General features: G+C 38.7%; 3 protein-coding genes and 2 pseudogenes across 7 annotated transcripts; 1 reads left to right on the forward strand and 4 right to left on the reverse strand.

The window, feature by feature from the left end:
- Nucleotides 1–856: 856 nt before the first annotated feature.
- On the reverse strand, nt 857–58,653 carry LOC149021564 (uncharacterized; annotated as a pseudogene). Its single transcript, XR_016172346.1, has 12 exons — nt 58,244–58,653; nt 54,776–54,950; nt 54,363–54,446; nt 47,716–47,957; nt 47,347–47,590; nt 46,972–47,051; nt 36,143–36,227; nt 34,190–34,321; nt 33,998–34,111; nt 26,692–26,739; nt 6,580–6,664; nt 857–2,030 (listed from the first exon to the last, which is right to left on the reverse strand). The product of XR_016172346.1 is annotated as an uncharacterized LOC149021564 (transcript).
- Nucleotides 37,532–42,221, reverse strand: LOC149021565 (uncharacterized; annotated as a pseudogene).
- A 1,062-nt stretch (nt 58,654–59,715) lies between the features above and the next one.
- Nucleotides 59,716–72,679, reverse strand: LOC149021566 (conserved oligomeric Golgi complex subunit 4-like). The gene is made up of 3 exons (XM_089149796.1): nt 72,354–72,679; nt 70,570–72,269; nt 59,716–60,500 (listed from the first exon to the last, which is right to left on the reverse strand). The coding sequence occupies exons 2-3, from the start codon at nt 72,169–72,171 to the stop codon at nt 59,871–59,873; spliced, it is 2,232 nt and encodes a 743-aa protein (XP_089005922.1). The 5' UTR covers nt 72,172–72,269; nt 72,354–72,679; the 3' UTR covers nt 59,716–59,870.
- Nucleotides 72,680–90,807: 18,128 nt separating this feature from the next.
- On the forward strand, nt 90,808–96,634 carry LOC149021567 (U-box domain-containing protein 35-like). 4 transcript variants are annotated; one of them, XM_089149797.1, is made up of 10 exons: nt 90,808–91,381; nt 91,482–91,585; nt 91,701–91,822; nt 91,933–92,082; nt 92,166–92,481; nt 92,564–92,665; nt 92,833–93,261; nt 94,437–95,201; nt 95,818–95,957; nt 96,045–96,634. In XM_089149797.1, exons 1-10 carry the CDS (start codon nt 91,198–91,200, stop codon nt 96,067–96,069), a joined length of 2,337 nt encoding a protein of 778 aa, XP_089005923.1. In that variant the 5' UTR covers nt 90,808–91,197; the 3' UTR covers nt 96,070–96,634. The 4 variants fall into 4 exon arrangements, with proteins under 4 accessions (XP_089005923.1, XP_089005924.1, XP_089005925.1 ...); XM_089149798.1 differs by having other exon boundaries at nt 92,169–92,481; XM_089149799.1 differs by having other exon boundaries at nt 92,175–92,481.
- A 1,030-nt stretch (nt 96,635–97,664) lies between these two features.
- LOC149021568 (U-box domain-containing protein 34-like) lies at nt 97,665–116,632 on the reverse strand. Its single transcript, XM_089149802.1, has 9 exons — nt 116,165–116,632; nt 101,638–101,759; nt 101,439–101,554; nt 100,424–100,545; nt 100,051–100,322; nt 99,646–99,747; nt 99,055–99,483; nt 98,199–98,945; nt 97,665–98,096 (listed from the first exon to the last, which is right to left on the reverse strand). Exons 1-9 carry the CDS (start codon nt 116,343–116,345, stop codon nt 97,911–97,913), a joined length of 2,277 nt encoding a protein of 758 aa, XP_089005928.1. The 5' UTR covers nt 116,346–116,632; the 3' UTR covers nt 97,665–97,910.
- Between the last annotated feature and the right edge of the window lie 6,376 nt (nt 116,633–123,008).

Consider the following 123,008-nt stretch of genomic DNA (forward strand, 5'->3'; position numbering starts at 1 on the left):
TAACACTGTAATTTTATTTTGTCCAAAAATTACCAATCTTATATTAACATATCCCTAGTGTTAAACCTGGAAGAAAAATCATTATTTACACAGATAAAACGAGGTGGGACAAACCACCAAAACCTAGAAAGAGCAAACAGATTTGCTCCACGAGCAATAGTATCTACAGCATAGTTTGAAGACCGGCTAATAAACTTGAATTCAACAAAAGAGAAATTTACAACAAGCTGTTGAATTTATCTAATAATACTCATACTCACTACAGAAATAATAGACTGACAGTCTAAAAATAAAATAACTCTATCAACAATTAGAGTTTAAAGCTAAATAAAGTTCATCCTTAATAGCTTTCAGCCTCCACAGTAGTAGTTGATGAGCTATGCTAAAACAACTAAGGGGCATTTTGATCCCTTCATGTTTGAATTTTGAATATCTTAACGGCGGCTAACGGTGTTAATCTGGTTGAAAACTCAAATGTAATATATTGCACTCAAGATACCCAACATTAGTTTGTGCTCTACTAAAGAGACTCATACATAAAACACTCTTAAAATATATATATTGCTTTAATCGACTAAAACCACAAAAATGAGGATAATTTGACGATTTTAAAATATAGAGAAAAATAAAAGATAAAAATATTATTATTTGAAGGGAGTTCAAAGGTGAAACTTTTGAGAGGAAAGTAAAAGTAAATAAAAAGTAAACATAGGGGATACAATTAACAAAAAATTTCCCTCAAATATTTAGTATTCCAACATCGCTTTTTTTTTCTTCGTCCAATAAGATCGCTTTATCTTATTACAAAAAAAAAAAAAAAAAATTGGCTTTATCTTAGCATACAGCCATGTTTGTTTTGGATCAAATTTAACATGCAAAGTTTTTTTTTTTTGGGTAAACAGATGCGAAGAATCAATCCATATAAGATCGTGGATATGGCTAACATTCATCCCACCAAGATGGCGGATACTACATATATTTTCCACTAAAATGTAACTTGTATTAAATAGGCTACTTTGGTGGAACATGATAATAAATTATGCTAGTATCTTCATTGCAAATATAGTACAGTTTTTAATGGGAATTTTCTTATTGTAATTCTTCCATGATAAAGATACCCAATAATTTATGAACTGAAAGTTTGGATTTTTGCTCAAATTTGCAGTTTGGGGATAAAGGTTATGAATATATCAGTCATATTGGAAAGGCAAATGCTTCACTTAGTTACTTTCAAAAGAGAAATATAGGCCACATGTTTTCAAGTAAATTCCTGGATGCAAAGCAAATCTGTATGTCAATGATCCAGAAATATGGTTCTAAAGGGAGAAATAAAAGGATAGAAGGAACTTGAAAGTAAAACTATTTCTGCTCTCTCGGCCCAATATGGGAAACAAATGCACCGTAGGCTGTAAATGCAGAATGAGAACACCACCAACTGCAAAATATTCAACTGGTGAAACAAAACAACTACCAGATTTTCTGTTCAAAACCAAAAGATCTCAATACATACAAATATTAGTTAGATCTTCTTAAAATTAATATACTGGACTGCTTGTAGCAACTTGAATGTCAGAGTTGATTCTTTTTTCCCAGGAAAAAAGGGCATATTGATAAAGAAACTAACCAGAAACTGCCACAAGAGAAGGCATGCTTTACTTAGCCAACCTGGGCAGCGGTAGCACTAATATGATCTCATTGCTCAGGACAAACTCTGCACCATTAAGAACAATAAATGCTATTGCACTGCTTCCACCACCACAACCCGCCCATCAATGAGTTCTGTCTACCCCAAATGCCACTGTACACTTAGATGATGTCTCACTCTGCAAATGAGTGGAAGTGCAGTTTCATGTAAAAAGGCCTGACTAAAAATAAGCAGGCATTTCAATCCTTAACATCAGTGAGGTTTATGCGTCATAAAATGCATTACATCAATGGAATCTTATCATGACATGCCATCGTGTGATGTAAGCATGTCTGTATCTGTTACTCAGTTGTGGATTTCATAGAGCAGTCCATTGCTGAATCACCTGGAAAAGGTTAAGATCAGTAATGACAGCCAAGAAGATCTATACATGAAGATGCATTTAATTAGATACTACTTCTCAATTAGTCTATGATTTGAGGCAGAATCAACAGAAATCTGGGTTTAATTCTGATTTCAGACATCTACAAGATCTACATTTGTTTAGTGTAACAGATTACTAGAAGCACAATTCTTCATTATCCTATGTTCTGATCGAAAGCATAATTGTTGTTTACAACAAGCAACCCTTAGTACAAGTGTGTCCATATATACAGGCTCTGAAGTTCCTCATGTCCTGGACACCGATAGGCTAATATCCAGCACAGATGCAATATGTGATGAAAAAAACCCAAGCCCAGCCAGACTGATATTCTGTGCTTGGGTATGGATTTTCAGCCCATTGCCAACGCTTGGGTTAAGAGTTCCCTTCCAGAGGTTAGTTCAGAAAAGGATTGGGTTGGAGCCTCAGGGTCAACTCAGCCTGGCCTTGTCCAACCTCAGGTTACACAGGTTTACCGTGCACACTACTAAATGTAATTGCAGAACTAAAGCTGGATCAAAAAATAAACAACAATCACCGAGAAGGCTGGAATTGAAAAATAAATCAGACAATGGCGAGGTAAAAAATTCATCAATGGGAGAAACTCACAACAGTGAACTGAGGAGGCAAAGGCAGAGGGACCACTAGCAAGAGGTGGAAAGAGATGGAAGGCACAGGCAGCTTTGGAAGAAGTGGTGGAGGTGGCAGCAGTGTCATGTGACCGTAGTGGCAGCAATGTCTGGAACTGAGAATGGAACAGAGAGAGCCGAGTTGCTTGGGCACAATAAACCAGATGCCAAAGAGAGCCTGGGACTTCAAGATGAGAACCATTAGATTCCAGATGCTGAAGTGGATCTCCACTATGATACCACGTGGAAAGTGGGAACAATAGCTTGTCTTTATTATCACAGCACCTCTTTATTTATTGAAGCTGAGAGAATGCCTAGAACAAGGTGCGAAATTTCCGAAATTTCGCCAAAAAAAAAAAGTCATACCCGCCTCATGTATTGTAGTCACCGACAACTACAGAACCTCCATGGCTCCATTACCTAAGTTCCCACTTCTTTACCCATTAATTAAATATTTAAAAATCAAATGGTGTCAGTAACAACGTGAATACAACAAAATTGCATTAAATGCGTAGAAGAATTTGAAAAACAAAAAAGTTGAAGAATGAAAGTTACTTTTGGGGGTTGCGTGTGGTGTGAGCAATCACATTTTTTCACGGTGGTTGCAGACTTGCAAGGATGAAGGCTGAAGTCATATGGGTGACGGTGGTTCCGAGTCTGCGTCTTTAGCCTCTTCTGATGAAGCGACGGAATCGGTGAAGCTCAATGGGAAATCAGGATGGAAGAAACAGAGGTGTTTGGAGTGGTGGAGTTTTGCGAAGAAGGGTAAGAGCCGAAGGCCACGAGAGTGGTGGCGTGAGGAGTTCTGCGAAGAACTTGCTAAGAAGAAGAAGAAAAAAGGGCTTAAATCCAGAAGTGGTAGTAGTGTTGGAGAACGTTGGTGGTTGAAAGCTGAGGATTCGGTACCGGAGAGGAAGAAGAACAAAATCCCTGTTTTTAATGGAGATCGCCTGTATTTTGCCGAATTGTCGTCGATTTTCCAGCGATATAGTGAAAGTCCATTTCGGTGGTGGATTTCAGTTCGGCCACCACCAAGACGGGTGAAATTCGCTGAAATTCACCGAACTGTCTCACCCTGGTCTAGAACAGATATACCCCTAGGACCAAAATACCCTTGAGCCCATTTTACAACAAAGACCTCAGATCTGACCTGCTTTTTTAATGCCCTAAGATTTTGATGGAAAATCAGTTAAGAGAAAACCCAGATAAAAGTTCCTTAGGAAGGAAAAGAAAAAGGGAATAGAGTAACTCGTGAAATAGGGGTAGTGTAATTGGTAAAAGTATGTAGGGAGCTACAATATGGAGGATGAACTTCAACAAGGACACCTTGAACAAATGGCTTTGGCAGCTCAGCATAAAGAGCACCAGTTTATTGGTGTGACATTGTATACAAGCATCATAACCACCATCACAAGGGTGACAATTAGCTAGAGTATAAATTTAAGATTCATACGCTCATCTATTCTTTCAAGCCATACTTTGTTAATTTTATCCTTTAGCCTTAAAGCAATTCTGCCAATCATTTCAAATTGGTTTGAAATCAGGCCCCTCAAAAGTTTAAACCTATAAATTGGGAAGGGCTTGACACATGCGATAAACTTCAGAGAAGAGCACTGCAAAACCTTGTATTTCTGCAGGTTTGTCTTCTGTGTGTGTGATGCAGTACAAAGCTAGCATGAAAGGAATTAGGCCCATCCCAATCATTCACCTATTTAGTCCCTATGGTTCATGGTAAAATGATACTCCACCATAAGGCCCATATTCTGCCCAGAATGAGGATTTGCCTGGATAAGAGAACATCTATAAAACAGGGTTGCTAGAATGTTCCTTTGGCTAAAGTATAACCCAAGTTAATATCTGTTTCTTTTTTTCTTTTTGGGTTCTTTTAATCAATTCCTGCAACTACAGGATAGAATGAATATGTTGTTGGGTTATGTTTTTGATGTTAAGTAGTGATACAGAATCTGTTACATAATGATGCTGAGACAACCCTATTGGGGTGAATTGACAGGCTTGAGTATGGAGATGATTTGTTGAGAAAAACGATTGTGGTAGAATGACTTAATCGACTAGTGTGATCTTAAACCCTCTATTTAAAATAAGGTGGAAAGAGGACTATTAAATAAATACCTTTACTTGGGTAACATGAAATAGAAAATTCCTACAGGCCGGCTGGTAAAACTTTGGTCGTGTCTACCTACTTCTTTTAATCTTTTTTTAAAAGAGTGTACGAAATTCTGTTATAAATACTTATTCGTCCCCGTTGCAACCCTGATGTGATTGTCCTCCCACTGGTTCTTCCATATTTTGAGACGGATCCTGCAGAATTCTCTTGAGGGGATACTGTAGGTCGTTTCTTAATCCTTTACTTGTTCACTATGGAATTTTGGACCCATTTTGTGCCATTATTTGGTCTGAAATGGGATCCTGCCTGAGGAATCCAACAAGGATTCAGGAGCATGTCTGTTAGATCAGATTCTAAAGTGGCAATGGATATAATCAACAGAAACACTGGGGGCGATGGAAACTGCAGGCTATAAAAGAGAACTTTCTGTAGTTGGCAGCACTGCTACATGACAAGGAATTTCAGCATGTTTGGAGAAAACTAAACCAGCAGGCAGACTGCATGGCAGGAATACGGACAGGACCAGCTCGGTTGCAGTGGGAACTGAATGAGTTCCTTGGAGAGCTTGAGGAGTTCACTAAGAAAGATGCAAAAGCATTTGTCTATTACAGACAATCACATTGGGCTTGTTTTCCTATTTGGGATAATTGTTAGGAAGGTATGCCTTTTGGTTGGCTTGGGGGGGGGGGTGGTCTAGGCGAATGCCTGAAGTGTAGATTTTTTATACTAATTATTACTTATTGAAAAAGAAAAACCTTCTTGTGAAGGTTAGTGTCCCCTGTAATCAGCAGAAGTATTTGGGGGAGATGGGAATAACATGATATTTGGGGGATCCAAGATCCTACCAGAAGCTTATTAAGATTACCATGTTGAGGATAGCAAGTAGGCCATGACAGTTATGCTTAGTTGCTTACAGTCAAGAAGGCACCTGAACCTTTTGTCTCCTTCCTAGTCATTTGAGATCACACCCAAATATTTGGAATCTCCTGTGCCCTATACCATAATGTGAAACACAGATGGAAGCTGCCATTATGGACTGTCAGACATTGGAGGGATTTTTTATAAATCACTAGGCCTTGTAATGCTGATTTTCTTGAGCCCCATACATGCTCCTGATTCTGTCATGGTAGAGCTAATGGTAAACCATAAAGGTCTTGAGAGAGCTTTGACAAATGGTGTTGGACAATGTAGTAGTGGAAGAGGGGCCTTGGCTATTCACTAGCTCAAGGATCATGTTGGAGGTCCCAGCCACCTTCACTGCATTAAAGAGGTTAAGTAATTGGCAGAACTACATCACTGTGAGCTTTAGGACTGCCAACTCAACTATAGATGAGTTAGCCAAAGTGGGGACCAAGAGGGTGGGCTTTGGTGTAAAGGTAAAGGTTACTCCATTTTGTCCTAGTGATCATGGGTTCAAGTCTTGAAAGAGCCTATGCACTAGCAGGGCAAGATTGTTTACAACATGACCCTTCCCAGACCCTGCAGTTGCAGGAGCTTAGCACACTGAGAATGCCCATTTTCGGCCAGGGTGGGAAGGGGTGGAAAGTCCATAAAAAAACTCTGGTAGGGGATCTTTTGATGCTCTGGACGAGAATTTACTTTTATCTTATGAACCAGCAACTAATAGACCAAAATTTATTTTCTGAATGCCATACTATTGTTATGCAAATACAAGCATACATGCACTGAGCAGAACAATGAGAAAGAAAATATGATAAAGAACAAACTACCATGAAGCATCTAACAAACATCTTCATACCAATAGATTGGCTTGGCCTTTTGACAGCTTCAAAGTTCTTATATGTGTAGCCAACAAAACTCAAATCCTGGGGAGTTAATAGCATCTGCATATGGAAGTATACGAGCATTAAAACCCCCCCAAAAAAAAAATCTCAGGAAATGAATTGAAAAAAGGGGGGAAATAACAGCTAGAAGAAGAAAACATTTTATAACAGGACTTTCTTCAGAAAGAAAAGGAACTGAAAATTTTGGAAAGACAAGTGAAAATGACCTAAAAAGCTTAAAAACTGTTCTTAAACCAGTTCTGTCTCCTCCATGTAGGATTTGATGTGCTTCCTGCCTAAGCATTCTGTCGAACTGATGATCTATGTACATGGCCCCTCTCAATCTTACTCCTTAATTAAGCTGCTAGAGTCCATTTGTCCTTCTCATATTTCCCCATCAAACAAATCTCTTATTATTCCCTGCTAAAGTGTCTAGATTCAATGAATATGTCTGGAACATTGTGCAAATCTTCCATATGTTAGGATAAGAATTGTACATTCCATATTCACAATCCCTTCTTCCATGATGAGCAGAGGCAGCCTCCTATCATTCTCGATACGTAAAATTATTCTCTACATTCTAGTTTTCAATTTCAACTTGATATCAGAGCACCAAAATCCTGAAGAGTTTTTATTTATCTGCTGCCAGTAGGTTCACCATCACAGGTTTTAAGGGATCTAGCCTCTCCAGTCAAGCATGATATACAGAGTATATTCTCTACATTCTAGTTTTCAATTTCAACTTGATATCAGAGCACCAAAACCCTAAAGAGTTTTTATTTATCTGCTGCCCACCATCACAGGTTTTAAGGGATCTAGCCTCTCCAGTCAAGCATGATATACAGAGTATAATTTATGTAATAATCAATAATTAGTTATGTAATTGAAATAGTATTATAATAGTTAATGTAAGGGATAATTACTGTTGCCCCCCTGTAGTTTGATTTTATAACTAATAAAACCCTGTTCTTTACGAAATTACTGTTGCCCCCTTCCTTATAACAGTGTTAAGTAGCCGTTCAGTTTGAATATGTAATGTCTAATTTGCCCTTCATTAAAATTAAGAATCAAAAGACGATGCTACCCATTTATAAAAACAAAATTAAATGTCAATTTTACCCTAAACTTCATTTATTTTGAATTAATGAAATGGAGAAAATCCAAATCCGATTTGGTTTCTCACCTTCATTAAACTTCATTTATTTTGAATTCATTTACTTTGAATTAAGGAAATGGGCAAAATCCAAATCTGATTTGGTTTCCCGCCTTCAATAAGCTTTAGTTATTTTGAATTAAAGAAATGGGCAAAATCCAAATCCGATTTGGTTTCCCACCTTCACTAAACTTCATTTCGTTTGAAAATATTTTAGGTGATATTCAGTTTCCAATTTGAGTTGAATTCGATTTTCCTTCCTCTTCGGTTTCTATTTGAGTTTATTCAATTATTCTTTCTTTATTTGGTGGTTTTTTCTTAGAATAAAACGGATTATAGTTATTTTTTTCTCCATAGTTAATTAAGGGTACTACTGTAACTTGACAAAAGGGTTAATAAGTAAAGATAAGGGTATTTTGGGGTTTTGAGAAAATATAAAGGTGCCACATCATCAGTAAACTAACGGAACTTAACGGTAGGGGGGCAATAGTAATTGTAGACAAAGTTAAAGGTTGGATTAGTAATTTTGAATAGTACAGGGGATACAGTAGTAAAAAATCAAAGTACAGGGGGCCAATAGTAATTATCCCTTAATGTAATAATAACAAATAATGTTACATAAAAAGTATTAATACGTAAATATATGATTAAAGTATATTAACCAACTTATATTATTTGAATATTAATAACTACAACATTTAGTTGGCTATTAAATAAGATTTTGTTTCCGACCCCCCCCCCCCAAAAAAAAAAAAAAAAAGATTTTGCTAAATTTGGTTTACTTTGGGGCATCTTCCTTCTGCTTTGATCCTTTTTTGGACACATTTGAATCCACTAATTATCACTTATCTCTGCAGCCATTAATCTTTTTATACCACCAGAGCTATCCATAGTTGTCATGGAGCCTCAGTGATCCAAGGTGCCATAGTGGGTAAAAATGAACATGGCAGCAGTAAGGCAAGTAAGGCATCCAATGTGCCTGGACACCTAGTCAATGTGATGTAACCCACCCCCCAAAAAAATAAAAATTGAGGGCCAATTACAGGATCAGTTAATTGAAGTCAGCAGTAAATTAACATTTCTTAAACACTCTAGTTATGGTGTAAGGGACATTTTTGAAAAAATCTAGGGTAGTGGAAGGGTGGACAAGGTTCTGCTAGGGTTTATTGAAATATAAATCTGAATTGTGTTATCTTTAAAAAGATTCAAGTCTCAAGGGTTTTGGAAATTGAGAAATTAGGGACTAGTAATTCAAGGGTTCCTAGGGAGTGGCAGGGGGTTTGGGTTAGGGTCAAAGGGAAGGGGATGATGAATCCAAAAGGGAATTGGATTCGGGTGAGGGGTTTGAAAGATACAGGTGATAGGAGATTACGGTTGCTAGGGTTTTGGGGAACAAGATGAAGTGCATAAATTTTAGGGTTTGGGTGGGCAATTGGGGTGAGGGTTCAGGGGCTTGGTAGGGAAGGGGCTAATGAGTCCCAAAGTGGGTGGGATTGAGGGAAGGGGATTGTAAGCTATAGAAAGTATGGACTGGGGAATAGAACAGGGCTGCCGCAAGAAAGAAAAAGAGAGGAAGTGGAGAGGTGCAACAGGGTAGGGGTTGGGGCAGGGAAGAAGGGAGGCCGTAGGGAAGAGGGGAGGGGTTTAGGCTAAGTGCGATGGAAGGAAAGAGAGGGAGATGAATGGGGTTTCTGTACTTACTAGTTGAGAACTCAAAGTAGGCAATCCGCATGAACAAGAACCACACCTAGGCTGCTGCAGGCTTCCTCCGCTGGAAGTTCTCACGACAATAGATGTCTCCCTCAAAAAATATTTTGTTAATCATCAAAATCTGATTTGGTTACATGCTTGAGGCCTTAGATATAGCCTACAATGAATGACTCAAACTTGGGCTTAACTTTGAAAACAAAACAGAAGATTCCTACTCTAATTATGATTCCTATTAATAACTCAACTTAGAAAGGAAAACAAACTACCAAACAGAATACAACTGCAAATTAAAAGAACTTCCACTCAAAGATGGAATCCTATTTAAGAAAAGATTCCAACTTGACCTCTCCTAAGTCCTAGCTAGACCAGGACTATTTCGTAACTTAACAAGGACAAATTCAAATAACAAAATAAAATTGGGTCCGGAGTCCCAATAAGACTCTGATTCTAATACGACCAAATCGAGCTGGACTAGGGTACCCAAAATGACCAAATACCCCTGTTATGGTTCAGTTCTCCTTCCTGGGCTGTGTAGGGTGCTGGGGTTGCATCCCTAAGCCCTATTTCAGCTCTGGCACTTCACTCCATGGCATCTAAACAACTATGATGCCAACTATGCTGCCACCACCGGTACCGCTTATGCCCTGCCAGTATCACCACAAATGAAGCACCTCTTTTTGATCAGCAACAAAAAGAGTTGAGTCCCCCCCCCCCCCCCTTAAAAAGGTAAAAAATCACATATAAAAGTAGCCTTGCAAGGTCGCAACATTTCAGACAACACTCTTCTTTGCTCCAAAACTGTTCGAGGTCTCGACCGCAAGGACAACTCTCCTGCTTCCCCCCTTAAAATTGATATCCACAAAGCTTTTGATTCCCTTCATTCGACTTCATTTCCACCACCCTCTTTTCATGAATTTTCCTCCTCACTTCATTCATTGGAATCACACTTGCAACTCCTCCCATCCTTCTTGGTTCTAATCAACGGTTCTCTAGAATGCATCTTCTGCTCCTCCGCCAAAATCCACTAGGATTGCCCTCTCTCCCCCTTCCTCTTTGCTCTAGCCCTAGAGATCCTCTACCGAAGCATCCAATCCAGAACCAATCAGCATGTTATCTCCCCCATTCACAAACGCAAGTCCACTAACATTGTTCGTTTCTCCCATGAGAGGGTGGGTGGGCGCCCGCCCAATCCTACTGCTGTCGAAGATTTCAACTCCTGTCTCGATGACTCTTGTATCACTGATCTAAGATGGTCAGGTCACTCTCTCTCCTGGCATAACCGTCGTATTGGTGAGGACAGGATTGCATCGAAGCTTGATCGTTTTCTTGTTAATCACCATTGGCTATCCTATTTCCCGAATTCCCATGCTTCTTTCTCCCCTCCTTGCCTGTCGGATCACTCCCCTTGTCTAGTCCATATCTTCCCTCTCTCCTCCTTCGGCCCTAAGCCTTTCAAGTTCTTTGATATGTGGACCTCCAACTCTTCTTTCTTGCCCACTGTTAAGGATGCTTGGGAGAAACCTGTTCACTGTCATTCCCTTCCCCTTATCAGTTTTGCCCGCCGGCTTAGGAACACAAAGGAAGCTCTCCGTAGTTGGAATCATTCCACCTTTGGAAATATCTCCTCCAGGGTCTCTGACTGCCGCTCAAATCTCTTGCGAACTCAAACTTTTCTCCAAAACGACCCTCTCAACCCCATGCTCGCGGAAAATGAGAGGAATCTCTCTTCTGAGCTTTCTTCCCTAATCTCTTTAGAAGAGAGTTTCCTTCGCCAAAAAGCCAGAATCAAATGGCTCCAACTTGGGGACTCCAATTCCGCTTTCTTTCACCGCTCCCTTAAAGAGCGTTCAAATTTTAACTCCTTTCCTGCTCTCCTATCTATCAACGGAGTGTGGATCTTCGACCCTCCGGGGATCAAAGCCGAGGTTGTCTCCTATTTCTCAAATCTTCTCTCTCCCCCTCGTTCTTCTCTCCCGCCGCGTCCCCCTCTCCCCCCGGGCCTGATTAATAAATTTTTCAGCCCTCAGTCTTGCCCCTCTCTCTTTTCTATCCCTTCCCATGATGAGATCATTCATGCCATTCGATCTCAAAAATCCAATCGTGCTCCCGGCCCTGACGGATTCAGTATGGGTTTTTATTCAAATGCCTGGAGCATTATTGAGGATGATCTCATCAAAGCAGTCCGCAGTTTCTTCCTTAATCCCTCTCAGCTCTCTTCCATCAACCAAACTTTCCTTTGCCTCATACCCAAAAAGGCTGGGGCCTCTTCTCTTACTGATTTTCGCCCTATCTCACTTTGTAATCTCCTTTACAAGTTCAACTCCAAAATCCTTGCGATCCGGCTAAAAACGGTTATGCCTAACTTGGTTAGTGCAAACCAATCTGCTTTCATTTCGGGCCGTAGTATTGCGGATAATATTCTCCTTTGTGCAGAGATTGTCAGGGGGTTCGACAGAGTGTCCCACTCCCTTGCTGCTCTCCTCAAAGTGGATCTCCACAAAGCTTTCGACTCTATCCACTGGGATTTTATTAGTGATGTTCTCCTTGCCATGAGATTCCCTCCCTCCTTCATCCATTGGATCGAAATTTGTATCTCCTCCCCTTACTTTTCAGTCATTACTAATGGTTCGCCGGCGGGCTTCTTTCCCTCTAGTGTTGGCATTCGGCAAGGTTGCCCTCTCTCTCCCTTCCTTTTTTCCCTGGCTTTGGAGGTCCTATCCCGTCTCCTTCAAGCCAAGACTGATCAACTCCTAATCTCCCCCATTCCTAAGTGTAAAGCCATCAATCTCACCCATCTCGCCTTTGCTGATGATCTTATGATTTTCTCTAGAGCAGACCTCAACTCCATCTCCTCCATCACTTCTACCCTTTCTTTCTTTGAGTCTATCTCTGGCCTTAGGGTCAATCTAGACAAATCTACTCTTTTCCTCTCTGGAGTTTCTGAGCCTCTTCGCTCCAATCTCCTAAATCTTTCGGGGTTCAAGCCTGGATCCTTCCCTGTGACCTATCTCGGGCTCCCTCTCATTCCGGGTAGGCTCTCTCGCCATCATTGTTCCCCTATGTTAGATCACATCCGTAAGTGTCTCCAGCTTTGGAAAAGCCGTTTCCTCTCCTTCGCAGCTAGGGTAGAACTCATTCGATCGGTACTCCAATCTTCATACCTGTATTGGTGTGGCATCTTCCCGATACCTAAAGCAATCTCGTCTACCATGGAATCTCTCTTCTGTGTTTTCCTCTGGAAAGGTCAGGATTCTTCTCGATTCCTGCGCCCCATAAGTTGGTCCAATGTTTGTCGGCCCAAATCTGAGGGGGGTCTTGGAATTCGTCGAATCCAAGAAGTTAATTCCGCTGCTTTACTCAAGCTCATCTGGAAAATTGTCACCAAAAATGACTCTATCTGGGTCAAATGGGTCCACTCTTACCTTCTCAAATCTAACTCCTTTTGGACTGTCTCCATCCCTCCTAATCCCTCTTGGACTTGGAGGAAGCTTCTCCTTCTTCGGCCCCGCGCTCTAACTGTTATTACCACCCACATCTCTTCTGGTTCCTCTACTTCTTTCTGGCAGGATCCGTGGCATCCGATGGGCATTCTCCTCTCGCTCTTTCCTCCCCGCACTGTATATGAGTCTCGAATCCCCAAATCTACCCTTCTCGCGGAATTCATCTCTAATGGCACTTGGGTCCCTTCCCCGCATCATAGCCTCACACTTGTCTGGAATTCTCTCCCCCCTATTTACCCTCATCTTCATGATACTATAATTTGGACCCCCTCCATCACCAAAACATTCACCATGTCCTCTGCTTGGAACCTAGTTCGCTCCCCCACCCTTCCCCTCCATGGCCCGCCCTGGTTTGGTTTAAAGACCATATTCCCCGTCACTCTCTCACCCTTTGGAGAGCCCTAAACCTAGCCCTGCCAACCCAATCTTTCCTTATTTCACGGCACATCCTTGTCAACCCAAAATGTATCCTTTGCTGGAATGGTACTGAGGACATCGAGCATCTATTTTTTACTTGCCCTTTATCTAGTGCCCTTTGGAGGAAAGCCCTTAGTTACATTTGGCCCCGCTCCCGTCGCTCCTTTGGGTTTGCCCGTGACTGGTCTTGGATTTTGAGCAAGTTCCCTGGCTCCTCTATCTGTGATCGGATTGGTAAGCTGGTGTTTGGTGCTACTGTTCATCATCTCTGGTGGGAACGTAATCTCAGGCGCTGGAATTCCAAATCCCGCTCCATTGATGCTATATGGAATGCTATATATTTCGATGTTTCTTCTAGGATCTCCTCTCTCTCCCTCCCCTCGGTAGTTGACTCCCCAAGGAACAGGCTCATTGTTGTTACCTGGGGTCTTAACTCCCAATTCTCCCCCTCTTCTTGATGTGAGCTCCTGGCTCCCTTGTATTTGTTTCTTGTTCCTTGGTTCCTTTAATAGATTAATTATTCATCCAAAAAAAAAAAAAAAAAAAAAAAAAAAAAACTCACAGTCCTCACCCACCTAGCATTCACTGACAATCTCATGATCTTCAGTAAACCGGATGACACCTCCATCTCTTCCATTGTGACTTCCATCCAACTCTTTAAATCCCTTGTAAGCCTCAAAGTCAGCCTCCTCAAATCCAAACTCTTCCTCTCTGGATGAAATAACCAGGGTTGGGCCCCCCTATAACTGGGCCTAAAAACCAGACCAAAAGGCCAAATCCAGAGCTGGCTGAATACCCCTGGTGTATTTGGGTCATTTCCACTTTCCAGCACGTTTAGGGATCAAGTGGGGTCTGGTTGGAATCCTCCTGATCCAAGGGTCATGGATCTATCTTTGTGTTTCTCAAGTTATTAAAAGAGTCCATGCCTAAGTAGGAATCCCATTAGAGTCCAATTTTCAAGTAGGAATCCTACTAGTAATTAGGTAATTTGTTTCCAAATTGTATTTTTTTTGGAACCATTACTTAAAGAGTCCTTTTCGAGCTTTTATTTAGAGGATGGAGTTTAGGCAATCCTATCCTAAATAGGATCCCTTAGTTGAGTCTTATTAGGAATTAGTGAGTTGAGTCCAACTAGGTTTTATTTCAAGTTGTAAGGCTATAAACAGCCCCTCTTATTATGAATGAATGCGGTTCTGAGTTTATAAAAAAATCAGAGGCTTGGTCGTGGGAAAGAAATCCTGCGGCCTGGCCTAAAGAGTATTTATGAGTTTTGAAATTTACAAGGTTAGTATTCAAGCTTCTCTCTCCCTCTCTTACACTTGCGGCAGCTCTGAAATTTAAGGATGTTCTGCACGAGACCTTCTACCATCAAGTATACAATCCCAGCCACTTCCAAACCCTAATCCCCTGCGCAAGACACCCCACCTCTCTCTTTCCCTTACGGCAGCAGCAGACCACCTCTCCCCCTACTCTCCCACCCACAGGCTTTCCCCAACCCATTCCTTCCCCTTTCCCACTTTCTTTCTCCTTTCTTGAACTTGCAACAGCATAGGAAACCTAGAAGCCCATCGCAGACCTTTCTTGATTTGCAGATTTTCTGCAATTCAATTTTTTTTCAGCCGCAGGTCGGGAAAAACAGAAGAAAAGAGAAAGAAAGAAAAGAAAAGGGAAAAAGAGGAAGAAATAAAGAAAAAAGAAAGAGAAAAGATTCATTCCCATCCCTTCCCAAACCTAGCCGCAAGACCCCTATCCCCTTTCTTTGCCTAGAAAACCATTTAGCACTATCTCCAGCTACACACCAAAACCCCCTCTCATTCCTACCTCATCCTAGGGTGACATTGGGTATCCTAGACCCTAATTTATCTCAATCCACCAGGCCATCTTAATTTTGTTAAAACCCTAAAACCATCCCTGACCTTCCAAAACCAAGCTACACAACCCCATTGCCCTCCAAGGTTTTGCTAACCTAAACCTAGCCAAAATTCCTTTCCAAGACCAACCCATAGGAAAGCCCATCATTTCCCAAACATCCCCTGGCCCAAAAGTTTTTCCTTTCTTCACTAAAAACAAACCCACCAACAAAACCCTAACTCTTTGATAGACTATTTATCAGCTGGTTCTAGTTAACAGAAGATCCAGAAGACTAACCCAGACCCTAGGTTACATCAATGGAGTTCTAATCCCCTCTCTAACTCCTCCATTTAACTAGTTTCTCCCTCAGCTCCCTCCCAGCAAAATATCTTGACCTCTCTCTCATCCTTGGTTGTCTCCACAACCACCATTGCACCCCTATGTTGGACCTCATTAGGAAGTGCCTCCAGTGCTAGAATGGAAAAATCCTTTCCTATGCTGGCAAGTTCTTGTGGTCAGATTGGTCCTCTAACCTTGTTACGTCTACTGGTGCGGAGTCTCCACCATTCCCAAAACCACCGCCAAAGCAATTGAAGCCCTCTCTATAGCTTCCTCTGTTAAGGCTAGGAATCCACTACATTATTCTACCCAATCTCTTTACTGACATATGCAAGCCCAAAATCGAAGGTGGTCTCAACATTTGTTGAACTCAAGATCATAACATTGCGGGCTTTCTCAAACTCATTTGGAAAATTTTCTTCAAAGAGAACACGATATGGGTCAATTGGGTCCCTACTTACCACCTCAAGAAAGTCTCAATTTGGATTGTTCCATTTGAAACTTTTGCATCTTCGTCCAGTGGCCATCACAACAACTTCCTATTCTATTGTTGATGCCTTGATGGCACCAACATCTCCTTTTCGCCTGCTCCTTAGCACCCCTTAGGCATTCTCTTCCATCTTGATGGGCCTTGTGGAGTTTATTCCTTTGGAGTCCTTAGAGACACCCCTCTATCCCTCTTCAGCTCAAATGGGACTTAGTCCACCCCCCCCCCCCCTCCCTCCCTTGGTGTTGGGTCCCTTCTAGCCTCTCCTTTGTCCCATCCCCTCCCCCTCCCTCTTAAGACAAACCCCTTCAACTCCCCTCCAAAAAGATTCTTCTCTACCTCCTTAGCCTAGCACCACATTAGAACCCTTCTCTTAAAGTCATCTAGAACAACCTTATCTGGTTCAAAGGCCACATTCCTAGGCAAGCCCTCACTATCCAGAGAAGTCTCTTCCTTGGCCTTCCCACCAATCCCTCCTCATCCAGTGCCACATACAGTCAGCTCCTCTTGTGCCCTATGCTCTTTCCTGAAGAAGACACCCTCCACCTTTTCTTTGATTACCCTTTCTCCAAACACCTACCCCTTTTCTTCAATTTGGCCCCTACCCAGATCCCCTTCCTCTATTCTCTAAGTGTGGATCGCTCTCCTCCACCTTCAGTGGATCTTTGGTTGTTCATACAGTCAAGCTTGTCTTCACCGCAAGCATCTCCCACATTTGGATGGAGCTCGACCTCCATAGATGGAATTAAAATCCAAAACCCCAATCGGATTTGGAAGGCAATTTTAAAGGAATTGCTCTAGTCTCTCCTAGTTATCCTCTAATCCCTTTCTTGACACCCCAAGGAACAAGCATATTTTGATGTAGCCGGGCTCTTGTCGGCTCCCCCACCCCCCTTCTCTTCCTCCTTTCTCTTGTTCCCTTTTGGGTTTTGCTTATGTATTATTTATTCACCCAAAATAGAAAAAAAAGTTACCCTTGCAATGTAGTTTCTCTTGACTACAATAATGCAGAAGATATAGTAGCTCAAAGAGTTGGGCTCCAAATGACAGCCACTAATCATGAACCAGATCTTGTAACCCAGCATCCACAAGCTCCTCTGAAGCAAGTGTATCGAATCCATCAAAAAGGCCCCAAAATCAGCACGTTTGACTTAAATATGCCAAGCTGTTTAAATTTCAGTTACCATTGAAACAAAGCTATCTCAGCAACTCTGATTGAAATTTGCCAACTTCTTGTTCATTTGAAACAAAACAATATTTCAAAGAACGCGAAAAAAAATCCATTTGAAGTCATTGTATATAAAAATATGAGAAAATTACATCCAAGCCCCCCTGATGTTGCGAATTGTTGTGAAACACAATGTTTGGCTGAATGGCTTATTGATCAATGATCTCAAGCCCTCTATTTATAATTAAGTGGAAAGTACACTATTACAAGGAATACAAACTCTAATTTAACTCCTATACAAACTCTAATTGAATTCCTAATAGAATCCAACACTCCCCCTCAAGTTAAGGCATAGATATTAGTCATGCCCAACTTGCCTACAATAGGAAGGAAATCTCTTTCTTTCAAACCCTTAATGAAAACATCTGCTACTTGGTCTCCAAATCTTACAAAAGGCATGCAGATAAGCCCTTGTTCCAACTTTCCTTTGACAAAAAACCTGTCAATTTCAATGTGCTTAATTCGATCATGTTGCACCGGATTATTAGCAATACTAATAGCAGCCTTGTTATCACAATATAACATCATAGGGTTTGGAACTTGGACTCCAATATCTTGCAGCAAGCCTTTCAACCATAGTAGCTCACAAACTCCACGAACCATAGCTCTATATTCAACTTCGGTACTAGATAAAGCTACCACATTCTGTTTCTTACTTCTCCAAGTAACTAGATTACCTCCAACAAAGGTATAGTAACCAGAAATTGACTTCTTGTCTGGAGATCTAGCCCAGTCTGCATCGGTGTATGTTTCTACTTTTAGATTATCAGTGGGTGATAAAAGTATTCATTTTTCAGAAGTTCCCTTCAAAAATAGTAGTATTCTGATAACAACCTTCATATGAGCTAAATATGGATCATGCATGAATTGGCTCACTATCCCTACAGCATAAGCGATGTCTGGCCTGGTGTGGGACAAGTAAATAAGCTTCCCTACCAGCCTTTGGTATCTTCCTTTGTCCACTAGTTCTCCCTCATTTTCTTTAAGTTTTAACTCTAGCTTCAATAGGGGTATCAATTGCTTTACACCCCCACATTCCCACTTCTGATAACAAATCTAGGACATACTTTCTTTAGGATAGGAATATACCTTTCTTTGATCGAGCCACCTCAATCCCTAAGAAATACTGTAACTTCCCTAGATCTTTAATTTCAAACTCTCTTCCAAGAAAGTCCTTCAACTTTTGAATTTCTTCACCATCATTCCCTATGATGCAATATCGTCTACATAGACAATGAGAAGTGTGATGTTAGTACCTGACTTCTTGACAAATAGTGTATGATCAGCATACTTTGCTTGTACCCAATAGAAGTCATTGCCTTCAAGAGGCGTCCAACCCAACATCTAGGAGACTGTTTTAACCCATAAATTGACCTCTTCAACCAACAAACTTTTCCAGCAGTATTGTCATCTGAGAAACCATGTGGGATTTCCATATAGACTTCCTCTGCTAACTCCCCATATAAGAAGGCATTCTTTATGTCTAGTTGTTGCAAGTTCCAGTCTTTGTTCACAGCTACAGACAACAGAACTCTGACAGTGTTTAGTTTCGCAACAGGAGCAAAGGTCTCATGATCCTGATAATCAATCCCATAGGTCTGGGTAAACCCCTTTGCAACTAGTCTAGCTTTCAACTTGTTGACTGATCCATCCATATTTTGTTTAACCACAAATACCCATTTGCAGCCCACTGGTTTTTTTCCTGGAGGAAGTGTAACTAGCTCCAAGTGTCATTTTTCTTTATTGCCTACATTTTCTTTACCATGGCTGCCTTCCATCTTTTATCAGCATATGCTTCCTGCCAACTTTTAGGAACAGCTACAGATGACAGAGATGATATAAAAGCACGGTAAGAGTCAGACAAAGAGTTATAAGAAACATATTTAGCTATGGGATGTTGAGTACAAGATCTGACCCCTTTTCTAATAGCAATAAGGAGATCAGAAGAAGATACCTTAAGGGGAACAGTAGAATCTGATTCCGGAGCGCGGAGACTAAAGTGGTAACGTATCACCTTTCTCCACCTGCTTTAGCCGGTTGTATTTCTTCCTCTGATAAGTCTGTACCTCCTTATTCTGGTCAATCTGGTTTTGAAGGACAGGATACCTGAGAACAGTGTGTCTCACAGGAGTGGTCTCCCCCTGGCTAGGTTCTTCACATGGTTCATAAATCGAAGGGCTCGATTAGAGTTCTCAGGTACACTGGCCGAAGTCTCCCCTTAGTTAAGAAACTCTTTTGGGACTCTTAAGTTGTGTTTGTGTGTGATAGGATGTTGGATTCTATTAGGAGTCTAATAAGAGTTTGTATAGGAGTTAAATTAGAGTTTGCATTCATGTAAACTTCTATTCCTTGTAATAGTCTACTTTCCACTTTATTATAAATAAAGGGCTTGAGATCATTGATCTAATAAGCCATTCTGCCAAACATTGTATTTCAACATGGCATCAGAGCCTAAATTCGATTTGGGAAGCGACCTACCTTCTTCTTCTTTTGATTTTTTTCAAACCCATCGCCAATCTTCGTCTAGGCAGTTTTCCACCATCTTGGTCGCCAACCGAAACAAAAAAAAAGAAAAAAGAAAGAAGAAGACGATTCCGTCCGCTCGATTCAATGAATAAGAACAGAAAACAGAGGAAAGAAGAAGAGAAGAAGAGAAGAAGAAATCAGCAACTTCCGCTGCTTTTGCAACAACTTCAGCTTTAGCTCCTGCAATTTTTTATATCTGATTCTTCATCAAGCCTGCGACGAAGCTTGGTTAGTCATCCGAAACCTTCGATTGGGGTTCTCGCTATTAAGGTTCTTCGACGGGGCGTTCTCCTTAAGCTCGGAAAGACCATAACGGATCTGTTATGGTTTGAATTTGATTTTTGAATTCAAGGTTTTGAATTTAAGTTTTGAATTCAAGTTTTGAGGGTTATTTTGGTAAATTTGCTTTAGGGGAATTCAAGTTTTTGAATTCAATTTTTGAATTTAAGTTTTGAATTCAAGTTTTGAGTTATTTTGGTAAATTTGCTTTACAGGACTTATATGTAAATTTGTATAAGTTCGAGATTTATTTGCAAATTCCGTTTTTCAAGGACATATTTGTCATAAAAAAAAAAAAAAAAAAAGAAGAAAGGAAAAAAAAAAGAGGTAGATCGTTGGCTATTGCATCGCGACATTTTGTTACTTGAAAGGGTGAAGACCCGAAGAACGAGATAATTTTGTCAACATGACAACTATGATGATACACACGCCCCACCGGATCCGAATATTTTTCCACTTTCATTCTCTTCGGTAAGATTTGACGGCACAAATTACTGATCGGTCTCGACGCTACCGACTATTGCCGGAAGAGGACTAGTTGGATACATTACGGGCACTACTATCAAACCCACTACCGCAGTGTTTTACAGATAAATGGATATCAAACGACTCTCTTATTATGTCATTCCTTTTGAATTCCATGCATCCAAATATGCCGGGTTACCTATTACGACACCGCAGCCCAAACCGGAAGGCTACCATCGAAACATATGGACAAGTTGGGGAATGATGCACGGTTTATGAGTTACGAAAGAAGCTTCAGAGACTACCCAAAAGGAACTAACCGGGCCCACTATTATGCCGAGTTGCGATCTCTTTGGCAAGAGTTGGATCATTATAGGGCTTATCACCCCACTAATCCAGATGATGTGGCGACATATAAGAAGTACATTGATGAGATTGAGTATATGACTTCGGCAGGGTTTGAACGTAGAGTACGATCAGATCGAGTGAAGTCTTAAGTCGTTCTCCTTTCCTACACGAACAGCCTAATGCTCTTGTTCGTGTGAGGAAAGTCGCGATTAGTCATGCTCATACTCCTATTATGGAGAAACAGCTACACCGCGCACTAAATCTGATCCGGCTAAGGAGATTGTCAAGTGTGAGCACGCACAAACCATATCATACCAAGGAAAATTGTTGGAAACCGCATGGGAAGCCCGCTGATTTTGAGCAAAACGAGCACAAAGACAGGGAAAACAAAAGGCTAATCTTTCGAGACAGCTCCACCACACCCTCGCAGACGTGGTTCGCAGAGGAGTTCGCCACTCCGACGAATGCGCTTCCTCGCCGGACAGCCTCGACCACGCTCTCTACTACCCCAAACAACCCACCAGCTACTCAGGATCGGGAAGGAGATTGGTCGGGTAAATGGATTTTATTTGCTCGAGCCGATTGAAGGATCTACCGCTTTGACTACATCTTCTAACCGATCCATTCGGAATATCGACCTTCATTAGTGGCACCGAGGCTCGCCATCCCCCTTTCAAATTTTGTCATTTTCTCAGATTTGTTTTCCCGATACTTTATCTTACCATTACAATTTCTTCCTTTCCAAGTTTCCCATTGGAATTTCCTGTTATTATCTTCCCACGGTAACGCACACGTGAGGGGAGATTGAAGATGTCTACAATTCAAAGCCTTTCATGTAGACTTCTTATGCGAATTTGATCTTTGTTACCTTTGAAAGTTTGTCCTTACCTTCGCAATCTTCTACTCCTTTGAAAGTTTGTCCCTTACCTTCGCAATCTTCCACTTTGGAGATCTAACATTGCTATAGATCTATCTTTTGATCGTGCAGAACTCGATCTCTCGTTAACCCCGGAGATTTGCCCCTTAACTTGACATCTTCCTTGAGAGATCTAACCTGCAAAAGACTTGTCGCTTGACCTTTGCAGAACTCGATCTCTATTACCTTTGGAGATTGTCACTTACCTTGACAAATTTCCCTACCTTTGGAGATTGCCCCTTGGCAAACTTTCCTTTAAAGATCTAACATTGCTACAAATCAAAACTTTCACTTTGGCTGTTTTACCCTAGCTATTGTTACCCCAAAAATATATTCCCCTCGATTTGTGCAGAAATTTAGTCTCTCAACATTTGAAGATTCTATTTTTTACTTGGGCGTTCTTCCTTGGAGACATAAAGTTGCAGAAAGATGAGGACAAATCAAATGGAAGTCTATAAGGCAGACGTAATCTATAAGTTTGAAGATCAAATTGCGAAGTTTACCCGGACAGATGTTTATACTTTTGGTCAAGTTGGACATGTGTGATATCCATGCCTCAACCGAGGGGGAGTGTTGGATTCTATTAGGAGTCTAATAAGAGTTTGTATAGGAGTTAAATTAGAGTTTGCATTCATGTAAACTCTATTCCGTAATAGTCTACTTTCCACTTATTATAAATAAAGGGCTTGAGATCATTGATCTAATAAGCCATTCTGCCAAACATTGTATTTCAACATAGGAAGATCTAGAGAGGGAAAAAAAAACCCCCCCCAAAACCCCCCCGGGGGGGGGAAGAAAAGGGAAAAAAACAAAAAAAAAAAAAAACAAAAAAAAAAAAGGATGGTGAAGGAGGAGGAAAAGAGGATTTGACCCCGAGAGAGAATACCCCAAAAATATGCGGCGTAGGCCTCGGGGAGCCAGCTTACTTTGGTTGGCTGTGATTTTGGCATAACACACGCATCCAAAAACTTTTGGGGGAATAACAAAAGAAGAGGCTCCGTGAAGAATCTCATCAAGACATTTAAAACCAAGTATCCTATTGGGCATCCTATTCATAAGGTAAGAAGCAGTGAGTATAGCATCACTCCAGTATTGGTCAGGTACATTCCTAGCAATCATAATGGAATGGGCTATCTTTAAGAGATGCTGATTCTTCCTTTCGGCAACACCATTTTGGGCAGTCGTATCAACACAAATGGTCTGATGTATTATGCCAGAGTTAGAGAGATATCTTTGAAATTCACCATCAGGATACTCTTTGCCATTGTCATTTCGAATGATCTTCATAGTGGCATTGAACTGAGTTTTAATCATATTGTGAAAATCACGAAAACATCGGAAAACCTCATTTTTTTGTTTTAAAAGATAAATCCATGTAGAACAAGAGTGACAATCAATAAAAGTAACAAAGTACCTATGGCCAGGAATAGACACATGTCGACAGGGACCCCACACATCAATATGAATTAACATAAAGGAATAGGTTTTCTATTATGAAGAGAAGGTAAATAAGTAAAGAGTGCGAAAAAGTGGCTACAAAAAAATTATCTCATTACGAAGAAACCAAATAAGGAAATATTTTCTTAAGAGTTCCTAGAGGGGGGTGACCTAGCCTACGGTGCCACTGATGAAGGTCTGATATTATCGAATGGATCGGAATAGAAGATGTGGTCAAAGCAGACGTAGATTCTCTAATCAGCTAGAGCAAATAAAGTCCATTTTCTAGTTTTCCACGTCCAATCTCCTTCCCCGTGACCAGATCCTAGAAGACATAGTAAGATGGGAAAAAAGTCACTTTACAATTCAAGTCATGTGTATGACTACTGATAGAAAGCAAGTTAATAGGAAAGAGGGAACATGTAAAACTTTAGACAAAGAAAGTGATGGAGAATGCTGAATGGTCCCTTTTCCAGCAATGGAAGAATAGGAGCCATCAGCAATTTGAACTTTATCCTTTCCAGAAGTTGGAGAATATTGTAAAAAAGAGGATAAACCTGTCATATGATCTGTGGCTCTTGTATCAATGATCTAAGGAGTAGAAACTGAAGAAGCTTGAAAGCCTGTAAAGTTTTACCTGAAGTAGCAAGGTAGGAGTTGGTATGGGTAGTAGAGGAAGCAGTGGTTGAGGTTGTATCAGCAGTAGAAGACTGCAGAATATGTTGCAGAGTAGCAAACTCCTCCTGGGAAGAACCAACGTCTGTAGAGGGTGTGGTGGAAACTGTCTCAGAAAGATTAGCCTTTGGTTTTCCCTTTCTTTGTGCTCGTTTTTGTTCAAAATCAGCAGGCTTCCCATGTAGTTTCCAACAATTTGCCTTGGTATGATATGGTTTGTGACAATGCTCACACTTGACAATCTCCTTAGCCGGATCAGATTTAGTGCGAACAGATTGTAAGGTGATTTCTCCATAATAGGAGTATGAAGCATGACTAATCGACGACTTTCCTCACATTGAACAAGAGCATAAGACTGTTCTAGTGTAGGAAAGGGAGAACAACTTAATACTTGTACTCTAATCTGATCGTACTCCACATTCAACCAAAAAGTCATATACCCGAATCTTATCAATATACTTCCCATAAGTAGTCACATCATCTGGGTTAGTGGGATGATAATCCCCATAATAATCCAACCCCTGCCAAAGAGCTCGCAACGCGGCATAATATTGGGCCACAGTCAGTTCCTTTTAGGTAGTCTCATGAAGCTTCTTTCGTAGCTCATAAACCTGTGCATCATTCCCCAACTGTCCATATGTTTCAGTAGTAGCCTTCCAGATTTGGGCAGCAGTATCAAGTAATAAACATCCACGGGCAATATTTGGAATCATGAAATTCAAGAGAAATGACATAATAAGAGAGTCATTCGAGATCCATTTATCCTGTGAAACGCCTGTGGTAGTAGGTTTGATAGTGGTGCCCGTAATGTGTCCAACAAGTCCTCTTCTAGCAATAGTCAGGTAAGTAGATCGGGACCAAATCAAATAATTTGTCCCATCACATCTTACTGAAAGAGGATGAAGAGTGTGGTAATGTTCGGAGCCAGTGGGAGCAGGAGTATCATCAATATTTGTCATATTGACAAAATTATCTGCAGTTCTTCAGTCTTCACCCTTTCGAAGTAACATAAATGTCGCAGAATGCAATAGCCAAACAACTCAAATAGATCTACCTTTTTATTTATTTATTATTATTATACTAAAACAAATAAACTCTGAAAAATATGAACCCCTGAAACATAAAAAATAAAATATATATATATATATATATATATAACAAAATAGGATTTCGAACCGAAGAATTGGGGAACAAAATATGGTTCAGAAATGTGGTCTGGTTTGGTCTAGGTGGGCTTAATGGGTTTTTAGAAGGGCCAGCTTAAATCGATTTCAAAAGGGAGATGGGATTTAGAAGGGGTTACCGTTTACCTGGGTTCGATGGTAGAGGCGAATGGCGGAGGCGATGGCAGAGGTGATGTCGATGATGATGGTGGAGGTTATGGCGCTGCAGAGATCGATCGAAACTCAGAAGAAGAAGATAGAAGAAGATGTAAGAGGCTGTAAAGCTATCGTTACGAAACCAGAACTGTGATGGAGTTTGCGATGGAGATGGAGTCTAGGTTCAGAAATTCAGAGAAGAAGAATTTCGGTGACGGAGCAGTTGCAGAATTTCAGAGCAAAAGAAAACCAGAGAAGAAGAATATCGTTTCGACACTCTTTCTGCGACAGCGACAACGAGAGAGAGGCGAGGAGGTAGGTTCGACACTCCCTTTTTTTTTTCTCACTTCCCTAATCATATTTAGGCTCTGATGCCATGTTGTGAAACTCAATGTTTGGCTGAATGGCTTATTGATCAATGATCTCAAGCCCTCTATTTATAATTAAGTGGAAAGTACACTATTACAAGGAATACAAACTCTAATTTAACTCCTAATAGAATCCAACACAAACAATTATGTCTACTGTCCATAGAATTTCAAAAATTGCATAGTGGTGGCAATTGGTAGGGTGAGGTTAGAGGGGAAGAAATAAAAGAAAGAAGAAAAATGGCAAATTGTTATTTTAATAACAAACCTAACGCTGTTAGTGATCAGGGGGATGGAAGTAATTCTTAAAATTCTAGGGGTGGTAGACATAATTAATTGCAACATCAGGGGGTTTAGATGTAACTTGCTCTTTATAGAATGACTATGTTACCCAACTCTATTAACAATATAGCGTTAAAGACAAACAAGGTTCACTCGGGTCAATCTTCCGCATGGGGAGTGCTATATGGGCTTGCATTTGGCCAAAGATCTCAGGATTGACCTAACCAGGCCAGACCAAACATGCTGTTATCCTGGCATGGGCCAACAGAAATTTGTTGGTTCTAGCTTAGGAAGACCAAAATATCTATTGCAATATGATGTATTTCAAATTTACACTGCTTCTGTAGAAGAAACCTTATACAAATTAAAATCAGAAAGCACCAAATAATTTCATTGGCAGATCCTTCCCGTTTAATCCAGTTTGGATGTGATTGCCTTCCTCTCTTTATATGATACGCATTTGACAACCAAGCATAAAAACAAACTCTCTGAAAATACAGTGAAAGCTTTTTCCAAATTCTTTGTGACAAAGCAATAGCAAAAAATATCATACAACAAACAGTTAACTAGCCACTAATCAGATTAAGATGGGGTTCACCAGAGCTTTTTCACTTTTATATCTCTTTTATATTCATGTAAAATAAGGACAACAATTAACACTAACATAACACATCAGTAACACATTAGTTATGCACAATATGATGTTTAAAAACATGAAAGTCCAAAATGAAGTAGGAAATCATATAAATCTTCTTTCCCTCTTCCCTCAGCAGGAATTTCAACATACCTTCCTTGAGTGTCCAGAGCCAGTTCTTGCTACAGTTGGTGGATTGCGCTACAACATCATCCAAATATTCTCTAGTTAGTAAACAGATTTCTACAGGCATCATGTTGAAGACTTGAAAGATTAAAAGCCAAACAGTGTATTGGAAAGGAGACAGTCAATTAGATCCTTCTTCACACATAATCACCACAAACTTGATGAAATGAGTTGGGAGGTGCTTTTATCCTCACCTAGCATGCTCAACTGTCATATGACAGGCTGAAAAGTTCTCTAAACAGAAGCATACAAATGAAACTACTTAGAAAAGCAGGATAATTCTATTTTATTTTCTTGATTAAAAGAAAAGGAATAATGAATATGGGAAAAGGAGGGTTTTTTTTTAACCAAAAACTTCAGGAGGGGGGGGGGGAAGCAGCAACTAAGCAGCCCAATGCAATGCAAAGAAGAGAGGTATCAAGAACTCGAGCAACAGTAACAAGCATGTTCCTTGGTGTACCATTTACTGGTCTATAGAAGCATGTGAAGTTTGGATGAAACATCAAAGTAGATGGTTTTATAAATCAAATCTAAAGAATGAGATTTGGAAGTTCATCTGTGGAGGTTGTGCTCCACCCAAATGTGAGAAATGGTGGCCCTGAAAACAAGCTTGCCTACAATATCAAAGACAGAGCCTCCCTAAAAGACCCTAGTCAAGCATAGCCACTCCTTAATGAAGGATGAGAGAACCAGGTGTAAGGGCATTTTTCCAAATATATGTGGAAAAGGGATAAGAGAAAATTGGGGGCTGGTGTCCTTAATCCTAAAAAGAATCATGCTTCAAAAAGATTTTTCATATTAATTTAAGGATGCTGGCAACATTGTGGTCATGGATCCTACAAAGTTTCTTTAGACTTATGAAGGCAGGTGATGGCCCAAGTAACGTTAAGGAGTACTTACGAGGAATCAGTCCCTCTCTAGAGGAAAGAGCATAAGGGAGACTTCATTTCGTTCATGGCAGAGATGGTGGACCCATGGAGTCAGACGACAATGAAGTGAGGAGGCAGAGTATGGGTATTAAGTCACAAGCTAAGTGAAGACAGATAAAGGTTGCAATGGAAGCTAGGAGACAGTCCTTACATTTTGAGAATGTGAGGCATGACAGACAAGAGGAGCAAGTGGTTCGGGTCAGGGGCATTCATGCCACCTAGACATAGTTTTCATGCAAGTGGGGGAAGTGAGAGGACTGAAAGGAGGAGGAAGACTGCACATTATGGTGCCACATTTGACCAAGACCCCTCCCTCTTTAGGAATCAAGACAACTATCAAAGAAGCATTCCATATATGTTTGTTGGAGGTAGAGACGGTAGTAGGGAGGAGGAAGCTAGGTTGGCAATTAGCAAACTCATGCTGTACAAAAACATTGCAACTAATGTAGCCAAAACACTATACTATTAGGGGATGATCAATGCAGTTGCTAGGGCAAGTGTAGGGATTTAAAGGCCCAACAGCTTGTAAATATTTACCAAAGGTGAAGCAGGAGGTGGAGGAATACATTGATTCATTGAAGGAAAGATGGACAACATATGTGTTACTGTGATAGCTGATGGATGGACTGGTCCTACTAGACAGTCCACCATTGATTTCATGTTGAGTAGCAATGGAAAGACATCTTTCCTCAAGTCAGTGGATGGCTCAAATAAAATCAAAGATGTTGACTACCTTTACAAACTTCTTAGGCAGGTGGTCCTCCTAGTAGGGCCAAACAATGTTGTCACAGAAGACGGTGCTATGTCGCCGGAATTTTTTTTTCTTTTCTGCGTTGTAACAATGTTATAAGTTGCTTCTTTTTTTTTTTTTTTTTTTTTTTTCTGGTTTGGTTTGCATTCTTGAGATATACTGCTTGGTGTATGCACTGTGTACATGAGATTCCTTTGAACTGCAATTCTTATGATATTATCTGCTTTTATTTATTTATCATTTGCATTTGATTTATGTGCTTGTACTTCTATGTGTTTACTATTTAGTTACATTTTTTATCGTATCTTAATTCTTGTTAATGATAGGATGATACTTGGAATTTATTTAGGACCTACTATGTGTGGTTTGTAGTATGTTGGATGACTTGAGGTAGGCTAAATGGCTAATATTAGTTTTTTTTTATTATATATAAGATAGGTTTATAATGAATTAGTGTATGAGATGTACACTAAAAAGTAAAAATTTCACTTAAAACGCCTCGACCGCCTCAAAAGTGCCTCGGAGGGCGCCTCGTCGACTCATCGCCCTAACTAGCTAAAACCGCCTCGCATCGCTTTGTCACCGTGGCAACTATGCTTTTGGACATCATGTGCAGCACATTTGATTGATCTTATGTTGAAGGACTTTGGAAAGATAAAGTATATCAATGTTGTGGTTGAGAGGGCTAGAAGGGTCAGTAATTTTATTTATAACCATGGTTTTATGTGCTGAAGATGATAAGGAACCAATGTAGGGGTGATCTAGTCAGACCTGGATTGATTAGATTCGCCACCAACTTTGTAGGTTTGAAAAGCTTCCAGAAGAAAGTGGTGGGTCTATGGTACATGTTTGCAAGTGAGGAGTGGTTTAATTGGCGTGGATCTAGCCATCTTTGATGCAGTATTAGTCAAACAAACCATTGTTGATGATTCCTTTTAGAGGTAGTTAAATAGGATAGTGGGCATTTAAGAGCTTATTGTGTTTGTTTTAAGGATGGTTGATTCAGAGAAGAAGCCCACAATGCCCCACATATATGCTGCCCTCCAGTAAATGAAAGAGTTCGTTAAAGTTGTTGCCCCTGGCTCCTTCAAATCTTACGAGAGGATTATTAATGATGGATGGGAGACGCACTTGATGTATCCTTTGCACTTGGTTGGTGAGTCACTTTTAAGTCTTTAAGTTTTTGTTGTATACTTTAATTTACATTGTTAATATATTATAACTTATAATTTATAAACAAGTAAACAACTAAATCACTAAACAAATTTTTTATTTCTACAATACAAGCTTACTACCTTAACCCAAAGTACCATTACAAGAATGATCTAATGCTTAATGTAAGGTTGATGAATGCGGAGCAAAACTTGGTGGAGAAGCTTATGCCAAATCCCGTCATATAGGGGACAATAAATGGAGAGGTGAGAACTTACTCAATTGTTTCTTCAACTTCTTACATTAGTGCATATACAATAGAAAAGTACAATAATTGAACAATTGGGGTACAGATTAAAGAGTTCAAGGATGCCTCTGGGAGTTTTAGAAAGCCTTCTGCGGTTGCAACTAGGCAAAAAAATGATCCTTGTAAATAGTTCATTACTATAACTCTATAAGTGATGACTAATAAGTCCATAAGACTATAACTTGTATAAGTATTAAGATTTACTTGCCTAATGCATTCTTATATTTGGTTATGCAACTGACTGTTGGGTGTTATATGAAACTAGTTTACCAAATCTCAGGGACATAGCAATTAAAGAACTCTCACAAACTTGCTCACCTTCTAGTTGCGAGAGGACTTCTCGCTCATCCATAGTAAGCTACACAACAGATTAGGGAGTAAGAGGCTCGAGGACATAGTGTATGTGCATCACAACATGAGGTTGAGAGTAGGGCATATACAAGATGATATGGATGACAAAAAAATGGGAACCGATTGAGTTGGCTGATATATTCCATGAGCTCCCCACAAAGAATGAGGAAGATGATGTTATATATCAAGGGGTTAGGGATCGAGGTGGTCTAGTGCTGAATGGGCTAGGAGGGTAGCTGGATCATACTATTGCTGCTGCCATGGGCCCAGATGTTGTGGCTGGTCACATGTCTTTTGATGAGGGTCAGGCTGCTATAGTTGCATCAGTAAGACCAAGTGTACCATTTGTGGAGCCACTTGGTCGACTTGAAACAGCTGAGGTGATGTCTAGTAGTAGGAGTTCAGATGATGCTGATGATACTATCCCTCCAAGCCAGCTATCGAGTCATGGAGGCAGCCGGGCTAGTGGTGTTGCTTGTAGAAGTATCAACAAAGGGAGTCACCTCCACCAGGTCCAAGTCATTCGACACATGTGAGCCGTGGTTTCCCTGTCGCCCGGACTTATACTAGGAGTAGGAAGAGCAGATCAAACCAGGGACAAACGAATGATGATGCAAGCATGCAGGATCTTGAATTGAACATGGGGAGCATAAGCCTAGATCATGGTCACAAGAGGTTCGAACAGCAGAGTTTGGCCAATTGGCAATCATCGGAGTACCTATTTGGGGATCATAGCATCGAGTCAAATTACAATGGGTATTCTTATTATAGAAATAATGCTATTCCTTAAGACCCTGCACCTGGAGAGTACACATGAGTGAAGGTGGACTATTGACTAACTGGTTTAGAAACCCCTACCCATATATTCAACAGCAACACGAATAACAAGAGCAGCAATGGCTCTTTCACCCACCCACGATTAACGGTTACCCTAGAGTGGTATTCCTCCAATACTCTGACATTGAGACATATCGGTCCCACATAAACCGATATGGGACATACTATAGTGATGAGTTGACCTGGGAGTCATATGTGGCCATTGTTCAGAATCAGTTGATGTAGAATGTTGAGTGATACCAACCTACAAACCACTTATCAGGTTTCAATATTCCAACTTTAGACTTTTACATGTGTAGTTGTGTACTTGTGTTGTATACAAATAATGTAGTACTCTGAGTCCTTACCATTGATTTCATTTGAATATGTGACGTGGCTTTTATATTTTTATTTATAGGCATGGAGGACAATGATGTTGTGTGGCAACACTTGGCTGGCTGGTATTGTGATACACCCATGTGTCATGTTGTCCATACTCCTGTGAGGGAATATATGATACCCCACCTCATAGAGATAGAGGTCCAACGTGTAGTTGTTGGTGTACGTCGATCGTGGACCTCATGGTCGTGGTGCTGCTGGAGTTGGTGATGCTGGAGAGCCTGGAGTTGGTGGTGGAGCAGCTGCAGCTACAGATGTTGATTGAATTTTTATGATTTGATCCCAGTGGCAATATTTGATATTCCCATTCCATGATTGTCTTGTACTCTTGCAGTATTGTGACTTATGGATTATGATTTATGACTTACTAAAACTTCTTGTGGTGGTAAAATTTTGAAAACATTTAAGTTCTTTGATAGTTTAATGTATAATGCATTTGATACTTGATAGTTGATAACTTGATATCTCTAAATAAAGTTGTCTAACCTTGCATTTCGCAGCAATTTGTTTTACACATAGGGTTGACTTAGAAGACATACTTAGGGTTATTTTCTCACAATCCAAGGCCACCAATGTGTTCAAAAGGCCTTAAATAGGCTAAATACCAAATTTCAGCCCAACCGGAGCCCTAAAACCCACCGAGATGGGCCACCGAGATTACGCCCAAAAAATGGCAATCTCACCATCTCGGTCAAGGTCTCGGTATTTTGAGGTGGCGAGATCTCACTCTCCCACCATGAGTATTCCATCCTCTAGGCTCCATTTAGGATTATTGGCAGCCTACATTAATCCCGTTCTCCTATCACCTTTTTCTTTTTTCTCTTTTTATCCCATTTTCTCGAATTTTTGAAGTTCTCAACACACCCAAAATTCAAGGTCAGAAATACACCAATGACCAATCTAAATGTTAGATCTGTCCCACACTTTAGGCACATCATTCACCCAAACCTAGTGACCTTGGATACCAGTTTGATCCCATTCTGACCATTAGATTTTATGATATAGATATTTTCTTGAGTTTTCATACTCCTTAAAACCCCTAAAGCAAGAACCCTTATATCTTCCGATTTAGCCATCCAAACCGAACCAAACTTGAGGGATCACATCTTCATATTATTACCTATATTCCTTCCAAGTTTCACCGCATTCCAATATCTTTTCATCCCATATCTCAAGTATCTGTCCCCATCCCACCATATATCTCTCACAATCCTAAATCTCTCCAAAACTAACAGCCCACTCCATCCTAATTTCCTAATGAGAAAATTCAAAAACCACCTATCCAGATCCAGTTGAGGCCATACCCTTTAACCTATTCCATACCCCATAACCAAATTTTTAAGAAACCTTTTCTTAGTCCCATATGAGTTGGCTCTCTTAAAGATCATGGAAGTGGCCCTCATTCAATAGGGGCCGCATCACTGGGGAACGAGTGTATTTCTGTTTTGTAGGGGTCTCGTCAAATCCAAATATGATAGTTAAGGAAGTGACCACAATTGGAGTGGAAGGACCAGGATGGGGTAATGAAAGCGGCAATGCAAGAAGCATTCTCTAGGAGGAAACTGGTCTCTAGAAAGGCACAAGAGGAAGAGTGGGGAGATTTTTATGAGAGACTGGATTTCAACATGCTTGGCCAAGGAGCTAATACCCTGATGTTTCAAATAAAGCCTGAAGACTTGGAGAACTAAAGGGGAAGGATGACCAAACGCCTAATGGGAGGCTTCTTATGCCTCTTCCTGCCTTCCTGGCATAGGCAAGCATTGAGTTACTGGGGGGCCAGTATCAAGGATGATTTTTTCCCCTTTTGGGGTTGCACAACATCCAATGCAGCTAGAGAATGTGACACACGGAGAAAAAACTATCAAACAGCTTCAATGAAGTAATCAAAGAGAAGCATTTTTTCCGGCATGTATAGAATCAAGCCCCGACTGCTAGTTCGAGTGGGCTCGAGGTATATAGACCAGGGGTAAGAAAGAAAGAAGCAATTGATGAGTTCACTATAGAAGGGACCAGATCAGGGTTGGTGGTATTGGGATGGGCTGGGTTGGCTGTGGGGTGCGAGTTGGGGGCAGAGAGAATTGTGAGTCTGGAAGCCACGGACATGACTGGGGGTAAATAATGAGGAGTATTTAAGAGCAAAAGGACACTCAGAAAAGGGACAGGTAGAGGTCTAAGGCAGGTTAGCAGGAGAAGGGCAGAATGTGGAGGCAAAATATACAGCAGACTGTTTCTTCAAGCTGGCGTGGCTGCATGCTTAGGAGCTGGAGACACTGTTTAGCAATGTTGACTTCGGAAGTCATGAAAAAAAGCGACGCACACATTTCTTGCATAGAAGACTCTTTTTTTGCTGAAGGTCACACTATGAAACTAAAAGTACAAAATAAATGCACCATATACAATCTCATGTATTGCCGGATGATCATGGAACATATAAATGTGAGCCTTTGACATTCATATAAAAAAGATGAAAAATGTTAAAGTAATATGCAAAACCATTTAACTGAAACACAACAAAACACACAATAAGTCAATAAGTTGTGTTAATACACTCTGGATGTAGTGACATACTTCATCAAACTTCAGAAAGTTTTGAGTATCTAGCTCCCCATTGATCTCTGGTTTAAAAGCTGCCTCCATTTCATAGAGTCTGTCCCATTTTACATCTTTGAACCAAGGATGAGCCTGGATAAGTCAGAATGAAAATGTGTGAGAAACAACAGCTGAACAGAAAGGAAGAATACAGTAAGATCCAGACCATACTTTTATTTGGTCAGCCCCTCCAGTACCCAGCCTATGTTCAACATCACATAGCAATCGACAGATAAGGTCCTTAGCCTCAGGGGTCAACCTTGCGTCTTCCGGAAATTTTAATTGATTTCTCCAATGCACAATCTGACAATCATTGAAAACAGAAAGTCAACCAAACACAAATACCTATTATAGCCTTTATATCATCCCACAAGAAGTTTCTGAACTAAGAAATGACCAAGGAATACTTTAAAATTTTGTTACCAAACAATAAAACATTGAACACAAATAAAAAAGTTCTAAATCACTAATAAATATAAGTAATTTATTCTACTCAAGTTTTCAGTACTTCAATTAGTTAAAGCTACCAAGCTTACTCCAGGACCAATTTTCACTGTTAGTATATTTATACCTTCCTTTGTAGCTCAGAAATGATTCAAGATGGGACAGGTGGGATGGCTACTACAGGCCTTGTCAAACAAAAATCGTCTTGGCAATAACTGACGTTATAAAAAACACATATCCAACATGGTCATCAAAACAGTTTTGAGTTATACATGGACAATGGTCAACCAGTTATATTAGAAAATGGAAATGTACTTACCAGAATGGAGAACCTAAAAAGCAATCAAACTTCCATAGAGAGCAATTAACTTCAAACCTTAGATGGTTCCTCTCCTCTACATACATCTAACAAACTGTATCATATCCACAATAGATGTCCTGGTGGAAGAAAAGCTCTCCATGGCCAGGCTCCTGAGACATTGCGAGAACTAAGGAGGATAAGCATTTGGATATTGCATCTGACTGTCCAAGTCTCAGGAACAGATGCTACTTGCCAGGTATGGCAAAATTGCAGTAGATAGAGATTGCTAACAGATTTGCTGTTAACAGAAGCTCTGTCCTTTGCACCCAAAGACCCCTAGATAATTTACTTGACTCAAGTAACTTTTGAAATTGAGAAGCTTCAGTAGCCATTCTAATATGCTGCTAGTGCAAGATCCTGGGGATATTTGTGATCCAGAACCACCGCTTAATCAAAGTAAAACAATGAATTGGCCGAGGTGGAGGAGAACAAGATTTGGCAGGCCACAGAGCATGTTTTTTACAATGTTTGATGCTAACTTCTGGAGACTGATTTTTTGTTTGAGAACTTATACATGTATATCAGCAAACAATTTTTTGGACAACGGATATTTCCCCCCGGGGGGGGGGTTGAGGTGAAGAACAAATACATGGGATCACCATTTTTATTAAAAACTTACATCCTCACTCAGTCTCTTTCCAACATAACCTGAATTTTGAGCCTAACACAAAGTCAGCCTCAGTAATGTTACGGCAGATAGTTTAGCATTTGATAGGTAACATCATCAGATAAATGGTGCCTACGCAGCGCCTGGTTGATGCCTTGGGTCTTGACAACCATCCTTGTTCACTCCAACAAAAGATAGGTACATTGTATCTTCTTGGACTTTTGCCTTCAAGGGGTGCACATTGGCTGGTCTTTATTACTTAGTCTTCTTCTTTTATCGCGCCAGCAGCTCTCTTCTTGTTCAATAGATTTTAAAAACACCGAAAAATTAAAAATTACATAAACAATTATGAGGCCAGTTTTTAACTCAACTAATCCTCATCAAAACCAGTCTGGCTGAGGTACACCATTCTGACATATTAGATGTAAAAGGTAAATCTTCAGGATCCACACTTAAACATTTTGCTATTGGTTTATAAGTGGCCAACTTGCAGCACACCTGATGCACCAACCTCCCCTCTTTAACCCAGGCTTAGACTGGCAATCCAGAAGCATGGCAATACTAGACTTCTAAGAACAGATAAAATAACTTAGAACAAATAAAAGAACTCCATCATCAAAGTACAATAGTATGATATGGAAATTGCATCAGATCAACTGAATTTCCCTGGTGAACACAGACCACAGCGAGATAAGATAAACAGTTGATTCACCTTTTTGCATGTGGTCATTGGATCATCAGCATAAAATGGGGGATAACCAACAAGCATCTCGTACATTATTGCACCAAGTGACCACCTGCAACCATCCGTGGAATACATGTTAAAAGAAACAAATGACAATTGACAAGTAATTCAAAGGGCAAAAGGGAAAAAAATAAAGAACTAAAAAGGGAGCATAATCCAGAGAAAGCTCCACTTTGCAGGGTCTTGGTGAGGGATAGACTGGAGTCACAATGCTAACCTCTTAATATTTTTTACATAAAGAGTTCACAATATCAAAATACAATTTCTAACTCCCATCTCTCTCCCCCCTCACATTCTATGCTAACAAGTATATAATGAAAGTTTTATGTTAATATGTTTATTTTTTATTTTTGTTGAATATATTAAAAAATTATAGACAAAAAAGTGAAAACCAAACCAGACAAAACAATCAAGAAGTTAAAAGGTTTGAACCAAGATACTGTTACACAGTATCATTATGTATATTTTACGAATAAAATACTAAAAAGAAGACATCAGCAATACCATCTTTGAACAGTATTCAAAGACCATGATAGTAGCTTTGTATTGCCATCTTCAGGCACCATTGGCAGTGCTTATTGGGCATCATAGTACAAGATCACACAGATTTTTCTATTACTTTTTTATTATGGTTCTGCAAGTTGCCAAGTCGAATCCCAATATAATATAAAAAACATCTAATCCTTTAGCTGAAATCTGGTGTATCACTAAAATTCTGGTTGTGTTTTTATTTTCAACAAAGTGTCGACTGAAATGGAACATTACATAATTTATATAAACCCTGTTTCAACAAGCAGAGATGACTTGTTGCTCGTAAAATTGAACATGAACCCAATACATTTGACTCTATGTAATGTATGATTTAGACTTTTTTACTTGCAACTCCCTTAGGTGGAGGTGAAACTGAAGATGCCTCCCTAAAGTGCCAAAAATTACTTGTGACTCACCTAAATATTACTAGTTACCCACACATAACAGAATCTAGTTAAGTCCCACAATGAAATGACCAAAATACCTCCAAAATATCAATTTACTAAACTACCCTAGTGTATCAATCCCATACCCAACACTTACATCGCTCACATCTTCTTCCTACACCTTGCCAGAAACCACTACGCTCACCCCCTGCCAGCTACCACCGTCTCCACCTTCCCCAGCCAGAAATCACCCACCACTGTCCCTTTTCGCCCTAAACCCTCAAAACCAACTTGACTCTGATTTTTGGTTCCATCATTCTTCCTCTTATATATAGTTCACCAGCTCATAGCTTTATTGTATATTTTGATGTAGAGAAAAAGAAGAGGACCCTAAATTTGTTGGGGGCAGAAGCTGAGATATCTTTGTCTTGCAGACACCTCACAGTGGAAGAATTGATTTTTTGGTTCTGCATATCTCGATAGCAAGAACTTTCCTCCACATGAGACTGTTCTTTTCATGGAAATAGGTCCAGTTCTGAGAACTTGATGAGTGAAAGAACCATCCATCACCTCAAATAGTTTTGGACTTCCACCTTGGCTCTTGGAAACTAGTTCTGAATTGGATTCATCCAATGAGATTACCTGGGTGCGAATTCCCTTCCAACTTTGATGAAGAAAAATTGGAAGGAGAAAAAGAAAACATGGATGCAGCAAATGAACCCATAGAAAAAGACCTTTTTACAGGTTGCACGATTCCTTCCTCCAAATGATCATCACCCAAATCAATGCTGACCATCTGAATTCCAGAATTTGCCTCTTTTTCAATCTCAGCATCCTTTCTTCCACCATCAACCCATGATTCAACTTGATCATTTGTTCCAGTACCAACCTCACCTTCGCCACTCTGATTACTTCCTGAAGCACCATCACCCAAAGAAATCGCAACTGGGTTTCATCCACTATACCTGAACTGCTCGAGTTTAGTTCAGTAGCAGTCGATAAATGCTCAAAACTATGAGTTAGACACGACAAAGAGGGCAATTAGTATGAGATCTGAGCCACATATCGAAACAGTGAAGGTGGAAAGCAAGGCAGAAACACGATTTTGGTGGAATGGCTTATTGATCAGTATGATCTCAAGCCCTCTATTTATAATAAAGTGGAAAGAACACTATTACATAAATTACCCTTACTTGGGTAACAAGAAATAGAAACTAACACGAACAAAAACTCTAATAGAGTTGAACTCCTAGTAAAACTCAACCAACACTCCCCCTCAAGGTGAGGCATAGATATTAGTCATGCCCAACTTGCTTACAATAGGAAAGAAATCTCCTTATTTCAAACCCTTGGCGAACACATTTGTCACTTGGTCTCCAGATCTCACAAAAGGCATGCAGATAAGCCCTTGTTCCAGCTTTCCTTTGACAAAAAACCTGTCAATTTCAATGTGCTTAGTTTGATCATTTTGCACAAGATTATTAGCAATATTAATAGCAGCCTTTGTTGTCACAATATAGCATTATAGGGTTTGGAACTTGGACTCTAATATCTTGTAGCAAGCCTTTCAACCATAGTAGCTCACAAACTCCATGAACCATAACTTTATATTCAGCTTCGGTACTAGATAAAGCAACTACATTCTGTTTCTTACTTCTCATAGTTAGTAACTAGATTACCTCCAACAAAGATACAATAACTTGAAATTGACTTCCTGTCTGAAGATCCAGCCCAGTCTGCATCAGTGTATGCTCCTACTCTTAGATTATCTGTGGGTGACAAAAGTATTCATTTTTCAGAGGTTCCCTTTAAATACTGAAGTATTCTGATAACAACCTTCATATGAGCTAAATAAGGATCATACATGAATTGGCTCACTATCCCCACGGCATAAGCGATGTCTGGCCTGGTGTGGGACAAGTAAATAAGCTTCCTTACCAGCCTTTTGTATCTTCCTTTGTCCACTGGTTCTCCCTCTTTTTCTTTAAGTTTAACTCCAGCTTCAATAGGGGTATCAACTGCTTTACACCCCAACATTCCCACTTCTGATAATAAATATAGGACATACTTTCTCTGGAATAGGAATATACCCTTCTTTGATCAAGCCACCTCAATCCCTAAGAAGTACTGTAACTTCCCTAGATCTTTAATCTCAAACTCTCTACCAAGAAAGTCCTTCAACCTTTGAATTTCTTCACCATCATTCCCTATGATGACAATGTCTTCCATATAAACAATGCGAAGTGTGATGTTAGCACTTGACTTCTTGACAAATAATGTATGATCAGCATTGCTTTGCTTGTACCCAATAGAAGTCATTGCCTTCAGGAGGTGTCCAAACCAGCATCTAAGAGACTATTTTAACCCATAAATTGATCTCTTCAACTAACAAACTTTCCCTGCAGTGTTGTCATCAGAGAAACCATGTGGAATTTCCATATAGACTTCTTCCTCTAACTCCCCATGTAAAAATGCATTCTTTACGTCTAGTTGGTGCAAGTTTTAGTCTTTGTTCACAGCTACAGACAACAGAACTCTGATAGTGTTCAGTTTCGCAACAGGGGAAAAAGTCTCCTGATAATCAATCATATAAGACCCCTTTGCAACTAGTCTAGCCTTCAACTTGTTTACTGATCCATCCATATTTTGTTTAACCACAAACATCCATTTACAGCCCACTAGTTTTTTTCCTAAAGGAAGTGTAACCAGCTCCCAAGTATCAATTTTCCTCATTGCCTGCATTTCCTCTACCATAGCTGCCTTCTATCTTTTATTAGCATAGGCTTCCTGCCAACTTTTAGGAATAGATATAAATTATAGAGATGATATAAAGGCACAGTAAGAGTCATACAAAGAATCATAAGAGACATATTTAACTATGGGATGCTAAGTACAAGATTTGACTCCTTTTCTAATAGCAATAGGAAGATCAGAAAAAGATACCTCACGGGAACAATAGAATCTAATTCTAAAGCATTAGACTAAAGTGGTAACGTGTCACCTTTCTCCACCTGCTTTAGCCGGTTGTAATTCTTCCTCTGATAAGTCTGCACCTCCTTATTCTGGTCAATCTTATTTTAAAAGACCTCAATAGTGTGCCTTATAGGAGTGGTCTCCCCTTGACCAAGTTCTTCATATGGTTCAGAAAATGGAGGGGAGAATTAGAGTCCTTTGGTATACTGGCTGAAGTCTTCCCCTGGTCAAGAAACACTTCTTGAACTCCTAAGTTGTGTTGTGGTGGTGTGATAGAAAGGTCTAGGGTTGGAAAGAGCACTTCTCCTCTAGGACTCTCCCCCTGAAGAGGTGTATAGTAAGGGCAAGACTCATTAAAAATGACATCCATGGAAACAATGGTTTTCTTGGCAGGAGGATGATAACATTTGTAACCTTTATGAGTAGCAGAATACCCTAGAAAAATGTAGCGTAGGCCATGGGGAGCCAGCTTATTTTGATGGGCAGTGATTCTGGCATAACAAACACATCCAAAAACCTTTAAGGGAATAATAAATGAAGAAGTTCCTTAGAGAAGCTCACTAGGACATTTAAAACCAAGTATCCTACTGGACATCCTGAAGGGCGGGCCTGGCGCAATGGTGGAGTCTCTCCATTGTGCGCTGGAGGTCGCGGGTTCGAATCAGCCTCTTTGCAAAAAGCAGGGGTAAGGCTGCCTAGAAAGTCCCTTCCCCAGACCCCACAGTGTGGGAGCTTCGGCACTGGGTACGCCCTTTTTTTATCCTACTGGACATCCTATTCATAAGGTAAAAGGCAAGGATGATAGCATCACTCCAGTATTGGTCAGGGACATTCATAGAAATCATAAGTGAACGGGCTAAAAGATGCCGATTCTTCCTTTCAACAACCCCATTTTAGGCAACTGTATCAACACAACTGGTCTGGTGTATTATGCCAGAGTCAGAGAGATATCTCTGAAATTCACCATCAATATACTCGGTGCCATTGTCACTGCGAAGGATCTTCACAGTGCCATTGAACTGAGTCTTAATCATATTATGAAAATCACGAAAACATTGAAAAACGTCATTTTTTTTTGTTTTAAAAGATAAATCCATATAGAACGAGAGTGATAATCAATAAAAGTAACAAAGTACCTATGGCCAATAATAGACACACGTCGACAAGGGCCCCACACATCAATATGAATTAGTCCAAAAGGAATAACTTTTCTATTATGAGAGAATGTAAATAAGTAGAACGAGTCTGCTTCGTAAAAATGCAAGCTTCACAAAAAAATTCATCCTTGTTACAAAAATAAACTAAATCGGGAAATACTTTGTTAAGAGTTTCTAGAGGGGGGTGACCTATCCTACGGTGCCACTGCTGAAGGTCTGATATTACCAAATGGACCTGATTAAGAGATGCAATCATAGCAGAAGTAGATCCTTCAATTGGCTCCAACAGATAAAGTCCGTTGTCTAGTTTACCATGTTTAATCTTCTTCCCCGTTACGGATCCTGGAAGATATAGTAAGATGGGGAAAAAGTCACTTTACAATTCAAGTCATGTGTAAGACTACTGATAGAGAACAAGTTAGTAGAAAAAAGAGAGAACGTATACAACTTTAGACAAAAAAAGTGATGGAGAATGTTGAATGGTCCCTTTTCTAGCAATGGAAAAATAGGAGCCATCAGCAATTCGAACTTTATCTTCTCCAGAAATTGGAGCATAATGTAAGAAAAAAGAAGATGAACCTGTTATATGATCTGTGGCTCCTGTATCAATGATCCATGGAGCAAAAACTGAAGAAACATGGTAGCCTATAAAAGTTTTACCTAAAGTAGCAAGGTAGGAGTTGGTATGGGTAGTGGAGGAAGCAGTAGTAGAGGTTGTACCGGCAATAGAAGAATGCAGAATACATCGCAGAGCAGTTAGCTAACTCCTATGAAAAACCAATGTCTGCAGAGAGTGTTGTGGAAACTGTCTAAGAAAGAGCTTTCGGTTTTCCCCTTCTTTGTGCTATTTTTTTGCTCAAAATCAGTAGGCTTCTAACAATTGGCCTTGGTATGATATGATTTGTGACAATGCTCACATTTGACAATCTCCTTAGCCGAATAAGATTTAATGCTAACAGACTGTAAGGCTGATTTCTCCAACATAGGAGCATAAAACATGGTTAATCGATGGCTTTCTTCACACTGAACAAGGGCATACGACTGTTCTAGTGTAGGAAATGGAGAACGATTTAATACTTGTACTCTAATCTGATCGTACTCCACATTCAAACCTGCCAAGAAGTCATAGACCCGAATCTTATCAACATGCTTCCTATAAGTAGTCACACTCACATCATTTGGATTAGTGGGGTGATAATCCCCATAATGCCAAAAAGATCGCAAATCAGCATAATATTGGGACACAGTCAGTTCCTTTTGGGTAGCCTCATGAAACTTCTTTCGTAGCTCATAAACCTGTGCATCATTCCCCAACTGTCCATATGTTTCACTAGTAGCATTCCAGATTTGGGTTGCAGTATCAAGTAATAGGTATCCACGGGCAATATTTGGATTTATGGAATTCAAAAGGAATGACATAATAAAAGAGTCATTCGAGATCCATTTATCCTGTGAAACACCTGTGGTAGTAGGTTTGATAGTGGTGCCTGTAATGTGTCCAACAAGTCCTCTTTCGGCAATAGTCAGGTAAGCAGATCGAGACCAGATCAAATAATTTGTTCCATCAAATCTTATCGAAAGAGGATGAAGAGTGGGGTAATGTTCGGAGCCAATAGTTGCCATGTTGAAAAAATTGTCTGCAGTTCTTCAGTCTTCACCTTACAAAAATAATTGAAACGTCACAAAATGCAATAGCCAAACCATGATTCAAAAGGTGCATATAAGGAACACCATTTATTTTTCTTTCTTTCCAAAATATGCAAAATTACATAAAGGCCCCTAAAAATATGGATAATTGCAAATAAACCCTTGGAAATATGCAATATTACAGAAAGGCCCTGAAAATATGAATCATTATAGATAGGCCCTTGTGAAGATGAATAATTTCATATAGGTCCTTGTAAAACTGTGAATTCTTAAAAGAGACCCTTCATCTATACGAATTTACAAGTAGACCCCTGGTCTAATTTGGTCCATACTTATAGTTCAAGGGTTGAGTATGTTTTTAAGGACTTATCGTTTCAAAACTCAGAAGAAGATGTAAGAGGCTGTAACGAAATCAGAAGAAAAAAAAAATGCAGGAAGCCATCGTTACAAAATCAGTAGAAGCTTTCAGAAATCAGAAGGAGAAAACAGAAGAAGGCAGAATATTGTTTCAGAAATCAGACTTGCGATAGTTTGCGATGGAGATGGAGTCTGGTTTCAGAAATTCAGAATACCGTTTCAGAAATCAGAACTGCGATGGAGATGGAGTTTAGTTTCAGAAATTCAGAATATTGTTTCAGAAATCAGAACTGAGATGGAGATGGAGTCTGGTTTCAGAAATTCAGAGAAGAATTCTCGTTTCAGAAATTCAGAGAATTAGAAAACCAGAAGAAGGCGGAAGGTTTCTGCGATGGGTTCTAGGACTAGGCAGTGATGTTAGGTTGCAGCAGGAGGTTTCGGTTTTGGTGACAGAGCAGTTGCAGCAGCTCTTTTTCTCTTTTTCTTTCTCTTCCCTAATCGGACTTAGGCTCTGATGCCATGTTGAGAAACACGATTTTGGTGGAATGGCTTATTGATCAGTGTGATCTCAAGCCCTCTATTTATAATAAAGTGGAAAGAACACTATTACATAAATACCCTTACTTGGGTAACAAGAAAGAGAAACTTACATGAACAAAAACTCTAATAGAGTTGGAACTCCTAGTAGAACTCAACCAACAATATCCTCCTCTTGGAATTCACCTAGACAAATTAAGCAACTCAGTCCCTTCAACCACACCCATTCCTCTCTAATAATTGCAGACAGTGATGGAATTGACAATGTTCTCCGGCAGACGTACCGTCTAGATTAACCAAATGGGATGATCTATAGCAGGTACCTGATACTCATCAAAGAAACCCTCATAGTAATTATCGTGTTGGGGGTGGAAAAATTCTCGCTTGATTCCCACTAGAACGATACTTAACAATGAAGGCGGAAGCTAAGGTCCAATGGGTCTCTGGCAGTAACGGTAGAGGTGAAGGGTAAACCAAATGCTTATTGGAATCTTTGCTTGGAGCAGCAGGTTCTGATGATGCCGCTCATCGCAGATCTTCATCAACACCTTCATCTCTCTTCCAATGATTTTGTTGCAAGGTGTAGGAAGAAGATGGAGATTCTCCCTTCACCCACCTAAGGATTGGTAATGGGATGAGACACAAGGATAGTTTAGTAAATTGATATTTAAGAGGGTATATTGGTCATTTCATTATGGGACTTAATAGAATATAACTGACTATGTTATGTCACTTATGTGTGAGTAACTAGTAATATCCAGGTGAGTCACAAGAAATTTTTGGCAATTACGAGAGGCACCTTCAGTTTCACCCCCACTTAAGGGAGTCACAAATAAAAAACTCTACGATTTATTAAAGGGTAAATATCACTTACCTCCCCTCTTAGCTGGACAAATAGCACTTACACCCCCTCTTAGTTGAATAATATCACTTACCTCCCCTCTTACCTGGCAAATATATCAAACACCTCCCCTCTATTAACTTTCTCAGTTAAATTTAATTTTTATGGTTAAATATTTTTCTAAAAGCCAAAACTAACCTTGGCTAAAAATATTTTTTATTTTAAACCCTAAATTACCATAATCACTCTAGCAATTAAAATACTAAATTACCCTCAATTAAAATAATTGTTAAAAATCAAAACACCATAATAAAACCCAAATTATCTTTAATTATTAAAAACCCAACATACCCTTTTTTTAACAAAAATATTTTTCAAACAATTAAAACAAATGACTAATGAGTTATTTAATCAGTTAAATTTAGTATGTAATGTTCACGTTAATTTTTACCTAGCGCAGAATACTCTTTTTAAAAAATATTTATCAAACAATTAAAAAAACAAAAAATAGTAGTACGTGTTTAATTTTATTAACAAACCGCTTTTTTTTTTAATTGCATTTTTAATTTTACTTGATAGTAGTACGTGTTTTTTTAATTGTTTGATAAATTAAAAAAAAAAAAAAAAAAAAAAAAAGGTGTATGTTGGGCTTTTAATAATTAAAGATAATTTGGATTTTAACTATGGTGTTTTGGTTTTTAATAATTATTTTAATTGAGGGTAATTTAGTATTTTAACTATTAAGGTGATTACAGTAATTTAGGGTAAATAAAAATATTTTTAGCCAAGGGTAGTTTGGGGTTTTAGAAAAATATTTAACGGTAAAAGTTAAATTTAACCAAGAAAGTTAACAGAGGGGAGGTGTTTGATATATTTGCTCGGTAAGAGGGGAGGTAAGTGATATTATCCAACTAAGAGGGGGTGTAAGTGCTATTTGTCCAGCTAAGAGGGGGTGTAAGTGATATTTACCCTTTATTAAATGGCTTATAATGGTATGCATTTTCATTCCCATTGCTTGTTTAAATTGTTTTACTTAACAAATGTTCAAAATTTTGTCTCATCTCTGTGTCTCGACCAGGTTGAGACAATCGAGATCTCACCGACATCTAAACAAAACATCTACCATGTTTCAATTGAGTGTTTTGGTGGGATTTGAGCGGTTTTTTGGTCTATTTTTTGTGCAAAGCCTAATTTGAGGCCAATAAATACAATGACAAAGTTATTTTTACTAAAACCTAATACAAACTGGTCTTCTTGATTGACAAATGTCCAATTCTATGCAGATGAAACTAGATCATGTATATTCATACATCTAGACATGAACATTGAAACTCTCATTAAAATGCACACAAAAAACAAAAAAAAAAAAAAAACAAAACAAAAAAAAAACTTAGAAGTAGTCAAATCTCAATTAAATTTAAAAATTACAAATTACAATTATATTATAAACCCTCGAAATTTTTCAAAATTTCACCGAAACTTTCGAGATTTTGACAGAATTTACCGAAATTTTGGCAAGATAACAAAATTTCATCCGGATTTCATCGACATTCAATCAATTGACTGAATCTCGTTTCAGACCATGTTTCGACTAGCCAAAGTTGAGATGGCCGAGTTGAAACTATGTGAGTCTAATACTAAAGATAGTGTGGAATAGGCCATGTCAGTGTATAAATGCACAAGCTACCAACCAAAGGTCCGAAGTGAAACTGCCATTTTGGGTTTGATATTCAAAAATCTAAGTGGTCCACTATGTTTTAAGGCCTAAAATAGACTATCCTACAAGGCTACAAGACCTATTTTGATTTTACGGCCCCCAAAACCCAAGTCCAAAATTCCAAAAGAAAAAGAACCCAAGTTTAAGATGAAATCAGTTTTCTACTGAACATACTCTAACCTTGTTGGACATTAAATCCTTGATTTTTTGGATTGAAACTACTTTCTGCGAGTAGTCAACCTAGATTTAAAAACCCACATTCTATTAGGAGTTTGAGTGTCTATTATGCTTCTAGAAGTGTTTCATTCCTTAGAGGCCAAGATCTAGCACATATTTCCATTACAACTCTAGTTAGTTTTATGGAATGGAAGGTGCAAGGAAATGGAAGTGTCCTTGAAATGTTGTATGCAGGAATAAGACATTTAGTGAAGTTGGTCTCACATTCAAAGAAGGTGAGTATTGCTTGGACACAATTTCAGCTTGAGGTGAATTGGAGAGCAATGCCAAAAAAAAAAATTGTGAAGAAGTAATTTTTTTTATCAAGTATACATTGCAGCAAGGAAGAAAACAATTAATCTAGCATGCTAAGAATTTTACTACTGTTCACCCAAAGGGAAAAAGACTTAATTTGAGCTGCTAGCATAAAGTACCAGTCACACTCCATGCCATAGCCTTTCTTCAGTAGTACTTCAGGGGCAATATAGTCTGGCGTGCCCACAGTGGAAAATGCCTGGAAAGAAAAAATATTTAGTAATTCAGGGCCATTAGAAAGATAAAAATTACAAACTATGGACCAGAACAGAAAAAAAGGATCCCGACTCTGATGCCACTCTGAACAGTATTGGACCTGAACCTCAACACTAAGTCAAGATATCAATATGATGTTATCAGAAAATTCCTTTATACAATATAAATGGCAAGAATGTTTCTTTGGAACCATTGAGGGAACTTTGGAACTTTCATATATTTGTGTCCCCAAAGAAAATGGAAGAGGAAATGCAGACTTTAACTTCACAATTTCATACCAACGTCCTCCTGTTCATCTGCCAATGCTGAAGCTGTTCATGCTGGCTCTTCCACCTGCTCCCACAATCTGCACTCGAGAAGCCACCGTCAACATCCATTGATTCTCTCAGATTTTCATCAGTCATTGGCTCATTTTCATCTAGGGCAGATAATTTATTGCAGTCAAGAGGCTTGCAAAGACCAAAGTCAGAGAGCTTCATATGACCATATTTGTCCAAGAGTAGGTTGTCAGGTTTAATGTCTCTGCAAAACATGGATGTCCACATGAAACAGAATTACAGATCCGTCATTCCCTTGGTGATATTCAAAAGCACACAAGATGATCATATCGTGTCCATGTAATTAGCAAATATGACAGAAAAACCAACCTATGAACGTAGTGATGTTTATGAATAGACTCTATTGCCAGAACACTTTGAGAAATGTAAAATCTAGCCATACTTTCAGTTAAGGTATCTTCTCTAATCAACAGTGTCATCATGTCACCACCAGGCAGATATTCCATAACAAGATACAAGTACTCTTCATCTTGAAATGAATAATAGAGTTTCACAATGCAGTGACTGGCAACTTCTGCAAGTAGGTTCCTTTCAGCTCTAACATGTTCAACCTACAACCAATCAAAAGAAAATAACATACACAAAAGGAAGCATCTTAAGTAATAGTACTAAACTACTAATCAAGCTTCACATAGGCAACAAGGAAGCTGACAGTCACCATGGTAATCATCCAAAGTAATATGATAAACCAGTAAACAAGAAATGGAGTACCTTGCTTTGGGCGAACCACAATCAAGTCTTTAAATAGAAATGAATGGAGAAACATGATACATGAAAATAAGTTCCCTTCATTATTTGGTCTTGTGGGTTGAAAAAAGAAATGAATAGTCAATTTAAGCTCATAGCCAAAGCTTGCTGAGAACCCATGAGGGTAAGAAAACTAAGGTGTTGGACAGCTTTAAAATTGGTTTATAGGAGGCCAAAGTAATAGAAGTGGATGGGGGCACTGTATGGATTCTTATTTCAGACCTTTAGAATATTGTGATGGATGTAAGAAGATATGGAAATCACACTAATGTCCATCAAGTTGGTGTTCGAGAAAATGATGTCAATATGATCACTGCCTACAAATCTCAAGTAAGATTAGATGAAACTACAAGATACAATTTTGGAAAAACATGGATGGATTAGAGCAAGATTTTATTCAAGTAGATAAGATTACATAATCTAAATGGAAATGTTGAAAGAGACCATAGAATCAATGGAGTTGGAGAAACAAAAGAGGAGAGCCCTCAAGAATTCGCAGTAGCTTAAAATATATCCATTTAAAAAAAAAAAGAGACAAGATCATTTGATTACCTGTAAAGTACACACCATATCAGCTGAACAGATTTCATCTTAAAGGAAGGTCTGACAGATTGTTTTGTAAAGATTGTGATTATACCTTAGGAGAACTAACACTGAACATAGATTGGTGTTTGTGGATATTTTCCTTATTTCCCAGATCAGTAAAAGCTGATTAGCGTGGAGGTCCAAAGGAGTTTCCTTGATTACATTTACGGATACAATGGTCAACGATGAAGTCGGACCCTGAGGACGACACTTATTTAATGTTGAACAAGATGACTAGTTGACTACTACTATCAAAAATGCTCCTTAGGAGGTACTAGGGGAAAAGAAAGATAAACATCAATACTTAAAAGAGTCCTGGTGGTGGGATGAAAGGTTCAAGCAGCCATTAAGAATAAGGAAGCTAGTTTTAAGATGTGGCAAAGCACAATGGAGTTAGGGAATAGGTGTAAATATGCCAAAAATGAAGCCAAGAAAATTGTGGGGACTGCAAGGTCAAGCAAATCTGATAATTCTTATAACAATCTGAACACAAAGGAAGGGAAAAGGCCATCTGTAATATGGCTAAACCAATAGAAAGGATGAGTAGAAATGTTGAATACATTGGATATGTTCGAAGTGAAAGGTATAGTATTAGTAAGGTATGAAGACATACTGAAGCGATAAGACAAGTATTTCAGCACTCTCCCTAATGATGACTTTTCAAGTAATAATTCTCCAGCAGACTATATTATTCAACATGACACCACTTGCCATAGATATATACACATAATTATGGTGTCTGAAGTCAATAAAGTTACCAAAAGGATGACAACAAGCAATACGCCAGGCGTAAACAGAGTCCCAACCGAATTGTAAATGAGCTTACGAAATTTGTCATTTTGCTTGGCAAAGCAAGCTATATAAATAAGATGTCGAATGAATGGTTGATTCCTGATTTTAAAAAAATAAAGTGACAGTGAGAACTGCAATAACCATGGATGCATAAAGCCAATGAGTCAAATGATATAGTTACGGAAGAGAGTTATTGATGCCCACCTGACAAAGGAACCTACCACCATGTGAGACAATCTATTAGGCTTCGTGCATGGAAATGTATAAACAAGACAAATCTTCATATGGTCTTTATTGACCTAGAAAAAGCCTATTTGGTGTCCCTAGACAACTGGTTTGGCAAATTATAGTGAAGACTGAAGAGAAGGGGACCGCATAAATAAGTATACATAACTAATGGTATATATCATGGCATGGTGTCAAGAAGTGAGTTCCCAATTAAATTTAGGCTTCCCCAAGGATCAACCTTAAGCCCTTGTCTACATGTGGTAACCATGGATGGTTTTACTATAGACATACAAGATGAGATTACTTAGTGTATGCTTTTTGCAAATGATATTATGTTGGTGGATAAGGTAACAGTAGGGATTAATGCCAAGATGGAGCTATGGAATCTACCTTGAAATCAAAAGGTCTTAAGATGTGAAGGACAAACATAGAATACCATGTTCCAACTTTTGCTACACTACAACAACGGTTAATAAGACAGTCGATATTGATGAGCATTGTGATATAGGGGATGGATCGTCAACCGAGAATAGTTTCATTTGTAAATTAGTACAAGTACAATGACGCCCCTAGGACGGTTCTACACTACTTCTACCCTTGTAACATATTACAACACCGCAACTCAAGTTGGTGCATAGATTTCAAACATTCCGAACTTGCACACAGTAGAATGAAAGACTCCACCACTAAGACCTTAAGTTATAACATCAGCCTTAACAAAAGGAAAACTAATAACTCCCAGCTCTAACTTTTCCTTGATGACATTGACGGTAATCTCTGCATGGTTTGTCCAATTATGCTAAACAAGATTATGAGCTACACTGACCGATTTGCCATCACAATATAGCATCATAGGTAGTTGAATTGCCTGGAGAAGGCTCTGAAGAAAGTTGCGTAGCGAGCAGCAGCCCAATACCTTGAGGACTTATTCTCAAGTACTATAGCATAAAAGCTTCCCCCACAACCAGCGCTACCTGTTCCGAATTCTCCTCTTGGAAGACTAATCTTGATTCTAGCCTTGAGTTACCCAGTGCAACTTGCAAGCTACATGGAACCTGAACTAGGCATCCTATTTCTACCATTGTTTCACATTATTCTTCCCTTCTCCTCCTTTCCACGTCTTTGTTTCCTCTTGGTCCCCAATTTCTATTCCAAACACCTGGTAGGAAACAGTGCCTTTTTAAGACCAAAATTTCCAAAAATAGGATTTTCCTTTTCAAAGGACCATCTACTTTCAGCTCATCCAAAGTATTTGAAATTTCGCTAGACTATTTAAAATTCCATCAAGATTTTGAGATATGGTTTCTGCTAACGATTGATTGTATTCCACACTGAGACCCGCCAAGAAATCAAAGACATGGTTATCTTCACATTCTTGAAGGCAGCATCTGCAGAACAAATGGCCTGAAAGTTGTCTCAAAGATCCAACTCCATCACATTCCACGTAACTCAAAGTATTTATCCTATAAAGGCATTTCTTTCTGTTTGGTTTCATGTATTCTTCCTCAGTTCATAGACCTGATCGCCATTTCCAACTTGAGAATAAGTGTTCTTGGCAGCCTCCAAAATATTGGCAGTGGTATCCAACAAAATCCCTGAGCACTATTAGGCTATCGAATTGATTAGAGAATGACCACCAAAAAATTGTTCTTTAGTAGATGGGCTAGCAGTGCTAGACTTTCCAGGTTCACCTTCAAACGCCTGGAAAACCACAGGAGTTAATAGACAAAAAACAGGATTAAGACTAAATCAGGTAACTGCTCCCCTCCAACTTGATAGAGCTGGTAGGGAACAAAGGGATGTCACTATGATCCATTCCATCACTTAATAGCCTGAATAAAGTGCAGCAGCTCTTAATCTCACTCATCTTGCTTTTGCTGATGATCTCATGATTTTCTCTAAGGCCGATCTCAGCTCCATCTCCGCCATCACCTCTGCCCTTTCCTTCTTCGAGTCTATCTCTGGCCTAAAAGTCAATATAGATAAATCTACTATTTTCCTGTCTGGAGTATCTGCTGAGCCTCTTCGTTCTAATCTCCTGAATCTTTCGGGGTTCAAGTCTGGATCATTCCCTGTTACCTATCTTGGTCTCCCTCTCATCCCAGGTAGGCTCTCTTGCCATCATTGCTCCCTTATGTTGGATCACATCCGCAAAAGTCTCCAACTTTGGAAAAGCCGACTCCTTTCCTTCGCCGGTAGGGTTAAGCTAATCCGATCTGTGCTCCAATCTTCCTATCTTTATTGGTGTGGCATCTTCCCGATACCCAAAGCCATCTCGTCCGCGACGGAATCTCTCTTCTGTGCCTTTCTTTGGAAGGGTCAGGATTCTATGCGATTCCCTCGCCCCATAAGTTGGTCCAAAGTTTGTCGGCCTAAATCTGAAGGGGGCCTAGGAATTCGTTGGATCCAAGAAGTTAACTCCGTTGCTTTGCTTAAACTCATATGGAAAATTGTCACAAAAAATGATTCTATCTGGGTCAACTAGGTCCACTCATACCTTCTCAAATCTAACTCTTTCTGGATTGTCTCCATTCCCTCTAATCCCTCTTGGACTTGGAGGAAAATCCTTCTTCTCCGTCCCCGAGTTCTTACCGCCATTACCACTCATATTTCTTCTGGTTCCTCTACTTCTTCTTGGTTGGATCCTGGCATCCGATGGGTATTCTCCTCTCGCTCTTTCCCCCCTACACAGTCTATGCGACCCGCATTCCCAAATCTACCCTTCTCTCGAAGTTCATCACTAGTGGTACTTGGGTTCCTTCCCCGCATCATAGTCTCACGCAAGTTTGGGATTCTCTCCCCCCTATCTTCCCCCTCCTTCATGATACTGTCATATGGTCCCCTTCCACCACCAAAACATTCACAACGTCTTCTGCTTGGAACCTCTTCCGCTCTCCCTCCCCTTCCCCTTCCCTGGCCCCCCTTGGTTTGGTTTAAAGGTCATTTACCCCATCACTCCCTCACTCTTTGGAGAGCCCTAAACCTAGCCCTGCCAACTCAGTCATTCCTTATTTCCCACCACATCCCTGTGAACCCAAATTGTATTCTTTGTTGGAATGGTACTGAGGACATTGAGCATTTATTCTTTTCTTGCCCTTTATCTAGTGCTCTTTGGAGGAAAGCCCTTAGCTACATTGGCCCCGCTCCTGTCGCTCTTTTGGGTTTGCCCGTGACTGGTCTTGGATTTTGAGTAAATCCCAGGTACCTCTATTTGTGATTGGATTGGTAAGCTCGTCTTTGGTGCCACAGTCCACCATCTATAGTGGGAGCGTAATCTCAAGCACTGGGACTCCGAATCCCGCTCTATCGATGCCATTTGGAATGCTATTTATTTTGATGTATCTTCTAGGATTTCTTCTTCTCCCCACCCCTCGGTTGTTGATTCCCCAAGGAACAGGCTCATTGTTGTTTCCTGGGGACTCAACTCCCAAATCCTTCCTCCTATTTAATGCTAGCCCTTGGCTCCTTGTCGTTTGTTATCGTCTCTTTAATTGATTATTTATTCATCCAAAAAAAAAAAAAGTGCAGCAGCATTAAATCTTTGCAAAGAACAAGAAGAAGCCACACATAAGATCTCTCAAACCATATAGAAGCACGGCAAGAAAGATAAGCAGAGGGAGAATCTGGAGATAACCTTCGACAGGAAGGAAATCAGCACCAAGGGCTGGGAACCTCTCCTGGTTTAAGAAAATGAGCCAACTAGGCAATAGCACTTTGGTAATAAGGTATGAATCCTGTGAGGGATCCTTCATATAGTACCATGTAATGATTTAGGGTATTGTGGCTTGTCAATGTGACAGTACTAGACTTCACTTGGACCAGAACAGAATGGGTAAAAGTAGAGTAATGGCCCTAGGACAATCTACCCTTATACCCATATCACAACATCAAGGAGATATCACAAAGTGATTATTTTAAAAAACTTGGGTATCGCAAGTAAAGAAGCAGTAAATAGACAAAACTAAGTGTAGCAGAGATGAGGACTTGAGCTGGACGTGCAGCAGCAAGACCACGAAGGATAAAGTAAGACAACCAAATGTGAGATGAGTCGAGAGTATTTCTCAATACAGGAGACATTAAGAGAGACTTGTTTGAGGCAGCATGGTAATGTTCAACAGAGGCCTTGAGATGCACCAGTTTGGACTGATGTGATTCAGATTGAAGGTTTTAAAGGAGCTGGGGGCTGGCCTAGAATGACCCTGGGAGAAATAGTGAAGAAAAACATACACAGATTGGGGCTTACTCAGGTATGACCTTGAATAGATCTAATGGAAGGCCACCATAGTCAGCCCCATTTAGGTGATATTCCTGGGTTATAACAATGTTGTTGCACTCTTTCCTTTTTATTAGTATGCTTGAGTGCTTAATGTCTTAATAAGGATCCATGTACACAACCCATTCATTTGGGATAAGACTCTGTTAATTGTTGTTGTGTGTGGACATCAGAATTTGATAAAATATAATTTATGAAACTACAATTTCCATAGACGAGAAAAGAAAAAGAAACATTATGTGGCCAGTCACAAAAAGCTAATGAAGAAAAAGTTTAATTAAAACAAGCTTAACAAACAACTGATGAAAGATTGTACAATGATTGATCTCACCTGGCCTCTGCTAAGCATTTCAGATTTCTTCAACTTTTTCATAGCATAGATATTCCCAGAGGATTTCTCCCTGCATAATCTGACCTGTAACATCACAGAATAAATGCATGCATAATTTCTGACAGAAAAAAATGGTAAATTAATTAAAAGGTAGAGATTTCAGATATGTATTCATTGTTAATTAAAAGACCAGAAAAAGAATCCAATAACTGAACTGGCACTTGAAAAGACCAGTGTTGACAAAATATTTGTCTTCAAATGAAAAGAAACAGTAGTTTATTTCTATGTTTTTCTTTTGCATTAAACAGTCATGATGTTCTTCAAACATGCCAAACCCTTCATTCATGAAAAGAAGCCAAACATTGACAGCCAAGAATGTAACAGCTTAAAAACAAATTGGGTTTCTCTCTGACCTCTCCAAATGCTCCTCTTCCGATAATGGTTAATAATTCAAAGTCTTCAACACAAATCTTGTGCCGTTTAAGTCGTATAAACTGAGTTTCTTTCTCTTCCAATTCCTTAATTAAATTGGTATGCTCCTCCTCAGAGACATCTGAAGAAGCTAATTTCCTTTCTAACGAACAACGTCTGCAACAGAAACAAATTATGTCAAGCAAAATGTTCAGTTCTGGCATGATAATCAAGGTGTTTTATCAGTGGGAGTTTATTACATGGATTTAAAGAAATCTCGGATAGAAAATAGCAGAACAACAAACTAGCATCACATTATTAGCATTTAAAAGATGACAATACAAGCTAAAATGCATAAAAAGATATTAGCCAAGAGGCCCAAGACCAACCAGAAAATATATAACTATGTTAAGAAATAGAATAATCGAAACAAATGAAGAATATATGTCTTAAGGCCAAAAAAGTTCAAAGCATTAAAGGTATCATGGGAAATAGCTTATACATTAACCGATGATATTTTTAGAATTGAAATATTACAATTCATAATTTGAATTCTGTATCTAGACAATTCAAATTCTATCCTAACCGATGTGATATGAATCTTAGGTCTGAGTCTAAGAAGACTACAATTTTTCTGTTCACTTCACCATATCCTACCAAATTTTAGTTTGCCAATGTGATGAAATATAGTGAAAACTACTTATATACATGTGCATTAATGTTTTAGTGCTGGAATAAATTATCTCCTGTATTTTGATGCAATAACAAAAGAACCTTTATAAGGACGCAGTGCAATCGTATTTTGAATCTCAACAAGAAAAGAAACTAAATGATTGCATTCAGCTCAATCCCAGAACCAAAAGCATCCTTGATTATCACACATTCAACAGCATCATGCCCCTAAAATCTAGAGAACAATTAACTGAAAACACAAGATCCATTGCTCTTTGTTCACCATCCCATACAGTTTATACCGACAGCTCCCTTTCTTCCAATACCTACCATTTCGTCCCTTCATATGCACCAACACCCTGCAAAAGAAACATGCTCTGCAAAGTTCATTTGCCCTAATCTCCCTGGCCCACCCTCCCTTTCCTCCAAAGTCGAAATCATGAAAATAAGGAAATTAAGAAACCTATCTTATTCCTATACTGTGGTCAAATCTCCAGCATAGCAGCCAAAAGTTTGCACCTTAGAAAGAAGTGATTCACATTTTCACCATGTCTGAACAACTTTGAGATTCATTAACTTCCCATCATCTACCCACTATTGGTGAGGCAATTTAACTCCAGATAAAATGCAGTTTTATGCAATTCTGGTAGTGATTCACATTTATACCCTTGATAAAAATTACCAAGTGCTTTGAAGTTGATACAATTGTAGTCATCACAATCCTGATTCATTGGCTCAGGATCTTCTCAATTGAGCAACTTATTGCTTTCATTGGTTTCAGCTGCTACCTTAACTGGAGTCCACTGTCTAGGTATCTTAACATAGACGACCATGTAGTGTAATCCTCCAATACTGAGATAGCGATTCCACGATATCCTACAGATAACTTAGAAGCTGTTTTCTCCTTTCAGTCACGTTGCAAGAAAAAATATGTTATACTCTCTCAGTACAGCTACAAATAAAAGGACCAGTACATTGAATCAATCTTTTTTTTCTTTTGGGTAAGTACCAGTACTCTCTTTGTATAATTTCATATGTTTGACCAAATACTAAAAGCTCTCCAAAGAATCCTCTGAACTGAATTATTGATTTATTTCTACTTTCCCCTGAGGTTTCTTCATCCTCCATGAATTTTATACGCTTGATCTTAATTTTGGAACATTGAGGTTAAATGTTAACTTGACTGCATGCTTTATACCTAAAACTGTGAGAAGAAGCAGCAATTTCTCCTGATTTTAATCACTTCTACAGATAAAATAATCACATCCAAACAAATGTATCATTACATGTCAAATTATTTTCAGTTTTTCAGTTGAATATGAGCAGTTAATCATTTCTTTTATATTAAATTTTTTTCCAGGTAGAACATAAGTTGTATTTAAAAGATAAAATAAAATGTACAATATGGAGACATATATAAAATCAATTCGCCCACAAGCAGTGAACTACCTCGACCTAGTCAGAGAAACTCAACCGAGGTTGACCCATTGCATCATTTTCTATCTCTTGAGCAATCCCGACTGGCCAGGATTTAATTGGAATAGACAGTTGGTCCTTTGATTCTGATTTCGCCAAAAATCAGCCACAACATTAGTTTCTCTATAGCACTGAGTGATTTTCCAATCCACTGCTTCTAGATATGGATAGAGAGCCCACCAGCACAGCAAAACAAACCATGGCGGCTTCTTCTTGGACAATAAATATGCAACAACCTTAGAATCTTGTATCTTTTTTATTTGACATATACATTTTAGGCATGGCCTTGATTTGATAAATAAGTTGTTAGGCATGGCCTTGATTTGATAAATAATGCAACTTACATAAAAATAAAAAATAAATACAAAAGGAAAGGTTGTCTAAAAATATTTCTATGGATGAAGATAAGGTCTTGAAAACACTACAGGTGACTGACTCTCTGAGGTATGAACATTAGTTGTATTTTCTTGTCTATCTTACATCAATGATTAACAGTATCTGGTATCGCAATTTAGTCCGTCAGCATCTCTCACATGAAATAATTCTTGCTTTTTTTAATTTCAAATGGCCACTATGCCAAACGTTTTCCCATTGTCCTCGTAATCTTTTTTAGTTTCTCAAATGTATTTCTGATTTTTTATGGACAAAAAACGAGGAGTGAAATTTATTTAAAAAATTCCTTCATAATAACATCTGCCCAAGAGCAATGACAGACTTGAAACAGCAACGCGTAAAATATTAATGGTTTAATACAGAACTACAAAAAGTTGTGTCAGTAATAAACAAATGCTTGCAAGCTATTCTGTACACCCAGTAACCCCATCATATGAATAGGCCGCTCAAAATCAAGAAGATATTGCCAACCCAAAGGTTCCAAACATTTTAGTAATGGAAGTCACCATGACCTTAAGCAGTATCTTCAGTACCAATGCCATTTCCCAGTTACATAACCTAACTGAATTGCCCTGTCTATTCTGTAATGCGGCCGAAATTTGAATTCTTGTTCGATCAAAATGTTAATGAATTTCATTTTACATAATACCTCGCTCAATTCCAATGTTTAATAGCAATTTCTTTGGGACTATATTCAAACGAGATACACTGTGGACTGACGTGTTGAACAAATCACATCCACCCCTTCCCCCGGGAGAAGAAAAAAAGACTTTTGAAAAAAAAAATGAAACCAATAGATGAATGGATCGAATGTCGGAATTCTAGCTGGATCATATTTAAAAAAAAAAAAAAAAGAATCGACCAATACGTACGGAAAAAAATGATGCAGAAATGGGTCCAAGATTTATTATTTCTATCACTCGGTTTACCTCTCTTTGCGATCTTGTATGTTCTTCATCTGCGAACGATAGTGGTTCTCAATGTACTGCTTGGCCGCGGCCACTCTCTCCATGGTGAGACTTGAACCCTGCTCCTCCTCCTGATTCTCTTCGAACTTGTCCTCGACCTCATGGATCTCCATCTCCTCCATTTCTGCACCTCTCCGGCTCTCTCTCTCTGAGCCTTCCTCGAGAACTCTACGACGACAGTCGCTCTCTCTCTCTTTCTCTAGCTCTCCCTAGCTTTTAATGCAAATAAAGACAGAAAAGTCAGATCACATAACAAGGAAATTGAGTGGAACCTGAAAATCTGAAATCCTCTCTCACTCTCTCTCTCTCTTCCTCCTTCTCTTTCCCTTGACACTCGTCGATGCCACCAACATCGCCCCCTCCTCCGCCCTTCTCTCTCCGCTTCTATAAATAAAACAATTAATTAAATTTGTGAAAACTAAATACCCCAATGGCCCAATTGTTTCCAATTTATTGTCATTTTGTCAGTCACTGTCTCTCTCACTTATGCATGTACACGTATGCACGCATGCAGAGGTGGTGGGTCCAAGTTTTATCCACTAAAACCTCAATTATGAACAAGCTTGTCCGACACTCCATCTCAGCCACGGAATACGTTGACTAGCAGAATATGAGGTCAAATAGTTGAACCGGAATCTTCCACTTCGATCGTCTATGTGAAATGGACGATTATGTGGGAGACCTTTCAGAGAAACTTTGATGGAAGAAGATTCATGCGATCGGTACACATCTAAATTTCTATTAATATTATCTGTACTTTAAATATTCCGAAATTATAGCTAAATCTAGCTGGCTTCAACAACCTTGTCGCTTCCATTCCGCTCTTTCTTTCTTTTTTTAAATTCGTGTTTAGTTTAAGATATGAGAAACGACTCTCTGGACCACTGCATAGGGACGCCAGCACGTCTCTTTCTCTTATCTCTCTTGAGCTCCTACTGTCAAATGACTTCGCTACCCTTCGCGGTACGATAGTTATGTACTTAAATAGTTAAATGACATCTCATTGGTTTTTTCCCCTTTTTTTTTTTTTTTCAAACATCACATTGGCTCGCTCTCGTATAGACTATAGAGTGAATATAGTGCCAAAAACTTTCGCACAAATAGAGTTCGAAAACAGACCAATATCCAATCAATTATGATATGTGTAGGTTAAAATCTATTTACTAATTACATTATTATTTTTAATTTAATTATAATTATTTGATATAATTTATAAATAAATTTCAATCATTTGATGTGATATTTAAACACATTCATTTCAATAAATTGGATAAATTTCCGTTCAAGCAAGAAGGCAGTTTTCCTGTACGATCTTACTTTCCTCCCCACCCCCAAAAAAAACCCCAAAATTTTACTCGGATGACTGTTTTGATGTCTTGACTTTAGAGGCTACAGCTGTAATCCATCAACTTGCACCAAGGCCTGCCCCATCGATGTTTCTATTCTATTGTTTATGTGGTGAATCTCTAATAACTGCCTTAACAGAATACCAGATGAAGCAGAACTGAGAGTTCGATGAATTTGAAGCCAAAACACAAATAAGTCGTCCAAAAGAAAAAGATCCATTAGCAGACAAAGTGCAGTAGATTTACAACTTAAGAGCAGCGATTGCTTCAGGTTTAAACTCAACCCTAAGGCCCAGTACCCTCCTCACCTCAGCAGGAGTTAATCGCCAGGTCATGGGTCCTGAATTCTCACCCCAGAAATCCAGTATCTCAGAAACCTTTTCCAAGTTGAGGATGGTTGCCATCTGAGTCAAACGAGCAAACTTGTCTCTCACAGTCCTCTGGGTCATGCTGGAGAAATGGCTCACTAGAGCCCTTGCATCCCTGTCAAGTTGCAGGCCCCCAAGCTGACTGAATCTCTTTTGCATCATGATAACTTCAAGTCTCTTAACAATGAAATCAATCACCAGGTGGATAAACGAATCATAGTTATTGGCAGTCATCAACGGCTGGAACCATGCCACGGTGGTTTCAACAGCATGAAGAAGCCTGTGGACCCAAGGGTCATTCACCTCATTCTCTGCATACTCAGCCTCAGAGAGCTCGTAGCTGATTGTTGCCACACTGTCCAACACTGGACGGATGCGAGGGGTCACACTGGCCACTAATTGCTCCATGCCAGCATTCCAGATTTGCTTGAAACTGTTGCTCATCTCTCCCAGTAAGGATGAGCAAGATTTCACCTTCTCCCTATTGGCTGGGGCAGGAAACACCTGATGATAAAGACTAAAACATGGTTAAGAAATAAGGTTTAGGATAAGTATGCAAGGCATCTACAATGAAAATGGGAACAAAACCAGCTCGTGATGGCATATATCTATAACCAAGGAGTGTTTACGAACTAATAAAACAACCCACCAGGTAATAATGCATGCACGGTGAAACACTAGTAGTTGGTTACCTTAACCCCCCCCCCCCCCCCCCAACCAAAATAAAAAGTATTATTCAATGTCAGTAGGGAATACCAAAATACCAATACAGGAAGCTACGGACTAGCATGTTCAACTGGCAATCAAATCCAGAGATATCCTGAGATGCAATATGTGTCAGAACAAAACAGAATCAGCAATCTTGACGGACGATTGAGAGAAGGCATTGACCTTAATGCCCTACATCTTTCTTGTTTCTTTGGCGCAGGAAGGTGGGGTTAGGGAGTTAAACCCTCGGTATTGTCTTAATGGCTTCTTAAAATTCTAATAAAAGTTTGGCATTTTCCTTCTGAGGGGTGAGAGCAGCTTCCAGCAAGTTAGGGTTTCACTTTCATATCTGCGACGGATTTTAGTGGATCAAGTAATGTTGCTCTTCCTACAAGCCACCAAAGTCACTAGCAGACGTTGGGTTACATTCAAGACCACCGTATACATACAAACACCAAAATCTGTATCTCAAGACTTTAGTTTCTCAATAGAACAGCAAAAGACCCCAAGAATAACAAATGTAGGACAATTAGGCTTCAATTTCCGTTTCTCACTAACATAGAACTCAAGAATTCAAAAACAGCTTACACAAAGATCTTGATACCTACTGGTAATCAAAGTCGAAGCATGGAGACGGAAACATTCAATTTATATGAGGCACACGTATCTCTACGCTTTCAAATGTAAATTTACTAGCTGGTTGGACACTATCGATGCTTTCATAGATTAGTGACAACTAAATTAAGAGAACAATTGAAGTTGCAATCAATAGTTGGCAAATTCTATCGCTAACTATAACCATAGACATGGTATCTGTTCCTGTTTCACCTATATTGGCAATATATGCTTCCCTCAGGCTAGGAAGCAGCCAAATAATTACTTCCCAGGGGAAAAACTAAAAGAGGGGAATTATTTCATTTTAGTCGGAAAAAAGGAGATTGAAACAGGATAATGAGAAATACACAAAACTATTAAGTATCTTTATCTACAAAAACTAAAAATGATTGCTTATAGGCAGGTATTCCAATCAATAACTACAATGTGTCACACTTGGCACTTCTGTTAGGTAGATCTGGTTTTCTTTAAGGACCTAGTTAGAACAAGAAAGATTTTGAGTCAGGGAGCCTGTTTTAATCAAGACTAAGTTGTGTAACGGGGGGTGACATTTAGTCTCTTAAACTTGACATTAAAGAGATTCCATATATCATTGGCTACATTATAAATCTGATCTTCGTGGATGTAATTCTGCACATACTTGCAGATATCTACCCTCTCTGCAGCTGAAGATTTTTGCTATTAACAATGTTGACTATTTATGGCTTATTAGGGTTCCCGATTGTTCTTTACATATTTTCTAAGGTCTGTTAATAACAAGATTTACGATGAAGAAGCATCCAGAATCTCAATTTTGTCTTATTGTTTCTTCCGTTTTTCTAGAAATATGATCTCAGAACCTGTTTCAGATTATTCTAAATCAGAGATCCCAGTGCCCGTTACATATTTACATCGAAGCTGTTTAGGGTCTTTAATTCTCTGTGTATCGGTTAGAACCTCAAAGCAAAGTGCATGTCAGGAGTCATTCATTAATCATCAGCATCGAAATTGATATTGTAATCAAGGTGGGAGATCTCGTGAGATCTCGCGAGATATCTCGGTTTTTTCATAAACCAAGACAAGATCAAGGGCGAGATCTGCGAAATGGGATATCTCGCTCGGGATCTCACCATATCTCGCCCCAAGTCTCGCCATATCTCGCTGGAACTTTCAATTTTTGCCCAATTTTTTGCGAATTTCAGCCAAAGTTTCACTTACAACTACTCTTAGCACATCTACAACATCAAAGGAAGCTCAATCATTCTCTCTACTTGTCTTATGAACTTATGCGTTAATGACTTATATAGAACTTCTAATGGTTGTATACTTTTATCATTCTATTCTCGAAGGTCAAGATTGTAATACTCATATGAATGTTATCTTGATGACATTTAAGTTATTTGATGTATTTGATACACTTGATTTTCATTTATGTGCCTTAATGGTTTTATATTACTTATATAACCTTGCATTCTCTAATCCTACAGCATTTCGGTTTCACACTATGGGTAGACTTAGAAATCATACTTAGGGATGTTTTCTCACAAATCCAAGGCTACTAGTGTGTTCAAAAGGCCTTAAATAGGCTAAATACCAAGTTTTAACCCAACTGGGACCCTAAAACCCACCGAGATGGGCTACCGAGTTGACGCCCAAAAAATTGCATATCTCGACCGAGATCTCGCCGAGATGGTCAAGATCTCGTTTTTTCATGGTAGCGAGATCTCACTCAAGAGCGAGATCTCCTACCATGATTGTACTCATATTAAGATTTTTCGTCAACCCAGGAAACTAAGTTTGATGCTGGAGAAAATCCAAGTAAAGTTAATAAAAGTCACAGGTGTCCACCTGCAATTAAGTCATGGTTGTCGTGGTAATTCACATCGTGCTGCAATTCTTAAGTTTCCACAATTTTGTTCAACCTTGTACATAATTTCTCCTATCTTTCATTAGTTCTTGACACAAAGCTGAAACTTGATCTCAATTTAATACCACACATTATTATCATCGCTGTTTATGCATTTCCTACCAAGAATCAGGTTCATCAGCTGAAAATTACACCTCTAAGAGTTGAAAGAATATAGTACTCTCAACTTTTCTCTATACTGCTTTCGGTTTTAGGTAATACCCTTTGTTTAAAATATTATTGAATTTCAAGCTCATACAGCAGAGTTCCTTCAATTCCACCCCTGCCCTAAAATCTTATATATTATTCATTCTGTCGTTTTAACTCAGCCACTGTAGGCTTGCAAGTAGAGGGAATTGAAGGACAGTGAAAAGAGTCCTAAAGGAGAAATTGTACACTTTGCAACCATGAATGTGATAAAGATAACTAATTTAAAATCCCATATATGATGGGGGGGGGGGGGGTATATAATCAAACCTTTGAAATGGAATCATGCATCACAACGGAGTTGCTTGAAAAGCTATTAAAAGAATCTGGATACAGAAAGGTTTTCAATTAGTTACACAATCATAGGTAGCAATACATGATTAAAAAATTTCCACCATGTTTTTTGTTTTAATTTCATTCTCCTTCCCTTCACTTCCAACCAGATGGACCCTAAACTTTTCACATTTTATTTTTTCAAACTTGTTCTAGTTCCAGGAAAGTAATACTGAATAGGAGCTTCAACTGGGGAAACCAGGAAGAAAAAAACGCAAACTACCTCTAACAAACAAGTATGAACCCTAAATTGTTTCTATTTACTTATTGATCCTAGTAAAAGAGAGAGTTCAAGCAATATCTTTGTGGTCTGCTTTGCAGTTCCAATGGTGGTTTTGACTAATCCATTCTATTCAGCAAGTGCAGTTACATCATTCAGAAGTCCATTCAATCAGGTGAATCCAAGGTCTAAAAGCCATAATTAGACATGGGAATTCACTTCCATCAGTTCTGATTTGAATCAGATCAGAAAATTAGCACAAAACTCAGAAATTAGAATCAGGAATTAGTTTATCCACAGATTTGTAAAATCTTATTATTGTTTTGGTTACTTTTGGGGCTGGCAGGGGTGGGTGCAGGGGCAGATGGAGGCACAATGAAGATTAAAGAGCACTCGTGGCATATCTAAAGTTATTTGCAGGAATCATGCTTTAATCATAATTGTGGTTGGCCAATTCAAATTGGACTGGGCTGATTTCACCAACTCAGATCTGATTTCTGAAACCATTGGTCAGTTGGAAATATTTCTGTCTTGCCAATTTCATTTCTGCATACTTCTACCTAATAATCGAAGAAATTAGTTTCTAATAATTCACTCATTCGTATTGCTTGATCTTCACTTCTCACGGGCTCATTTTGATTAACTTTTCGTACTTCTGTTATTGGTTCTCATAGATCAATCTTCTTCTAAGTCAAGACAACATTAAAATTGAAATATCTGTAAATGTTTAATTCTGCACACCAGCAACTGACCCATATCACATTTGTCAAGAGAAAAGAGAATCTCTATTTTCTGAAAATGAAACTTTTTGCTTGAAACTGTACAGCATTCATCTCAATTTTTCTTAGGGTTCCTCCATTGAGCTGATTAATTACTCTGATGTATCCAGCCAGCCCATAAAAGCCAAGAAAGGGGTCCAGCACATTCGGAAGTTGCACCAAACCAAAGGGGGTCGAATTCTGTCCAGGGGTAGAATGGTCATTTTCCTGCCCTGGATCGAGCTTAACTAGTTGCCGAGTCCACTTTTATTTCTGAATTTTAATTCTATTTTTATTTCCTAATTTGAGTCCTAGTAGTTGAGTTAAGTTGGTGTTTTGATTTGGTCAAAATAGTTAAGTCGAGTCCTATTTTGTCAAGTTACTAGGAGGCAAGTTTCCTTAGTAGGGTCTGGTTGAGTTTAAGAGGCTATAAATAGCCAAGATCTCAATGTAACTTTCAGTTTTTGAGTTAATGAAATTATGAGTTGAAGGAAAACTTCAGAGAAGTCGTGGGATCCCTTTGAGCTATTGTTTCTACAATTTTCAAGTTCCTTCTTCTTCTTCAAGCTTCCTCCTTCGACTCTAGCAAGAGTAATTAATCACTCACAATTAAGTTTATACATCCCCAACCCCTTCCCCATCAATCCCTTGCAGTTTCAGCCCCTTCTCGTAGCACCCGAGAGCCTTCCCCTTCTTCTTCTTCCCATGTTTTCAGATCCTAACCCAAGTACCCAACTGGAAGTCCCCCTTTCCTTGCTCAGTTCTAACCAAGGTTCGACATGTCGGCCCGTGTCGCCGTGTCGGACCCTGGCGACACATCGACTCGGGCAACATGTCGCCAAAAGTCGGGCAACTTTTGGTTGGGGTTCTATGAAAAATCGAACCCTTGTTTCGAAGGGTATTTCAAGTCATTTTGACCTGAAATTTGACATGTAGCCTAATTTGAGGCCAATAAACACATTGAGAGTGTTATTTTGACCTAAAACATCACCTAAACTAATGTTCTTAATCGACCCATGTCTTACTGTACGTGGACGAAAGCCTCGAAACTAAAAATCTAAAAACTCATAAAAACCAAATCATATAAAGTCTACAATTCATTGTACAAATACATAGAGTCATCCAACCATATAAAATCTGGAACTCTCAGTACCAAGTATTGTGCCTAGGTGGATCGAACTCCTGTGACTCAGACTGTCTCCAGTGATGCCCCCCCCCCAACAAATTCACATACTCATCCCATCTCATACGATATTGAAAGTTGTCTAGATAATCATTAACTGCAGTTCTATAGCAGTCATCTTCCACCGCCATGAGGACTCCAATTTGAGGGAAGTGAGAATAGGGCCAAGGAACGTTCTGCATGCCATCAGATGCTCTTGTTGGTACGAATCACTCTGAATGTGAAGGAGGGAGAGGGACACCATAATTCCCATGATACGAAGAACTAAAGGGGATACTAATTCCCATATCATATGTGAAAGACGGAGAGGGACACCATAATTACCCATAGGCCAATAACCTGTTGTGGAGCCTACAGACTCATCTAAGCTCATGGACCCCATTGACTCAATCGCCGCATCCCAAGGATTAACATAATCATAACCACCTATGTGATGTTGCTGGCCATCATGGCCAGCCCCCCTCTGATGGTGGCTCGGCCTCGTATCAGGATATTGACAACCATACTGATAATCACCACCATGATCATAATCCTGGGTGGCATGATCGAAATGACTCTCCCCAGTGTATCTGAGTGGGGGTTGTTGTGTCTCTGGTAGTGGAACATGTAGACACTCTCCAATGCCTCCACCACCACCACCACCACCACCACTACCACTTCCACCATCATTATCATCATCATCTCGACCAGTCTGACTAGGCAGGAGTGTGTCATCTGGATCGTCATCCTGCCGCTCCTCCGTGCCTGGTGTAATGATCCAATCCTCATCAGCAGTGGCAACTGCCTCTGCATGTGCCTGACCCTCTTGAGTGGCCATAAACTCATCCACATTAACCCCTGCAGCTTGAGCTAGGTCTAGGTCAGGCCTCCCTCCAGGTTGGTCAATATCGGCTCACCCCTGTCCAACATCCACTGAGTGAGGGGATCTTGCTCATCTTCGGCCACATCAAATATATCATCGAGATTGATGTATTGCCTATCATTCTCAGCCTACTCCCTGGCATATTGCAGCTTCAACCTCATATTATAGTGAATAAATACAAGATCATTTAACCGCTGGCTTCCCAACCGGTTCCTCCTCTTGGAGTGGATCATGTTGAATGTACTCCAATTCCTCTCATGTATGATATAAATATGTAATCAGGTACTGATATACCTAAGCATAACTGCATAAGTGCATAACTGTATAAGTATCTAATAAGTATTAGCTGGCAATTCTTCATCTTATTTTTAAATACAAAATGAATTTTTACAATTTTCTTCGACAAAAAAAATAGGCTGCCCATATCAAAATCGGCGATGAAGCCACATGGGCAACACAACCAACAGTTGAAAAATACTTACAAAATTATTCCATAATTTTCAAAACATTTTTTCGATTTTTCATAATTATTGATATTTTTATTGATATTTTAATATTTTGTGAAAAATAAAATAAAAAAAATATTTCGACTCCGCGAGTCCGCAGATTGGCTCACGGAGTTCCACATATGTTTTTTCTATCATCATACAACCACTGTATCACTTAAAAAGTAATCATACAAGATAATCAAAATATAATTTTTTACTCACAAAAATAAAAAAATAAAATACTTTGCGAAAAAAAATTCCGACTCCGTGAAATCGTAGAGCGGCTCATGGTATTCAACATATATTAATTTCAAAATCATCTAACATAATTATAGCATGCATTTTGTCAAAAATTACTTGGAGAAGAATGGTTACCTGTTTGACGAAAAACTCCCAAATTTGTGCAAAAAGGCTCCTGATCGACAGAAACAACGTGATATCCGGCAATAAGGAAGCAAGATGTACTCGTAGATGTTGAAGATCGGACCAAAATATGGTGAAAAGTGCGAAAAATGAGAGAGAGAGAAGCTTTGGAGAAATTCTAAAAAAATCGAGTGGGAAATTTGGCCGACGCGACACCCCCCCACAACACCTAAGTGTCAATTTTTCGGCGATATATCGCCAACGGTCAATATTAGCAATATATCACCTCGTGCCGGCAATAGGAACCATCCGTACTATGCTGCAGCTCATGACTAATTCTGGTCAGTAAGGATGTGGTTTTAGATGTTTTAGAATTTTTCTGAAATTTATCAAAAAATTTGCAACTTCTAGTTGGAGAAGATGAAGTGCAGAAATTTCAAAAGCTCTTAAAAGAGGGTTGGTTTAGGGAAACAGAGGTTAGGACTTGGTTCTATAGGGTATTGCGACTCTAACAGGGGTTGAGTGGGTTAGAACCATATATCGCCAACACGAGGCGATATGTCGAGGTGTCGCTGGGGGGCGACACGACACCTCCCCCACGAAACCAAAGTGTCAATTTGTCGGCGATTTATCGCCGACTTCTGGGCGATAAAATGGGGAATTCGGGCTAATTTTGCCCGAATTTCCCACTCGATTTTTTTAGAATTTCTCTCTTCTCACTTCTCCAGAGCTTCTCTCTCTCATTTTTTGCATTTTTCACCATATTTTGGTCCGATCTTTGACATCTACAAGTACATCTTGCTTCCTTATTGCCGGATATCACGTTGTTTCTGTCGATCAGAAGCCGTTTCGCACAGATCTTGGGAGTTTTTTCGTCAAACAGCTAACCATTCTTCTCCAAGTAATTTTTGACAAAATGCATGCTATAATGATGTTGGATGGTTTTGAAATTAATATATGTTGAATACCATGAGCCGATCTACGATTTCATGGAGTCGGAATTTTTTTTCGCAAAGTATTTTATTTTTTTATTTTTGTGAGTAAAAAATTATATTTTGATTATCTTGTATGATTACTTTTAAAGTGATACAGTGGTTGTATGATGATAAAAAAAACATGTGGAACTCCGTGAGCTGATCTACGGACTCACGGAGTCGAAATATTTTTTGACCCGAAAAATAATTATTTTATTTTTCAAAAAATATTAAAATATCAATAATTATGAAAAATGGAAAAAATAGGGGAAAATGGGGGAAAATGTTTTGAAAATTATGGAATAATTATGTAAGTATTTTTCAACTGTTGAGGCAGCTGCCACTACTGATGAGGATTGGATCATGGCACCAGGCACGGAGGAGCGGCAGGATGACGATCCAGATGACACACTCCCGCCTAGTCAGACTGGTCGAGATGATGATGATGATGATGGTGGAAGTGGTAGTGGTGGTGGTTGTGGTGGTGGAGGCATTGGAGAGTGTCTACATGTTCCACTACCAGAGACACAGCAACCCCCACTCAAATACACTGGGGAGAGTCATTTCGATCATGCCACCCAGGATTATGATCATGGTGGTGATTATCAGCATGGTCGTCAATATCCTGATACGAGGTCGAGCCACTATCAGAGGGGGGCTGGCCATGACAGCCAGCAACAGCACAGAGGTGGTTATGATTATGTTAATCCTTGGGATGCGGCGATTGAGTCAATGGGGTCCATGAGCTTGGATGAGTCCGTAAGCTCCACAGCAGGTTATTGGCCTATGGGTAATTATGGTGTCCCTCTCCCTCCTTCACATGGAACATATGATATGGGGATTAGTATCCCCTCTAGTTCTTCGTATCATGGGAATTATGGTGTCCCTCTCCCTCCTTCACATTCAGAGTGATTCGTACCAACAAGAGCATCTGATGGCATGCAGAACGTTCATTGGCCCTATTCTCACTTCCCTCAAATTGGAGTTCTCATGGCAGCAAAAGATGACCGTTATAGAACTGCAGTTAATGATTATCTAGACAACTTTCAGTATCGTATGAGATGGGATGAGTATATGAATTTGTTGGGGGGGCATCACTGGAGACAGTCTGAGTCACAGGAGTTCGATTCACCTAGGCATAGTACTTGGTACTGAGAGTTCCAGATTTTATATGGTTGGATGACTCTATGTATTTGTACAATGAATTGTAGACTTTATATGATTTGGTTTTTATGAGTTTTTAGATTTTTAGTTTCGGGGCTTTCGTCCGCGTACAGTAGGACATGGGTCGATTAAAAACATTAGTTTAGGTGATGTTTTAGGTCAAAATAACACTCCCAATGTGTTTATTGGCCTCAAATTAGACTACACGTCAAATTTCATGTCAAAATAACCTGAAATACCTTTCAAAAAAGGGGTTCGATTTTTCATCGAACCCCAACCAAAAGTCGCCCGACTTTTGGCGACATGTCACTAGGGTTCAACACGGCGACACGGGCCGACATGTCGAACCTTTATAGTACCCCCTTAGTGGTAAACTGCAGGACAGCAGCCCATTCCTCAGAACCCTAACCCTAGTCGAGTCCTAGTTGATCTAGGAGTTGAATTTTCAATTCTGAATTTTGAAGTCTAATAAGATTCAGGTCTGATTTACCATACCCAGCACCCTTATAAACCCTAAAACCCTTAGTGAATGCCTCTAGAAGCCCTAATTGAGTGTTGGTTTCATTCTAGAAGATCCTGATTATCTAACCCTAAACCTGGGGTTACGTCATAGTCTCTATGTTTACCACATCCTCAAGTATCAGAATTATGGATCTTATCTGCCCTTTCCATATTTGAATTAGGAATGCTAATCCCGTCTGGTTGAAGCTGATGCAAATTATAATTATCGTTAAATCAGCGAACTGTCTTGAAAAGCCTTATTATTTATACCAGAGCAAATCAACAAATAACTAGAAAAAATTGATAACTGACCTCGACACATTGCTCCTCAATCTCATTACGCAGTTTTAGGATGTACTCACTACTCACATCCATATTGTTTAGAGCAGTTGCAATCTCAGTGCCAATCTTCAGCACACCAACACCACCAGAGAACAGCTTCAGACCTAGGTTTGGCTCTCTTATTTTTCTCTGCAGTGCCTCCTGGTATTCATTGCTCAGCAAATTCATTGCACCACTAAGCACTGCAAGAACAGAGTTAATATTTGATGTTGATATCGCTCTTCTGCAGCAACTTTGTAAAACGTAGAACACATCATCCACCATCGAACTTGTGAGGCTGTTAGGAACATACTCGTCAATCTTTATGGCCTTCCTAACATTTTCTACCATAAAGAATTCCTCCAGAATCACATAAAACCCAGTAACATCTTGAACAACTTTGCTGAAGCTTCCACTCCTAAATGCTTTTGTGGCTCGAGGACCCAAATCTGGATCAACAGAACTCAATCCCCTGATCTTAGACAGCATGAATTCCGTGTAGTCCTCAGCCAACTGTGTCAGAGATAATATCTCTTCCAAGAAAATCTCGATCTCCCTCGGGTCTGGTCCCTCTGCAGCTCCAACCGAATGAAGGTTTTTACTGTAGGAATTTATCTCCGATGCTAACCTACCCAGTTTCCTGTAGTCCATATACTTTTTTAAAATGATAGAACCTCGGGAATCACACTCTTCTTGAAGCTCACAGATGGCATAGACAATTCCGTCTTCCCCACAGAGGCCCCGAAGGATTACATCGTTTTCTTCAACAGCTAAGACAATGTCTTTGAATAGATTCGTCAAGCAACCAACAAAATCAACTTGGCTTGGCCCACCCGGATTCTGTTCCATAAGTTCCACCAATTGCTCATATTCTAACCTAGACCTCGAAGCAATCACTTTCCTCAGGTAAGCAACGTAAACTTGCAAACCTTCGTCTTCAATGCCGAGCGGCGAAAAGAGCTTAACGAACCGTATGATTGTGGGATGATCACGTTGATCAACAGCGGCTGACAGTCTTTTCCGAGCAATTCCTTCAAGCTGTCTCTTCGACGCAAGTAACTGCTCCCTCTGATCCGACCCTGAGTCTTTGTATTTTGCATCAATCTGCAAGAACGTCCGAATGTACTCGGCGGCTGCTTCATAATCCTCCGTTTCAAGAGCTTTCTTCACTCCCTCGATACAATTATCCCTCTCAACAGTGGCATCGATGCGTGATAACGTGGATTGGACACGAGATTGAGCGAGATCAAGTTCCCTGACTTTACCACTGACCTGATCGGCGAGATTGCAGGTTGATTGGACGTTTGCGAGCATGTAATCCGAATCTGCCTTAACGATTTCGAGGACTTCAGCGGATTTCTGTAGATTGAAAAGCTGTGTGTCAAGGTCGGTGCGTTGAGATAGTAGCGAATCGAGTTCGAGATCGATGCCACGCTGGTAGGCTATGCATTCGTGAAGGAGACGGGTTATGGCTCCAACATCTGTAAGATTGCGAACTTGCCCTAGGGCTTCAGAACTCCCAAAGTTCACAGACGAAACGGAATTCTCTTGGACTTCGTCCGTAATTGGAGACGATCTGTTCGTCGAAGCCATTTCCCTTTTCCCTTCAAACCCCAATCCACTTCACGGTATTGATTACTGAAGCCTCAAGCCAAATCCACTTAAAGACGCAGATGAAACTTCCAGGATCACTACAGAATGAAAAATGATTAAGCCATGGAAGAAAACTCATAAACTCGAAATTCGCAGAGATTAACATATTCATATTCTCGTACCCAATCAAGGCCAGTGTTCAAGAATCGAATCCGATTGGACTTAGAACAGGAGAGGGTAAGGAGTGAAATCAACTTCTGATTCTTCAATTCCAAGCAACTATTTCATTCATTAAACAATTTCTTTACGTGCCCAAGCGAGATAGAAAGAAAAAAAACTGCTGCTGCTGCTTCATCTTCTCACTCGCGCCGGCGGGGGTGGCGCAATACACACAGGTGAGCGGTGAGGAAGTGACGGGACGGAAGCCAGGCCAGACGCTCGACCCCTTAATCGACGACGCGGGTGAAGAGATACTGCCGCGCCGCGTTGGCGCTTTTTTTTCTTCTTTTTTTTTTTTTTTTTTTTTTCTGTTACCATTGTTTGTTCTCGACTAGAGATATGGCTTACCACTTAACCAACTCCTGCATTTGGCCGGTAGGCGCGATTTTGACAATGCAATATGGCATTTGAAAGGCGATGATACAGCCTTTGAAGAATGTAAACAGTTTCTTCAGGGCCAATTTATCCGCGTAAGGGCTCAAAGTTTGAATTCTTAGGCCCATTGACAAAGCTTATGTTAATCATAAAAACTCTAAGAATATAGACTAGGTACACATAAGCCAACTAGAATAAACCTCAGGTCCTTAAAAAAAAAAAAAACATACACATAATTCACTAATCATTATTGTTATTATTATTATTAATTTGTAACTTCACATTAGAGAGTGAGACTTGAGATTGAAGTGTCGGTCATTATTGACCAAATAACCTTTCAATGGTCATGAATCACAACCTCAGGCTTCCTTAATCCAGATCTTGAACAATTGGAACAAATTACAATTCTTGGATTCAAAAATGAGCAAGGAGATCTTCGGTCTATTTGCTTTCACATCCTGGTTCGTTTGGAAGGCAAAGAATGATCTGTGTTTCAATGGTGTGTCTTGGAACCCTAAGAGGATCATCGAAGCTTCTTGGAAGGCGTACTAGGAGTTTCGAGATGTTCTGAGCTTTCCTGATGTTCCCTCTGAGACGGTGGTTAGGGCTTGGTTGCCGCCGGCAGAGCCCTCCCTCAAAATCAATGTCGATTTCTCACTGTCTGTAGATGAAGATCTTGTAGGAATAGGGTTCATGTTGAGAGACGCCTCTGGTTCTTGCTTGCTCTCGCAGCCTCAATTCCTTCTGTCCCTTCCTCCATTATTGCTGGTGAGGCGATGGCTCTCAAGGAAGCAGTGATTTGGGCGAGTTCTGGTTGCTTGAAGAACGTGGTTTTTGAGAGTGACTCCAAGACGTTGATTCACTACTTTGATGATCCCTTTCTCCCTGTGGCTTTGGATGCTCTTCGTGTGGTTGAAGACATCCGCCACTTTTTGTCGCTGGAACCATCTTGGTCGGTTTAGTTTGTTTCTAGATGGGCTAATTCTGTAGTCGATAATCTAGTTAGGAAGGCCCAGTCCATGGCAAGTAGGACTTTTTGACTGCTTTCCACTCCTTGGCTTCTTGAAGTTTGTACTCAGGATGTCTTTGCTTTTGCTTGCCCCTCTTTAAATTGAAAATCAGTTTACAAAAAAAAAAAGAGTCAATTATAGAATCATTTTGTTGCTATTACGAAATACAATCAAGGTATTTTGGTGCAAGGCTCTTTCAATGCATGAGGCTAATATCGTTCTATGGAATTTTTTTTTTAATAATAAAGTTCATATGCTATAGAAATCTTATTTTTATTATTATCTTTATTTCTAGAAATCGTACCATATAATACTATGTTGTATATTATACAACTATTTTATATTATATTATTATATTTTAATACAAATTCAGGTTTTGATATATTATTTCACTAAATAAAAAAAATCTATTTATAAATATGCTTCTAGCAACAATAACAGCCTCAGATATATAGATAGTGAATCTAAAAAGATTATGAGTTCGAATTCTATCCTTCTACACCTTTTCCCCTTCTCTTCCCACCAATTGGGCCTACGGGTCCTGTCCTTATGATAAGTTTGTGAAAAAGAAGAAAAAAATTCACCAATATTGTTACGACCAATCGAACCATATGCACCAAAGCCATCACTAAATGAATAATTGCAATTTATATCAATTATGCCAATGGTTGAGCTGTTAAAAGCCCAAACTCTCATCGGGAGGTCTTGGGTTCAGCACCTATATCAGTATTATTCCCCCTCACCCACCACAATATAAACTCACCAACTACAAAAAATAATAACAATAATAAAATAAATAATAAAATAAAGAGTTTTTTACATGAACTCCTTCCGTTTCCATTGGAAACTCAGTGCACACCCCTCAAAATTGAAATCTTACAAAGCCCCCTCCATATTTGACACCATTATGTTTTCGTTAGTTTTAACTTTAATTTGACAATTTTATCCTCATTTGAATAGATTTATTTAAAATCCTTAAAAGTTTTTATCCGAGCCCCTCCATTTCAATTGGAAACACTCAACACCTCCCCAAAATCAAAATCTTACAAAGCCTCCGTCCACACTTCACACCATTTGTGTTATTTTAACCGTAATAAGATTTAACTTTTCACCCACACTTAATAAATTTATATAAAATCATAATTAATATTTTTAATATTCATTTTATAATCCTAAACAATATTTTGATGCCACCATATTACCCCAAATTATATGACTGAAATTTTTCTCAAATTAAAAGAAAACTCTTGCATGATTATTTTATCACTCTATGACCAATGTGGTAATATAAACAAATTAAATTGACCTTAATCAATTTACTGCGTACCTTCACTAATGGTGTGAAGTGTGAAGGTGTCTTGTTAGGTTTTGATTTTGGAGGGGGTGTGCTATGTTTCTTTGGATATCCCCTTTGTTTTTGTAAATAGGACCACAATACTTCTCTTGCAATCATCTTACATTATCTGTGAGCTCATAATCTTATTAAAAATTTGTTAGGAAAGATAAACCATAGAACACCTATGTTCTTCCACATTTTATTGAGAGACCCCATCTGGGCTTGCTGAATGGAATCTTGCCTAGTTTCATCCTTCTTAAGGCTTCTTTGACATCAGACATTATAACGTAGTATACATGTCTATTATCTGCAATGGCCTGTTGAGTAATACTGTCTTCCAGATCATTTTAACTTGAAAAGACTTCTATTTAGTAGGCTGTGGAATTAATTTTTCCATCCCTGAATAACTTCCTCATCCTATATTAGTTATCTACCATCTTCATTTTTAATACATCTAACATGGATGAAGTCTCCACCCTTCTCTTATTTTAAGCTATATTATGGATTACATTGTATTCAGGTTGTTATCAAAATGATCATACTTCTTTGCCCTCATCCAGAAGTTTCTTATCTTTCAACTCTGTTCTCATACAAAAAATATTTAAATAAACCTTGTGTCCTAACTCCTAACCCCTATATGCCTTCCAAAGTAGCCCTTTAGGATTTTTTTTAAACTCTGGGATCACATCAGAGATCTTCCACATTTAGGTCTTAAGACAACTAATCAAACTTTGGTTTTTTTTTCTTAAATAAGAAGTTTGGTTTCCTTATAACAACATTCTGGCAAACCACTCTACTTCTTTTCCATGACTAGTGCAATATGATAGATCATGTTTAAGTAACTTCTAGCAAAAGGAAACTAATGCCATTCTCCTAATGTTTAACCATTGGGCCTCACAAGCAGATCCAATACTAAACTGCTTCTAGTTGAAACTTATGGTATAGTTTGCATTGTGCCATGATTCTACAATATTCTGATTACCATAATAGAGGCCTGATTTTAAGATCAAACCCATCTGATCTTGCTCTTGCCTTACCAGGGCTTGGTGAATTAACAGTTGGTGCAAGCATAAATGGGTTTTCATCTCCTCTGAGAGATCCAGCTCTGATAAGCCAAAGGCAGGATGTTTTAGCAGGCATCAACGAAAGCATGCCTAGCATGCCTGGTGAATGGCCCAGCTCTTTGAAATTTGACAACCCAATGTAGAGGAATTGATCATTCTCTTTGTTAATGGACTTCTTAGTGATTGTACCTGAAGAGAAGTAGCTCATTTCCTTTTCAACCTTATTTTTTGATGTTTTGTTTCTTTCGCATTTGGATTTTCTCTTCGGAAGATTGGGAAGGGAACAGGGTTTCCAAAAAAAATCTTAGAATTTAAAATGCACAATTAGTTGTCTTCCTTTTTAAAGAAAAAACCATCTCTCTTGAAAGTGTATCCCACAAAAAAAAGTAGGAGTGCAGAACACAACTAGGAAAGCAAAATCAAGGAAGATCACTGTGCAACCAAACAACATTGTTTGAAACCCCTTTTCCTCATTTTCCTTTCCACACATCTTCCTGGGAATAAAACTGAACATGGTTTGAAGTACATGGATGCCAATGTCCTGCCAAATATAAGAGAAAATCCAATACCCATGTTCAGCAACCATGATTATTTTAATAAAATCCATTTTACTCATTATGGGAAAAGTTTGAAAGAACTTGGAAATTACACACGCCCCTAAAAGAAAGAAAAACATACTTTTTAATCAATTATTTGATAAAAAAAATTAGACATGCCTTGATCTGAGATACATTATACTTGTTTGTGTTGCCTAGTTTCCTGGATAACTTCTTCTATCTTCCTACTCTTTCTTTTCCTTTAGACCAACCGTATCTGCTCCAGTGTCCTTTAATATATGAATAACTCCCCACCCTCCACCCCCAAGAAAAAGTAGCAAGTGATATCTCTTTTCCTACAAGGATTATTCATTAGCACTTTTCCCTAAATTATGTGTGTAAACTTGTCTGAAATGTGTTCATGTAGTAACATGGGATTTTAGAATCGATCATTTTGGTTGAGAGTCCTTATGCTTTCTCATATTGATCTGAGTCTTTTGACAACAGACAGGAGATAAGGCCAGGTCTTGTTTCTTGTTGAGCTTGATGATGCAAAAGTTTCTTGCACTGCCTTGGAAGCTCTTCAAGGTTACTACAATTATTATTTAAAAATTTTATTTACAGAAAGAGAACCTGCTATCAGCTTCTAGCATTTGCATTTTGGTTCCATTTTTGCTTGTCTTTTTAAGGAGAAGGGCAATTACTTATAATGACTTGAGTACATGAAACATGTTGTGCATTGGTTCACAATTTATCCATTTAACTGTAACTGAAATACATCAAATCAAATGTTGAGATAGCTGATAATTTGCAATAATAAGCTATACTTTAATGCAAAATTATGGATTTTATCTGTCATTGGCTCAGACTCCTATTTACTCGGGGTGAATTATATGCTTCTTGAGATCCCTACCACTTGGCTAAAGTTGAAACATGAATGATAAGTTTGTCTGTGGAAAAATGAAAAAGAAACTTCAGAAACTATCAAATAATAGACTTTTCCAGTGTATGGAAAAATGCCTTTATTTGAGTTTCTCATGTGGCTCAACCTCAGTTTTTCTTTGTGGAAAATTCGGCATGCAAGTTTGATGACAAGAAACCAGATGCTCCTTTTTTTGACGATCCAATTTCCACTTTTCCCTTTCACTCCACCCAAATGAAGACTCGGGCTTCTCCAGTAATCAGTCAGCAATCCATTATGGGATTTGGGTTTAGTTTAGTACACTGCTCTGGCTTTATCTTGACCACAGAGATGGTGAGAATTGAAAATGATCAAAGAATAACAATAAGCCTTGTTCCAACTAAATGAGGTTGATTACTTAGATTCTTGCCTTCCAATCAGTTTTGTTTAAAGTCATGCTAGATACATGGCCTAAGCTATGCATATCTTTTTTCACCATTTCTCTTAAGATTATCTAGGTCTATCTCTAGCTTTTCTAGTCCATTCAATCTGGATTATATCACTTCTCCGTATAGGGGCATTTATAGGTCTCCGTTGAACATGGTCATTTCACCTCAAACGACTTTCTTGAAACTTGTCACTCAGCAACTCTCAAACTAACCCTAATATGATCATTTTTATTTTTTTTTTTATCTTATCCTTCATAGTTTTGCCACTTATCCATCTTAGCATTCTCATTTCTACTACACTGAGTCTATCTGTATGATTATTTTTAAGAACTCAATACTCTGCACCGTATATCATAGTTGGTTGAACAACGGTTCTATAAAATTTTCCTTTAAACTTAATGGAATATGCTGATCACACAAGACCCCAAACGCACCTCTCCACTTCATCCACCCTATTTTAATTATTTAGGAAACATCATCATTTATATCATCTCTTTTATTTATTATTGAACCTAGGTACCTAAAACATTCACTTTGAGGAATCTTCTTATCATCAAGTATCATCACATCGTCGTCTGCTCGATCATGACTAAAGTTACAAACTAGATATAATATCTCTGTTCTACATAGTTTGAAACCTCTTGGTTTCAAAGCTAGTCTCCATGATTATAATTTGGTATTAATCCTCACTTAAGTCTTATCAATCAACACAATATCATTAGCAAAAAGCATATACCAGGGGATCTCATCTTGAATGTCATTGGTTAATTTATTCATTACAAGTGCAAATAGATATGGGCTTAAAATTGATCTTTGATGAAGCTCAATTGTAATTGGAAATTCATATTTTGTCCCTTCATTGTTCTTACACTTGTCACTGAACCATCATACATATTCTTAACTATGTTTACATATTTACTTGCAACACTTATTTTCTCTAGTACTTGCCAAATTCACACTCTAGGAACTCTATCATAAGTTTTTTCTAATTCAATAAATATCATATGAAGGCCTTTGCTATATTCTCTATACATTTCCATAAGTCTCCTAATTAGGTAAGTAGCCTTCGTTGTAGATCTTCCCGGCATAAACCCAACTGATTCTCTATAGTTGTAGTTAAGTGTCTCAAACTAATTTCAATTACTCTCTCCCATAATTTCATAATATGGTGTTTAATGCCCCTATATTTATTACAGCTATGAATATCTTATTTATTTTTGTAAATTGGAACCACAATGCTTCTCTTCCATTCATCTGACACTTTCCATGTGCTCATAATTTTATTAAACAACTTAATCAAACCAAACTAGTCCATGAGTTCCTAAGCTCTTCCATACCTCTATTGGGATTTCATTAGGACCTGTTGTCTTGTAGAAATTTCATCATCCTTAGTGCTTCTTTTACATAGGACATCGAAATTCTCCATATATAAGTTAAAAAATTGGTGCCTTGGTGAATGGTGTAATCGTCCGAATCATAGATGCTTGAAGTATGCTCGTTTAGTAGACTAATGAAATAGATTTTCCATATTTTCTTATATCCTCATCACATACTAATATTTTACCATCTCCATTTTTAATGCATCTAACATGGTCGAGATTTCTACTAGAAAAATGGGATAAAAATCCTTAAGAATTTTAAAGCATCATGGAAAGAGGGTAGATGTAATTAGCTTGATAAGTTACTTGATATATGTGCCTGCTTCTCCCATATTTCAGTTAAAACAGTGACAAAGTCTTATAGTGGATTGTTACTTGGAAGTTGCTACAAGCCTACAACACAACATTTGTTTATGTGCATAATGGGGACCAATTGTTCAATTGATATCCAGGTAAGCCCCTGTTCCACCCTGCAAAATTTTGTGCAACCCAGATTCTAGAGTCAAGGTGCCATTAGTGAGTTTGCTTCCTTGTACATATGCAGGCAAAGTTGCTGCACCCATTCTATACCAGGTCAACAATGCAAACTTGAAAGAACCTGAAATGATATTAATTTTGCATCTTTCAGTAAAGATGTTTATATGCTGTGATAGCAACCCAAAGCTGCTAATTGAGCTTGGAACCAGTTTTCTTCTTTTAACTCAGCATGAAGAGAGAATCTCTTAGAACTTGTGGGATATGTTTTGACTCTTTAAATCTTTGTAAGGATGATATTCACTGTTCTGGGTTTCAATTACAGCATCAACAGTCATACATAAAGAAAACTAATTCTCTCCACCTTTTGGTGATAGAAAATTCTCCACTGAATTTAACCTTGCCCATCCACCTTTTCCTGTCTTATATTTTTCAGATGGAAAAGAATTCCAAAGAAAAAGAGGCTCCAGAAGGCATGAAAAAATGGGGTTCAACTTGAGCACTGACCTACATATGGCTACGATCAAACTGAGTGGTCAAGGTCAAAATTTTAACCACACATTTTGAATATATATTGATTACAGGTAGGAATGATTGAAATTTTGACTTCGACCACTTATTCCATCCTCACTGTATGTAGTTCATTATTACACAATAAGTGCAATTATTGCGTAGCATTGAAACCTTCGAAAAATGACCACAACAATAATTTATTTTGAGTGAATAATTAATTTTTACTTTCCGTCCAGTCAGAATTCCGAAAATGGATTTCTGTTTACCTTTTGACTTTCATTCCAAAACTATTTTTCGTTGGTAAACATTTCATAACTACCATGACCCCAAGCTTCCTTCGCTGTGGTGGCAAGCAAGCCCACCGCCCCAGCGGAAAATATATTCTAATGTGATCTCTAATTCTCTATTTGGTAAAAGTCGGTTACGAATTCAAGAACCGTTGGTACAAGTCATGCTTTCAGAATAAAAGATAAAAGATATTTAAAATGAACCTTATCTCTCTGAGGGACTGAAATTATTGTTAAAATTAATCTTTTCAAAAATGAATGTTGCATTAACCTTATAAGAGATACTTTTAAATTAATTTAATAAAATTTTAATCAAAGATTATGGATTGGAGGATTATAAAATGGATTTCTGCAGATTGGATGGGATCGAAATCTAATTTATTTTTTTTCAGAATTATTAGGTTTATTTTTATTAGGGGCTTAAGATTATTATTTTTTGGTGTCTGAGGTTCATCCGCGGTAGCTTTTTTGTGCACCTCCATTACATCATCAGAGGGTCTAGAGATTATTATTATATACACTACTAATACACTACTAGGAAGAGTCATTTTTTTACTAAGAAGTAGCTTTCGGGATTTAATCCCATCGGCCATCCAACGGCCGCTCTGGATGGCCGCTATGTGTTAGAGGCTGAAATCTCAGCCACTGACTTTTAAACTAGATATTTCTCAATAGAAGGGGTAAATTGAAACGTTTTGAATAATGGACTGATATGGTTAAACCAAACTGGTCCGTTGTTTCTTCACTTTTTCAAAATAAAATATAAAATTTAATAATAAATTATAAACCTAAAGAGACATCTTCATTTTATTCATTCATCTTGATAGAAGAAATAAACCCAACGTCGTCCTCTTTGGCGAATGATTGCGAACAAGACAGCATGATGAATGATTATGCCGAACATACGTCTCTACATCGTTTTCCATCTCGACTGCAAATCGATTTCTTCTTCAATCTAGATGAGATCTAAGTTCTCTGCGTCTTTTTCTATACACTCCATTGTTCTATTTGAGCCCATGCCGGCAAGTGTCGACTAAGACTCTAGCGAAGGATTGTGACCAAGACGGCATGATTGAATTTTTTTACCTTTGCTAAAGTTATTGACTTTCTTCAAGCTTACCATTGCTAAAGTGTCAACAAAGACTCCGGCGAAGGATTGCGAAATTGAAGAAATCGATTTGCTGTCTAAGATGGAAAACAATGTAGAGAAGTATCTTTGGCATAATCATTCATCGTATCGTCTTGGTCGCAATCGTTCACCGGAGAAGACGACGTTGGGTTTAACTATATCGGTTCATTATTCAGACCGTTTCAATTTACCCATTCAATTGAGAAATAACCAGTTTAAAAGTCAACGGTTGAGATTTAAACAACCCGTAACGATCATTGTCAATTAAACAACCCTTTGAAATCTCTCTAACAGCTAGTTTTCATGGTATCTCCGATGTAATTAAGCTTTCTTCAGTACTCTACAGATACTTTATATTTGGTTGCAATCAAATATTGTTTGTCCCTTCATAAATTAAAGAGTTTGAGAAAAAAAAAATCTGTTAGTAGTTAAAGAAGGCGTGGACCATGAAACAGCATTTTTTTTTCCTGCCAAAAACCTTAAAACAAAGATAAGCTTGAGTCTTGGGCGGTTGCAATCTAGGATTAGGATTTTGACTAGAGGAAATTACTCACTCAAGATGATGACTTAAAAATTCCCTTTTTCCTTTTCTTGATAAAATGAATTAAAATTTCATATCTTTATAACTCCATTCAAACCACTAGATAATGGGATCATTTGTATGACACCACACTATCCGTTGATTTTTTGCTTTTGCATTTTTAATGAGTTTATCTATTGACAATCTTTTTTACACCGACGTTGTTTTATATTAAGGACACCTTTGTCAAGAAACAATCAATAGAAGATCCACTCAGCACAAGAGAAGTGAGAACCATGCATTACACTTTTTATCTTTTTTCTTTGGGGTAATAGAGAATTTAGGATTACATGCCCAATGAATAGATAAACAACCTCACTGTCCGGCAACAACCACAGATTGGATAGTTCAACTAGAATTGCCTTTAAAATGAAAATAAATAAATAAGGCTTTAGTTCTTGATTAATTAAATAAGGCTTTAGTTCTTGATTAGTCGTTATCTTCAGAATCTTTCCTTTTGAACTTTACTGTTGCATGATTCGAATACATTTCCATGTGGTAGTTTTAAGTATATATTTTGCATCTGGGTGACTTTGGCACTTTTTTTTGTAAAAAAATACCATTTTTAATCAATCTGTCAGTGTTGAGAGATAAATCCCTTCTTAAATGTGTGATCAATGGATATGACGGGAGTATAGTCCTCTATTCTTACAGGTAGAGGATCCGAACATCTAAGCCAGTCGGGTCAACTAAGAGTTAGAATTCCAATTATGAAATCTAAATAATTTGAGAAAGAGTTTATCTATAATTGGCTTTGAAAATCAAATTGTACTTGTTTCTATGAATGGTTATGCAAGGAATGCTCAGGAAGCTAAGGCAAGAGGAATACTTCAAGAGCTACAACAGGCAAGATTGTGGGTGGAAATATGGAATGATAGCTTAGTTTGCAAGATGGCTGCATTTCCAAAATGGCTATGGGAGTAATTCAATTCATGTCTTTTTTTAGGACATCAAACCTAAACGTAAAATGTTGAAACAGGGTAGCACTGGATTGAGATGGGTTCTTTTTGGTTTAAAAAATAATTGGAAACAAACTTTTTTGGTTCAAACTCGAAGCTGGCAAATTAATTCTCTGTAACTTGAATGCAAACTTTCAACACTGGATTTAATGATCTTGTGTCAAACCTCCTTAGTGTTTCCAAGTTTCTTCTTGCAGGGGAATTCCCATATTTTCTTGCAGAACTCTCCAGAAGCAAAATTGTTAAAATTTGTTCAGGTTCAAATTAAAAGCTGGCAAATGTACTCTCTGTACCTGGACTGCAAAAGTTTCAACACTGACCTGAACTACCAAATAAGAGGCATGAATTGAATGAGCTTTGTCTGAACCTTCCTAAATTGTTTCAAAGTTTCTTATTTCAGTGAGGAACAAGCTACGATGATCCTCGAAGCTCCAATCTGGGTTCCTAAAGAAGCTTGATCAAACCAAGAGATGGCGAATCCAGGTAATGCTAGCTCAACCAGCTTCTGAGTAAAATCTTATCTGATCAACCAAAAGGGAAGTAGAATTGAGAAATACACAAGGAACAGTTGCTATCAACTTATCATTTCATGTCAGACAAGAATTCTCCAAAAAGTACAAATGGTGATTACATTCAATCCAATTGGTCCCAGCACCAAAAACAAAAAAACAAATGATCAGCAAAACCAAATGAATACACAATCTGTAACTACAGATTAATCATTTATCTGTTCGGTAAGCAAAAGAATGCTATACAGAATCGAACTAAAAGAATTAAATATCATCTAAATTTAGTCAAAAACAAACAAAATTTTGTACTTTCAGTTTGAACTATAAAAAAGCAGTGCCTGCAAGGCCATGGTGGAGGAGATTATGAGCAATGCTATCCCTAGTTTGCAAGGAACTCGAGGATCTCACAGGATTCTCAGGGACGACCTCATCGTCATTTAGTCCAAAAATGAGCTCTGGATCCATTTCTTCATTCTTCATCTCACAGATGTTGTGCAAGACGCAGCAAGCACCCAGAACCACAGGCAAATCCTGGAGCTTCACCTCTGTTCGCTTCTGTAAGCAACTCCATCTCCCCTTCAATCTGGAGAAAGCATCCTTAGAAATTCGTTGAATCTCCCCAATTTTTTCATTGAAGGCGTGTTGGGTCCAAGTTAGATGCTGGTGGGTGTAAGGCACCAAGACCCAATCCAATAAAGGATAACCAGAGCTTCCAACAACCCAAACCCCCTTCAAGAGTCCTCCACTGGCCCTTTGAGACAGAGCAGATTTCTCAAGAACTTGATCATCAGGAAATGAACCAGGCCACCCAATGCAGACATCTGTAAAAACCCCTTTTGGATCAACGACTCCCTGAACTGTAATCGAATAAGAAGTCTTCTGGTTACGCTCTGTGTGTCTCTTATTGAAATACGCAGCGACATTCATCTTGGGAGCGATAATTGGGATATGGGTAGTGTACATAGAGCCAACCACATTTGGAATTGCAGAAATGGATTCGTATTCATCCTTGATTTTCTTAAGGGACTCCTCATCTGGCCACTGCAGAAACTTGGGCATCAAAACGTTTTTAATGGCGGAACAGACCTCAAGAACCAGTTTATGGCAAGTAGATATGCCCAATCCGAATCGTTTAGAGACAAGACGGAGAGGCTCACCAGTGGCCAATCTCCATATGCAGACGGCAACACGCTGGCGAACAGGAATCGCAGCTCGAAGCATGGTGTCCTCCTTGGCAACGACCGAATTGAGTTCGTCACATACAAAATCGAAAGTAGCTTTGCTCATCCGAAACGCTCGCTTGAATTCGGCTTCTGGGAAATCAGGATGGTTACAATGATCCCACCAAGCCCTAGACCGATCCTTGACCCAGAGACGACGAGGATGAGCGGTGGAAGCACCGCCACTTCCAACGGAGGAAGTGACGGAGGCTTCGGGATTTGAATTAGAAGAAGCGACGGCGACGGCAGCGGCAGTGGCAGCAGCGACAGAGAGGCGAGAACGCTTGGCACGCAACTGTTCATCCAATTCCTCCATTTCCGAGTAAGATTCTTGGAGTTGGGAGAAGTAATCAACCATGGTTTTGGTGTTCTGATTGTGATTAGTCTCAAGTAGCTGTTTCTCGAACCGGGTATCCTCAGACCATTCGTTCTGATCTGATCTGTTCTGTTCTTCCAACAAAAGCAACGAAGTGATTATCTCCTTCAAACCCTTCTTCCCTTCCTTGCTGCCCTCCTCTTCACCTTTATCATTGCCATCTCCATCCTTCCTCCTCTTCTTATTGCTGTTGTTAATGGTGGCGCTGGTTGAATTCATTTCTGGGAAAGAGTCCTGAAATAAGCTGTAGATGTATGACAAGTCGTCTTGATTTGGCAGAGGAACCGATGTTACTTTCATTCCTGAACCAATCTACCCTGAAAGTGCACGAATCTCTCTCGTTATCTGGTGGAGAAAATGTCTTCGGAAAACTGAGGGAAGCGTATGTGAACACAAAGATTGAGAAGGCGGTGAAGACAAAGGGAGAAGATATATATATATAAACAAGTGAGAACACAGAGAGAGAGAAAAGCGTGTGTGAACGCGGTGAAGGATCTTTCCAAGGAAAAAATTAGAAAGATTGGAATTTTTAATGGGTAGGTGCGATGAAAGTGCGAGAAGAAGACTTTTTAAAATTTAATATCTGGAGATTTGTTGGATATGGAAGCCATGGGAGGTCTCTCTGCTCGGATTTCGGCCGAAAAGCTAAAGATTAAATTAAAGTAGAGAAAGAAGGTTTGACGAAACCCAACGAGGATCTCTCTGTCTCAGTCTTGTTTCGTTACCAAATTGAAGCGCGTGAAACATGTGTAGAGCTTCTGGGTTTGATTTTTTTTTCTTCTTCTACTAGTAAAATTTTCTATTCGAAGTGATAAGGCAATGAACACGAGTTGTAATAGGAAAAAGGATTTAAAAAGAGACAAAAGGAAAGAATGGATTTTATTTGTAGACTCAGATTGAAGGCGGTGATGTGGATAAGGGGTCAATCAGATGGGTTGGATTCAACCAATTTTGATCTATGAATTATACATATATAATTGGAAATAAATCAATTAAGAGAGTTGAATTTTACTTTTGGAGATATAGATTAGCTTCTGTATTGATGAATCAAATGTGAAAGCAATTGGAGTGAGAGAAAAGAGACTGTTTTAAAGTCTAGTGAATTCATGTTCATCATTACAGGTGGTATAGGAAATGCTGCCATTTCAATGGACTATGCAATTTCGGTTCGTTGACTTGAGATCTATCCATTAAAAGAAAAAGTTACAGTGAGTCAATTGTGGTGGTTAGTTAACCACCTTCGAAGCTTAAGTCAAGATTCAAAAATAACATTACTCTTAGAGTCGTTTTTAGTTATCCATGTTGAAAAACTAAGAGTAAATGAGCATTATTATTACTTGGGATAAGTGAAAGGGTATTTATAGTTAGACTTGAATCTTAATAATTGTTGGATTTTCCAACTAGATGCAAGTCTCCTCGTTGGTTGACCGTCACAAGTGTAGGTTAGTATTCTGACCTGTTAGCTCCTGACACTAGAAAAGTTGAGACAACTTAATGTGATAACTCAAGGTTTGCGCACCTTGCAATTCGGAAAAAGCTTCATTCCAGGCGGATATGGATGAGGTTACCGTATCTTCTAACACGTACGGAGCTATTGCCTTGTAGAGATACGAGAACTCCTAGGTGGACAAGAGTGGGAGTCCTCAGGAGGAAGACTTGACCACGGGCTCTTCCCGAGGACTGTAAGTAAGCACCTAGGTAGAGCATTGTGTGGCTCCTTTGAATAAGTCTCCCTAGTCAAGTTCCCCAAACTCTACCTTTGTCCTTTCATATGGTTCACTCCTGGTCAAGCCATGCATCGGTTCACTAGATCGAACTAATACACTTGGTGCAAAATGGCACAATAAGTGTCACCAAGGAGCCTAGCCTCTTTAAGGAATGCATCCATCATTGGGCTTTGAAATGAATTGACTCCATCTCCAAGGATTGAAGTGGTGGTCTAGAGGTTCCAAACTCACTCTCATGCAGTTTGGTGGTTTCCATGTCCTAGGTTTGAATCCCCTCTGCTCCTCTATTTCTCGCATTGGATAGTTGTGTGCTCTTTGACCTGGGCTTGGGATCACTACCGGCTTATGTGGACTATATTAGGACTCCGATGGGACTATACTGATGGGGTCAATGCTTGCGCTAATAGTTCACAAGGCTAATGCTTGCACACGTTGAACTCGAAAGTTTAGAAATTGCGTAGCGGGGGATGCAAAGTCACCACTATGGCATCCTCTCTTTTCTTTAACCCCCAAAAAAGGACTAAGTGTCTAGGGAGAGCATCCCATGGCTTGGATGCGTCATACATATCATGTAGGACAAATCGAGCAGACGTCAAGGTGTGTGCTACATAGTCTAATAGTTGGATGCCTTTTTGGTGCTCCCTAGGGGGTTAAGCTCCCTGAAGATGGATCAAATTAGGTCTGCCACACACATCTTCATAGCTGATATGGTAAGCCTTGAGATGTTTCGGCCTAATCGTGGAATGCCTCAATGGCTCTCCTTGGACATCAACCCACAATAGACAAGCCAATCAATATTGGTTCATGTTGGATTTTCATTTAGGTTCAATCAACTTTGATGTCCCTGGATTCAAAGTAAAATCAGGTTAGAAAGTTTAATAAGTCTCTACATACATTTGACACACCTAAATATATGCAAGACATACAAATAGAATCTTTTTTAGGTACAAGGATGTTTTTTATATATAGTGGATGGAGATATTGCGTATACCATTAGCAAGAGTTAAACTCTTGACTTCTTTACTAGGAAATGTTGGTCATTACTGCCTGAGCAACCTTGCATTGGTAAACATGCAAATATAATTCATATTTGACTGAATTTGTATTCCAGTAAGTTTTCATATTTAGACTTGATTTAATATGCAGTCGTATAAGGGAAAAAGAATTTTAAATAACATATGTATTTAACCCTTGTTGTGAAAATCTCTGATTTCAGAAATCTAGAAATCTCATTTTTTCAAATCGTTGATTTATGGGGGAATGAAAAGAGATCACCCCTAATATAAAGGGAGTAGACTACTCTCACGAACCCCCAATTTAATCGGGTGACAAACGATTAATTTTATATTGGAGTAAGGTTGGGGTGGTTTGAGTCTCGCCGCCCGCCTTGGGCCCCCCCTGTAATGGGTGGGATTTGTTCTTCCTACCCCAAAAACGTGAGATGTGCATCCTAAAATTGATGACACATGATGAAAAAAAAATTCAAAAATTTTTAATAGGTTTTGGTTTTGGAATAGTTTGAATAAATATGTGGATTATGTGTTTAGTACGAATCACCTAAACAAATATCCAAACGGTTTTTAATCAATTGACTCAATCAAGTAATGAAACAAAATCATTTGGTTCTTTAAGTTGTATTTCCCAAGAAGACAAAAAACTATAGAAGAATCAATACTAATTCGATCATCTATAAGGCAGATTAAGTGAATGTGTTTCTAGTATAGTGATGGTAGCTTTTCATGTAGAGATAACAAGTCCAAGGAGGTTATGAATTCAAACCTCCACCCTTTTCTATACTTTCCCCCTTTCTGATGTCATGAGTTCGAACTCTTCCCCCTATCACACCTTCCTTCTCCCCTGTCACCTATGACTCCAGTTGTTATGACTAAATAAACTTTGTCTTTCAAGTTAAATTTGAAAGATTTTCAGAGAAACAAATAATTTTTACACTATTTCTATAAACAAAAGGAGTTTAATAGGAAAAAGTGGTACAAAATTTAAAAAGGAAATAAAAGAAGAAAAAAAATTGTACCCCAGACCAAGTCAAAACCAATCATATGCATTGTAGAAATGAATTCAAAACAAAAATTTTAAGTCACCATTTGACGAATTTACTTGGCTTATGCATCAAAATTAGAAACTCAAACCACTTTGGACAAAATGTTAGATTTTCACATACTATAATGCCATCATTGCTAGATAAGATCAAAACCACAAACAAATGAATCAGATTGGTATACTAGTTTTAGTCCACCAACCATGGAAATTCTTTAGACAAGATTTTTTTTTTTTTTTTTGCAGCTTGTCCATATGCTCAAATAAGTACTAATTCAATCACCTTTTTTCTTGTAGAAGAAAAATTAATATGAGATTTTATTCTTTTAAGGAAAAAAGAAAATTAATGTCTAGGAGTACTTGTAAGGAGTAATTGAACATGCACTAGTTCTATCAAATGATGGTTTTCAGAGGACAATATGAAAAAAAAAATAAAAAATTGTGAATTGGTAAAGCCTAACTTTTCTTAGATCAAGTTTTATCTCATCATAGTAATGGAAATTTTGTTTGTTGTCATATTGGTATCATATACGTGGTTTTTAGATTGTGATGTGATGATACAGAAATTCGACGACTTTGTAATTATAGGTATTAGATTGTTTAAGCATCACGTGTGGTGACCTGAGGGCCACACAGAAGATTCTTAGGTGACAATAAATAAAATTCGAATTTTCAATCCAATGGATGGAAGTGCAGAAGATTTTGGTTTCCCCTCTAATCCAAAATTGGGCCTCAAAATCACTAGCCAATATGCTTTTCTCTCATATATATTTTTTGTTCATGATTTGATATTCTAGTGTTGTAACTGTAAATGAGCTACACTACAGTCCATCCTTGGTTGTCAAACTTTATTGCGGTGATCACAATGTAGAAAAGGTAACCAACACCTCTCTTTCTTATTAATTATTCAAGTATGATAAAAAAAAATAAAAAATATTTTTTGGGATGCACGTTACACAGGTTTTATTATTATTATTTATTATTTTTTTAAAATATGAGAGGATATCACAACGTCATTCCATATGGATTCTATGTATTGTCAGTCAGGTTCAATTGTATTTTTAATTTTTGGAAAATTTTAAAGCCACCAATTGAGTTAGCTCTTTAATATTAATTCCACCCCTGAGTTTTCTAATTTATCAATTAAAACCCTTATTACTAACATCATTAGTCTTAGTTAGTCGTTATTTATTCATTTCTAATATTGCTTCGCATTCTCAGTTAATTTTTATTTATCCAATTTCAAAAATACTCTCATATTCTTAGGAAAAAAGATGATAAAGGAGAGTAAAAAAAAAACCAAAATTGGAAGAAATAGAGTTGGTATACACAATCCAAGCATTGGATTTTTTGTTCAAGGGTACTTTTGTCTTTTTGAAAAATTTGACTTGTTTTGTTGTTTAATACTTAATAGCAGGAGTGTCACTACATACATTTTTTTTTTATAAGGGCCTAATTGATAAATTAGAAAAGTGAGAGGGTGGTATTAAATTTAGGGGATGACAGAGGGGTGAGCCTGAAAAGTTTCCTTGATTTGATTTGTTGGAAATCTGGATATGGATTGAGCAGTTGAAGAAAGGGGGGAAAGAAATCAGTTAAAGAGTTAGTTAAGTGACTTGAGGTCTCTGATTCTGCCAACGATTTATCGATAAAGCTGTGGTGAAGATGGTAGCACGCAGAGAGCGGAAGAGAGAACGGACGAGAAGAAGAGAGAAATTCTTTCCCCTTGCTTTTCTTCCTTCGCCACCGCTTGCCAAAGACAGTAAGTCAGTAGCTTTGCTTTTATTCGATCCAAATCGGCGGTGTAGACGGCCGCCGCCAGTGGTGGTGGTGGTGGTGCAAGGGGACCTTGAAGCGTCACTTTGCACCACATCTTGCACCAGAGCCACAGAAGGAAACGGTGATTGTCTGTTTCGAAGGAAATCTTAATGGATCCGTCTTCATCCGATGATGATCATGTAATAAGCGAAACTAGGACTACCATAGCTGTGGCAATCGGTACAGACAAGAACAGTCCCCACGCCGTGAAATGGGCTGTTAATAATCTCTTGGGAAGAAATTATGAGCTCGTCCTTATCCACGTCTTTCGTGGTCGCTTCTTGCAAAACCGTAGTAGGTACCTTGATCTCATTCGTTATCAATCATATACAATTGTCTCTTGATCATCATGGGAAGCAGCAGCATTCACATTTTTTATTTGTATTTCTGCTAGAGAATTTGGTTTCGCAGAAGAGAAACCCTAAGATCTATCAGGAATCTATTGAGCACAGCCTGCAGCTTTTCCGCCCCTATCGTGCATACTGTTCTCGCAAAGGGGTACGCGATTTCATAATTTCTGAAGTTGTATAGCATCGACTCTAATAACTTGAGAATCATGTTTGCTTTGAATGATTTCTACTTTAAGATTGTTTAAGGTTTCGAAGAATTTCAGGTTCCGATGAAGGAGGTAGTGCTTGATGACTGTGATGTTTCCAAGGCGCTCCTTGATTATCTCGAGGTTCACCGCATTAACAACATTGTTGTAGGAGCATCTGTAAGAAGTTCCATATCAAGGTCTCTCTACCTGTTTCTGTTTTTCTCTTTCCATCTCTCCATTATTTATTCTAGTCCCTGTTTTAGTGCCATAGAAAGTCTCACATGTTTGGTGGTTGAGGAAAATTTAGGAACCCAGATGTGGCAACTTGCTTAACCAAATCAACTCCAGATTTTAGGAAAGTATACATTGTCTCAGAAGGAAAAATTGTACCGACCCGATCGGATAATCATCCAAACTTTCAATCCTTCGAGAATTCCAAGCTTGGTGATGATGTCAAGTAAGTTGCGTAACACGTTCGCTGTAGTATCCAAGTATTTCAATTTCAACTGAGCCTAAGAATTGATGGGCTATATTTGCTAGTAGTGGCAGGGGATGTTCTGATACAAGCGGAGAGCCGAGAAAGGTTCCGAAGTGGAGCAGTAATATGTTGATCAGAACACAACCGAGGGTGAAGACCACTAGGAAAAACTTGGTAGTGGATAGCTTGGATCTGTCAGTCAGTATACCCAGGATGTCATTCAGCCGTGATTCCCTGCTGTCTTTTGGCAGCAACTGCACCGGCAGCAGCAGCCTTGGTTTCGAGTCCCTGAACATTGATGATTCTGAAAAAAATGAATTCTCCCTCGTCTTTGATGATAGTCACGATAACAACTTCAGCACTGCCTCACAATTTTCGGTGAGTTTTCCTTTTTAATCAGAATCACTTTCACCACTTCAGTGGTATCCAATGGAGAGATGAAAATTTTCTTCCTCTGCAGCAATATAGAAAGGTTGAGATGAAAAGACTAAGGCAGGAACTAAATCAAACCATGGACTTGTACAGCACAGCATGCAAAGAAGAAATCCCAGCCAAACAAAAGGTTTGATTCATTGTTTATGTAATAATATAGATATTTATACAGTAGTGAACCCAACTTAAGGATTTGAGAAAATGTCATTTTGTATGCATTTTCCCCCCCATATCATGTCCATAGTAACTACAAGGTGCAGAGGTTAGTATATTCACGTCGTGATGTTTGGATTTCAGGCTCAACAGCTACATCAATGCAAGATTGATGAAGGTCTGAAATTTGAGGAAGCAAGGCATGCTGAAGATGCAGCTCTTGCATTTACTGAGATGGAAAATGTAAAATGCAGGGCAGCCATTGAAGCAGCACAAGCTGCACAAAAGCTAGCTGAAATGGAGGTAAATAGGAGAAAACAGGCAGAGCTGAAAGTGCCGTGTGAGGCAGAAGAGAAGATGAGAGCAGTAACTGCACTGAATAACAATGATGTTAGGTATAGAAGATATACTATTGATGAGATTGAAGCTGCCACAAATTCCTTCGCAGATTCCTTAAAGATTGGTGAAGGTGGATATGGACCTGTTTACAAAGCCATGCTGGATCACACCCTTGTTGCCATCAAAGTTCTCAGACCAGATGCACGTCAAGGGAAGCAGCAATTCCAACAAGAGGTGCCTCCACATACTTGTACATATATTTTCTTTCTGGCTTCAACCATTCTTGGTTACATTTAGTGTTTCTCGAATAAAGCAAATAGGGTTGGATCTATATGATAGAGAGGATATTATAGTTCAATTCCATTGATCAAAATGAGTGAGTTTAAAATTTCATAAACATGCTTTGTCATTTTTCTCCTTGTGATGTTTGCTTTCATTTTTACTGCTCTCTTATTTTAGAATGAGATTGACAACTAAGATGTCCTTGGAGTTTGTTCACTATCATACGGATCCACCAGGACATGATTGTTGCCAGTTTCATGTCCGGATGACAAAAATATTAAGTTGATGACAAGCTAAATATAACCTTTACCCAAAAAAAAGAAAAGAAGCTAAATATAACCAAGATTGGGTTATATTCATGTGTTCCTCCCCCAACCCACAAAATGAAAAACAAAGTAAAAACAGTTTAGCTTTACAATGCGTTAAGTTGACTAACATTTCCAATATAAAAGAAGAAAAAGTAAAGGAGTTTCCCATTATGCCAGTGTACTATCATTCTTTCACATAATTTGTTTTTACTATTTTCTCTCTCTCCACTCTGGATAATGTGAGTCCCGTGTGGATGTACTGTTTCTCTATGTGAAATGGCAACATGGGAACTCTATCCTAATGTTCTCTTAGGCAGGGGTTTACTGCCACATCCTGTGCCCAGAAACATGGAGGCCACAAAGACCGCCCTGTTCTGTGAGTGCACCCCTGTTGAATGCCTATGTGTGTGCTCCATTTGCCCACATTGGCTCAAGGGCCCCAATGTGGCAGGTTTATTCCCCCTCACCACATCCCCCCCTCCCCAACCCTTTGTATGAAATGACATTGCTCCCCTCCTATGTGAAAAAACCGTTCTGTCACACATCTTGGCGCACTCCTTGGACTCCTCTGTGCCACTTGCTTTGAGAATCCTCTCTGTATCGAAATTTACAAGTATGGGTTAAAGTTTCCCATGACTAAGGTGTTTTATTGACCTCTCCATTACCCCGGAACCCCAACCATGTGAACCCCTTGTGGATAATAATCTGTTGTATTGTCATTGGTATGTATGTGACATCACCCCACAGTGCCATCATGCAAAATACTACTAATTTTCTTTTATAAACTAGTAATGACCATGCATGATAATGGTGATGCAGGTACAGGTGTTGAGCACTATGAGACATCCCAATATGGTTCTACTTATGGGTGCTTGCCCAGAATACGGATGCTTAGTGTATGAGTACATGGAAAATGGAAGCTTAGAAGACAGACTCTTCCGTAAGGATAATACTCCAACTATCCCATGGAATATCCGCTTCAAGATTGCTGCAGAAATCGCCACAGCTCTTCTCTTCCTCCACCAAACTAAACCAGAGCCCTTGGTGCATAGGGACCTCAAGCCTGCAAATATACTCCTAGACTGCAACTATGCAAGCAAGATTGGTGATGTTGGGCTTGCCCGGCTAGTTCCTCCTTCGTTCGCAAATAGTGTTACACAGTGTCGCATAACATCGGCTGCAGGGACCTTATGTTACATAGATCCTGAGTATCAGCACACAGGAAAGCTATTTACGAAATCAGATGTGTATTCCCTGGGGATAATGTTGCTTCAGATCATCACTGGAAGTCCTCCCATGGGTATCAAACATCATGTTGAGAATGCTATTGAGAATGGAACCTTTGAGGAGATAATTGACCCAACAGTCCCAGATTGGCCAATCCCAGAGACTCTGGAGTATGCAAAGGTCGCTCTGAAGTGTGCCGAGCTTCGAAGGAAGGAAAGACCAGATCTGGGTTCAGAGGTTTTACCGGTTCTGAACAGGCTAAGAAACCTTGGGAGCAAAGCTGAAAGTAAAATATATACCTCACCGCCACCCACTTATGATGCCAATTCATGGTCAATGTCAACATCGTCCAGTCAGGTGAGATTCTAATTTTATCAGCCTATATAAAGTTTAGAAATTGGAATTAAAAGTTTTTAATAAAGGAAATAAACTAATAAGTATTTTTTTTTTCTGTCATAAGATACTTAACAGGATTTTTTGAAACCAAAACTAAAGTAAAATATTTTACAGGATTTACTGAAATGAACACAAAACTCTATAACAAAACCCCAAAAAATGTTATAGTGACAAGTAACAGAAAAAATTGGAAAATAACCTCCATTGCACAATTCAGGCTGCTGTTTAACCAAAAAGGATTATGATATCTTGATATCTGGCATTTTTGGCATTGGATGACTCCATACAGGTTCGACCGTTTTCCTCACTCTATCATGTCTAAGTGTGTACTTGCTACTCATGTCTCATGTCCAACCCAAAGATTAATGAATAGCAAAAAATTATCTGCTAATTACCCTGATTTTATTAAATTGATTATTTTACAGCAAAACAGAGACAACCTTGTAGAGAAACTATAATCAGTCTGAACACACAAACTGTCATTATATAAGCCACATTTTAGGCCAGAACATCTTTTATATGTTGATTCAATTATGCATAATAAGTAACTGATACGGAGCAATTCTTATGAACGTAGATTCGTATTTCCAAAGGATGGAAGAAATTCATATACTGCAAGAGCTTCGAATGGAAGGGAAAGGCTTCTGCGCAAAGGGCATGTTGCTTCATCAACGGAGGCCCTACAAGCCCACCAATAGTTGTGGAAACAAATAAGAAGTAGAGTAACATTAATGTCCTGCATGTTTCATTTCTAATTTCTTTTGTACCAATTATTAAGATAGAGAAATGTGATTCTTTATTCAGGTCCACCTCCATACAGAAGTTGTGAAGAAACAAACATGTGTACAAAATTCAGATCTGTTTTGTCTCTTCCAGTAACCTGGTTCAGGGAATCAGAAGTTCATCATCTATAAGGCGACTGCGATGTTTTGGCTGTGATACTGAAAGTTCCGTACATATATCCATCTATCATTTTCACCCGCAGGGAAAGGGATGTGAGCTTACTGGGTGCATTTTCCTGCCAAAAGCGAGTCCATTTGGGCTCGGTTTATGAACAGGAGAGTTGCCATTTACTAGTGAGATGAGTTTGATAGAGCACCAGAGACCACATTTACCGCCATGCAGGAGAATACGTGGGAAGCACCACTGGCCACAGCAGATGACATGGCAACCAAGGGAGTGCGTAGATCTTCTAGAAGGGGCCAAGCACCTCTGCGTCTGAGGGATTACACGACATAAGGAATATATATTCAGGCATGAGGAGACAAGGTCGGTTAGGAGAAGGACAAATGTCAATTATTACTTGGGGCTTGTGATTGTAATAGCAGAAGCACATTGTTTCCGTGATGATAAATGATATATGAAATGAAAAAGACAAGAAAGAGTACAACCCTAATCCCTTCCATATGATTGTTCTTTGAGTTCGTCTGCCCCCAACCCCTGTTTCTTGGAGGTTAACTTTTTTTTTTTTTTTTTCTTTTGGTAAACAAAAAGAGGGATGCAGCGGCGACTTAGTGCCCCCGCTACGCAATGTTCGAAAATTTATGCAAGCATTACCCCTGTGCACCAAACCACTTGGGAGTGAGCTTGGGACCACTAGACCACTATCCGGTGGTTGGAGATTTACTTATAACTATTATTTTTTATTTTTATATTTTGAGGATTTAAAGTTTATTAATTCATAAAATCAAACCCCTCATTTACCCGGTGGAATATTAAAAGAAACTCTCCATTATCAGCCCCTGTAAGATGATAAAGAAGCGAGTGTGAGTGATGGGAGAAAGGGGAACTACATAGAAAAAGTCACAAACACTGCAACTATGCGTCCCCCCAGGCCAAAAAAAAAGCACATCATACCACATTCTGGATGGATTAATAAGGCTCAGATCTGGCTACTACAAAAAAAAAAAAAAAAAAAAAAAAAAAAAAAAGGCTCAGATCTGGCCTGATCACTTACTTCTAGAACCCAAGAGTCGATTGTCCAACCTAGGGTTTTAAAGAACATAATCGAGCGTTGTTGGCTTTGATCTCGATTTCTACAGACTAGATTCGATCTACACAAGAAGGTTCCTAGGGTTTAGGTCACTCACGACAATGATTTATGAATAACTGAAGACTGCAACCGGCTGATTCTTCTATTTTCTATCAGAGTTTCATAGCAAAGACATAGCACAATGATTATGAGCAAGGTTGACATTTCAAATCAGAGTTTTTCTCTTTTTTTCTCCAGATAATGTAAGCTTTCTAAACGTTCTTTCAGCAAAAATTCCTGGGGTAAAGCTGCATAGGAAGACTATTCCCGCACCCTCTAGGACCCTGCTTGTGTAGAAGCCTTCAAAGCCTTTCAAAACTGGGTTTGCCTTTTTTTTTTAAAGCTTTCTAATTACAAAAGATTGAAAACCATTACAAGTACATTTCAACATACATAAATCACTATACTATTTCTTACCCCCACCCACTCGCACCCCGGCAAGTAAATAAATGAATAAAATAAATTTGAAAAGACACTTTCGAGATGTAATGCAATATACACATCATTACGAAAAACCAGAGTATCATAGCAAAGCACAAATTCAATTTTCGCATGCCACTTCGTTGGAAGCTAATCAATGTGGAGAAGGAAATTGTGCCCAGAACCAATGAGCAGAGGACACACCTATTCATTTAACTTTAGAACATTACTCGTGTTTTCCACTCCTGTATAGCTGAACGCAACGTTTTGTTTGGGATTAGCATGGTAGAGGGAATTGAAAGCCCTGTCACAGGAGATACAGTATGTCTCTCTAGCCATGCCTTAATTGCTCTGTGTTCATAGGTGAATCCATCAGCTGCAATGTACGGGTCTTCCATTATTTCCTGTATTTGCAGCCAAAGTTAGATGCAAAAAAATAAGAGATAATCCACAACATCGGCCACTAAATATTTGCATCATAAGATCATTGTATAAAAATTTTGCACCTGGAGGATCGGGCAGAAGTAATAGCTTGGTGCATAAATATTGCTTCCTTGTAACTTAACACTAGCAGCTGCCATATCTGAAAGCTTTTTGAGAATTGGTAACACTTCTGATTCCAGATCTGGCCTATCCCTGCATCGGAGCTTGCAACATTTCAATGCAATTCGCACTAGTTCTTCCGATTCAACGAGGGGCCAATCTGTAACTGATTTGTCAAGTATGTGCCATAAGTAGCCTTTGTCATCAGCTTTTTCAACAGCCATCAGCAAGCCATTTGGATGGCGAGCTGTCAACAATTGGAGGATGATTACTCCAAGTGCATATAGATCTGATTTTGGTCTGATAGTACCTGTTCTCTGGTACTCAGGATCCATATAATAGAGGGTACCGGCAAGAATGGAATCTCTGTATTGTGTGATGTTGTCTGGCACAATTTCAGACACGATCTTAGCCAGCCCAACATCACCTATCTTGCTCACATAATTCTTGTCCAACAAGATATTACCAGGTTTCAGATCACGATGAACAATTGGTTCTGGTTTTGCACTATGTAGGAAAGCAAGCCCACTGGCTACTTCAAAAACAATCCGGAAACGAGCAGACCAGGGAAGAGGAGTGCCCTTGCTTTTGAGAAGACACTCCTCAAGACTTCCATTTTCCATGTACTCATAGACAAGAGATCCATTTTCAGGACAGGCTCCAAGAAGTAAAACCAAGTGCGGATGGCGTAGCTGGCTAAGAACTTCAACCTACATACATTGAAAATTAGAAGAACACAGCTTAATTGACATGACAACATGCTAGACGACCATTGAGAATAAAAGAAATAAAAATCTGTGCCAACAATGAAAACAATACCTCCCTCAGGAACTCCTCTTTCTTATCAGATGCATCTGGACAAAGAACCTTGACAGCCACAGGAGTGTGATCAATGCTGCATTTATATACCTTCCCGTAACCTCCCTCACCTATCAGCTTATCAATGGAGAAGTAACCAGTTGCAATTTCTATTTCATCCTTTGTGTACCGTCTGTACCTTTTGTCACTTAAGATTAGTGTGTCAATCATTTTCAGTCTATCTGCAGATTCTTTGAGGGCATTTTGCTCTGCCATTTGTCTTTCATGGGTCTCTTTATCAAGCAATTGTCTTGCCTCCTCAACTTTTTTTACAGCTTCCAAATGCTTGGCTCTCTCTGCAGCAGCAATTTTTCTCAAATGTTGTTCACTCTCCAAGACATCATTCACTTTTCTTGTTTCTGTTAGGTATTCAGAAGAAAGTAACTGGACCTGGAAAACATGTGGCAAAGGTTTTCTCAGGAGCAAAAACCATAATTCGTAATTGCAAAATATAGTTTGATGGCTTTAAGCCCATTACATAATTCTAAATATATGCATGTGTAATCATACTGGTATGGACATGTGCATAGAAATGCACATCAATCCAATTACCTTGCCTTGGGTGTATACCAGTTCTTTACAAGCTTGATTGTACATTGCGATGGTAGCTTGTAATTCTACCCGTAATTTCTCCACTTCAGCCTGCAACTCAGACTGCAAAAAGTATTCAACCTAATAAAGTAAGCATCAACTTGATACATCTTTATATACTTGATACTTCATGCACATATCATGTCAGCTAGGGGATTCAAAATCCTGCGCTTCAGAGTTGGGTCTACTCCTAAGGATGCGCCTAGACACAATGATAAGGTTGCTTTATTGTAACTTGGTGACCATGGGTTCAATTCAGTGAAACAGCCTCTCCACAAAGCTGGGTAAGTGCTTCTTAGAATTTGAGTTAGCTCTAAACCTTAAATACCAACTCAAGCAATTTTAGGCGTAAGTAAGAAGTAGAACCTGATTGCCACCTGTAAGAGAATTCATGAAATTATTGCTCCTATTTCTGATGTTTTGACCCATTCCTTGATGATCTTCTGAAGTGGTGTTACTTGAAAAACTGCCATACTTAGGTGTTCGAGAATTTAGATTACTGTCATCTACTTTTGATGACACTTCTGAGGCTTCTTTAGTTTCCCCTGTAATAGAGGAATGATGAGATGGCTTGTAAAAGCTAATAGGTTCTTGTCCATGCACTCTTTGAGTTAGCAGCCTTTGCCCAGCATTGCCCCCTGATAGGATAAATCAAATAATAATGATGGCATACAAAGAAACATGAGCTGGTAAGTAGAAAATGAAGATTACTTTACAGTGGAAGTTTGTCTTAGCATACCATCAGCAGAGAAGCCATTGGCCACTTTTCTGATGACATTCTGCTTTGCTACAATGTAGATGTCACAAGTGTCTAGAGAAGAATTCAGAACAGTAGATGATGTATCTGTGCCCTTCAGTATCCTAGGATTGCAACCAGATAACTTAGTGAAGTCTAATCATGTATTCATGTTCATTGAAAAACTTGAAACACCAAGCAACTCATCCCACAGATGGTGGAGCATCGGAGCACACAAAAACATCTCTAAGTAGTAAAACGGAGAAATAAGACCACAATCTTATCTTCTGTATCCCCTAGTAACAGACATGATCAGTGATATCTGTTAGAAGAGGGGTGGGGAGGGTAGAGAGTTACTACTTCAACTAATGTGCTCTTAGCTCCAGATAATACAAGATGAGGAATTTCTACAGTTACTTGGAGTTATAAAACCCATCACACTTTTAAGGCCCTGCGGTTGCAATTTCTTACATGAATCTCTCAGCATGACCACAGTTACAACAAGGTTTTCTGATGGCATACTCTGAGCCACAGACTTCTGACAATGTGAGTGTGGTAATCTCACAACTTGCTATCATCCACATTAACATTTCCTATCATCCACATTAATATGCAATTAATAAAAGACTACCTAAATTTTTACCCCCAAAGGGGAAGAAATAAATTAATAAGGACTCTCTAAATGACACCTCTCTCGGTGTATTTAGTATTTGACTTGTCATAGGTTCCAAAATTTTATTTTAAGTTGGGGCTGAAACAGTATACAAAAATTAAAAGTGACGTATCATTGTGTCATTATCAAAACCTGTCATTATCTTGTACATTTCTTAGTACAAAGGTAAATGACAGAGTTAGCTGCCATGGGAAAATGTACGTCATACTAAAGAGGACAAGAAAGTACACTTATAACTTATTTGACACCTCAAGGGAGTCAATGAGAAAGTACCATTAAATAATGTCATCCATATAAAGGACCACGGCAAAATAATTTACAAGACATTCTTGGCTCACTACGTACCTCGTAAAACAATTTGAAGAGGAGGATCCCAGAACTAAACTTTTAATACCCGATTCAGATGCGTATCTCAAAAGTGCAGCAGCAGGATTGACATCTTCTAGAACCAAAGTTTCCATCTACACAAGTTGTGGGTTCAAATCATGCTACTACCGTGATTCAATTTTGAGCATACAGTACTTAAGCACTGGAAGATACCCACCTCTCTTGTTTTGCATAATCTCTTAAAAGGGAGGAAGATTTGCTCATATTTCAACTTTATGTCTTGCATATACATAGTTACCACATCGGCCTCCAGTTTCTTGATTGGTATGTAGCGCCCAGCTGTATAACAATTGGTAGCAAGGACATAAGAAATCCTGATTTTAAAATAAAACATGAATTTAAACCTCAGATTATTGAGGCTGCATTGATGGTCAGCAAAGAAATCATTACGTTCTGAATTCCCATAGCCGTTTAGTGTACAAGATAATGCTTAAAATTTGATTTATCTCTAATCGAACTGTTTTCCCATAAAAAGCAGAAACAACGGAGGACTTTTAATTTTCACAGTGAATGTATGAGAATATGTTGTTGGTGTACCAAAATGCAACCACCTTCATTTGAAGTGACAATCCCACATTTTAGCACCAAAAATGGTGGTTGTGGGTGGTAGTGACTTTGAAATGGTGCCATCTAATAACTGTTGTGTGATATTATTACATCAACCAAAAAAAAGTGATGATTATTACAATCTTCAGATAAGAGAGTAGCAACTTGGGATTCAGTCATCCACCTCATCCTCATCAACTCCTACACTACTGCAAACAGGTAAAGCTGCACTTGTAGCCGCTTCATCTCCTTCCACTTGGATAATTTATTCAGGTGCCTCCTCTCATATGATTAAGGGTGCTAATCAGTTTGGTTCCAGTTAATGGTTTGGTTTTCACTTGGTTCATGATGTAAAAGGTAAAAACAAAAACCAAAACATTGATTCAATGGTTTTGATATCCTCTTCCAAAAGAAATTAATAAAGGTCATGCTAAACCTTTTGACGAAATAGGAATTGAAGTGTTTTATTCTTGTGTGTATTATTCAGAACTTTACAATCAATATATACACAGCTGCTATCTATGAAATAGGAAAAAATATCCTACCTAGAAGATTAGAATAAATGAGAAATCTACCTAGAATAGAAGATTACAATAAATGAGAAATCTACCTAGAATAGAAGATTACAATAAATGATAAATCTACCTAGAATAGAAGATTAAAATAAATGAGAAATCTACTTAGAATAGAAGATTGCAATAAATGAGTAATCTACCTAGAATAGAAAAATACAATAAGAAAAATAGCTGTAATAGAATATTACAATCAGGTCTACTTAGATTAAAGATACTAATAAAATATTATGATATGATTCTAAGATTTTCCACACTCCCCCTCAAGCTGGTGAATAGGCATTCTCCATTCCCAGCTTGGATATGCATTTTTGAAAGGCTGAGCTGCTCAATCCTTTAGTAAGTACATCAGCAAGTTGACTATGTGTAGACACATACGGCGTACAAATCAGTCCGCTATCTAGCTTCTCTTTGATGAAGTGTCTGTCAATCTCAATGTGCTTGGTTCGGTCATGTTGAATAGGGTTATGTGCTATACTGATTGCTGATTTGTTGTCATAGTAGAGTCTCATTGGTCCACCCCATTCAACCTTTAGGTCTTCTAAGATAATCTTCAACCAAAGTAATTCACATATTCCTTGAGCCATTGCACGAAATTCGGCTTCTGCACTTGACCGGGCCACAACATTCTGCTTCTTGCTCCTCCATGTCATAAGATTGCCACCAAGAAAGGTGCAATATCCTGTGGTTGACCTTCTATCTACTACTGACCCTGCATAATCAGCATCAGTGTATGCTTCTAGTATCATTCCTTTATTCCTTCTAAATAAAAGGCCTTTCCTTGGCGTCCCTTTTAAATATTGTAGCACACGGTGAGCTGCATGCAAGTGAATTTCCTTTGGACTGTGCATGAATTGGCTGATTACACTAACTGCATATGCTATGTCGGGCCTTGTGTGAGACAAGTAGATTACTCTTCCTACTAGTCTTTGATACATCTCTCGGTCCACAACAACATCTTCTTCTGCATTCCCAAGTTTACTGTTGGGATCTATTGGAGTGCTTGCTGGTTTACACGCGGCCATTCCTGTTTCTTTAAGGAGATCAGTGATATACTTTTGTTGAGAGATGAAAATGCCTTGTTGAGAGTGAGCAACTTCAATGCCAAGGAAGTATTTTAATCTTCCTAAAGCCTTGATCTCAAATTCCTTAGCCAAGCATTGAGTCAAATTTTGTTTCTCTTTTTCTTCATTTCCTGTCACTATTATGTCATCAACATACACAAGTAGTGCCGTGACTCCCCCTGATGATGAGTGCTTGATGAACAATGTATGGTCTCCTTGACTTTGCTTGTAACCCATACTAATCATGACTTTAGTAAATCTGCCAAACCATGCCCGTGGTGACTGTTTGAGTCCATATAAGGCCTTTTTTTAACTTGCATACAATATTAGCAGCTAAATCATTCTCATAACCCGGTGGAACCTCCATGTAAATTTCTTCCTTTAGTTCACCATGCAAGAATGCATTTTTAACATCAAACTGTTGTAAGTCCCAACCATAATTTGCCGCCAAGGATAGTAAGATTCTGACAGTATTCATTTTTGCAACTGGAGCAAATGTTTCAAGGTAGTCAATCCCGTAAGTTTGGGTGTAGCCCTTGGCTACCAACCTTGCTTTGTACCTTTCTAAAGATCCATCTACTCAATACTTCAATGTATAGACCCATTTGCACCCCACAGGTTTCTTCCCTTCTGGTAACCTTACAAGTTCCCAGGTTCCATTGCTTTCTAATGCTTCCATCTCCACATTCATAGCTTGCTTCCACTCCTTATTGGATAAAGCCTCAGATAAGTTGTTAGGAATGGCAATGGTGTTTAAACTTACCAGAAAGGCTCTATGAGATGGGGAAAAATGTTTAAAGGACAAGAATTGGGCAAGAGGGTACATGGGTTTCGTTGTGCATTCTCTAGTGCCTTTCCTAATGGCAATAGGAAGGTCTAGTTCATTACTATCTGTGGGCACATCAGATTCGGTTTGTAGTGAAGGATTAGTCATTTGTACCTCATTTCCAGAATTTGGATTGGAGTCTTGAACTTGCACTGATTCTGGAACAAGATTCTTCTTCCTTGAGAACACCTTTCCTTTGCCAAATCTCACATGCTCAATATTAGAAGTAGGCTCTTTCATTTCAAAGTTTGACATATGTTCATGTTGTTCACAGTTTGACACAGGTGAGTCTGACACAAGTTTAGGTTGTTCACAGTTTGACTCAGGTGACATAGTGAAGTATTTGGGAGTGAACTCTAAGTCAAGTAAGGAATTCCCATTCTTATCTTCTATTATTGAATGTTCCCCCTGAAGATGAGATGTGGAAAAATAAGACTTATGTTCATGAAAAGTGACATCAATGGAAACATAGAACCTTTTTGAAGGAGGGTGATAGCACTTATAGCCCTTTTGAGTGGAGGAATATCCTATAAATAAACATTTGAGTGCTCTAGGATCTAATTTACCCCGATGTGGTCCATGAATATGAACAAATGAGACACACCCAAAAATTCGAGGAATAAGGTTATTTGTCATTTGTAGGTTTGGGTAGAACTGGGAAAGGACATCCATTGGACTCTTGAATCCTAAGACTCTTGAAGGCATCCGATTTATGAGATGAGTTGCTGCGAGGACTGCTTCCCCCCAAAATGGCTTAGGCACATTGTGTTGGAATAGGGAGGCTCTAGTTACATCAAGAAGGTGGCCATTTTTCCGTTCAGCTACTCCGTTTTGTTGTGGGGTATTAACGCACGATGACTCATGTATAATTCCCTCCCTTTGAAAGAATGGAGTTAGAATTTGATTGAAATAGTCTCTGGCATTATCAGATCTAAATCTTTTTATATTAACTCCAAATTGGTTTTTAACCATGGAATGGAAGTTGGGAAGAACACAACTAACGTCGGATTTGTTTTTGAGTAGAAAAATCCATGAGACACGAGTGCAATCATCAATGAATGACACAAACCACCTAGCCCCAGACACATTAGGAACTCTAGAAGGACCCCAAATATCACTATGAATGAGATAAAAGGGGATGGAACTTCTTTTCTTGCTTAAAGGAAGTGGTACACGCTTGTGTTTAGCAAGCTCACACACATCACAATTAAACTCATCAACATGTATGCCTTGAAACAAAGAAGGAAACAAAAGACTGATTACCCTAAAGGAAGGATGTCCAAGTCTATGATGGTAAAGCCAGATTTTTTCTTTATTGGTTTGAGAAGGACTACCATTAGTAGCATGTGATTGGCTTGGTGCCTCAAGGTAGTAGAGTCCATCCCTTTCTCTAGCATGTCCAATCGTCCTCCCCGAATCCTTGTCTTGAAATACACAATGACTATGGTGAAATACTACATTACAATGTAAATCTTGCGTGAGTTTCTTCACAGAAACTAGATTTGTAGATAGTCTAGGAACATGTAGGACATTTTTCAAGGTGAGGGAGGAGTTGAGCTCAATATTTCCAGTTCCAGCCACAGTAGTTAATGAGCCATCAGCAGTAGCTATCTTCCTACTACTTGGACAGGGAGAATATGTGGTGAAAAGATTTGGTGAGTGTGTCATGTGGTCAGTTGCACCTGAATCTATGATCTAGGGGCTTGAAAGAGAATTACTAAAGACATTTAATCCAATAGAAAGTGGAAACTCACCTGAATATGCCAAAGAACATGTACCTAGTTTTTTGTTAAGGTTGCTCAAAAGAGTTTTTATACGTTCTATGTCCTCCTGATTAAGGCTAGCAACCTCTTTATTAGTGGCTTCAGGTTGCTGTGCAGATGTAACATGCGCCTGACCATTATTTCCAGATTGGTCTCCTTTGTGCCCCCACTCTCGGCTAGGAGGTTTACCATGAAGTTTCCAGCATCTTTCTCGTGTGTGACGAGCTTTCTTGCAATAGGTACACCATAGATTGTCTCTGTTTTGCTGTTTGGATTGCCCAATTTTCCCACTTTCAATAGCAAATGCCTTGTCAGTTGTGGGAGTTGAATGCTCTCCTCCTTGAGATACCATTGCTGAACTATCAACACTTGTAGGCTCTAACATCAGTCCTCTTCTGCTCTCTTCCCCTCGAACCAATGCTACAACTTCATTGAAACACGGCACATCTATCTGAACCCTTATTTGGTCAAACTCAGGATTTAACCCAACCAAAAAATCATAGACTCTATCTTGCTCAATATACTGCTTTACTACTCCAGCATCCTCAGAGCATTTCGTCTTGATGACTCGGTAATGATCCAACTCTTGCCACAAAGCTTTCAGCTGGTTGGCATATTCTGTAACTGTTTTATTTCTTTGTTTGGTTGCTACTAACCTTGACCTCATAGACTTGGGCCCCATCTCTCTCCTTATAATACGTCTGTTGGATAGCCTCCCAGATGTCTTTGGCAGTTGCCAAGAACATGCATGTATCACTGATTTCTGGAATCATAGAATTCCACATCCATGCCATAATCATAGAATCTTCTTCGTCCCATGCTTCATATTTTGGATCTCCTGGTTTCGGTCCATCTCCAATCAGGTGGCTCATCTTTCCTTTGCCCTTCAGAATGGTCCGAATGAGTTGAGACCATTTTAAATAATTTCTTCCATCGAGCCTGTAAGCAAATTGAATATTCTGCAATTCTCCATTCTGCAGATTTTTTATTGTCTAATCAAATGCAGTCCCGGAAGTAACCTCTCTTGGTTCTGACATACTCTTTGTAGGTGCTTAAAAATAGTATGTGAAACAGTAACCAAAGATGCAGTAGAACGACAGACAAGACGGAGAAAGAAAAAATCTGTTTTTCAGGTAAGGAACAAAAAAAACAGAACAAAGCTGAATAAAGAATGGCGATAAAGGCCAAAGGAAGAATAATCTCTGTGTGGCGGAAACACTAGAGATTAAAGGCAATGAAGGCCTGAAAGCTGAACAGCAATCCCAAGATTGGTTGGCTCTGATGCCATGACGAAATAGGAATTGAAGTGTTTTATTCTTGTGTGTATTATTCAGAACTTTACAATCAATATATACACAGCTGCTATCTATGAAATAGGAAAGAATATCCTACCTAGAAGATTAGAATAAATGAGAAATCTACCTAGAATAGAAGATTACAATAAATGAGAAATCTACCTAGAATAGAAGATTACAATAAATGAGAAATCTACCTAGAATAGAAGATTACAATAAATGATAAATCTACCTACAATAGAAGATTACAATAAATGATAAATCTACCTAGAATAGAAGATTACAATAAATGAGAAATCTACCTAGAATAGAAGATTGCAATAAATGAGTAATCTACCTAGAATAGAAAAATACAATAAGAAAAATAGCTGTAATAGAATATTACAATCTGATCTACTTAGATTAAAGATACTAATAAAATATTATGATATGATTCTAAGATTTTTCACACCTTCTTTAATCGTTTTGTTAAATCATTTCAATAAATATGTTTCTGTTTTGGTTTTGTGGTCAACTGATTGTTGACTTAACAATTCTGGATCCGATTGGTTGTGTAACTATTTTTGCTAGTCTTGAACCGCATTATTTCTTAAGTTGCGACTCAAGAAATAAAACATACTAAATATATTTATATGGTATAAATCCACTACAAAACAACTGATTTTTTTGATTGACTAGCATACAGGTTCTAATCAGTTAAAAACCAATGGTTTATTGGTTCAAAATCAGCTGAATCATTAAATAAATGGCATTAGTTTTTTGAACTGAAAAGAAGGGTCCTGTAGCTAATCAAGTAGCCCTGCAAGTGTATGTACAACCTCATAACAAATAATGTGATCTTGCTTGTCAGGGTAATGAAATCATCCATGAGGCTTGCAAATGGAGCCCTGAACTAGCTGCTGCTGGTGAGTTATGGAAGGAGATCAAATTGGAATCCTAGCAATGGAAACTTTATAATGTAATAAACTCTTTGTAATGTAACCCAGGGTATGGGTTAACTATACCAGGATATTCTAGATACGAACCAGCACTAATTGGGTCTGACTGCTAACAGAAATTAAGGTGTTCAGGATCTAGAAGTCTTCTACTAGGTGCAGGAAAGTCTGAAAATTTTCCTGGTTTCTTGATTTCTATCAAGACAGAGAACCGAATGGGGGTGGGAAGGCTCCTAAGGGTTTGAAACAGCAAGGAGAGGGGTAACTAGGACTTGCACGGGCGAGTGAATGGTGCTACTGTTATGCGCAGAAGCTTGAGATGGGCTGGAGTAGGGGTGCAACGGCTTGGGGGAGGTGGGAAAGGGGTGGGGACACTTCTGTACTTGTAAACTGTAACATTTTGCTGGACTGTGCTTGAAAGATTGAAAGAGAAAAGGAAGAAAGCTAAATTTGCAGAAAAAACTATCTCAAACCCAGCCACAAGTCACCCATCTCGGGATCCCATGACTTCTCTCAAGTCCATTCTTAAAATCATAACTTTATCCATCAAAATCCATATGAAAATTACAACCATCGACTAGGCTATTTATGGCCTTCAAAACCCAAACTAACTCAATAAAGGATTCCCTAACTAATAGGGATCCAACTGCCTCATAACTTGGACTTTAAGTTAGCAAATACTTACTAAATAAGGACTCAATTGCTAATTTCATAAAACTAACTCTCAGAGATGAAGTCCCTTGAGATAAGGACCCTTATCCGAACCAACCTACCTTATCATAACCAACTAGCTAACTGACTTCATCTAAAACTCTTAAATAACTCACAATTGACTAACCAAAATAAGAAATAAAAGTTGACCTTGAACCTGGGATCGTGGGGAGTAAAACGAGACCCATAAAAGGGGGCTGGGAAATGACCAAAATACCCCCTGGGGTAGTTCAGCCAGCTTTAGGCAACTTCTTGGGTCTGGATTCTTAGGCCCAATTTTTGGGGTTCCAACCCAGGTTACATCAGTTCTCCCCTTCTTGAAAATATTCATCTGCTGATGAATGTGCTTGTCTTGTGAATAAGAATCAACCCTTTGGAGGGCTTCCATGTTCACTCGTCCTCTCATCTTGCAGTAGGGAGGAAGTAGTAGGTGTGTCATTCATTGCTTGCACCTTTCCCTGACATAACCTTGGAAGATATGATCGGTGGCAATGAAATCTTCAATCCTAGGGGCCTATGTGTCAGGAGCCCTAGGAGGAATGCTGGAGTCGATAGCCATGCCTTGGGAGCCTTTCTCTATCAACACCTTTACCATTACTGTAGTAATAGCCTTGAGAAGGTGTGTGGTATCTTCACCTAGAAATTGGAGACTCAAAAGGAGGTCCAATTTTGAACAGGAGTGGTGCTGGCATGAGCCTTATATCTGTCATCTCTGGTGGAGTGGGTGCCCTGACTCCTTTGGTTGCTAGGACCATGGGCTAGGTCCTTCTTTGTCTTGGCTTTGTCTGTATAAATCTCTTCTGGGGATTGCTTCTAAAGGGCACCAAAGGACCTCTTCAAGAATTGGTTAAAGGCTTTGGGAGACTGTATCCCCCCTTCTTTGAGGACACTCATTGGCTAAGTAATCTTTGTTGGTGTAGGATCCCTTGTTGTACTCTGTCTTAGGAGGTGGTGACAATTTTGAAGGAGAATTGGTGGGTGGTGGATCCCTCCTATGGATAATCTTTCAATGAATGTGTACCTCTTAATCATAATCGTGAGTGCAGTAAGACCTGTCACTTGCTCTTCTGTACCAGACCTCATGATCTCTTCTATGAAGTGCAGTGAACTTTTGGGAGTATCGTTGTTGGTGTCGCCTGACTGGGTGTTCTTGTGGGAAGAGTAATGGGCTCAACACCTTTGACATCTCTTCCCAAGTGATTGGCTTAGTGTCCCCTACCACAGCTGCTCCCTATTGTAGCTCCACCGTTCACAAGTGTATCCCACCAAGTATCTCTATGCAAACCTCATCTAACCATTCTTTGAGTAATAAGGCCAATCAAAGTACTTGTTTAGATCAAGCAACCACTCATAAAACACCTGGAGGTCTTTGAAACCATCATATGTTTCTAACTCGTACATCTCTGGAGGTCTCTGTGGTTGTCGTACCCCCTTATAGATATGATGGTGAGTGGTCCCTAGTTGGTTCCTCCATGCTTGCTGCTTCATCTATGCTGCGTAAGGACTCCTAAAGAAGTGTTGGAACTGGTAGCTCTGATACCAATAATGTAACCCAAGGTTTGGGTTAACTATACCAGTGTCTTCTAGATAGGAACCAGCACTAATTGGGTCTGATTGATAACAGAAATTACGGTTGTCAGGATCTAGAAGTCCTTTACCAGGTGCAGAAAAGTCTGAAATTTTTTCTGGTTTCTTGATTTCTATCAAGACACAGAACCGAATGGGGGTGGGAAGGCTCCTAAGGGTCTGAAACAGCAAGGGGAGGGGTTACCAGGGCTTGCAGGGGTGAGGGAATGGTGCTATTGTTATGCACAGAAGCTGGAGAGGGGCTGAAATAGGGGTGTGATGGTTGAGGGGGTGTGGGAAAGGGGTGGGGACCCTTCTGTACTTATTTGTAAACCATAACAGCTTGCTGGACTGTGCTTGAAAGATTGAACGAGAAAAAAGAAGAAAGCTAAAATTGCAGGAAAATTATCTCAAACCCAGCCGCAGGTCCCCCAACTCAGGATCCGACGACTTTCCTCAAGTCCATTCTTAAAATCATAACTTTCTTCATCAAAACTCGTCTGAAAATTACAACCATCGACTAGGTTATTTATAGCCTTCAAAACCCAAACTACTCAACTAAGGCTTCCCTAACTAATAGGGATCCAACTACCTCATAACTTGGACTTTAAGTTAACAAATACTTCCTAAATAAGGACCCAATTACTAATTTTTAGAATAAAACTAACTCATAAAAACCCTTATCCCCAATAACAAACAACCATATCATAACCAACCAACCAACTAATTAATTAACTTCATCTAAAACTCTTAAATAACTCACAATTGATAGACCAAAAAACAAATAGAAGTAGATGCCTGACCCTGGGATTGTGGGGAGTAAAATGAGACCCTGGGGTAGTTTGGCCAGCTTTAGGCAACTTCTTGGTTCTGGATTTTTGGGCCAATTTTTGGGGGGTCCAACCCAGGTTAGATCACTTTGTTCCCTTATTTGAATTGAAATTAAACTCAGCCTAATTTCATTAGCTATTTTACAACTAGACGTGCTCTTTTTCTGATCCGGTTCCTCCACCATCACGAAACTGTGTTAGCTTCAGGCATTATAAACTCATTAGCTACTGGGAGAAGCCAAGTACTCACTTTTGGATGTGGAAATAACTCTAGAGATCTTTTACCTTTTTGGAAGATACAGGAGGAAAAACAATCAACCTACTGATATTGGAAGACCCAAAATATTCTTCCAATGTATCATTTCTAGGTCCAATGGAATTCTTAGGTATTGGAAGAAGCCCTATCCTTTTAGAGTTTGAATTTGTTCATTTGGAATCTAGGTCTTTGTTTCTTTCTCTTTTCATTATCAAACACTTTTAACTTTTTAAAGCAAAAAAGTGAAGCAATCTACAATGAGTTATCATCCCAACATAATCAGTCCAACTTGGTCTCAGTAAACATTTTCTGTCTGCAGTTGACATCCTTGGATACGACCAGCAAGTCAGATATGTTTACCTGATGCAGATCCACAGACCTACATCTGCAAGAAGTCCAAGAAGAGACTTCCTAAGTGGTACTACAAACAGTAGAACTAGTAGTAGAGTATAGGAGTCTATATTCCCCCCCCCCCCCCCCCAACCTTTTTTACTGCTGCTCTTCTATTAAAATTGGTTGGCCACTTGGACCAGGTTTGTTTTTGGACCAATGTGATCATGTGACTCACTTAAGTGGCCACATGACTAGGAAATTAGTTTAAGTATGACCACCTCCATGTGTAGGGGGTTATGAGCTGTTCAAGTTAGTCAATTCTCTAATACTGTCCCAAGTCTAAGTCTTGTCCTATTTGGTAAAAGGACTCCAATTGTAAGTCAGCTAAGCGATCTGCTTGCACCCACTCGATGGACGAATGCATCTCTTTCAGTTTTACATTATTTTCTTGAGCAATTGCTTGTGTGAGAGCAACTGGTGTTTTAAGTTCATTAATTTCCTGGTGGTTCAGACGTCCAGAAAGGATCCCCTTGGGGTGCTAGATGGTTCAAATCCTAATTCCAACAGCTGGCTGTAGGATCAGTCTACACCTTTGATCTACCATTATGGGCCTGCTGCTTTGGTGAAGGGCTCTAAAATCTCCCTCACCTTTCTCTTGCCCTTAATTTTATTTTAATCCTTTCCATTAAACTGCTCATACCAATTCCTAATCCTAACATGCCCATCTTTAGCTCCATCATACATTACCATCAGAAAACCTTCATATTGGAAACCTAAGTCATCCTAAGAACCCAAGCTTTCAATCCAATTCCAGCCCTTTCTGTTCATTAAAACCCCAGAACCCTTCAGCCCTAATTTCATCCAAACCCAATTTTTCTGTAGATTTTCAGATCAAACCCTTCCCACCATTAGAATCTGCCGATTTTTTGGCTGAAACCACCAACCCAGCCTAGCCACTTGATTCAAGTTTCAGCTCTAAACAGTCAGCCATCCGAAAGTTCTCTCAACCCTAGTTTTCCCCCCAAATCCCTCATTTCAGAAATCCCACTTCCATCCATCTCTTTTGAACCCTGAATTGGACTGCTAAATCCCCATAACTCTAAGTGCTAAAACCTAGCGTCATCCTATTGCTACCTTCAAAAAACCCTAAAACAGCAATCCTTAATTCCCCAGCAATTCAAGCTCACCCAGTTGGTTCTTTATGACTGTCTTGGGTGTTGGCAGAATCGGTCCTCAGTTGAACCGTTCAAAATAAGGCTACACGACTACCACTTTTGAAAAATATTGTCATCGGTCTAAAGTCACTCTTGTTGATAGTTCTTCTACCCAAGTTTCTGATCATGATGTTGTATCCCTTTGTTCCTCTCTATCTTTGTTTTCAGCACTTCATGTTCCCCGATCTTCTTTATACAGTGAATTTACTGGGACAATAAGCTGCTTTGTTATTTTTTTTTATCCCTCTTATGTTTTTTCTAAGAACATCTAAGCAAAGAGAATGACTAGTGTAACATGAGGTTGATGGCTTATAATACTTTGATGGTGCTTCCTTTATAGCTGCATCAGTTGTTTCTATCAAGTTTTCTCCTCTTCTATGGTATTTATGGTTTGGTCCCTTATTCTCGCAGCTTTAGAATATGATTCCCAGTTGCAAGTACTTCTCTCATGTTTAATGTGAAGTATGGGAGCTAGGGAAGCATCTGTTCTTCCTTTCGTTGTCATGATATTCTTATTAGTCCTTTGTTTTCTCAAATTTATTTTGACATTTCGTGTCCATGTAGAATAAAGAAAAGATTTGATTTCCATTATTTGCAGTTTTATGGATGATAGCTTTATATCAAAATGGTTATATCTATTCAAAATATTCTTACATTTTTCTGTCTTAAACATTTTTATATCGAAATATCTGTGCAAAAATATACATAACCTGAGGACTAGGTTGTAATTTACATAGCTTACTTTATTTTAACACATTCTTAGCAACAAATTAGAGTATTCTTTTGCCAGTTGGTTTGCTTTCTTGCACTTTTACTTTCTTCTTCTCTTAGCAACCATTTGATACTGATTAGTTTTATTCTAATTCAGTCATATAGAGTAATCAAGCACTAGTATTTTTAGCGTATCATGATTACTACTTCTAACGGGGAAAAAAATTAGTTTTACTCTATGGTAAGATTCGTGGATTTCCAGATAGCCATATTAGAAGGAAGACTTACTCATGGACTGCAACTAGTATATGGTGCCTGTCCAGCTGACTGTATACTATTTCCAAAATGGTAACACCTATATGAACCTTTCAATTAAATTATGCCTTCTTAAGTTAATACACTGAAATATCTCAGAGACTGTTAGCTTAGTAAGTAATTAACTCTGGGGGGAAAATATATTGTCCAGTAATGTGAGAAGTTAGGAGTCTTGGGTTACCTGAGAGATCAACATTTGAGTCTATAAATGCAAGTCGCCAATCAATATAATAAGTTACTGTTTTCAATCAGATAACACTGTGTCTAGTGCGATTTTTCTCTCATTTGTTGTTTGTTTCCCTTCCCCCCCCCCCCCCCCCCTTAAGATTAATACGCTGTTGTTAAAATATGCATAATTCCTTTGTTTCTCATATCCTGAATGTTTTCACTGCTAGAGTAAGAATGGGTATTAATCATATACTCAGAAGTGTCAGATCTTTTTTCAGTTCCGGAGTTCGTTAGTAAGTTTAAGACATATAATGTAATTTTGCGTTGGATTTAGATAGCCATTGGTAGGGTTCTATTCCTGCTACAACAGAGTGGCCCGTTCTTTTAAAGTATGTTCAGCATTTGGTGCAGAAATAAACTTGACAAGATTTTAGCAGGATGAATAAAGTACATTCCTCTATATCTGCAACAAATACCAAGATTGGAATTCAGTTTTGAGGATTTAGGCTACAACAGATTAACCTTTGGGTACAATTTTTTCCCCCCTGGATGTTAGATGAACCACATCTAACATGAGCTCTTGACCTTTTACCACAGGCATTATTATCTCGTTTAAGTGTTTTAGCTCCTTACCTCAGGTAATGCCATATATAGGCCATGAGTAAGATTATGGTCTTATGGTCTTAGAAGGCACCAGCTCACTTATCTTCTAAAAGGAATGCAAGTATTAGAAATGACATGTTTTTAAAAAGGAAAAAATTAAAAAAAAAACTTTTATGATGGATTCTAAGCTTCCAGAAGAGATGGGTAACAACCTGCAGTTTGCGCATAAACTAGAGTACTTTTCCACATATATAAGCAGCTGCTTCTTTTGACACAAGGGAGATGGTCAATTTCCTGAGGAAATCTAATCAAGCACATCATTTTGATTAAGCTACCATTGGCTCTTCTCCTCTTGAAATTTTATGGTTGCAGTATGAAAAGCAGATGTTGATGAGTACATGTATCATTATTTTCTGTTATTCTATTCTCAATGAATCAACTGTTTAGCATCAATCCAGAAGGAAGATAAGAGCAGCTTCTAATGAAAAGCTGAGAACTAATCCTGGTCAGTGCTAATTTTTGGATCACTAAGTATAAATTAGAGATTTAGGACACGTTTGATCTAATTATTAATTAAATCAACCGTACCCCAAAACACACATTTCAGAATCCGTTCAAGTTAAGAAGATCATGAGGTTACTCCCATGTTTCATAGAAAGAGATTTGTATTCGCCTTAGAAATTTAGGATTCAGACTCAGAACACCTGTTGTTCGCAATCGTTACAGAGGAATTAATATTTAGTACTACTAGACCACAGATTTCTTCCTATTTCACATATAAGCTCTTGGAGAGGGAGAAGCGAAATTAAAGGAAAAGAAAGAAGCATCTGAGCCATTACAGATCAACAAACATCCAAGAACAACCAGATATTTCAGCTCGACCAGAAATAATAATAATTAATTATTATTAAACAAATATATATATATATTGTATTAGTGAAAGAGATGATTCAGGAGTGGAGAGAGTCGTAATTACATGGTGTGGGAATTGAATCGATAACAGGCATGACATGAATGAGCACGAAGCGATCGGCATGAGGCACGAGATTCGCCAAGGCCCAACGGAAAGCACGTCGGCGTCTGCCGCTCACGGCCACTGCAACGGTGTTCTTTGTCGTCGTCGCCGCAGCCGTCGACGCTCCATCGCTGCTACTCATGGCAACTCAACCCCGAACTTAGCTGTTGATGCTTGATTTTAGGGTTGACTGCGTTCGACGACTTGGAAAGCGAAGCAAGAGAGGCTCCAAGGTGAAGAAGAGCAAATGGATCCAAAGAGCCTTGCTGATTTACGATGACCACTGTTATCTTCTTTTGCTAGGTTTATATATGCTCCGGTTTCGCTCGAAGCGAAATGAAAAATGTCACTTTAGGTGGGCCCGTTCCTTAGCAGACCAATCATGTGTTAAGTGTTGTCTACTTCTCTTGCCTTTCCAGTTGACTAAGGACCAGTTCGACAGAGACATCCGAATATCCCTCTTGCACTCATTTTATTCAAGGAATGTTTTCCTCTTTGTAAATGAAGGTTTATTCAAAATGCACCCTTTTTTATCCTTTAATTATTTATTTATTTATTTATTAACTTTTTTTTTGTTAAAATACAAACAAAATAAAAATTTATGTAGTTTTGACATGGTTCACATGCCAATACAGTGTACTATGTCTACGGATAAAGAGGAAGAATTGTTCATTGTATGGAAGAAAAACAAAGCGGAGATCACACAACCGAACGCTAAGAACGACATTACAAGAATTTTCGCTCAGAATCGTAAAGTGAAAAAATTCAAATCTCTCAATAATCTCATAGGTGAACATAAAATACACATTCATAGATTCCAATCCAGTGAACGGGTTGATCCATTAGGTCAGGTCGTACCATACCCAACTCTTCTATAAACCGAGATCAGTGATGGGCTCTAGGCTTGAGCCTCTACTTCCATCTTTAGATCTCTAAAAATATTTTTCGGGTCGCCGACCAAAATATGTTGATACAAGTCTATCGTCAAAGTCGGGCATAAAAATTCCAGTCACAACATAATATTATTTTTTTAGGTTTTCTTAATGAGGATAAGTTTTATTGAAGGCAGGAAAAGTCATAAAAATCATAAACAACCAGCTGATGAAGTCAAGGAGTAGAGTTCGACCAAATTGTATCCGTATAAATAAATAAAATAAAAAAATAAAAAAACTTTCAACAGGCTTAGATCAATTTTTTTCTTCTTCTTTTGATCGAAAGAATTTAATTTAGAAGTGGACCACCTAGAGACACGAGAAAATGATTCACAAAAAAAAACCGACGGCGTAATTGCCAAATTCTAAATATCCAAAGCTTTGCAACCCTAAATGTTAAAAAATCAGCTAGTTGGTTGTCCTTCTTGGTAATGAACTTTAAAGAAAAACCAGTGTGAGGAGCTGATAGCCTAAAATCTATTGCAACAAAGAGATTTGTTTCTTGTTCAAGTTGTTCTCCATAAATAATAGTAAAATCATAGAATAAAAGAGCTGTTATAAACACTAGTATTTAAACTATATAGTATGTACGAAGATCATTAATTGTCTACACAACTCTTGTTACATTCCAACTAAAAAAATTATGATCTCTATTTTCATCAAAATAAATCTTCATTATTAATTCAGAGAACTTTTCGTATATGTTTCTCCAACCTCTATTCAAATCAAAGTCCGAATTGATTATGCATTGTCAAAACCAGTTCAAAATAAAGTAAACCGATCAAAATTGAGATTGAACACCAAAATCGAATTGATATTATTGGATCATGTAATCAATTGTGGTTTTGTGAACCAAAATCAAATGGGGTTGCACCAAAACCAGTAAACGACCAAAAATATCTTGAAAATTAGATAAAAACCAATACAATCTTGTGATACCGAAAACAACTTGAGATTTTCTACGAGTACATTTTCCTTCGTATTTCTAAATATGTTTTTATGGCAAACCGAAGTAAATTTAGAACTAAAATCAATTAATAATAGCATTATATATATTCTTCCTTCAACTACACCAAGTTTATTTTGTAGTATACTAATTCTGGTGCATATTTTGTACAATGGTCCTCAGCTTGACAAATCAAGTTCGAACTGGTACATGCCAAGGACATAAATAAATGTTTAAAATTGTGATGTTTATTAGCAATGCTAATCACATGAGACATTTTAAAAGTATTTCATTTATTCATTAACATACTATGCATGATTGAGAACAATAAATTATCATACAAAATTTGCATAGATAATCAAGAATGTTTGAAACTATTGTCATTTTCTCTTGTTATGTTCTTTGGTCATCTATTTTTTGGAGAATAAGTTTGAGATATTAGAGGCAATTGAAACACTACTACGTATAAGTGAACTGGTATTTTTTTTTCTTTCAAATTTCTTAACCATATGAACTATGTCAGTTTATTTATTTTTCATGAATTAATATTATAAAAATCCCTCAGTTTTTTTAGTGTTTGTTAATATTTCTCGTTTTGGTTGTTTGGTATTAGGTTAATCTGATTAAAGGATTTTAATAAATTCATATGGTTTTTGAGTGTTTGTTAATATTTCTCGTTTTGGTTGAAAAAAACAGGTATTTATTTTTTCTCTTCTGCTGTATTGCAAGTAAGTTATCCTATCTCTTATAATTGAGAAAGAGGGAGAGAATAATTGATTAGTTAAATTAAACATAATAATAAGCATTTATGTAGTACTAGAATTAATTAATATCGGAGAAAGAAAGTAGTTATCAAGTAATTATGTATTACTGAAAATGGGGTTGCAATTAATACTAATTATTATTATATCATGAAACAAAATAACAATTTTGAGTATAATTTATTATTGAATGCAAATTGAATGGTTAAAGACTTTTAAGAAAATAGATGTAACCATTCTTCTTGAATTTATGCTTGAATTTTGTGTGATTATTTGACCCTTAAATCCATGGTCAGACAGAGAGGCATTAAAGCGAATCTTGAAAAGATCAAGGCCATCATAGATATGCAGTCACCTTGTACCATAAAAGAGATCCAATGTTTAACAGGGAGGGTTGCTGTTTTAAGTTGCTTCTTGGCAAAATGTAAGAAAGCATTGTTTACCTTTCCTTTCTTCATAGCATTGAAGACTCTCAACGCCACTTCAGAGCTGGTTGGACTAAAGAATTTCAGAAATCGTTTGAGAACTTGAAGATCATGTTATCCTTTTCTCCCATTCTTGTTTAACCCACTCCTGAAAGGGGACTTCTTTTGTATCTTGCCTCATTTTCACAAGTGTAAGTTTAATCTTAATACAAGAAGACAAAGGCATCCAAAAGCATGTTTATTACGTCTCTCATGTCCTTCTAGATGTTGAGACTAGATATCTAGAAATAAAGAAACTCGCCTTAGCAGTAATGATATCCATCAAGAAACTAAGACCTTACTTCCAAGTTCATCCTATAACAATTCTCACCAAATGCTCCCTTAAAAAAGATTCTTCATCGTTCGGATTTGGTAGAAAGAATGGTCACTTGGGCAATTGAGTTGAGTGAACATCAAGTTGACTTTCAACCAAGGACTGCTATAAAGGGGCAGGCATTGGCGGAATTTGTGGTTGAATCTACCACTAGATGGAGTGTAGGAGAAGAGCAAGAGACACTTGTTGAAACATCGATTCTCTTTGTTGATGGAACTAGTAATGTTGCGGGTAGTGAAGCTAGTTTAAGTGCTGCAAAGCCCCCATGGCTTCCCCATTAACTATGCTCTTCACTTCATCTTCCCTGCAACAAATAATGTGGCAGAATATGAAGCTCTCTTAGCAGGGCTCCTTTTGGCTAACTCTTTATGTGTCAAAAGCTTGAAGATACACAGTGACTCATAGTTGATAGTGAGCCAAGTCAAAGGTGTATATGAGGCCAAAGAGGAAAAGATGGCGCAATACCTTGCCAAAGCAAATGAGCTAAAGCAACTTCACCCAATGTGAGTTTATTCAAACTCCCAGAGAAGAAAATACGAATGCTGACATCTTGGCTAAGCTGGCCTCAATAGGTATTGAAGATATAGAAGCTTCAGTTTATCAGGAAATCCTTCACGAACCAAATATGGATGCTTGGGAAATGATGGAAATTGAGGAAGCAGAACCCTCCTAGATGGATGAATTAGTTTCCTACTTAAAGTATGACCAACTTCCAAAGGATCAAACTCATGCTCACATCATTAAGAGAAGAGCATCAAAGTTTACTTTGATAGAGGATGCTTTATACAAGCAATTTGTGGAAGGGCCAGTATTGAAATGTGTGGGTCCAGCAAGTGCTCAATATGGTTTGGCAAAAGTTCATGAAGGGACCTATGGAGCCCTCATGGGCGCAAGAGCACTAGCCTTCAATATCTTAAGGCAGGGTGTCTTTTGGCCAACTATGGTGAATGATGCTCAAGATTACGTTCGTCATTGCAAACCTTGCCAACTTCACTCTTCAGTACAAAGAGCCCCAACAATTAAATTAGTCTCAATTATGAGCCTCATACCTTTTGCCAAATGGAGAATGGATCTCTTAGGACCATTTCTACTTGCATCAGGGGGAAGAAAATTATTGATTGTTGCCATTGACTATTTCACAAAGTGGGTAGAAGCTGAAGCTGAAGCTGTAGCAACTATAACCAAGAAGCAGATGGAAAAGCTCACCCTCAACAAAATCATCTACAGATTTGGCTTACCCAAGATATTGTTAACAAACAATGGAAGCTTCTCATTCGTCCAAGACCAACCTCGAGTACTGCATCTCTACGTTTTGTCTCCCCAACTGGGGATTGATGTCACATCAAGGATAATTTGATGCTGACCACTTGATTCAACGGTGAGATCTCCAGCTGTCAAGTAGACTAGACTATTAGATTGCTGAGCAAGTTTCCCCAAGAAGCCATCTCCACCCTTCATCCCTGTGTATGGGCATCATAGGGTTATGCAACGTCCACTATCACTTGAGGTATGGACCAGCTATATATATCATCACTATGCATGGGTGAGGGTAAGACTTGAATCTCCATCTGGATTCCTCACCTTAACTGACTTAGGGCCTGTTTGGTTACATGAATCTGGAGATTTCAAATCTATGGAGTTATAATTTATAAAATTAGATGTTTGGTTGTGGAATGAAATCTCTGGACTCATCCTAAAAAACTATTTGATCGACGTGATTTTTGTGAATGTGCAAATATATAATTTTTTTTGAAATCTCTGGATTTCACCCCTTACCCATAAATCTACAGATTCACGTTTTTAGTGTAAAAAGGTGAATCTCTAGATTTCATGAATCTAGAGATTTTTACAACCAAACGGGTATAATTCTCGGATTCATGTAACCAAACAGGCCCTTAATCATTGGAGGTGGCTTCCCGTCCCCAGAGGCGGCCCACTCTCACACTTGTTTTGTCTTTAGGAACCAGGTTTGGACCAAGAACGAACCAAGGAGCTTTATTATTCTTTTGAAACAACAATCATGATAGCTCATTACTACACGGAATGCCCTGTCATGATTCTCATGGAAGGCCTTATTCGTGTGTGACTGTTTGACCTATCTCAGATCCATGGTTAAAGATTGCTTCCCACCCTACCATTTTTATTTTTTTTTTTGCTTTATATATTGCTTTATTATCCAAAAAAAAAAGGGAAAAAGAAATTCATTTAAAGTATGAAAATCCACATGAAATATCATACATTATACATGGACCTCGTAGAACATGCCTTTTTTTATATTTTATTACAAAGCATGCCATTAAGTGGAGATACTAAGTTAAAATCATGGAGAACATATTTGGAATCAAAATACTTTAGATGTTTGGGTGAACAATGAGGTGGTGAAACTTGATTAAAGGAGATTCTTCGATTGTTTTAAGTATCTTGGTTCAATCATAAATAAAGAAGGTGATAAAGAGAATGATGTTCTTCAAAGAATTAAAATAAGGTGGATGAAATGGAGAGATGTGTCTGGGGTCTTGTGTGATAAGGAAAATTATATAGAAACATTCTTTAACAAACTATGATATATGGTGCAGAGTGTTGGACTGTTAAAAAGAACCATATAGACAAACTCATTATCTTTACCAAAAAAAAAAAAAAAGAGACAAACTCAGTGTAGCAGAAATAAGGATGCTACAATACATGAGTAGCGATACTTGAAAGGATAAGAAAAAAAAATGATCATATTAGAGTTGACATGGAATAGATTTGCTGAATGATAAACTACTAGAAAGTCATTTGAGATGGCATGATCACATTCAACTGAGGCTTGTAAATGCCATTTGATGAAGATGTAATCTAGATTGGAAGAATTTGAAAGAGCTAAAGGCAAACTTAAGAAAACTTTAAGAGAAGTCGTGAGAAAGAATATGCATAGTTTAAGCCTTATATTCAGCAAGACCTCAAATAGAACTGATTGGAAGCAAAAATTCATTCAGCCGACCAGCCCCTTTTGGTTGGGATAGTACTACTTAATGATGAGGATTTCTTATCGTCACATTTGATGTGATTGATTGACTTGGACCTCACAGTTCATGCCATAAAGTCATTAACCCATCATTAATTGTAAAATTTAGCTTAGAACTCTCCAGAACTCAGTGATCAAGATACCAAAAAGAACTTACAAGTAAGCACAAAGAATGCAAGCGAGAGCGAATTGATACCATAAAGGGGTTGATTACGTTTGGAGAAAGGCACAAGAGCTGAGATCGTCTGACACGTTTGGACTTGGATTCCCTTTGCCATGACGAAGAAAGGCATGTGAGTCTTTAAAACAGCAAATTTCCAGTAAAGAGACACTGGTTTCGTCTTTCTGGCTTATGAGGTTC

The sequence above is a fragment of the Hakea prostrata genome, chromosome 3, assembly GCF_041222555.1.
Source record: "Hakea prostrata isolate BN-2017 chromosome 3, UWA_Hpros_2, whole genome shotgun sequence".
NCBI lineage: Eukaryota > Viridiplantae > Streptophyta > Magnoliopsida > Proteales > Proteaceae > Hakea > Hakea prostrata.

What these genes read in the sequence shown, in the direction of transcription:
- LOC149021566 (XM_089149796.1), bottom strand. Translation starts at nt 72,171, where the DNA reads ATGGCTTCGACGAACAGATCGTCTCCAATTACGGACGAAGTCCAAGAG. An exon ending in TTGAGGAGCAATGTGTCGAG is followed by an intron (nt 60,501 to 70,569) that starts GTCAGTTATCAA and finishes CTTTATCATCAG; the next exon opens with GTGTTTCCTGCCCCAGCCAA.
- LOC149021567 (XM_089149797.1), top strand. Translation starts at nt 91,198, where the DNA reads ATGGATCCGTCTTCATCCGATGATGATCATGTAATAAGCGAAACTAGG. An exon ending in GTAAGAAGTTCCATATCAAG is followed by an intron (nt 91,823 to 91,932) that starts GTCTCTCTACCT and finishes AGGAAAATTTAG; the next exon opens with GAACCCAGATGTGGCAACTT. An exon ending in GCACTGCCTCACAATTTTCG is followed by an intron (nt 92,482 to 92,563) that starts GTGAGTTTTCCT and finishes CTTCCTCTGCAG; the next exon opens with CAATATAGAAAGGTTGAGAT.
- LOC149021568 (XM_089149802.1), bottom strand. Translation starts at nt 116,345, where the DNA reads ATGAGTAGCAGCGATGGAGCGTCGACGGCTGCGGCGACGACGACAAAG. An exon ending in CGATTCAATTCCCACACCAT is followed by an intron (nt 101,760 to 116,164) that starts GTAATTACGACT and finishes ATTGTTATACAG; the next exon opens with CTGGGCGCTACATACCAATC. An exon ending in ACTTCTGCCCGATCCTCCAG is followed by an intron (nt 98,097 to 98,198) that starts GTGCAAAATTTT and finishes CTGCAAATACAG; the next exon opens with GAAATAATGGAAGACCCGTA.